Source organism: Medicago truncatula, chromosome 8 (assembly GCF_003473485.1).
Source record: "Medicago truncatula cultivar Jemalong A17 chromosome 8, MtrunA17r5.0-ANR, whole genome shotgun sequence".
NCBI lineage: Eukaryota > Viridiplantae > Streptophyta > Magnoliopsida > Fabales > Fabaceae > Medicago > Medicago truncatula.
Genome location: NC_053049.1, coordinates 30,251,268 through 30,392,915, shown reverse-complemented (window position 1 = coordinate 30,392,915; position 141,648 = coordinate 30,251,268). Strand labels below are relative to the sequence as shown.

General features: G+C 32.5%; 16 protein-coding genes across 25 annotated transcripts; 7 read left to right on the top strand and 9 right to left on the bottom strand.

Moving 5' to 3' along the window:
- The first annotated feature begins 10,011 nt into the window (after positions 1–10,011).
- LOC11444793 (protein RGF1 INDUCIBLE TRANSCRIPTION FACTOR 1) lies at positions 10,012–13,325 on the top strand. Its single transcript, XM_003628748.4, has 4 exons — positions 10,012–10,317; positions 11,011–11,208; positions 11,689–11,904; positions 12,530–13,325. Exons 1-4 carry the CDS (start codon positions 10,258–10,260, stop codon positions 12,761–12,763), a joined length of 708 nt encoding a protein of 235 aa, XP_003628796.1. The 5' UTR covers positions 10,012–10,257; the 3' UTR covers positions 12,764–13,325.
- Positions 13,326–27,630: 14,305 nt separating this feature from the next.
- Positions 27,631–30,336, bottom strand: LOC11444260 (protein TORNADO 2). Its single transcript, XM_003628745.4, has 2 exons — positions 29,744–30,336; positions 27,631–28,112 (listed from the first exon to the last, which is right to left on the bottom strand). Exons 1-2 carry the CDS (start codon positions 30,239–30,241, stop codon positions 27,801–27,803), a joined length of 810 nt encoding a protein of 269 aa, XP_003628793.2. The 5' UTR covers positions 30,242–30,336; the 3' UTR covers positions 27,631–27,800.
- A 5,217-nt stretch (positions 30,337–35,553) lies between these two features.
- LOC11419509 (putative RING-H2 finger protein ATL53) lies at positions 35,554–37,463 on the top strand. The gene has a single exon (XM_003628744.4). It carries the CDS (start codon positions 36,169–36,171, stop codon positions 37,237–37,239), a length of 1,071 nt encoding a protein of 356 aa, XP_003628792.1. The 5' UTR covers positions 35,554–36,168; the 3' UTR covers positions 37,240–37,463.
- A 5,182-nt stretch (positions 37,464–42,645) lies between these two features.
- LOC11425239 (transcription factor bHLH94) lies at positions 42,646–45,477 on the bottom strand. Its single transcript, XM_003628743.4, has 3 exons — positions 44,736–45,477; positions 43,804–44,205; positions 42,646–43,112 (listed from the first exon to the last, which is right to left on the bottom strand). Exons 1-3 carry the CDS (start codon positions 45,198–45,200, stop codon positions 43,011–43,013), a joined length of 969 nt encoding a protein of 322 aa, XP_003628791.2. The 5' UTR covers positions 45,201–45,477; the 3' UTR covers positions 42,646–43,010.
- Positions 45,478–47,717: 2,240 nt separating this feature from the next.
- Positions 47,718–56,545, bottom strand: LOC11419508 (uncharacterized protein At4g17910). Of its 3 annotated transcripts, XM_024773822.2 has the most exons (16): positions 56,387–56,545; positions 56,211–56,274; positions 56,084–56,129; positions 53,529–53,650; positions 53,327–53,400; positions 53,115–53,190; positions 52,943–53,032; positions 52,057–52,130; positions 51,638–51,725; positions 49,592–49,718; positions 49,410–49,514; positions 49,176–49,302; positions 49,033–49,084; positions 48,901–48,945; positions 48,028–48,126; positions 47,718–47,942 (listed from the first exon to the last, which is right to left on the bottom strand). In XM_024773822.2, the coding sequence occupies exons 1-16, from the start codon at positions 56,440–56,442 to the stop codon at positions 47,790–47,792; spliced, it is 1,398 nt and encodes a 465-aa protein (XP_024629590.1). In that variant the 5' UTR covers positions 56,443–56,545; the 3' UTR covers positions 47,718–47,789. The 3 variants fall into 3 exon arrangements, with proteins under 3 accessions (XP_024629590.1, XP_039685173.1, XP_039685172.1); XM_039829239.1 differs by lacking the exon at positions 56,084–56,129 and having other exon boundaries at positions 47,743–47,942; positions 56,387–56,455; XM_039829238.1 differs by lacking the exons at positions 56,084–56,129; positions 56,211–56,274; positions 56,387–56,545 and adding an exon at positions 54,275–54,426 and having other exon boundaries at positions 47,743–47,942.
- A 5,876-nt stretch (positions 56,546–62,421) lies between these two features.
- LOC11443514 (RING-H2 finger protein ATL29) lies at positions 62,422–63,339 on the bottom strand. Its single transcript, XM_039829128.1, has 2 exons — positions 62,867–63,339; positions 62,422–62,764 (listed from the first exon to the last, which is right to left on the bottom strand). Exons 1-2 carry the CDS (start codon positions 63,337–63,339, stop codon positions 62,422–62,424), a joined length of 816 nt encoding a protein of 271 aa, XP_039685062.1.
- A 746-nt stretch (positions 63,340–64,085) lies between these two features.
- LOC11430853 (zinc finger CCCH domain-containing protein 12) lies at positions 64,086–67,172 on the bottom strand. Its single transcript, XM_003628740.4, has 2 exons — positions 65,969–67,172; positions 64,086–64,716 (listed from the first exon to the last, which is right to left on the bottom strand). The coding sequence occupies exons 1-2, from the start codon at positions 66,819–66,821 to the stop codon at positions 64,439–64,441; spliced, it is 1,131 nt and encodes a 376-aa protein (XP_003628788.1). The 5' UTR covers positions 66,822–67,172; the 3' UTR covers positions 64,086–64,438.
- Positions 67,173–70,656: 3,484 nt separating this feature from the next.
- LOC11428245 (inositol-tetrakisphosphate 1-kinase 1) lies at positions 70,657–72,489 on the top strand. Its single transcript, XM_039828846.1, has 2 exons — positions 70,657–71,981; positions 72,015–72,489. Exons 1-2 carry the CDS (start codon positions 70,962–70,964, stop codon positions 72,117–72,119), a joined length of 1,125 nt encoding a protein of 374 aa, XP_039684780.1. The 5' UTR covers positions 70,657–70,961; the 3' UTR covers positions 72,120–72,489.
- A 4,115-nt stretch (positions 72,490–76,604) lies between these two features.
- On the bottom strand, positions 76,605–90,412 carry LOC11444259 (ABC transporter B family member 2). Its single transcript, XM_003628736.3, has 12 exons — positions 90,151–90,412; positions 87,427–87,481; positions 86,933–87,108; positions 86,594–86,794; positions 86,171–86,430; positions 85,514–86,054; positions 80,565–80,920; positions 79,460–79,875; positions 78,558–78,799; positions 78,220–78,467; positions 77,583–77,995; positions 76,605–77,294 (listed from the first exon to the last, which is right to left on the bottom strand). The coding sequence occupies exons 1-12, from the start codon at positions 90,364–90,366 to the stop codon at positions 76,744–76,746; spliced, it is 3,675 nt and encodes a 1,224-aa protein (XP_003628784.2). The 5' UTR covers positions 90,367–90,412; the 3' UTR covers positions 76,605–76,743.
- LOC11421706 (putative receptor-like protein kinase At3g47110) lies at positions 81,652–84,984 on the top strand. The gene is made up of 2 exons (XM_003628737.4): positions 81,652–84,406; positions 84,501–84,984. Exons 1-2 carry the CDS (start codon positions 81,724–81,726, stop codon positions 84,848–84,850), a joined length of 3,033 nt encoding a protein of 1,010 aa, XP_003628785.1. The 5' UTR covers positions 81,652–81,723; the 3' UTR covers positions 84,851–84,984.
- A 2,908-nt stretch (positions 90,413–93,320) lies between the features above and the next one.
- LOC112416094 (pentatricopeptide repeat-containing protein At5g55740, chloroplastic) lies at positions 93,321–103,592 on the bottom strand. Of its 6 annotated transcripts, none has more exons than XM_039828397.1 (5): positions 100,577–103,592; positions 99,102–99,215; positions 97,805–98,000; positions 95,610–97,501; positions 93,321–94,246 (listed from the first exon to the last, which is right to left on the bottom strand). In XM_039828397.1, exon 1 carries the CDS (start codon positions 103,507–103,509, stop codon positions 100,870–100,872), a length of 2,640 nt encoding a protein of 879 aa, XP_039684331.1. In that variant the 5' UTR covers positions 103,510–103,592; the 3' UTR covers positions 93,321–94,246; positions 95,610–97,501; positions 97,805–98,000; positions 99,102–99,215; positions 100,577–100,869. The 6 variants fall into 6 exon arrangements, with proteins under 6 accessions (XP_039684331.1, XP_039684330.1, XP_039684329.1 ...); XM_039828396.1 differs by lacking the exon at positions 99,102–99,215 and having other exon boundaries at positions 95,610–95,932; positions 96,173–97,501; XM_039828395.1 differs by lacking the exon at positions 99,102–99,215 and having other exon boundaries at positions 95,610–96,299; positions 97,247–97,501.
- On the bottom strand, positions 93,539–96,218 carry LOC11437975 (ankyrin repeat-containing protein BDA1). The gene is made up of 2 exons (XM_024773039.1): positions 95,610–96,218; positions 93,539–94,246 (listed from the first exon to the last, which is right to left on the bottom strand). The coding sequence occupies exons 1-2, from the start codon at positions 96,216–96,218 to the stop codon at positions 93,539–93,541; spliced, it is 1,317 nt and encodes a 438-aa protein (XP_024628807.1).
- A 2,399-nt stretch (positions 103,593–105,991) lies between the features above and the next one.
- LOC11418526 (FBD-associated F-box protein At1g66310) lies at positions 105,992–109,769 on the top strand. The gene is made up of 4 exons (XM_024773691.2): positions 105,992–106,135; positions 106,231–107,154; positions 107,334–107,598; positions 109,372–109,769. Exons 2-3 carry the CDS (start codon positions 106,246–106,248, stop codon positions 107,586–107,588), a joined length of 1,164 nt encoding a protein of 387 aa, XP_024629459.1. The 5' UTR covers positions 105,992–106,135; positions 106,231–106,245; the 3' UTR covers positions 107,589–107,598; positions 109,372–109,769.
- A 2,692-nt stretch (positions 109,770–112,461) lies between these two features.
- On the top strand, positions 112,462–114,649 carry LOC11444791 (probable calcium-binding protein CML18). Its single transcript, XM_024771781.2, has 2 exons — positions 112,462–113,244; positions 113,974–114,649. The coding sequence occupies exon 1, from the start codon at positions 112,717–112,719 to the stop codon at positions 113,209–113,211; it is 495 nt and encodes a 164-aa protein (XP_024627549.1). The 5' UTR covers positions 112,462–112,716; the 3' UTR covers positions 113,212–113,244; positions 113,974–114,649.
- Positions 114,650–118,447: 3,798 nt separating this feature from the next.
- Positions 118,448–120,015, top strand: LOC11421705 (scopoletin glucosyltransferase). Its single transcript, XM_003628728.3, has one exon. It carries the CDS (start codon positions 118,488–118,490, stop codon positions 119,955–119,957), a length of 1,470 nt encoding a protein of 489 aa, XP_003628776.1. The 5' UTR covers positions 118,448–118,487; the 3' UTR covers positions 119,958–120,015.
- Positions 120,016–121,963: 1,948 nt separating this feature from the next.
- LOC11425238 (dolichol-phosphate mannose synthase subunit 2) lies at positions 121,964–124,624 on the bottom strand. Of its 3 annotated transcripts, XM_039828425.1 has the most exons (4): positions 124,581–124,599; positions 124,449–124,543; positions 122,419–122,533; positions 121,964–122,336 (listed from the first exon to the last, which is right to left on the bottom strand). In XM_039828425.1, exons 3-4 carry the CDS (start codon positions 122,506–122,508, stop codon positions 122,184–122,186), a joined length of 243 nt encoding a protein of 80 aa, XP_039684359.1. In that variant the 5' UTR covers positions 122,509–122,533; positions 124,449–124,543; positions 124,581–124,599; the 3' UTR covers positions 121,964–122,183. The 3 variants fall into 3 exon arrangements, with proteins under 3 accessions (XP_039684359.1, XP_003628775.1, XP_024627968.1); XM_003628727.4 differs by having other exon boundaries at positions 124,444–124,624; XM_024772200.2 differs by having other exon boundaries at positions 124,449–124,622.
- Between the last annotated feature and the right edge of the window lie 17,024 nt (positions 124,625–141,648).

Sequence of the window (141,648 nt, the reverse complement as noted above, 5' to 3'; positions counted from 1 at the left end):
TATTATTATTTGTTAAAATCCAAAAAAAGTGATCCTCATCCAAAAACAACACAGTACACGTTTTCTTTCTTTCTCCATCCCAATCCAATTCCCAGCCTTATCAATCCAGCAATAACAATGCTTATTCTCCTCCCCAAGTCACAAATTTTCAGCAACTTTCAACAAACCCTAGTGCTGGTCCCCTTTCTATAAAAGCAAGCTGCAACAACACAATTGACACACACGATTTGACCTAACACAACACAATCTTCACACGCACAAATATTCCAAAAAAATCAAAACCCAAGCTGCCGTAGCTTAGAGATAGTTACACCCTCATTCCATTTTTGAATCCATGTTAGCCACCGCATAATTTTAATACTTTCATAACTGAAACATGCTTTGTTATTGCTTTTCATTCTAATTCCCTTTGCTGAAACAATTCAATTCCATGTCCATTACTTTGTTATTGCTTTTCATTCTAATTCCCTTTGCAATTATATTATTATATGTTTCTTATTTTAGTGTTTTACGTTAAAATTTCATGTCTTTATTTCATATTGCTACTGTCATGTGCTATTCTAATTCACTTTCTTTGCCGGTTGCTATTACTACACATATATTCCAAAACCTTAGTTTTCATGCAATTTTCAATTCAGCCGTACATACTTATATTGATTTCTCAGTTGCTGCTGCTATGTTTTGATTGATTGATGATCCTTTTGTTTCATTATTGCTACGTTTCCAATTGTTTGAACTCATATTGCCGTGGCTTCTTTCTTCTTTTTAAAGTTTCCATTTTCTCACAGAAGTTCTAACACTGTCGTGCCAATTTTTTCAGTTGCTGGGTAATTAATTTGCTGCGTTTGTTTTTCTTTGTTTAAAGTTGTCATCTCTTAACAGGAAATTAAGTTGTGAGGACGTGGTTGAAGAGGTAGAAGAAAGAAAACAAGAACCCACACCCCCCATAATACCGGCACCACAACCCCCGCCTTGTGATTGAACCTATTTTTATTTCTTTATTTCGCATTTTATTTTTATTTATTTTCTATTCTTTCATGCATATTTATTTATTTATGTCACTTATTTTATTTTTAGAGCATGGATGTTAGAATGTAAATTAGGCTTTGATGTAAATAAATTATTTATTTTCTTGTCATTTATTTTCTGCAGACCTTAGAATGTATAATAGGTTTTACCTAATAGCTTTAGGTGCATGTGTGCGTGTGTGTATGTTTATTTTTATGCTTCTAGTTTAGGGTACTTACTTTACATTTTTATGTTCCGTTAGTTTAATTTTAGCTATTATTCAAAAAACAACAAAAAACATGCAAATAACAAAAAAATAAAAAATAAAACGTTTTTCATAAGCAAACCTTGATCCTAAATCAAGTGATCGTCTTTTTATTTTATTTCTTTCATAAATCAAAATTGCAATCAACATTAATTCCACTTTAAGTCATTTTCTTTTAACATGAAAAATACAAACAAATTCTTATTCGCCACCTGGCTTTTCATTTTAAAACCTTTTTCAAAACTAATAAAAAATACAAAACGAATCAAACGGTATTTCTATCCCGAACTACGAGGTTTTGATCCCTCACGGGTACGTAGGCAGAGGACCATGTCCTTCCAAACAATAAAAAATGTAGATAAATTAGGTCTCACTTTCTTTTTCTTTTTAATCATCACATTAACTTCTTTTCAAGCAAGCAAGTTATAGCACATTAACTTAAATAAAATCAAGAGGTTCCCGTAGAGTACTACGGACATAAAGGGTGCTAATACCTTCCCTTTATGTAACTAACCCCCGAACCCTAAATCTCTTCAAAATGGGGTAGTTTGAACTTTTTCCCCTTTTCATAATAAAATTAAATGTTCAGTCGTGAAATAAATTAGTGAGTCAAAAGCTAATCAATGATCTATATATTTGGTGATCTCCAAAAAATGACGCGACAGGTAGAAAAATAGCGGCAAGATTATTTGGTGTATTGTGGGCTATCATGCATAAGTGGTGGACCCGAGAGAATTTACAAGGTTAATATGTGAAAGCAAATATAAGTGTCAGAGAGCCATATAAAAAGGGGGGCGTTACGCAACAGCCTGGATTGACAATTTGGCACAGCAGGAGCTAGGTCTTGGATTCACATTTTTTTTAGAGAGAGAGTATGGTATGGAAGGAAAGCCAGAAGCAAAAACGCACGCACACATATAGATGAGTAGCATCACGGATTGAAGAAATTTGATGAGTAAAACATCTCTCTTTGTAATTTCTTTTAACCTTGTTGTTTAAATTCTTTTATCATGAGTGGCTAATTTTCATTGATTAGGTCATACATGATTTTATTCTAGCTCATGATTATGTAATCTATAACTCTGAATTATCATGAATGTTATTCTAGGTTATTCAGTATAAATTGTGCGTAATGCTTTTATGATTCTGATCCAATATAATTGATCTTAGAGATTATATGACTGATGACTCCAGCGTATAATTCAGACATATTTATGCTGTTCAATTTAACGAACAATCTAGGGATGAAAAGTTGTTAGGTTGTAATTCTAAAATTAACTGATTTAAAACCATTGATGATTATAGGTTCACCTAAGGAATTAGGGAATTATAATTAGAAAAGATGGCTCTGACTCGAGGGATTGACCTGAACTATTTTGTTAATTGTCGTAAACTGAATAGCAATCATATGATTTAAATGCAGATTACCAATGTGAGATGGACAGATGAATCAAAAGACTTAATCCTTTCTCTAAACATATTTCAAAACCGATTTTATTCTTCAGTCATTTATAATTTACTTTTTATGCAATCAAACCAACTGCCTAGGACAACCCCCATTTTAATACATCCTTAATGATAACATTATTGTCGAGTAGAAATTGAAACAATCCCTGTGAAGACGAATCTTATAAATTTTATTATTTTGATGCATTTTTAGTACACTTGCTAAAAGTTTATCATATTGCACTAATTTTATCTATATTATTATTAAGGACAAAATAGTCATATTGTAATTTTAAGGAGAAAATAATCGATAATTTTTATATTATAATTTTGATTTTTTAATATATTTTTCATCAAACCTATAATTTTATCGTGTTTGTGTAATACTAATATGAATAAAAAAATTATATTCTTAAAAAAGAAAGTAAATAAAAATATATATTTGCATTTTGGATATAAAAAAACTGATCCAAATTAAACCGCAAATATTTGGATCGGATCGATTTGAATTTTTTTTAATGTAGTCATCCAAATCGAACCGAACCGCATGTGATTTTTATTTTGGATCGGATGACATTTTACTTCAAAACCGATCCAAGCCACATCGTGAACACCCTTAGCTATATCTTACGAAGTGGTACAGGAGGTCGGATCTTCATGTAAATGACCTCATATCCGTTCAACAAAACTACGCTTACTAAAAATACATATGTCTATAAAGAATAATAATCTTACTAAGTACTAACTATGTTGAAAAAACGATGTATAAATTTCAACGAATTGGCACGTCTAGTGGGAAATTTATTTGAGATGGTTTGTTTTAGATTTCTAATTATCAAAAACCTATAACAAAATAAAAAATAATCTATAACATGGACCCTACTATAAGAAGAAATGTTACTGATATAATAATTTGAGTGAAGATGAACAATTGATAAATATGCCTCAAAATGTTGATCCAATTCCTCAAGGGTAATTACATTTGAATCCCATTATTAATTGAATTGGAACTAGTTATATGGCAAGTTCATCAATTCAAAGGACATATACCACAATATATCTGCATAGATTACAACCATGATACATTTATCCTGTTTTGGTAAATAATATTTCAGGATCCTTTTCAATAAGAGAAGTTAGAATTCGATTAGACCATGTAGTCGTGATGCTTATGTACATATTTATATACCAAATCATATGAATGCTTCTATTACTAATACCATGTTGCAATCCCTTAGACATCAAATGGATGATAGTAATCATGAAATGATGAATATAATTACCAATCAAATGGCCACTATTTTAAATACAGTGATTAAAAATAACATTAACCCATTTGTAAATAACACCCTAGATAATGAAAGTAACATTTAGCAGGATTCAAATCCACCAACTTTTTGAGTTCCTATAACAGATCCTCAAAATGTAACCATATTCGATCAAAATCAAAATGCATTTAGGGGCATCAAGTTAGACAAAACATTTGGGGGCACCAAGTAAAAAATATGGTAAATAAACACAGTTTCAATGTGGAATATGCGAAAAAACCTTATTTTGTCTCCCTTTCCGAAAAAAATTGTGCAAATAGAACTTCCTCAAAGATATAAAGTTTCCAAATTTACCAAGTTTTCTAGTGAACCGGGAGAATCCACAATAGAACATGTGGCTAGGCATCAAATTAACAAATGATGGATTGCTAAAACTGAAATATTTCCATAGTTTTTTAAATAAAGATGCTTTTACATGGATCACAACCCTACCACCTAATTCGATCCCAAACTAGGGGCAGTCATAAACCATCTTTCATGAATAATTCTTTAGGGGGAAAATGAAAATAAATATCATTGAGTTGGCTAAGAATCGAATAAAAGATGATATATCATTAGATGAGCACGTAAGGAAATTTAGATTAATTAAATCTAGATGTATGACAATGATTCTTGAGTATGAATTAGTTTAAATGGCTAAACATGCTTTAATTATGCATTTCAAAATAAAATGGTTAGCCAACAACTTCGCAATATATCTTCATTGGGTAATATTGTTAAAGAAATAGAAAAATTAAATCTTAGGGAAAGAGAGGTTTCAAAAGCATAAATGTAATCCTCGAAAAGACAAAGGTCATCATGTAATTTTAATTTCGAATAAGACAAGTTATATGAGTATAAACCTTACAAAATTTTGCTCAAAAAAAAAAACCTTACAAAATTAAAACAAGGGGCATCTTATAAATGTCCCAGTTTTAAACTGCCGGAGTTAAGATTTTTCAAATGCCATTCAGAAAATAAATGTGTTTGATATAAATAAAGATGATCAAATAGTTTACTAAATTATAAAAATTGATAACTTTATTCATGAAATTGTGATGTAACAGTCAAAATGATATCTATCTTAAGTTCTTAAGTCATGATGTGACATACTAAATAAACTACTAATATAATAGATGGAATTTTCGATAGATTACAATTTAAGGATAAATTTATCAATTCATACAATTTAGAGACTTTTAGTTGATACCCAATATTTTAGGGCAAAGTGGTTTAAGTTGTTTTCTGTGTTTTTGTTTCTAATCCTATCAATTCATCACATACTATCTACTTCTAAATTACTATCCAATCTATTAACAATAACCATTCACTCTTTTGTAAACACTTTTGAGTTTTGTCAAATCATTCTTTATATCTTAAGTACTATTCAAAATCTCATGTTGAGACCTAGTGAAATACTTAAGGAGGAGAACACAAATAAAAAAAAGATGTTAAGTTGTATTCTTAGGTATTAAGTGAATATTTTAAATTTATGTTTGGATGTTAAAATACTATCTTGTATTATATGAGATAATATTCTAACATATGATTAATCAAACATAACGAAAAACTTTGTCTAGTTTCAATAATCTATATGTTTAAGTATGTTTCTTTATTTTTGAGTCTAAAAACTTATTTATATAGTCCTAACATCGTCCAATGATAAAGATTTTTTTTTTTTTTTTTTACAAAATGATAAAGATTTTTTGTATATGTATTTACGCACATACATGATAAATATATCCATATGCTTGAGTTAGGAGATAAGATCTCAAGATAGCTAAATGTGAATTTGATATTTTTTTGAAATATCACGGTGTGACTACATTAAAGTCACACACTACATTGAAGCTAACATTTAAAGTTTAAAAAACTACTATGAAAAGGGCTATAAATGTACTATGGTGGTGATTCATCGAGAAATCAAACAAACATTAAGTTAACGCTTCATCATATACTGCTTAAAAAAATACCTCATCATGCATGAAAATATTTCAATATCAATAATAACCGATGCAACTTGGACTAGGACAAGGATACTAGAGAAGATTAAAGTATACAAATTAAACAAAAAAAAAAATCAAATAAATTAAGAGGAAAAAAACAAATACATAAGCCAACATATCTATTTAACTAAACAAGAAGTCTAACCAGGTGTGCCCCCAAACCCATAACCAAATTAACAATCATCCAATAAAATAAATGTGTTAAACACTAATTATGAGGGTGCACAATTGTGCTCTTTGGGGGCACGATCGTGCACCCCCAAAACAACACAAAACATAAATCATGGTAGCAACATACGCATTGATCATGCTCCTATATCACACGATCGTGCGTTTTCTACAGGGGACCTCTCCGGACTCTGTTTTCGACCCAAAACTCACCAAATTCATCCCTAAAAATCACTCTAAGGTTACCCTACCGATTGGACATTAATTTCCTCTTAACCTATCCAATTAGACACTATTTTCATTGTTAAATTCGCAATTCAATTTCCCTAGTTTTGGTTTCTCACTTTTAAACTCTTAAGAATAACAACAACCATAATCATCATTAATTCAACTCTAATTTCTCACCATGGTTCTCATCATAACAACACCATAATTATAGAATTGAAAACAACCGTTCAATTGGGAAAAGAAATACTCTAAGATGAAAGTTTTCCCACCCTTACCTCAAATTCTCCGGAGAAATACAACTTTTGGTTTAGTTCTCCATAGCTAGGGTTTGTCTCCTTTCCTCTCCTCTTCTCTTTGGTTCTCATATGTAACAATAATGTTTTCTGACTTTCTATTCCTCTATTTATACTAGGAAACTATGTTAATTCTTGTTATTATTATTTTTCTCCCCTCCACCTATTATAATTTACTCCCTCTTCACCCACTTATTTTATTACCCCCTCCTATCTCTATTATTTATTGGGTCTTGTTAACGAGTGCCCCCATGACACTCTTTAATCATTCTAAATTTAGTAATTATTCTTTTAAAAAGTCAACTATTACAATTTTCAATGCATTCATTACACAACTTTTTATTAAAAACTTACTATTTAAAGTGCTTAAAGAGTACCCCAAGAGCACTCGTTAACATTTCCCTTATTTATTATATCATTCCTCTCTTTATTATTTTAATTCACATAAAATATTAAATAAACACCAAATCTCTATTTTATCAACAATGGCAAACTATATTCTTCCTAAAATTGTTTTACTCACATTGTTCACTCGACTAGTTAACTCCTCCTAACTTCCTCATTATTCATAACACCTGTAACCACGAAGGACTTTATTTTAATAATATTAAGCATCAATACTAATAATAACAATATTACTAACTTTACTCCATAATAGTATTTAATATTATCTATTGATATTACTAACAATTAATATTGAAAATTAGGGTGTTAGAGTAATCATTAGGAGGATTCGAATCCAACAACTTTTTGAGTTTCTAGAATAGTAGATCTTTAAAATGTAACCATAATCAAATGAAATCAAAATGTAGACAACATTGTCCACCAATTTAGACAAAACATTGGGGGGGCACCAAGTCAAAGATAGGGCCGAAAAAGCTATAAACAAACATGATTTCAATGTGGGATATGTGAACAAAACTTATTTTGTCACTATTTCCAAATTTTGTTGTGCAAATAGAACTTCCTCAAGGATATAAAGTTCTCAAATTTACCAAGCTTTATGGTGACTTAGGAGAATCCACAATATAACATGTGGCTAGGTATCAAATTAAATGTGGGGATATTGCAATTGATGGATGACTAAAAATGAAATATTTTCCTAGTTTTTTAACTAAGGATGCTTTTACTTGATTCACCATCCTACCAGCGAATTTGATCCTAAACTAGGGGTTGTTATAAACCATCTTTCATGAACAACTCTTTAGTGGAGAAATGAACATAAATATCATCGAGTTGACAAAGATTCAAAGAAAAGATGATAGATCATTAGATGATTACGTAAGTAGATTTAGATTAATTAATTCTAGATGTATGACAATGATTCTTGAGTATGAATTAGTTTAAATGGCTAGAACAAGCCTTAAGTAAGTATTTAGAAAGAAAATGGTTAGCTAAGAACTTCAAGATATGTCTTAGTTGGTTGATATTGTCAAACAAATAGACAAATTAAATCTTGGGAAATAGAAGTTTAAAAAATAGAAAAATTATCCTCAAAAAGACAAAGGTTATTATATAGCTTTAGTTGATCGAGATGATTTCGTAGATGATGTTTCAAATAAGACAAGTTATATGAGTGTAAACGTTACAAAATTATAACAGGGGACACCCTATAAACGTCCCAGTTACAATTTAAGGATATATTCATCAATTCATAAAATTTAAGGACTATTTTAATTGGTACCAATATTTCAAAGGTTAAATTATTTATAAAATTATCTACATATCATTTTCTAAAAATCCAAGATGCGGCGAACAAAATCATCCAATGCCTGATCCATTCAATGTTTAACATTTTAGAGTAAAATGGTTTGAGTTGTTTTCTGTGTGTTTTTTGTTTTTCTAATCCTAGTTTTATCTGTTTCAGACTATGGATTAACAAAAACGACTTGGTTGACAGATCATAGTTGCATTCAGAATTTAGAGAAATTTCATCGCAAGTTATCTACTTTTAACTAACAATATAATCTATAAACAACAACCATTCAGACTTTTATAAACACTTTTGAGTCATGTTAAATTATTTTTCAATGATATTTTAAATACTATTTAAAATCTCATTGTTGAGACCTTGTGAAATACTTGAGGAGGAGAATAAAAATGAAAAAAAATGTTGAGTTAAATGCATTAAGTGAAATATTAAAATTCACTTTTGGATGTTAAAATACTACATGAGAGAATATTCTAACATATTATTAATCAAGAATAATGATAAGGATACTCTCTTTTCAACAATTTCTCTAACGATCACTCTTTTATTTGATGAAACTAATGTATGTCCCACCACTTTAAGTGGAACCTATTTCCAATGTGTGAGACTCATATTAATTTAAATCAATAATACAACGTAAAACTTTATCTAATTTCAATGATCTATATGTTTAAGTATGTTTCTTAATGTTGAGTCAAAAAAATTATTTATATAGTCCTAACATCTTCCAATGATGAATTTTTTTTTATTTGTATTTATGCATATACATGAAAAATATATCCATATATTTGGGAGATAAGATCTCAAAATAATTAAATGAGAATTTGATATTTTGAAATATCACGGTGTGACCACATTAGATGTACATCGTAGATTGAAGTTAACATTTGAAGCTTAAAAATCTGCTACAAAAGGGGTAATAAATGTACATGGTAGTGATTCATCAAGAAACCAAACAAACACTAAGTTAACACATTTTACGCTTAAAAAACTGCTAAGAAAGGAGCTATAAATGTACAATGATGATGATTTATCGAGAAATCAAACAAACACTAAGTTAACACTTCATCATATATTGCTTAAAAAAAAACACCTCATTGTACATAAAACATTTCAATATCAATAATAACCAATGCAACTTGGACTAGGACAAGGATCCTAGAGAAGTCTAAAGTATACAAATTATAAAAAGAAATTAAGAGAAACAAACAAATGCATAAGCCAACTTATCTAGAGTATTTAACTTAACAAGAGGTCTAACCAGGTGTGCCCCAAACCCACAACCAAATTAACAATCATCCAATAAAATAATTGTGTTAAACACTAATTATGAGGTGCAACATAACCATTAAATAATCAAATATAGTAAAGTACTATAGTCTATATAGTATAAAAACAACAAAAATTGATAAGACCAATGACTTAGAATATGACAATGAAAGAAAATACATAAAAAACAAAGTAGTAGTGGATTCATTGCACACGTATCTTTTGGTTTGGTTTTAGGTTTTGGTTTGGAGCTAGGTTTGGTTATGAAGACTTTTATGAGGATAAGAATGACCCCTCTCTCACTCTCTCTCTCTCTCTCTCATAATTTTCTCTCTCTAGAAAAAAACACATTACTACTACCGCCTTCAAAGTTCTACAAAAACCCATTCCCTCTTTCACCGCCTCAAATAGTTCTAAACTTCACTCTCTCTCTACACATTTTTCTCTCTTTTTATTCTCTCCCAATAAACAACACACACATACACATAAACCCACTTTCTCACATTCATCACAAAAATACACTAAATTTTTAGTGTCTCCAATCAAATTCTTCAAGATGGCGTTTGAAAATCAAGATACTGTCCGTGAAATTAAGCCCAAAAACAGGAGAATCATGGTAAATCAAAACTCTTTCATCAATTTTCTATTACATGTTTTGTTTTCATTTAGCTCACACTCTCATTGTTGGTTCATTATTTGTGAATTGACTTTGATAAACTAGTGTTAATTTTTTGGGAAATGCAATGATTTTGTGTATTGTTTGTGTTTTTGAATTCTGGGTCTCATTCAAAATTTGTTTTTTTTACACGGTTTTGTTTTTATTTAGTTCAGTCCTTCGTTGTGTGTTCATTATTTGTGACTTGACTTGAAGAATTAGTGTGAATTTTATAATTTTTTTTGGAAGTGTAATGTTTTTGGGTTTTAATTGTGTTTTTGAATTCTGGGTCTGATTCAAAATTGAGTTTTTCTTTTAGCTCAGACTCTCATTGTGTATTCATTATTTCTGAGTTGACCTGAAATATTAGTGTTAATTTTTTTACAATTTTTTTTTTTTTTGTAAAAAAATTTGGAATGCAATGATTTTAGGTATTATTTGTGTTTATGAATTCTGGGTCTGATTCAAATTTTAATTTTTTTCCCAGTTTTATTTTTATTTAGCTCAGACACTCATTGTGTGTTCATTATTTCTGAGTTAACTTGGAAAACTAGTCTTAATTTTTTAGAAATAAAATTGGGAATGCAATGATTTGGATTTTATTTGTGATTTTGAATTGTGGGTCTGATTCAAAATTTGATAATTTTTTTGAAGGGTGCTGGAGGTCCTGATGATGAGGAAAACAGGTGGCCACCATGGTTGAAACCTCTGCTGAAAGAGCGTTTCTTTGTTCAATGCAAGTTGCATGCTGATTCACACAAGAGTGAGTGCAATATGTATTGTTTGGATTGTATGAATGGTGCTCTTTGCTCACTCTGTCTCAATTACCACAAAGATCATCGTGCTATTCAGGTTTGTTAGTTGTTACAACCATTGAATTCATTAAAGTTGTGTGATTTCAACTGTTGTTTGTAGTTGTTCTTTTACCCTTTGACACATTTATTGTGTTCCTGTTTTTGTTGTCAGAAAAACCATCACTTTTACTTTGGATTTGGTCCTTTTGCTGTTTTCAATTTGTACTCAACCAATTATCCATAAATTCCCATTTATTGTTCGTAACCACCACGCACCGATGGTTTAGATTGGATGTGTGTTCAATGTTTGACACATGTTGGTGTCAGACACCGACATTTGATGTTGGTGTCTGCCACTAGTAACTACAATCAATTCAATTATTTTTTAAAACTAATATTGATGTCGATGAGTTAGTGTCATTGTTGTGTCGGGTGTCTGTGTCTAGTTCAGTGTTGCAGAAGTGAAAAATGTGTTAGCTTTTCAATGCAATAACCTGGTTAGTCCTTTCTAATGAACTCTGTTTTTTGTGTGATATAGATAAGGAGGTCTTCATACCATGATGTGATTAGGGTGAATGAGATTCAGAAAGTGTTGGACATAACAGGTGTTCAAACCTATATTATCAACAGTGCAAGGGTTGTGTTCTTGAATGAGAGGCCTCAGCCAAGGCCCGGAAAAGGTGTCACCAACACTTGTGAAGTCTGCGAGCGTAGCCTTCTCGATTCCTTTCGATTCTGTTCTCTTGGCTGCAAGGTATTTTTACATTCCTTCACATAATGTCTTCCCCTTCTAACCATTTGAATAAGAGTAACTCCCAAAATAGTAGTAATAATAATCCGTCACCAAACTTTTGGCCGTTAAATCAAGGATTTTGATGTTTCAATTTGTTAATGATGATTGAGGTTGCATTGATCACATTTTTTGATTGCAATTTTGGATATTGTCAAGACCTCAATGTAATGCATTGAGGTCACATCAACTACATTTGTCCACATAACCATAGTCTATAATAGCTGCATTTGACTGTAATTCTCTAAAATACAAGACTCAACATCATTATTTTCATTTTTTTTATTATCAATCCACTAATTAAAATATTGATCAATGGTATCTCTTTAAGAAAAAAACTATTTGCTTTATTTTCAAGCTAGCACTTAAAAGTGGGTTGACTTTGCTTATAATCATGAATGCTAATATAGGTTTATTTTTAACTTTTCAATTTGTTCCTATACCCAACCTTTGAAATTTTGTCATTTCAATATGGACCCTTTTGCATTCAATTCAATTTAATTTTATTGACTTGTCAAGATAATTTATTCTTGTTTTGACTTTTGAGTCTATGGCATTGGATACTAATCTATGCAACTATGAATTCTAGATTGTTGGAACTTCAATGAATTTCCAGAAGAAGAACAAGTCAGCTCGTGCTTCAATGATATCAGACTCAGAGGATTCACACAGCAGCAGTTGCAGCCATGGAAGACTGAAGAACATTAAGGTGCAAAGCTTCACTCCTTCAACACCACCACCAACAGTCAATTACAGATCAGCCAAAAGAAGAAAGGGAATTCCGCATCGTGCCCCAATGGGAGGACTAGTGCTGCAATACTAAAAAACAGATCATAGGTTATTGCTATAATGCCCTTAATGAGTCGAGCTCCCCTATAGTTAGAGATTCATTGCATTCACGCAGTTGGAACATCAATGATCGTCCAAATTGAACAGCCACTAATGTCCTGACTACGTGAATGTGGGATCCCTTGACTTAAGGGAATCCAAGTTCGCCTTTAATATAGATACGAAAAAAATCTAAGGTATCTGTCTCTATGCTGCTTCATCAGTTCCACTGCTAGAGCTTTTTGGTGAAAAGGGCCAGTGATGGAAGTGCTGTCGTTAATAGTGTTTGTTTGTGTATATAGGAAAAATCCAATAGGAGTGGAAAGGTTAGGAAAAATAAACATCTGTGAGATACTATAGTTTGGTAAAAAGGAATGGTGTAGGAAAATAAGCAAAAAGTTCCTTTGGACTAAGTTAAAGATGGTAATGACAATAGTATAGGTTGGTTTTCTAGAGTAAATTATATGTAAGTTTTGGGGATGTAAATAGTGGATATAGTAAAGTGACAATGACAGTGTTACTCTTTACAAATATAGATGGACTATCTATGTATGAAATTGTGAAATAATAATAATGTTAAGTTTTATAAAATCTTGTGTCTACAATTATTGTCCATTCTCTTGTCTGTTTTCTTTGTAATGTTGATATTTTCTTCGAAATTAAAAGAAAAATGGATCAAAATTAGAGAATGGAAATAATGAACCTCAAGTAAAAGAAATATCTATTGATTCATTTAGCTAAAGAAATTAAATTTAATAAGGGGAGACATTAATTTAAAAAATTGGCATTCATATGATATAACTTTATTTTTTGTAAAAATTCCGATGACTAGTACCTCAATTTTTTTATTTTATTTTTAAATTATGACCTAATTTTTTTCCTTTAAATTATTTCCAGTGATACAGTGAATTTATTTCCAGTTTTAAATTATTTCAGTGGTGATGACAATGACATGACCCATTTCTAACGGCGTCTTAAGTGGGGTTAGTCAAGGTTGGGTTCTCAGTATTTTCCACGTGTCGAGTTATTATTGGGTATCTGTAAAGCAACACTTATTGGTTCTCGAATACTGTGTTTAGGTTAGCCGCCTTTTTGTTCAGAAAAACAAAACACGATTGTTTTGTGGACGGCTTCGTGGTATTACACGTTTGGATTGACTGGGGCCCACATCTAATTTTGTTAGCATTTTATATTTTTTTAAGTGAAATATTAACCCGTGTTTGTATATATACTAATGTTACATTGGAACTTGTGTTTTCAAAGTAAAAAAAGTAACATTTTCAATTTAAAATTTTCTCTTTTAATTTTTTTAACCAGTGCCTCAGGAGCACCGGTTAATATGACCTTTTTTTTTTTAATTTTAATATTCGTTCTAAAAATCGATTACTCTGAAGAGATCGATCACACCTTCCACTTGCGGAGTCTCATTTAAAGACAGAGATGAATTCGCGTGAACTTGTTCTCCTAAATTGACACCAACTAAATCGAACATGAGATCTTAAGCACAACAAACTTCAGATCTCAAGTCAACCAGTAAACTAACTCTAAATGGATTAACAATTTGATCATTATTTAACGGTTGTGATCAAAATTGATCTTTCCCTCGTTTGTAGGCCACAGTGTCTTGTCCTGTTGCTAAAATAGGAAGGTTTTTGGAATCTAACTTGAGTGGTCATCAATTCATAGATGTGAGATGCAAAAAGCATACGTGGGTTTGTGGCTAAGTGCACAAGTGGTTCAGTGTCATTGTTTGAGAATTTTCCAAGCTTAGCAACGTGTCTATGGGAATAGTCCAGGATAGTGGGAATGGAATCAACCTAGAAATGTTGTCTGAAATTTTTTGCTGAATTTAATTACGGAATATGGTAATGAAATTTACTAGCCGGAAATGTATTTGTCATTTCTCAAAGAGAAAGAATTGCAATCAAAGGTCAGAGTCTAGGGTTGAATGGTGTAATTTAAAATATTACCTTGTATAGAATGTTCAAGATTATATGCAAACTATATTGTGATTTGTTTAATTAGTTATTGTTTCTTAGTGTGTAAGAAATTGTATGAAAATTAATAGATTTATAATACTCCTTCCATTCATTTTCTTTTGATGTTTTAGATCTTCAACTATATTCCAAAACTTTTAATGTTTTAGTGAATTTATTATTGTTTTCTCAAGTTTACTCTTGTTGGAAAACACAATAAACTACTCCCTCCGGTCCTATTTACAAGAGAAAGTTGACTTTTTAGATATATTCAATAATGTATATATCTGGTCAAGAACCTAAACCAAATACATAAATTATTTAATGCATCTAAAAAGTAAATTATCTCTTGTAAATAGGACCGATGGGAGTATTAAATTAGTTGTGACATTTGGTTTATCACATGTAAATTTAATGATAAATAAGGATATTTAAATAAAAATACACAAATGTTATATACATTAATTATTCCTTAAAACTTATGTCCAGAGGTAAAACATAAAAAAAAAAAAATAAATAAATAAATTGAAAGGAGGGAGTAGTTCTTAGCCGTTTTGACCAAACTTAGGTATATGAACATATTTTTCTTTTATTAAAATTATTTATTATAGCAATATGCATCATTTTCATTCATATAGGAATAGAATAAAGAATTATCTACAAATGAGAGAAACCAAATTTTGACTAATTTTTTTTTTATTTTTAATATAGAATATATCATAATAACTTTTCATTGAGTATGAGTTTTAGATGATGGTTACTATTTTGTTTGTGGGTAAAAAAGTTTTTCATTAACATTATAACTTGTGCTATACGGAGAATGGAGGTGTCTTGTGTGTTAGTTAATTTTATTTTATATTTAAAAAAATGATCATGATATAATTCTTGTAATTTAAAGAGTTTTGGTATCTTGACCAAAAAAAGAAAAAGAAAAAAGAGTTTTGGTATGCAATATTATCATAATTAGTTTACTTCATATTTTCAAATCCATCATAATTAGGATCTTTATCCTCTATTAGATACTCCAACATATATCTTTACGAGTTCGGACGTTTAGACCTATTATTAGACTAATTTTTAAGTTGACAATGGAACATTTAGTTATTATTTTTACATCGGATTGAATCATGAACTTCTGTAAGTTATTTTATTTTTTTTGTTTTAAAAGTTAAATCTAAAAATAAAACATGTTCGAATAAAATTGGGTTGGAATTGTTATTACTTTATACGAAAATTAATCGTCTTTATATCTCAAAACCACACTTAAATTTTATGACTCTTATTTCTGTTTTAATGCTAACACGTTACTATAATTAGTATCCATCGCTCTGATCACCATTCTAATTACCACCAATTACGACTCTGAACACTGTCAACCAACGTTCATTGATGAATGGATCCACTCACACCACATGTTTTGAGTATAGCAATCAAGAAATTGACTCAATTGGAAGTAATCAGAGACATTATTTACATAAGTCGAAGTTGAAACCTCAACATATGCAAATAAAATTAACATATTTTTCTTTACACATAAAGTATGTGAATCTAAACATCAGACTATTTGATAAGAAAAACTCATGTTGCTCGTAAAAAAAAATGGTAATATACTATGGAGTAATGGCTAAGAAGGAATCAATTGGATTCTAGTGGATGAATCTTTTTATTTTTCCCTATGTTAAACGGCACTCCTTTTTCATTTATGGTATTAAAAAAGAGTAACTTTTATAAGTACGTATCCAAAAAAAAAAAAAAAAGCAATCTCAACTTTTTTATTTCTGTTCATCAAAAACCCTCCCTTTCAAGTTGTACCCCATAAACATCAACATATATAATTACATGCAACTATATCTCTTTATGCTTTAAAAAAATGTATCTCTTCATTCATTTCATACATTGCAGGAGAATATACCAATATTTTAAGCACACAATAATTAACTCGATCCCTTCTTTATATATATTCTCTGCAAATAACCAAAGCATATATTTTTCATAAATTATTTAAGTCGATCAAAGTGGCATATGCAACGAATAATCTCAAGCTGTATTATTTTGTTTTTTCTACCAACAACTATATACCGTGGCAGCCTCGTAGGAACACATTACTAGAATGTGAAAGTAGGGGATGGGTATACACAAATATATATTGACAAAAAGATTCAACATATATGTTTAAATAAACACGTAAAAAAATATATGTTTAGATAAATTCACGTAAGAATAACTTCAACAATCAATTAAAAATTGAAAGTCATGTTTGTAAGCAAAATCTTTAAACGATAACTACAAATTAACAAAGTAATTTGGCTCAATTGAATGTTAATGAGTTCCTACTAATCAAAGATTAAGGAAGCATTGTCTAAAGAAAACTCGGTTCAAATTTTAATAGAAATAATTATTATAGACTTTATTCATATTTAATTTAGAATTATCAAGGTTTCCAATCGTAAATAAACAACGAGATTTAAAATCACAATAAACCATTGTAATTTTATGAAGCTACAAAGTGTAACTTTTGTTAAAGTCGATTTAATCGTGCATCCAATTCAAATATGCACTAAATTAATTTCACATATAAAGAATCACTTGAGAACCTTTTTCCAAAGTGTTCCTCAACTTTACACACCATATTTACCATCAACCTTACTCTAAAGTCTAAACACACCTGTTATCCTTTTTTGGTTTGGAGAAGAAAAATACTTTACATGTATGATATGGAATTGCATTTCTCTATCATGATGTACTAGGCAAATTAATAAGCACCCTTCACTAAAAGATAGAGTCACATATTTCTTGTTCCCTTAGCTATAAGTGAAGATGGGTCCTACTTGATTAAATTTCTTAAGCTATGATGTCATTGATTAATAACTCTTAAAATATATAGGATGATGGTGTTGATTATGGTGGTTAAAGCAAAAGAAAGCCTCTTTCATGCCCACACTATCATATACTTCATCATCCTCTTGAGTGGGTCCCTTGGGTTATAGTTTTCTAGGTTTGATTGGTTCTTATTGTTTCAGGTTGCCAAGAATACCTACTTTACTATATATTAGAATTAAATATAATTAATAGTATAAAAAAACTAGATATATAAATAGATAAAATTATAAGTTTAGTCATTTTCTATGAAGCGTTTGTGACATTCTTTCATGAACAATTTATGTGAACATCTTCACCATAAAAGAAAATAATTATATATATGTGCTAAAAATAATGTTAACATCAATCCTACGTGGAATCTTCATTATGTATTCATAATTCATTGTCAAATATGTACGCCGCCACATTATATCATAGTTAGGTATTTTGTTTGTTCTTCAACTTAATTAACCAGAGGTTTGGGTTATTGTATAGTTAGACACATTAATTATTGCTATAGTTTATGTATTGTTTATGAATATTTTTTCATCTACTAAAATGTGAGATAACACATTACATACTGCTTAAAATATTTATTTTTTAGTAGATTTTTTTTTTGAACAAGCCAAAATAGAATATATTAGATCACGAAAAGTGATTCATCTCGCACAAATTATGCAAAAGAGAGCAATCCATCAAAAAATACAGTTATGAGTCAGATATCATGAATTAACACTCCGGAAGAAAGACAAAAAAGAACCAAGCTACAATAAAACACCTAAACATGGTAAAGGGTGCCGCCACCAGTCATGATAACCGAAGGCGTAAGTAGCTACATGATATTAAGAAGCTACATTTTGTTGCTTTAATCCTATTAATAGTACGTTTCAGCCAATTCTACCACAAAAACAACCACATCATAAAAATCTAAGAAAAGAAATACCAGAAAGCATCTACTATTACCAATAACACAAAACAAATAAAAGTAGGACTTTCTCAACACATGGAGATACAGTGATCAATCCTTGATTTTGATGTGATTTAAACAACCATCTCTTACAAACCCCATTGCATGCTAACTTGTAGTCATAGTGTACACACGAAAACTTCTATAGCTTCTACTCCAAGCAATGTCAAATTCTCACAAGTTTAGCTTATAAAACCACGCAACTTCCCAACTTCATGGCAAAACCGGCTAGAAATTACCAATGGTGGTGGTCACATAACAAGTCTCCACACTATACAGACCGGCCAAAATGACATGCATCACAATTCATGGCTGCACACTCTGGTCGTTATTATAAACAAAAAATAACTTGTTACATTCATTGAATAACTGATGTATTTGGTCAATATTATATACCAGATACATCAATTATTCAATGAATCAAAAAAAGTTTTGTTTTGCTTATAATAATGAGTTAATGACCGAAGTGTCGACCTCCCTCCCTTTGGTTAGGAGGAATCCATGCAACATTCATCAATGGTAGTATGGTACTCATGCTAGATTAAAATTATGCAACATACGATGCTATATGCTTGAGACTCGTTTTGGTTCCACACCAAGTCCAACCATAAATTTAGACTAGATCAACAGAAAGTAATTTTTTTTTTTGAACAACAGAAAGTAATTTTATTCTATCATCTTGACAAAATTAGCATCTTTAAACTGATCATTTTTAAATACAAATCAATTTTTTAAATTAATTTTATATTGGTATTGATTTTGCCTCCCTCATCAAACGCCATTTAGCAAAACTACGAGAAATACTTGGTTTGTGTAAGGCAAAATCATTTTGTCTTCAAATGTTAGTTTGACTTAAAGTGATAAAAATAACTTTCACAAAAAGTTCTCTTTATGTCTAAACTATACATATAGAGTAAAATTAATCATTCAAACATAAATTACCTCTATTTCACATTAAAGTAGAACCAAATAATTTAGTAAAAAATCGTAGAACCAAATTAACTATTTTACATAATTCTATTCAACAGCACATCCATACAAATGGACAATAATTAATAAGTTATGAAATAGATTGGTGTATGAGTACATATGCAATCAAACAACTACTATAGAATCGACAAAGAAAGAAAATCTAGAGTATTAAGTAAGTTCAATATCGACATGAGGACATGGGAGATGCATATAAAATGGATAAGAAGAAGCATAGTAGTAGCTATCATTCATTTACTTGGGCCACGAAGTGCTTTGGTGGAGCCCTTGAAACAACCAAGTAGGGCACGTAACTAATTCAAACTCCACTTGGTGCTCTTACAACTTTTCTTCACAAAACTAAGTACATATATGAAAAGCTTCTGTTATCAAGAGTAAAAAATAAGACAGCTGAGCTGATTCAGAGAATATTTTTATATTTGTTCTATAATGTGAATGTGAACGTGTGCTAAGATATGTGAAATGTAAGTAGGAGTAACCAAAAAAGAAAGGAGGAAGGTGTACGTGTGCTCATTTTTTATAATATTATGTGGATCAAGTCCATTAATATCATGTTACATTCTTACAAAATCAGTTTATCATCTCAAGCTATATCTTTATTTAAAATGTGACTTAGGTTTTTTCCAAAAATCAATATACATGATGAATTATGCATGTCATTACACCGTTAGAGTTTAACAATCTTGCGTTAGGGTTTAACAATCTTGTGTTGAGCGAACTAAAACCTGATGAGTTATGCATGTCATTACAACGTTAGGGTTTAACAATCTTGTGTTGAGGGAACAAAAAAAATCATTACGAGGGAAATATGCTAGACCATAGGGTCCTATAGGAGGAAATTTTATAGGACCCCATGGTCTAGCATATTTAAAACTTAATAGTTCAAACAACCCTGAAGTCTCTGCTAAATTTAAAACTAAACCTGATTGGCAGGGAAAGAAACATGATGGTTCTGGCTTATATGGGAAGAAACAAGCTTCTGGTACTACCAATGCTCCCATTTCATTGTTAGGTAAACATGAACATGAAACTTTTCGAGTTGGGGATACTCAGTCTAAGCCAGTTGAAGTTGAAATTCACAATACCAATAGCTAACCCTCACTTGGATTTGGACAACTTGACTATTTCACAGAATATTAAGATTTTGGAGAAGGAAGGAGCTAATGATGATGTGACTGTGACAATAATCATGAAGGATATGAATTCAAATCCTTCATTTCTTAGGAAAGATGTTAATTCAAATTCCACTTTAGCTCTTCATCACAACTCATTTGACAAGTTACATGAGGACGGTGAGGAAACTCTGGTTGTTCCCATAGAAACTACTTCCTTGTCAAGGGATCCAGGTCCTGAGGTGCCTAGTGTTACTACTGTTTCAGCCAAAGGAGCTTTGGATTAATCTCTTCTAGCCAAGTGGGCTGCTACTCCTATTTTGACTCCAACAGGCTTGACTATGTCATCCACTTATGTGTCTACCTCTGAGGCTTTGGATTCGATCAAGGTGTTAGCTCCAGTTTGTGTACCTGCACTTGTTCCTTTTGACAAAAACACCTCTCATCAATCTATGTCTGCAATTGTTTCTATGCCGCAGCCTGTAACTACCTGCTATGATAGTTTGACAAGTGACAAGCTCCCTTCATGCCAAATCTTGTTTCATGTTTTCAAACCGTCTCTCCATTCTGCAGCAGCCCTTAAGAGTGTGCAGATTCTTTCCAAATTTTGAGGGGATGAAGTAGAAGAGGTGTTGGAGGACACTCTCAGTCATGATGAAAGACTAGCGGTTGAAGACCATGATGGAGACTTTGAGCAGCACTATCCAAGTCTATCTGAGAGCAATAAGGCGGAGAGAAAGAAGAATAAGCAGATGAATAAAGTGAAGCCTTCTAGCTTTAACTCAGCCGGAATGAGGAGCCGTGCCCAAAATGGTTCCTCCAAAGCTACCTTGACAGATACAAAATAGTTGGTTCAAAGGAAACGGTATAACTGCGTAGATCATCACTTTGGTTCAAATTTTCATAGAAAGGGTAGTTTTGTAGTAGTGGTTAGTTTCTCTGTACTATGGTGGTGTGTGACACCTTTTCCTTAGGTCTTTTCCTTTCTTGGGATAGATCCGACTTTTCTTTTCATAGGTCTTACACATTGTGACTTTGTTGTATTGGTTCAGGCCTCTCCTGTATTTTATATTTTAGTGCTTTGATAAAAAAAAATGGCTTAAATGCTCTTTTGGTCCCTTAACTATTTAATTGGTATCGCTTTGGTCCCTTAACTAAAAAAAAGATTGTTTGAGGATTGTAAGTTTTATTTTAGTCTCATTTCGGTCCCTTCTGTTAGGTTTCCGTTAGTTTTAATAAAAAACGTTAAGTGTGGACACGTGTCACCTTGTCGTTGGCTCTGAGTTTTTTTTTATTACAAAAAAAAATATTTTTTTATAAAAAAAATAATTAATTTTTTTGTAAAAAATTCCCAGAACCAATGACAAGGTGACACGTGTTAACTCTGGGACATATGTCACTCTGTCATTGGCTTTGGGATTTTTTTTAAAAAATATATATATTTTTTAAAAATAAAAAAAAAAATTGTAAAAAAAGAAAGAAAACTCAAAGCCAATGACAAGGTGACACATGTTCAGGAGTTAACTTTTTTTTTAAAACCCTAACGAAAACCTAACAGAAGGGACCAAAACGAGACTAAAAAAAAACTTAAAATCCTCAAACAATTTTTTTTTTAGTTAAGGAACCAAAGCGATACCAATTAAATAGTTAAGGGACCAAAAGAGCATTTAAGCCAAAAAAAAATAAAAATAGGAGGAAATTCTTATGTACCTTGGGGGGAAATTCGTAATGCTGAGAGTTACCGTGCAATCCTCGTTTACCCTTGACTAATTTCTCATGCAAGTAAATTTTGTATCATTCAAAAGTAACGAAACCAAACATATAGTAAATGAATTAAACTTGAATCAAAATTCGTTTCATCATGTACGTGGTCCACTTGGTAGCCTGAATACAAATCAAGAAAGTAAAAAGAAATTATCTTTGATCAAAAAGATCAACGCAAACATAATGCCAAGATGGTACCGTTCATACATAGTGCCAATTGCAAAGACAAAATATCACATATTTTTCAATGCCTACGTTATACAAGATCGATATTTCTTCACTTCCAAGTTCTAAATTTCATGTCGATAAAATGTAATACGCATAAAACAAAAATTATCACAATTCCTAGTATCTCTTTTCTAAATTAATTACAATATGTTAATAGTTGAGGTGGAAGGTTTTGTCATATTGTATAGTAGTACGTGGAAGTTGAAGATGACCTCTTATTGAAAGAGAGTTTGCATCTTCGTCTCATCAGTTAATTAATGGCAGAAAGTCATATAGCCACAATTATTATTGTAATAACGTAACGTAATAGAAGAAGCAACGTTGCCATACGCTTAGTCAACTAACTTTCTTGAGAAAATCCTTTCAAAAAAAAAAAAAACTTTCTTGAGAAAATTGTTATTGACACTTTAAATAAGGCTGAAACACATTTGTAAATGGCCAAAATAATCATTCGATGGTTAACAATTGATGCAACGAACTGGCGGCAATTAACTATCGATGTAATGAACTGGCGGCAGTTAACTGACGATGCTTTGTTATAAAAACATAACAGCACATAGGAATCTCCAAAAACTTCATTGTTGCGGTTTTGAGCTGCATTGTTGCGATTTTCTCCAACCTTAAGTCATTCAACGCAATTACAATCACAAAATCAAGTAAGTGCTTATTATTCTATTGCATTGGCTTTTTTTTTTTTATTGAATTGTTAGAATTTTTGGATAAATTATCACATATTTAGGTTTTGTTGATTTTTTATTTTCTAGGGTTAGATGCTTATGATTTGATTGAATTGTTAGATGTTGATTAAAGTAGAACTGATTGAAATATGGTAGAAATTGTTTGAAATTGTTAGGAATTTGTGGTAGAATTTTTAGGATTAGAGTAGGTTTTGATCTGATGTTTGCATTTTGTAGATATGTCTCAAAATTAGGGTGATGTTTAGTTGAAAAAGAAGGGTGAGAAGAAGAAAGCAAAATCGACTGTGACATGGCACATAATCAAATGTAAAGGAATCGGACAAAAAAGCAAGGCGAATGTGCCTGTGTACAATTTCTACAAAATAAGACGGAGCAGAAGAACAGGTTATTTTGGTCCACAGCCAAAAGCAGGTGCCCCAGGAACTGTTGATAACAACCCAATTGACTTATGTGATGAGGGAAATGATTAAATGTAATGGCTTATAATGTCTTCATTTGTTGGATTTTTTTTATATGTTTTTTTGATATGTCGCGCATTTTGCTATTGAATAAATTTGAATAAAGTTGTGTTTTGAATAAATTTTAATAAAGTTGTGTATTGAATAAAATTGCGTATTGGATAAATTCGAATAAAGTTGCGTAATGACCAAAATTCAAATAAAGTTGCACCAGTGCACAAAATCAATTCAAAAATACACAATTTTATTTAATTTTAATTTCATCTACATTACATTACATTCTCCCTAAATATATGTGGTATCATCATGATATTGGATTTAAATTAAATTGTTGAAAGTTTGCGGAAAATGTCAGCATTGAAGTGTCTTATATTTAGTGTAAAAATTTGAAGCGCCATGTGAAAACTCAAAAGAATGGATATAACACATGTTGCATTCTACCTAATGAGTTGTACAAATTTCCCATCAAATTTCCTCATATAAGATGAGTAGTGATAAACATGAATGCATTCCAAGAGTTTGTCTTGAACTTAATCTTACTGACCTGCCAACTGACAAGTTTCAATTGACAGAGGATTATGATCAAGTACAAAACATCTTAGAGGTGCATTCCCTTATGTCCCACTCATCATATACGAAGGAATCTGATGAAAAAATTGGTACAACCGTTAGGTAGAATACAACATATGTTTTATCCATTCTTTTGACTTTTTAAATTGGCTTGCAAATCTTTACATTCAGTATAAGACATTTCAATACCAACATCTTCCGCAAACTAACAAGAATTGAACTTAAATTCCAACAAAATAAAGACACTACATAATAATGATGCTACCTAAACATAATCTTGTGACAGAATCAAACTCTTAAAGAATATCTTCAGCGATCTCAGCAACGTAGATTCCATCTCAATCCTTGGGAACATGCGTTCCTGACGATATCTGGAGAACATGTTCCTAACACAGTCATCGTCTGTTAGCATTATTTTTCGGTCTGCAAATAACTGTGATGTGCATACTGAAGGTCCTCCAACCTCCTTGTGTCTCTGAGGTTGAGTCCTTGATTGATTTCGTTCAGTTGATCTTTCAGATCCTTTAGTGTGACATCTACCCGGACCTTGAACAAATGAGGATTTCCATCGTTGAAACGTACTTAATCAATCTTTGAACAAATTGTCCATTGTTTCAGATCTACACCATAAGAAATTAAACTTCAATGAAAAACTCATTCTAACATTTCATCAAACACTTAGAGTGCAAATTATACATAAACCCTAAAACTCATAACTACAATATAAACATGCAAACATACTTAATCAACTTAAATCTACTCTAAAAATGAATCATAATATCTTACTTGTAAACATTTGATTCATTTTTTTACATAATAATAATAATAATAATAATCAACCTAAAACTAAAATTATATATAAAAAAATAATTATAACAACTAATATGTATGTTAATAACACTATTATTACTTACTTGTGATTTTGTTGAATAAATTTGGATGAATTTCGAAAAAATGAGATTGTGTGATTTTGATAGATTTTGAGTTGAGAGTGATAATGGGTGAGAGAGTAATGTTGGTTCTACTTGGAATTTGTAGTTGAAATCGCATCGACAGTTAACTATCAATGGACTCCGCGGTAGTTAACAACCGCCAGTTAATTCCTTCGAATTTTAACTACCGATGAACATTTAGATCATTTATTGGTATTTTCTAGCCTTGTTTCAAGTGTGAACAACAATTTTCCTTTCTTGAATGAACCTCTTTTTCCTTGTCACAAACTCTTCTCAAATTCCCATGGGCCACGATTGCGACCCGACTTTAGGGGGGTTCGTACACTCTTAATTAAGAAAATTGCTCTTTAAAACAAAGTGTTTGCTCATTGACACCTCAAACTGATAAAAATGTCTTTGGTGGTAATTGACTATTGTCGGCTTTCAAACACTGGTTAATTATCGTTCTAAACCTCTCATTATCATAAACAAGAACACACCCATTCTTGTTAGACTATAAGCGCAGAAGCGTTCTTTGGAATAGAAGTTTTCAATACATAAATACATTCACAATTAGGCTTGTTGATATCATTCTTAATAAGGCCTGATTTCACAATTTCCCCCAGCTTATTTAGATTAGGACCCTCCTTCGATGAGAATTTGACAACCTTACTTATATATCAAAATGTAACTCCAGTTAGAACATGCAAAACCATGGCGAAAATATTATAATAATAGACATAAAAGGAAACGTTGAAAAAATGAATGCTAAAGTTAAGAACATTCTATTTGTGCCCATTCATGTACCAGCAATGCTATATATCAAGAAATATTTTATCAAGAAAGATTCAATAATGACATGGCAGAATAATCACCCTTAGATTTTATCAAGAAATTGTCTTGAAATTAATGTTAGCCAATAAAATCTTAGTCTGGCCGGAAATCATTGGGTGGTGGGTGTTACTCCATCTGTTTCTAAATATAAGCAAATTTTACTTTTTAGGGTCATTCAATTAATGATGTATGTGGTTTATAATATGGACCACATACATCATTAATTGAATGAACATTAAGGCTCTGTTTGGTAAAAATAGCGGATAACTGATAAGTTAGCTGATAGCTTTTAGCTTATAAGCTAGTTGGTAGCTTTTAGCTGATAAGCTAACTAAAGTGTTTGGTAAAAATAGCGGTTCAACTAGCTGATAAATGTAAAATGACATAAAGGGTATTGTTAATTCATAATAAAAATTATATCATTAATTTAAGTATTTGTAATTTTGTAAACTAATTTTTCTTTAAAAAAATACTTTAAATTTATTAATTTAATATATCCTATGTATTATAAATTAAATTTTATTTTATTCACTAAAATTTTATCTTATATTTATTATTATTTAAGTGTTTCTACTTTATAAAGAAAATAACATTTACATCAAAAACAAAAAAAAAGGTAGCACTAATAGAGTAATATTAATAACAGAGAATAAAGAAAATAACACTTACCTCAAAAAAATAAAAATAAAAAGTAACACTAATAGAATAATAGTATTTTGTTTCGTAAAAAAAAAACGAAGGTATATATTTTTTCAAAAAAAAAAAAAAGGTCAGCTGATATATATACAAAAATTGGAATAAAGGGATAGTAGTCTTTATTACGTAGCTTATTATAAAAATTATAATGGATAAAAATACAATTTAAATGAAATAATAAGGGTAAAATTGGAAGAAAAAGTGAGAAGCTATAAGCTATAAGCTCAAACGCTACTTGGAATAACTTCTGAAAAATAGCTTATAAGCTCGTGAAATAAGCTATAAGCTCATGGTGAAAAAGTGTTACCAAACAGAGCTTTTTTTGTCAAACGAGCTTATAAGCTATAAGCTAAAAGCTCTTTTTTTTAGTTTCCCAAACAGACCCTAAAAGTAAAATTTGCTTATATTTAGAAATGGAGGGAGTATGTATTTTTTTTATTTTTATGAAAGAGGTTAATATATTTAGAATATCTACAAAGACTGAGAAGAACCCCTAGCTCATTACAATGTGATGTCTAGTGGCAGAGTTGCTTTTGTGTTTATAACCAAAAAAACATTTACCAAACCCTACTTAGAAAAATAGGAATTAAAGAGATTGCACATGTTTGGGACTCGCTATAGTTGGGGTCGTGTACCTGGGACAAATGTGTATATATTCAATTCAAGACAAATTCAATTGTAACCACAAACTTATGCAATCTGTCATAATATAATTTTACTTCAAATATATTCTCTCTCTCTCTCTCTCTCTCTCTCTCTCTGCATGGGAGTTCTTCCGTGGATGGATTCACAAGAATCTAACAACATGGGACAAATCCACACATTGTACATAACTTCATGTATTTTCTTCACTACAAATTTTAATAATTAAGACAAAGCAAAACGACCCATGTTCATAATCTAATCTCCTAGAATTTCACATATAAAAAACAAATCCAACTTATAATTTCAAGTGTAGCCTTGCTTGTATTTGCGAAATAGCTCCTCAGTTTTGGCATTCCTAAAAGCAAAACACCCAAACAAATAAACAAGAATTAAACCAATCAATGTAACTATTAATATCACATTGGCTTTCCTCCATTCTATCCTAATAGTTGCTAACAAACCAGCTTTGCATGAGTCACAATTATAGCAAAGTTGTGTTTGTTCATTGCTCCATTTCATGCAATCCATGTCTTCATTTGTGTTAATTGGGCTAATCCAATATGTTGGGTTCACAAATGTGTAACCACATTTTGTTGGTGGTTTGCAACAACCTGACTGCATGAGATATGAAAGTACAAAAGAAGTTAAAAAAAAAAAAAAAGGAAAGGGAATAAAGGGTTAAAGATGAATAATATATTTTGGGGAAAAGAATATGTACTAACATATGGGGTGGAGAATATAGGGTGAACTTTTTGTATTGATACAATATATCTGAGTTCTTAGGATTAATTAATAATTAGTGGTTGTTTAAAGAATAATTTACTTAATAAGCAAGAAATGTCATAGAAAAGGGAATGTATCTTGTAAGTTGTGAAAGTAAAACAATTGCAATCGAAAACCATACTTTCTTGAGAAGTCGACTAGCTACACGTATGAGAATATAAATGAGGAATGATATTTGTCAATTTTAAACAACTTTTGTGACAAAAAAATTTCCCTCTCTTTGGTAAAAACAATAGAGAAGAAGAGAAAGAACAAGAATACAATGAGAATATGAGATACAGAGAGTTGTCCAAAAATGATTGTACGAATATCATTTCTCATATAAATTGAAGAAAGAAAAGAAAATTGAAGAAAGGTCAGAGGGCAGTTTTGAAAGTTTAAAGAAGTACAAAATAGATATGGTTTTTTAATAATTAATTTTTCATGTTTAGATATACAACTTAATTAAACGCTTATAGCAAAAACATTGATTTATAAATTATTTATATAATAAAAGATAAAATAAGTAATTAAATGTGATAAGTTGTTTCGATAAGCTTTTTCAAAGAGTATCACAAGTGCTTTTATATTAGATAAACTCAAACAAACCAACAGGGCCGTTCTTCGGCATGCGCAAAGAGCTCTACGGAGTCGAACCTCCAATTTATGGGGCCTAAATTATTTGTAGGGGTATGAGTATAATTTTTAGGATGTAGGATAATATTTTCTTTTGTTATGTATGTTCAAATCAAACATTTATTATTTGACAAAAATAAAAAGTAACGGGACAAGTTAGGCCAAACCTACACATCTATCAACAAAAAAAATTAAACAAAACAAATTAAAATCAAAATAATTCTTATTGTTAATTTATAATTGTTTAAATTATCATTTTTTTATTAGGGACTATTTTTAATATTAGAGCCGAGCCTTCAACTTTATTGAAACGACTCTCAATTTTATTGAAACGGCCCTGCAAACCAATTCAAACGGGCTTAAAGCCTAAAGTAATGTATACAATCATACTATGCAATTGCGGTTGTAATAATTTGATTTAAGAGATTTTGAAATCATGGTTTACCAAAATCATCGGGACAAAAAAGTCATGATAATGTATATTAGTTCATGATATGTTTTTGTGTTCAGTTGATTGATTTTATTTAATAGATTAATATAGCTTATTAAAAATGTTTAAGTATGAAGCATAGCTAAAAAAATGTTCAAGTATGAAGCAAAAAATGTTCAAGTATGAAGCATATTGTAAACAAAGAAACGTAGAAAAATATATACATAGATTACTGCAGTAGAAAAAGTGGACAAACAGACCTGACACTAATTAATCATAATTGTAATCACAAAGCAACTACCACTCTGATTCAAAATCATAATTGTAATCATGAACCAACAAGAATGTTACACTATTGGATTGAATTAGGTTAATTAGGTGAAAACAAATCAAGTAATGGATTAGTGGATGGATTTACCTGCAAAGGTGATAGGTGAGCATTAAAGAAATCTTGAGCAATTCTATAACTTTGATTCAACTCAGCACACATATTTGATGAACTAAGACAACTCTTTATTCCATCCCATTTATGTGAACTTCTAACCCTTCTACGAAGCCAAAATGAAAAATCATCCACTCGATATTCTAAATATGACCTATTAGGTTCAATATTCCCATGACCTCTAAGTGTAACTGAATACACAAAAATCACCAAAGAACCCAACAATACAATGAGCACAATCATAGCAATAAGGTAGAATATGAGAAGCATTGGGATTCTCCAAAAGGCTCCAATGAAACCAACCATACCAACAATTAAAATTAGTATCCCTAAAATGATCACTGGCCATTGTAGGATTTTGACACATGATTCTGCTTGTAAAGTTGATAGCCAAATTCCAGCACCAATTATTGGGATTGAGAGGAGAACTGCAATGAAGTTTATGATTCCTATCACATTGTTGCTCAATGCCATTTTGGTGAATAATAAAGAAAGAGGGTTTGAGTTTTTGTAAATTTAACCCAAATAAATTTGTTTCTTATCTAAGATATATATACCATGAAAGGTTCTATAGGAAGTAATATAATAACTTAATCAAGAATTGGGATTTTAAATTTTTATATATACTTAGTTTAATTACTTAAGGCAAAACTTTTAAACAAGGAATGTCTTGCACATTGGTAAATAGAGATATAGTAGAGACTAGAGAATAAAGGAAAAATGCTAGACAGCGATGATAATGAACAATGTAGTTTTTGTGTTGGACTAATTTTGAAGAAAGAATCCACGTGTGTCTTGATGCTTTTGTAGCATCTTAGTTAATTTCTTCACATGTCTTCCAAAGAACCTTGAGCAGTTGTGTGGATAGATATTACATCAATGTTGATATAAAGCGTAATTACTACCCTATAAATTAATTGGGCTGTTACCCATAATTGATTCCCGATGGGTTTGGGTATCCCCGCCTCATCCCTATTCCTGTAGTGGATAATTTTTTGTTTATAAAAGTAAAAATATTTTTCAACCATGAGCGCAATGTTGAAATAAATTATCCAACAAAGAGATGATGACGATCAATGGATATAGTGATGGAGAGTAGGGGCCGAGATTGTGAGATTTTGAAGGAGAAAGGAGTGAACTATGATAAGTGAGTGTCATCTGAAATACTGAAACTCAGACTGTTTAAGTAAAATGATTTAGAGTTTAGATTTCTATTTATACAAAAAGGGGTAATAAATTGATTTTATATATGTAGAGCGAGTTTGGGTATGGGTTCGGGGTGGGTACCTGTATCTCTGTTACCTGTCCCGTACCTGTGTTTTGAAATCGGGAAAAACTCAAACACATACCCAAACCCAGTCAAAACGGAGAAAACCCGTCAAATTAAGTTTGGTTCGGATAGGTACCTGCGGGTATGAGTTTTGTTGTCATGCCTAGTTTATATATTGTGGTACAATTTGTATACTTCTAAAACTTAACCAATTGTATATGATGATTTTTTATATGATGAAAAATCTATTTAACAAATTTTTTATGCTTCAAAAGTTTAATCAATTGATCTTTCAAAAAAAAAAAAAAAGTTTAATCAATTGTTTTCACTTCCAAGAGTGTTTGTATTTACAATGAGATTCATGTTACTTGGGAGGAAAACAAACAATTTTAGTTTTGGTTTTGAATTCAAAACAAAGTTGAGTTGTGTGACTGCATGTACTCCTTTGTGTTTGAGTTAGAGACCCCATTTTCTGTATAGCAGGATACAAGAAGGCATAGGGTTATTGTATATATACTCTAGGAAAATTGTAGGTGACATGAGATATTATTTTGCTACATCTAGTTTATGGCCGAACACAACTATGATGCAAGTGTTAAAAAATAGAAAATTGTTAACGAGTGTTTCCATAAACTCTTTAAAGATTGTAAGTGGTTATATTTGGCGTAATAAAAATTAAAATATTTAATTTTTTTAAATAATAATCGTTTATTTTAAAATGTTTAAAGAGTGTTTTGATAACACTCGTTAATAAGATAAAAAAAAATATAGCATAAAAACTAGTAGTGAAATGTTTAGTATATGAGGCAACAGGCAACGCATTACAACACACATAGTTATTAATTTTGATTAATGATATTTGTAGAAGCCTCTTAAAAAAATATATTTATACTGTTACAACATTCATTTTTACTATTCTTATTGAAAAAAGAGTAGTGATATTTGATCAATTATTTGAGACAATTTTGGTGACAATTTTTTTTTCCTCTCTTTTTATTGGTCAAAAATGAGAGAGAGAGAGAGAAAAAAAAATGAAGAAAGATAATAAAAACATAATGTGAGTATGAAAGAGAAAATTGTCGCAAAATGATTATACAGATATTATCTCTTGAAAAAACAATAAAGAGAGAATAAAAATATTCAAAGTTATCACAAAATAGTTGTACAAATATTATTTCTCTCAATTTATCATAGAGGAGAGATGTAGTTAATATTGTTAAATTAATATTTACTTATTTCCTTCAGTTAAAACTCAGGACCTCCATCTCATAACATTTTATTCAATCTATTTAAGCTACTCATAGGAAACATGTGCCCTACATGTGCTCCAACGACACGTGTTAATATACAAAGATGAAAATTATGGACTGAAAATTTTGTAAATTTTTTCCTTAAAATTTTGATAATAATTTTTTTTCAATAAATAATTAATATTTGTAGAATCTTTAACATGATCCTTTAAGGATACATATTAACATGGCCCTTGTTGATACAACATTCAAAGTATTAATTAAATGTGCGGCCTCTCGTCCATATTTTTTTTTGGTAACATGACCTCTTGTCTATGTGACTAAACATTCTTATTATTTTTCATATTATATACTCCCTTCGATCCAATTTATAAGAGACATTTGAGTCAACAAAAATAAATCTATTCAATTTCTTAATCAGATATATTAATTTTTGTTGACAAAAATTTCTCTTATAAATATAATCTGGAGAGAGTATTTTCTAACAAAAAAAAGAGTATCTTAAATATGTAGGAGAAATTTTAGTTGGATTCGTCTAAACGGTGCATGAGGTTAATGCTGGAGAAAATTAGTCCGATATTTTATTATTACTAGTGCTTCTTAATCTCATAGGTTAGCAACCAAGTACAAACTTACACAATATTTTTTTTTAATATCCGATATCCGATCTAATAACCGACTAATCTGAGGGGACCAATTCTACTGTCCACTTGCGAGGGGGTCCTTTCTAAGCCTATGGACTTGTCCACCAAAATTGACACAAGAGATAATCGAACCTGTGAACTTGATAGGAGCATACTCCAAAATCTCAAAGCAATCAATAGACCAACCCCAAATGGGTTCAAACTTACACAATCTTAAAGTAGAGATGCAAATACTAGATAGAGCAAAAGCTTGTCAAACTTGTATAATTTCCACTAATTCATATCAAATATTATGCTTCTTACAAAACATAGTATTCGTCGTTTATCCATTCAAAGCAACTATGCAAGTGTTGGTGTGTTTGTAGAAGCAAGTTCAATTTGATCCAAACCATTTGAAAGTGATATGTGGCTGATAAAGAGTTGAAAATGGAAGTGTATTAAAGGAAAGGAAATAAAACAAGACAAGTTCACATTATTTTGTAGTTACTACAAGATGGCTAGACCCACAGTTCATTTAACTGAAATATGTAGCCATGTCCCTTGTTACAAGGACCATATAGGACATGGAATTGCCTAGACCCACTAACAATGCCAAGTGGAGTCTTAAATATCATACCTAACTATATGGTAATGGCGTGGCTTCTTGGATTAAAGACACATCAGCAAGAAGAAAAATATATCGTGGATTGAGATTCAATGACTTTAAAGTGGGAAAATTACGATGAATTTATGTTTATCTCTCTTATGTTATCTTATCTTTTAAATCATGTCCAAATATTTTTGTTATATGACGAAGAAACTAATAAAGTTGGTGGCTAATTTGAGAATGACTTACAAAAACAGGAATCAATTTGATGGTTTAGTAATTAACCGTAAGTCTTACAAAATTAAACACACATACATTGTTTTGGTTTGTTCACAATGAATGATGTTTCTCCAACAAAATTTAGACAACTTTCACATCAATTTGTAAATGGTAGTAAAATTTGAATAGATCAGAGCTAGAAACGAAACAAATATGCAATGTTTTTTTTAAAAAAATACCACTCTTTGCTTGATGAAAATATAGAGTTTCAACCCAATTTATAATACCAAACCGGGGTACTAAGGTCATTATAAGATGCAATATATTCTCAATTGATTGGTAGAGATTAATCTAAATGAGTGGTGATAGAGGGTATAGGGACTTCATGAATGATACGTCAATAATCCAAGTGGTTTCTTAGTGAAATTTTAACTATTTGAAAGCGGACTTGAACTACTTTATTGGTTATACCATTAAGGAACATTATTATGGTACACTCGAAAATGATCTTTAAATTAATAACTACATAAATTATTTTTTCGAAAAAAAAAAACATTTTTTCTCATTTACAATTATCACAACTAAATCTTATTTACCAAAATTTAATTAATGGATATGATATTTAATCAACGGATATACTAGGATTTGAAATTCATTTACCACTAATTAACTTCATTAACCGTAGATTTATACGTGGTTAAACATATAATATTTTTAGATGTTCAAACTATCTATTAAACGTAGTTTGATCACTTAAAAATTGTTATTAATCACGTTCGTATGCGTGATTAAAAGTTATGTTAATTGTTAAGAAATTTTGACATTTGATTTATCAATTAACTATTTACTTGACATAATATTAATTTATTATATATTTGAACTATGTTAAAGATTTAAGTTGTTGTAGCATAAGTTATTGAAATAATATAACTGTTTATTATTCACTTAACCTTTATTTAGTCATGATTGTGCTCTCAAAATGTCATGTGGACTAACACTTTTATTATAGCTTAACATTGGAATATTTCTTTACGCAGAAGTTAGTCCTAGACTTGCCTTAAGTTCGGGAAGAGAAAGATAACAATTGTTGGGATAATGGGGAGAATATATGCAAAGTAGAATAGAATAGTAACACAAAAGAGAAAGTGACACCAAAGCACCATAACCATATTTTACCACTCATAGAAAAAGTTCAAGTGTCCCAACAAATAGATTCCAAGTTAATTTATGCAAAAAATAATAATAATTCAATGAACATTGTGATACTACGTGGCACAAGTCATGATCACATTCTCTGGTATTTAAAAACTTTGTTTAATTTATGCATACAAGCCTAGGCCAAATGATGCATTTAATTCAAAAAGTAATAAAAATTTCTAGAATAACTCAACTTCTTACCATGTCAGGTACAACTAACTTGACGGCAAAATCAGCTCCACAAATAGCAATTCAAGTAATTAATGAAATTCTTGATTTATAAGTATTTTATTTTACAAGTTACATGTCGTGAACTCAAAGCAATTTAATTGTATGGTAGGAAATAAACAAGTTGCTGCACTTAAACAATTAATAACTTTTAATTAAGGTCTAATCGATCAAAGATTATCCAATATTTAATTCTGACTGAAACAATCATCAACTTCTCAAACGAAATAATCATTGATCAAATTTTATTTTTTTAGCCGAATTTCAAATTGTTTAGTTATTTTTCTTGCGAATCGGAAGATTAAGAGAGAGAAAATTGTAAAAGGACATAACAGAATTAAAAATCATTGATCATTTTAATAAATTTCCCAACCAACAACAAAGTACACAAGCACACACCTCCTTTATTAGTCAACAAACATAACCAAGAAAGATGAACTACTAGTGAATAGAAAAAGCTTTGAACAGAAAAAGAAAAAGTACTAATATGGAAAAGAAAAGTTAAGAGATCCCATTTTCCTTGTCTTTGCCTTGCTTTCAATATAAGCTTCTTACCCCTTTCTCACGTTTTCTCTTCCCCTTTCAAACAAACTTGTCCTCTACCAAGTTTTTCTGTGCCTTCTATTCTTTATCCTTTCTCTACCACATATAATGTACAACACCATTTCCCTTTATCTTTAACCTATCCTTCCAATCATTGTTTTGACAATAATGTAATATATAAGCTTTGAGTATATTTTCTTATTGAAGAAGCTTGTTTACAACTTCTTGCTTTATTTGTAAGAGCTTCTTTTCATTTTCCACTACCTAAAAAAGATTGTTCATGGAATAGTATTTAGCAAGGTTTCTATAGAGTTCACAACTGCGATCTGGGCCGCGACATCAAATTTTTACATTTCTATGTCGTGTCGCGACTAAGTCACATCGTCTGTATATAACTTCGATTCTCTGCAATATCAAGAATCACAACTCGATTGTAGTTTTAAATCTTGGTGTTGAGTGTCTCCATGTCGCGTCCCGATTATCCAACAACATGGATTCCTTATATAAACAGCAAAGATTGTTCTCAAGGATTTTGTAGCGTGTATTGTCCGCAATGGTGCTACATAGTTTACACTCCTCCACCACCACCACCTTTTCAATACCCTGATGATGATTCAAAACCATATTTTTCTCCTCTTGTTATTGCAATTTTGGGAGTTTTAGCCACTGCTTTTTTACTACTAACTTATTACACTCTAATATCCAAATATTGTGGTCACAGAGAATCTTCAAGAAGAAACACCAATGACCCAGTTGATGAAATCCAAGAAAATCGCCGCGAAAATTGTCAAGTTTCAACCTTTGGTTTAGATGATGCTCAAATAAAATCCATTGCAGTTTTTAGCTACAAAAAAGGAGATGCTTTTTTTAGTACTACTGTCACAGATTGTTCAGTTTGTCTAAGTGAGTTTCAAGATGATGAAAGTGTTAGACTTTTACCAATGTGTAACCATGTTTTTCATCTTCCTTGTATTGATACATGGCTTAAATCTAACTCTAGTTGTCCTCTATGTCGTTCTAGCGTATTCACTTCGAATGCTTCAACACATCATGTTCAAGTTCCGGTTACAATTATAGAACTTCCTTCAAGAAATGAAACTTTTTTAGAAGAGCAACAAATAGTTGTGGAAGAAGCAATGATGCAACATAGTAGAGTTGAGTCGAAGGCGCCATCATTGCGCGCTTTTAGTGATTTGTGTAATTTGCAAGGAAGAGAAAGAATAATCGAAATTAGAGACGAAGTTTGTGAATCGATCGGAAGGTCAGTGTCTATGGATCATTCATTTCAAAATGGTTTTTCAATTGGTGATGTGTTGAATATGAATGAAGATGAAGATGATTCTTGTGAAGAAGGATGTTCAATGGATGTTAGTTCATCAAAGATATCACAAGGAGAAAGTAGTAAATCAAGGTACAAAAGAAGAGTGTTGCATTGTGTTATGAGTCCAATTGCAATGAAGAGATCGTTTTCTAATGGAAGATTTTCACTTGGTAAAATTGATAGAGGAAAAAGGCAAGGAATTTTGCCTGTTTGAGAATTTTATTTATGTGTTTGTTTTTATCTTTTGATGATATATTAAGAAGAGAGACAGACCAATTTTTTGTGTGAAGATTGCATAAATTTATGTTACTAATCTTTGTTTTTGTATATTACCTTTGCAGGGGGGGCTATTTTTTTCTTATCTGTATTTTTCTTTTAAATATGTATATGTTATTTATGCAATTTGGATCCCTGAATTAATGGGATCAAGATTCTTTGCAGGAAGGATATCTTGAATTCATTTATTCAAGATATAGTTGATAGTTGGGCGGTTTAGATAATAAGTTTGGTAATTTAGATTTTAAAAAGAAAATTAAAATTTGCATTTTTGAAAAGTGTCCTATCAAATTTAACTCTCACCATTCACCAATGCTTCAGTGCGTGCGTGAATGCAGATACATATCTTAACTGTAAGAATTCATTTTTGAATTAAAAACTTCACATTTATTAATTGGACATACAATATTCGACATCCTATCTCAATATTGTACACTATTAAGTGTAGACATGACACCAGAGGTGGGAGATCAATCATTCGAGAAGAAAGAAAAAAACAATATAAAACTCGAAAATCGAATAAATATATGGTGTATGTGACAAAACTTGCATATGAAAAACATTAGGAATTGGATCCTCTATCCTTTGAGTGTGTGTGAGAGAGAGGGAGGGAGGGAGATCAGAGATGTAAAAAGAAATATGTGTCTTTCCTACTATTAAGGAAGATGATCCTTGTCTACAACATTTCTCGGTTATTAATTAATCAGATGATTCAGACCGTTCTTGTTTTGATTGAGTTGAAACCAAACAAAATAAAATCTTGTTAATTAGGTAAAAAAGAAAAAAAAAAAAAAAAAAAAAAAAAAAAACAGATTTTCTTCATATCACAGACTCTGGGTACTTAGACCACGCCACTCTCAGCAAATAATTATGTTTTTTAGTGATTTTTGCCCATGTACATGTCAAATTAGTGATGAAAGCTTAACTTTGTAATTTCAAAAGATAAAGTTCAAATATCTTTAAAAACTTTGATTAATACCTTGTAAAATAGTTATTACTACCACTTTGATTAATAATTATGTCCCCCCTTCTCCAAATTATTTTGGACAATTTAGCCTAAATATTTTTGTTATCAAGATCGGATGGTTAATATTTTAAGTTCTGTATTTTATATTTTAAAAGAAAAATAAAATATGCATATTTGTAAAGTGTCTTTCTCAATTAAATCGTCACTGATGCATTTAAGTGCGTGAATGCAAAAAAATTAAGGACTTCACAATTTCGAACTCAATTTAAAACGAAAGGAGTATAACAAGTCCCTTAAGACTAAGCAATGTTTCTCATAGTTTCTCACAACTAGAGCAAGTTATTATAGCTTAAAATTAAGACATATACATGCATATTAACAATCTCAAAAGTTGGTTGTTTAGTTAGCAATTAAATCAAGAACTATTTAGAAGAAGTAAGAACTACTCTAATCATAATACTCCATCTTAAAGCAAGTATTTTGTAAGCACCGGTTAAGATTTTGACGCATCACGTTTATGATTTTGCTTCCTACATAAGCACTTATTGGCTGAAGTGTTACGAATAGAGAGCAAATAAATGGATGACTTATTTATGTGTGTATTAAGTTTTGAGTTGAAGAAATATAGGGTGGGTTGGATATGCTAAAAAAACGGTGGATTAAACATGTATTTTGTGTACTTTGTTTGATTTATAATCTGATCATGGGACTGAACAAAACAAGTAGTAAAACACCGGACAAAAACAGAAATTTGTGTCTTTTATTAAACCATGAGACAATTTTTTATCTAATGTATCGACTATCAAAAATCGAATTAGGAACCACACCGACTTTAAACTCTTTTGATGTTTCTTAACTCACCAACCGCGCCACTTCGTGGAAGAGATTAAGGCTTTAAAACGCAATCATGTTACAATTCTTAATGGACTTTTTAAAAATGAACGGTGCAACTATAAACTGTTTTCAGTCTATTTAACAGACTACTTGTTTGTCTATGAAGAAAGTTTTGGGCAACCCATATGGTATAGAATGGGTAGTGACAGAAAGTCAGAAAATTGCAATAAAGGCGAAAAATATGACACATGTTATTAACTTAAAAAAAAATATGATTTTAATTAAGGAAATGGAAATATAAATGGTGGTGGGTGGTTCTTGTCGGTTAAAGAAAGTGGAAAAAGGAGAGAGAAATATTAAAAATAATGAGAAAAAATTCTGATATTAATTCTTTTTATTATTTTAATGAGGTGTTTGATTTTAATTGGTTGGATGTAAGAATGATACTATGTTGGGTAATAGTTCATAATAATTTCTCATAATCCTTTGCATTCTTTTTTGAAGAAAATAATCCTTTCCATTCTTGACGCTAGATCATTGGGTCAAAGTATGGATAATCGAAATATCCTTGAAGCATCCATATTTTCTCATAGCAATTTGTAACCACGAACGAAATGAAATCTTCTCGACTCTCTTTATAGTGAGTTTAAAGTGAATAATATCAATCATTTACTAATAAAATAAAGGTAGATATTATAAGAACATCGTAATAAATTACAATACAAGTTAAATCTTTCCTCAATTTGGGCCTAGCCAAAGATATTTCTTCAAGCAATTAAGTCAGATCATGACATCTTTCACAAACTCACTTAAATCTTTCAGACATAAATACTAGATTGTTTTTCCGAAGAATGAAGGTGTCGTTGCCTAAATCTGTTTGGTGGAGCCTTTGTTAGATGTCCAAGGTAACAGTTCAAGAATGACTGAAAAAGGAGAGTTAAGGATGAATTTTGAAGGTTGATTTCCTCTTTGTTTGGTATGGTGACCATTTTAAGATGGAGTGAGAACACTTGATGTTTTCCTTTGACCAAGTTTCTAGGGAGTTCGCTACCAATATTACATTGCCACTTTTGAACCGAAGATTAAGATCAACAAAAAATTAGAGGGGTTGATTTCAACCAGTTGTTGACCTAAAACAATTGTTGAAATGTAGGACCTGCAACGAGGAGACTGAGATTCTTCTTGAAGGTCCTATTTATCATCGACATTCATTATTTATTTTTGTAATTATATAGGGCAAAAAGATAGATTTTTGAGGGAGGCCTAGAGCTCATGCTTTAGCAACCTCCCCGTCATGTCGACTTTGAGATTTAACAAATTTATTATAAGGATAAATTTGACAATGGTATTATTTTCATTGATCGACTATAAATACTCGTTGAAGAATATATGTATTGAAGAAAAGTAGATTGCATTTTTTTACACTATTTTGTTGAAAATTATTCAAAAAGATACTCACAATGGTTTTTCTTTTTTAAAAAAAGAAAGAGTTATTTTATTCATCTATAAAAGCTTTTGAGAGTCTTTTTATCATCTTATGCATAGAGTTTAAAAACTTCATAAAAACAAATTACAACACCTTAACCAAAGTAATAGTGGCTCATGGATGGTGGATGTGGACACACCCTTTCAATATACATACCTAGTTTTTTGTCATCTTTTGTTTGTCTAGGAACACCAAGTTACTTTGACTTTTTTTTCTTCCCATTCATATAGTTTAGGACTAGAAAACGTACAATCTTTTAACCTCATCAGTCAAAAACTATTCATAGTGAGATTTTACATCGCTTTCCATTAATTAGAAAAGTTTAAATTTAATTAAACCCGGGTTTATAGGTTTGTTTTTGTTCACAAAAAACGAAAACAATGACTTTATCTTATTATATATCAATGTTCCCTCTAACTAGTGTTAGTAATAAAGGTAACAAACGATAGTAACATCATGTAAATCCAAAATGTTGTCTTTAAAGTTTGTAAACCCTCGTGGCCCCTATTCATTAAGCAAGGACAAATTTTGCTTATAGTATCTAGCTGCAAAATTCATAACAAGTCTTACAAATTACACTATCTCTATCCATAACCAAAAAAGAACAAAAATATTTAATGTAGCCACAGCAAAACAACATGGGCAAATTTTGTTTTGGTTTACCTATGATATTATAATATATACTTTTATAAGACTGGTCTTCCATAGGTGAGATTAGTCACCGATTAATCTGTTTAAAATATTATTAAATTAGAATTGGCTTCCAATTTGCCTACAAGGCAGGTAGACTTTATGCATGTCTATATTCAATTTTGGAAGAAAGAATGATTTTTGAAGTATATAATATACATATGATACATATTTAAGTGTTATTGAGTATGATTAATATTATACTCTAGAATTAATTTTAAGGTAAAGTTGATAGTTAAAATTTTAGCCTCAAAAAATAATTACTAAACTTATGATCTATTGCTCGACTCACATTTATGTAAAAATATTTTATGTATTGGCAGTCGAATCCACTCCCTACTATTTGTCAGCAGTGTTGTATCTCAATCATTCTTTTGATTGAAATGCGGTTGTGTGAACTCGAAAGAGTCGTTGATGTTTGATGCCGTTGTTGCAGGGAGTTGATGGTATGTGATCAATTTCATGTTAACGATCAATTCATTCATTGCATTGAAGACCTTTAATTAGTTTTAGGATTAATTAGAGGTTGATACACTCGTGTGTTGTTTTTATTTTTGTATCACCCGGTTGAGGTCGACTTAGACTCTTGTGTGGTTTTACTGAGTTAGGTTTATGTCCCTCCTGTTTTATGTATTTTTTTTTCCTTTTTTTTAAATAAAATTGTTGAGCATTTGACAATAATTAGAGTAGGATACCAACTTAATTGAGAGCCTTTTTGTCTCAGATCATTTTGCTCTGGCCTTATAAAAAAAAACAACTTTACGATAATCAACTTACTTATAAACCAAATTCAATTCATTTAAAATCATTTTTCTTGTAAAACTAAATAAACACAATATAAGTTGTAATACCATTAAGTTGAGCACCTAATTTCATGGAAAACCAATTTAATTTATAAACACATAATATAAGTTGTGTTTTTTAGAATTTGAGTTCATTGTAACTCAATACTACATAATCGATTTCTATGATGCAGATTAACCATCACTTATAAACACACTGACATGTCATATTTTATTAAATGTGAGACTCTTAACTCATTCACACGCCTAGGGCTGTTAAACTAGACCTGAAACGTGACTTAGTTAGCTCAATAGCAGGTGACGTTACGGATTATTGATAGCTCGGATATCATGCTTCAATTTAAATTCGATTAATACAATTCTTGTAAACCCAACTTGTAAGGTTAGGATTATTTACCAATTAATTATAAATACAGTATCAAATCATATCTCTTATGATATTCAACTATTGTCAAATCACATCTAAGACATCCCTATAGGGTTTTCCTCTATATAGGGATACCTTTTGTATGCCTCTTTTGCTTAAAAAAGAAAATCATTTCTCAATCATTAAAAGAAGAGATATATTCAAAAACCAGAAAATATTATTAGAAAATTATGTCATAGATGATTATCACTACAAAATGACCTTCATACTGGGCCATTGAAGAGGACAATACAACTATAAACTGCACACAAGATAAACTATGTCAGCATTTTTTACCATTAGGTTCCAACCCTAATTTCTCGACTATTTATGGAAACCATATTCCCAAACAAGTTGTATATACTTGTAGGAACAAAGCACAACCAACAGCTACTATAGTCTATAGTTAAAATCAACAAATAACACATCAACTCAACATCAAACTAACAAACCAAAAACTCAAGCCATTTGCATATATTATTTTCCTTTCACTCTCTCTCTAGATGCTAGTTGCACCCTCACATTAACAGCAAGTTAGTGAAGCTTCTTCCTCAATTCTTCCAAGTAAATGGTGAACTGCTGTTGCAATTCCATCTACTGATCCAAGTTGGAATCCTTCTTCAACCTTCATATACATAAATAAATAAATAAATAATTTAGCACACCATATATATACTATAGCTAAATATATCTCTGAATTTTCATAATTTATACATCATAGTTTTGTCCAATAATAAGATTCATATATTCTTCTAAAAAAAATAATAAGATTCATATATTTTTTCACATTTCCATTACAATAAAAAGTAACAAAATTTAGAAACATCAAATTAAATTAGATATAAATTAGAGAGATTTTGTTGTTTTCGGTCTCTAGTTTCTGTTATTCATCACTACTTAAAAAATATTATTACTGAAAAAAATTAGAGATGGGAAAAAATATATCTCTAATTCATTTGTGACAAAATTTGCAGTGAATTTCATATTTTTCTTCTCTAAATTTCTCTTGCTAATATGAGTTCTTCTAATAGAGATTAATTCATTTTATAGTATACTCCTAGATAGAGTTGAAATATAATTAGAGATACTCTCTCCGGTCACTATTATAAGCAAAAAAAAATTAGGTATGTGTTTGGTCTATAATTTGGTTTATATTATAGACCTAATACATGAATTAAGCAATGAATCTAAAAGGTTCATTTTTGCTTATAATGGTGATCGGAGGGAGTAGAGTAGAAGTACAATCAGAGATACCAAATTAGAGATAGAAATATAATTACTATCATATCAAATAAAGGATCAATATAATTGCATACCTTGGCACTGATAGAGTAGAACACCAAAGGTTGTATGGTAGTGACATTGAGATGTAGGATACTAAGGAAGAGTCTTTGAAAACCAGCCACTAATTTAGTTAGTTGTCCTGGTCTTGTCCTAGTGAGAATTCTAAGGTTTGCATGAGTCTCGATCAATGTAACCTCGATATCAGCTATGGCAGCTTTGGTCTTGGATGTGTATTTGTTAGGTGTTTGGGACCATGTATATTGAGGATACACAAAAAATTGTGCAAAAGGTGGTTTTGATATTGCCATGTCTTCATTGTTTTGTGTTACTTCTTGTTGTACAAGTTGTAACTTTCTAGCTTCAAGTGATTGCAAGAGATGCTCTAACTCCTTCACAAACTCTATGGCACCACCTACTATTGAGGCTTGGTCACCCTATAACAAAACAAAAAAATTCATGTTAATTAATTGAACTAATAGTTCTATTTAGAACATGTTTTTAAAGCATGCATGTTTGTTTTAAAAAGTTTCACTTATTTAATACAAATTGATAGTTATAAAAAAAAAAAAAATTGCTTTAGTAAAAAAAAAAATCTACGCTAACATAATTTCAACTGCGACAATCAAAGATCATAATGCAACCCTAGATGTGAGCACGACTATGATTTAAAACCTTGTTTATTTGTTGTATAAAATTTAATCTTAGTTTGCTTCTTTACTTGATAAGAACATTATCCTTAGCATATTTGTGCATGTTTTGGATCCACACCTCATTGATAATCATAAAGTGTTAAATACTATTTTATTGTAGTACTTCATCTTTGTCATGCTCAACATTACCTAGAAAAGAATCTATCTCTCCATCTTTGCTATTAAGGGAAATAACACAATAGAGATTTGTGAAAAATGCTAACAACAATAAATGAAGTACAATAAAAAGTGTGATAATATAAAAGAAAACAAACCCTTTGAACATAGGATTCAGGCATGAGTGAACGAAGTACAGCAAGATGTTCATTCATTTGTTTTCTACGGTTTCTTTCAACAGTAATATGTGTGATTCTTTGTGTCTCAGCTTCTTCTTTGTTCTTACAAACTCTTGGTTTTCTCCTCCTCTTTTTCCTTTGCACCACTTGAGGATTATTCATTGTTTCTTCTTGTTCCATAGATTGTCTTTTTCTACTATTCATCATAGAACAGTTACTTTGATCAAATATTGCAGCATCTGCTTCATGATGTGCTTGTTCATGATCATAGTTCATTGTATTTTCCAAGAAACTAGACTCATTTGTAGTATCAATAAGGTTACTACTAAATGAAGTTGCAGAAATTGTGTCATAGATAATGAAGTTTGAATTTGAAAACTCATTGCATGATGATGAAAGAGTTTCCAAAGCCATTGTATTATCACAAGAATTTTCAATCTTCATGTCTTCATTTATAGCAAAATATCACTGTATTATATATAAGAGTTGATGATGAAAAATGAAATATTAGAAAAAAGGATATATAAACCACGTGAGAAGGTGCAGAAAAGGTGTAGTGCTTTTCAGAAATCAGAAAGGTGTACTTAGTAAAACGAAAACACACTCTCTTTTTTTCCTTACACCTTCTTTGATATGCTTTGGTTTCTTCCCTTCCTAATTTCGTAGATGCTGTCACACCCTTATGCCAATGAACAGAGAGAGAGAGAGAGTGGGAGAGAGAGAGAGAGAGAGAGAGAGAGAGAGTGGACCCAAATCTATATAGAAATAAGCATAAAAACAACATAACAAGCTGTGTAATAGCTACACCTCACATTCAAATCTGTGTTGGAGTTTGTAGGAAATATAATCAAATCAAATGGCTCTTGTACCTAAGATTCTCTTATACTAAATTAATTAATTGATTAAAATTTTGTTTATTATAGAAAAGAAAGAAGAATAAAAACTACAGTATGTTGCATCATGGTACTAAAATTTTATCAACAATTTTTTTGTTAAATAATCTAGTGGTTAAAAGTTCATCTATTAACGTAAATAAGTAGGAAATCCAAGGTTCGAACTACGGCTCATGCATATTGCAGCGTTTGTGTCAACTGAGGTACGATTAGAGGAACATCAATAATTGGTTGTTAATGATAATCTTATGGTAGATATTGATCAAGGTACATATTATTAGTTTTTATTGACAGTAAGGTACATTATTAGTTAAGATGCTGCTATCCCCATCCTCCTATTAAAAAACTTCTGATATTTTCAGAAATACACATCCAAATTAACTGTACTTTGTTTAGAAGTATGCATTTGAATTATGCAAATTATTGGTGCTTGATTAATATATTGGAAAAGATAGTAATAAGTAATAAGGTTTATTCTGATTGGGTTTGAGGGGAAATAAATCCAAATCAGTTAAGAAGCTTTAATCAATTCAGGTTTAATAGTTTTTTGGACATATGAACCAACCTAATAGGTCAAAGTGGAGTTGAAGTTTTTTTAAGGAAAAAAATCCATAAAAAGTAAAATAAAATCTACAAAGCTAAAACTATAATAACTACAAAAAATATTGAATGCGTAGTCTAATTTTTCAAATGGGATTTGCAGGTTAGTTCAGACTCCAACTATTTGCTCTTTTACCTAATCAACAGCATACTTACCTCGTTTTAATCTTGTGAATTTACTCGAGTTAATTAGTGCATGTTTTGATTGATGGTGAATTAGACAAATCAAAGCATGTCATTGTAATTTTGATAAAAAAATAAAATCGCTTTTTAGAGCTTCAACAAAATTATGCTATGCACCATAATTTCATCAAATCCGCTGTAAATGCAAAAGAGGCACTTGGAACTTCCTCATTGTAATCAAAGAAAAATACTTCAATAATATGATGTTTTGGTGTCCTGTGGATGAAAATAAATATATGGTAACCCTACTTCAAGCAGTGAAATTCCATTTATTACTTTAATTGTAGCCTAATTTTATAAACAACAGAAAATTGTAACCTAGGCTACACCTACCAACTAAGCTAGATACTCCCCTTTGATGTCAAATCAAACCGTTTAGAAACACTGTAACGGCTTGATTCATCAGAAACTTGATAAGAAAAATCTTCCATAGTCAACAATTTCAAACACGTGACATTGCAAAGTACACCAAATTTTCATGATATATATTCACATATTTATAAGTTTACTATAACATAAATTAAATCCAAGAATTAAACTTAAAACTAACTGGTTTATTTCACAATTTCTAATGTGGTCTTTTCTCTAACTTCATTGGATGTATAAAAAACATTTGTATAAACAATTTTTATGTGATCTTTTGTGCATATATGCTCTCTACCTCGTTATGCATGATTTTTAATATAAAAAAAATGAAGATATCACAAACACCAGAATTTAGCATTATGTGACGATGAGGACACATAAAAGGACAGAAATGGAGCTAGGACCATGGTCCAATCTGTCAGATTCTGCTGGATTAACCATGTGAATGTATGTAAGCTATCCCTTCTTGAAAAAGCACATAGCATGCAGGTCCTCATCACTTCAGCTATATACTCAGAATTCAGATCCCCATAATTCATTTTTCATCCTTTCTTTTCACCTTCTTTCTGTTGTCCCTATAACATTGATGCTTCTTTTAACCCCTACCTCATTTCACTATTTCACTGTTCAGTGTAAAGTGTTGAAACTACTAAAAGGAAGCTATAAACCAACTATGTATGAAAATGAAACATATCAAACATATAAAAACACCAAAGTATGAGTTGTAAGTTGCATTTTCTCAGAGTGGTCAATCACTTTCCATTACATGTGCAGTGCAGGGAAAAGGTAATCCGTTTTTTTTGTGGTCAACAAGATGATTATTTGTCCTTGATATGAAATGTCATTAAGATGAGATTTGTCATTTTACTACCAATCATAATTGCCACACGTGTTCTAGATTTAACAGATGATAAATAAATTAATAAAATCTTATATTTATAATAAACAAGGACAAATAATACAACAGATCTCAACATATCAAATAGCTTCTTCACCAAAATTTTAACTTTATATCAAAATAATCAGCAATTCCAATCACAGTTGATAAAATATAAGCATAGACAAGCAAGATAAAAACAGATGTGGTCGATGAAGCAGACAGGGTATCAACAGACAAGTTTACCAACCCAGTGAGAAGATTTGCCTGCATAAAATTATTAAGGAAATTATAAAATGAAATCAAGATAGAGAAGGCATATATAATAATCGTCGAGGAATATATTGTTTACCAGAAGAAATGTAGCGAGTAAGTTCCGATTAAATGCTTCTTCAAGTACTGAAGTTTTACTTCCAGGAATAAGATCGGCCAGTGTTAGAATTGACAATAGCTGAAAAAGAGTGACATTCAGATTAAATACTCGAATCAAATCCAAAATCAGATGTCAAATTAACAATTACAATGTCGGATATAGCTCAAGTATGCAATGCTGCAAAATTAAGATTATAGTAGTGATTGAGAAATCCATAGGATTAAACTTAGACCAAGTTTCTTGTCCAAGTTTTCAATTCAAACAATGACTTGTGGATTTTTTTTCCTGACATTAAATAGCCTCCATTGAGAATAAGTTTCTGAATTAGAATAAGATATTTATACAAGTCGTTGTTTGATTTGAAAACTAAACAGCAACAATGATATAAGAAATTAAGAGATTAATATCTATGCACTGACACTTTAAAACATTTTAACACGTGTGTCACATCAAATTACACCAAGATTCACTTTATCTCCTCAAATATCTACATGTTGAGATATGATTGGATGCATGTGTCGAAATGTTTACACTTATTTTTTATCAGTAGGTATCAAAGTCAATACCCTGAAGTATACAACACTCACATACCCTGCGCACCAATCACTGACCGTGTATAAAAATAATTCTAAGAAACTAATCTATGTTTTTTCAAATTTAACAAGTCATTACTGCACTACGTATGTCAGATTATTACAAAAATATTCAATTGAATAAATATAATTTAAAACACTAAACAAGATAGAGCCAACAAAAGAATCCTAAAGTGGCAACTACAATATAAGCTACAAACCATCACAATTTATTAAACACTGATCCAATGAACAGAACAGAGGTGAGAGAGATAGTGACCTGTAGATTGTCAGCCAACACCATAGTAACATATGGCAGGTTGCACTGCACAAATTATCAACAATTAGTGTTCATCCATTGGTGCCAAAAGAAACCCCTTCGAGTAAGAAACTATAACATGGTGAGACATACCGTTCTCCGTGAAGTTCTTTCCACAAGCCTATCTAGAAGCACAGTTAATAACCTGACTCGGGCATCATGAAAAAGGTATAAGCTTAATTCTGTAGACTTCATTCAAAAGGATAAATAAGTTAGGGATTAAGCTTTTCTTTTACCAGAACAGGATTGATAGAACCCAAACTCTCATCCGAAAGCATCTGCTACTCTTAAAAGCAGTAGAATGGCTTCCAAAGAGAAGATAGTTTCCTATTTGAACACCAATAAGGTACATACCCCAATATCCTGTAGGAAAAAAGATGTTTGTAACAAATACCATGTATCAGAAGTAAAATGCATCAGACATGAAATTGTATTATGATGATTGAACAACGCAAGGTCGCAATTCTTACCAAATATGCTAAAAATCCCCTCCTTGTTTTGACTTATGATATCTGTTCCTCTTTCGTTTGAAAGCAAATAATGATTTAAACCATGCATCAAACAGAACTGGTACCCTTCAAATCATAGATTCAATTTTATAAGAAAATCAGATTTCAGAAAAGATGACAAGGATGAGAAAGAATAAAAGTACCTACTAGGACAAGTGATCCAAAAACTCCAGAATATTGTGGAGGAATGTTAATAACGGATGTAAGGATCGAGATAGCAGCAAGCGTGAAGAAGAAATTCCAATGCACACCATATTCAGCCAAATGCACCTATTCGAGGAAAAACAATTACTAGCTTCCTTGAGAAAATCGTGAATTAGACAATTATAACTCAATGTGTACTTGTTCAAAAAAAACTTAATGTGTAAAGAATGAGAAGGAAAATATATTATTGGCTTCCTAAAAATTGACTTGAATTATCTCCGACCCACAATATAACATTAGTCACTTAGGGAACAACCGGTCTATCAGTGGATGGGGCTTGGGCCAGTTCAGAACACTAATATTTGTCATTCCAAAAGAAGAAAAAACACATTAGCCTACAAGTTTGAAGATGGTGCGGAAAAAAAGGTTTTTTCTTCATTATCTCTCTTTTCTTTAAAAAAAATCAGTCCATAGTTTTCTTCTTGACCATTTTGCAAGCTTAAATATATATATGTGAATTTAAATTCATCAAAATTGTGTACAGTCTTCCTAATTCAAAGTAATAAAACGTCCGCAAACTCAGTTATTCTGTTAATCAACAAGATGAAATTCGTAGGGCTAATTTAAAGTTGGGACCTTATCAATTTTTAAGAAAGCACTGTTGTCAATGTAGGGATTTAACTTCCGATGTGGTTTGTTTAGAGCAAGGGGGTGTAGGTTGATCAAGTAGGATGTGAGGCGAATGAGTTTATGTTCTAATAATTCATGAAGAACATGGGCAACAAAGGAGGGGTGTGGCAAGGTAGGAAAAGAGGAGTGGAGGGGAACCACAGACGGACTTGGGGGGAAGGGTTGGGGAGAAGACCATTTTACCCCTCTAACCAGTGCTTTAATCTTATCGGTTTATTTAAAAAATATGTAGATCTTACAGTTCCAATGTTATTTCCACTGATGCATCCCTTTCTAGATGGTACAACTTTCCTAGTAACAATAGTAATCAACTATGAAAGCATATATAAATGCCAAGTCTTCTGAGTGCTGATTACTCGAGCATTTCTAAAATCTCTTAGTCTAAGCTCTTACGGTCTCAATGTCTAAGCTTGTATAGTTTCAACTCCACCAAGACCTAGTACTACGAGTAAATACTAAAATGAAATATTCCTGCACAATACAATAAAGATGGAATTTCATTTATAACTCCACTATGTTTGGTTTAAGAGAAATATCAAAGAGAGATTGAGGGAAGAGAGTAAGGAGAGAAAATACACTCTTTCTCTTGTTTGGCGCACCCTAGAAATAGGAGAGAGTGACTAAGTGAGCATGGGGCCCACAACTTTTTTCTTCTTCTCAATCATGAGAAGAAAGGGGGAGAGAGCTATAATTTTTTTACTATTTCATTATATGCCCATGCTTTGGTAGCTGCGCCAAATGAAAAACGATCATATATAACGTTCACAATAACCTTAACCAGATTAATAATTAAATTAATTATCTTAAATCATTTAATAAAAGTTAGAATATTAGTTTCATCAAAAAAAGATAGAATATTAGTTAATTGATAAAAAAATAAACTGTATACTTTTAATAAATTAACGAATGAATTAAAATTAAATTAATTTTGTTAGAATTTTTTAATTTAGGGGTATTTTATTTTCGTACATTATCAACATTTCTCTCTTCTCTATTTCTGTCCTCTTTATCTTATACCAAACAATTCATCAAATCTACTCTATTTTTCACTCTTTTCAAATTCTCTCTTACCTATTTCTCTCTTCACAACTTCTCTTTCAAAAGTTTTTGCAAACAAAAAAAAAAGCCCCAATCAAACCATCATGAATGGCATCAGAGTTGATAGGAAAACAAACCATAGGGGTCAGATTATTATAGTCTTGGAAAACTACATCATTTAACATGTGGGATTAAACATAGAGTTGATAGAAATTTCAAAAACACATGTGCGATTATACTTGTTAAAGTTTAATAAGATGCATGTCGAAATGTTTGTTGACACAAATTTCTAAGAATCTCAATGAGTATAATCCTACCTGATAATCCACACCAGTTGTTGTAACAAGTCGAAAAAATCCTAAGAAGATAAGTGGACTAGATGAAACTATTGCAGTCTTCCAATTTCTGAAGCAAGCAAGAAATGATGTTATAAGAGGAAACTAGAATACAATATTTGCAAGTTCATTCAAAAAGACGTCAATGTCATTACAGATCAGGTAAATAGAATTAGGAAAAAAGCAAGTTAATTTTCAAAAGCCTAACAGCATGTTCATGTTAATAATGCTTCTTTGCCTATTGTATGAGCTAGTTGAAAATTCCCCAAAGTATTACCATTAGAAAACTATCAAACTCAACAAACAAGGTGTTTCTACATCTAAGTAAATGTGATTATTCTATTTCAGTAAACATACTAACACAACTAATTTCTAAGAGTTCATTGTGTAGACATACTTACACAGAAGCAACATTCCGTGCTTGCCGAGAAACTAGTGAATTTGCTAAAACAAATGCTCCAACTCCAAGATCCATCTGCAAGGCAGAAGTAATTTCTAATCTCAACAGAACAATCAAAGTATTGACTATACATCTTGTTAGCAACATAAATTAATGCATCAAATAGTATGTACAGACTAGAGTCCATAAAACAGTTGGAGAGAAACAGAGATCAAAATTGTAACTTCATATAATCAACAAATAGAAGTAATTTACAGCCGTTCAAAATAAAAATTTACAAGTGATAAGTAATATAGTATACTGAAGTGCACTATAGTGGACGACGAGAAACCCCTATGTCAAAACCAAATACACAGAAATTGAATGCATAGGTTAAAAGAGGCCTCGAATCCCTTCAGATAAATTAACCTTGCTAAAGAGTGAACTGGAGTCCATAGAGACAATGCTCCCCCAAATAACCTGCTTTAATGAGGAGGAGGGAATTTTTTATTTTTTTTTGAAGAAGCAGGGGAGAGAGAGGGAAATGTTTGTATAGACTCTGGCATTATAATATAAGTTCGAACCAAGAAAATTGGGAACCTACATCCCCTCCCCTTGACTTCTAAAAATACTTTTAACAAAATTTAAAACTATTTTTTTCATTGATAAACAGAAATATATGCCATGAAAAATTGCCTGATATCATTTAATATTTCAAACTTAAAATACCTTCATGAAAGAAGGAATTTGACCATCAAAACTACTTCGCAAGGTAATCAATCACCCTGTTGTTGGATTAGTATAGCAAATAAAATATTTAATATGAAATTTTTCAAACATTCTCAAGTAAGACGTGTCTTTCCAATTTTCCATTTTCTTTTGAATTAAGAATTGTCAAAGAATCCTACCAAACTAGCTCCATATGTTTCGGTCTTCGCATATCTTCTAGGAAATATTCTGAAATCAACAGCCAAGATGCACAAGACTGTTATAATCATCTGCAAAAATAACTTGTATCAACATAATAGCATAACAAGATCAAAATAGTCGAATAAAGAACTCTATAGTCACACTTCATACCACAATAACCCTGTAGGAAGTAATATATGCCCTAACAGAATTGGGCTCTCCTAAATCAGGTGATGAACCTCCAGGCCTGCAGTTAAGTGTATGGAAGTCAGCCATTACCCGCTTCAAAATTTGGCTCGTGTGAAACTTAATGCCTAACTTATTTTTTTCCATAAAAGTTTATATCCTTTTACAAAGTATGTTAAACAAAGTTGAACAATTACCTCTTCACTGCAATATAAAGCAATGTTACGATTGTGAACAAACTTGCGAAGATATAGCTCCAGTCAGCAAGTACCTATCACCAAGTTCATTGAACCAATTAGCAACATAGCTTGTCATGTACTCCTCCCACCCAACAACAACAAAAGAGAAAATCAACTTTCAAGTGTTAGCAAAATATTTGATGCTACCGAGAGCACTTACAGTGAAAAATAAGAGCATAGGAACAACGATGACAAGAAAATCCAAAGTCAATGTAGCTAGGTGAGCTTTGAAACTCCTATGCTCAGATGGTGGATCATCGTTTTTCTTCTTCAGGGAGTCACCTATAAGTAAAAAGAGCGAAGAATAGGACTTTAGGCTCTGTTTGGGTAAGCAACTTAATTAAGTGTTTATAGTATAAACGCTTATCATTTAAGTGCTTATGTATACAGTGTGGGCCTGTTTGGAGTAGCTTATTTATTATCATAAGTTTTGTGAGACTATTTGGGAGAACTTATGAAAACAGTTTATGACATGATTATAAGTTGCGTTCAGCTTATTTTCATAAGCTCTCCAAAATAGCTTATGAAAACCACTTATAGTTAACATGAAAATAATTGAAACTTTATTTTATATTTTGCAATAGAAATAGTTTATACATAAGCTCTTATCATTTTTTTAGAAACGGCAAATTTTATTCACGACAAGTGTGTGCAAGAAGCACACAAAAAACTCGCGGCTAGAAAACAAACAGAATTACAAAGGGCTCAGATAATAACAGAAATCCCCAAACCACCACAAAACCACCAAAAACACACTAAACACAACACAGAGGTGGAAAACAACAGGAACTAAAGCGCAAATAGCAGGAAAACAAAAAACAGATCAGCACTGGAACAAAATAATGAGGCTGCCATATGCAAAACTGCACAAAACCAGCACGGGTCACCGCAATATAAACAGCATACCCCAGCCTCAAACTTGTTACTGCTAAAACCGCTGAACACCTCCTCATTACCGTAAGAGGCACGCTTTTGGATTCCAACTTCACTCGTAGAACAAACACGCCGGCACCTTCAAACGGCTAAGAAACCATCTCCACGACATAACCTTCACAGCCTCCACCGTATCCTCCACCCGATAAACCGCATTTTTGAAAATTCGGTCATTTCTCACCCTCCATAAATTCCACACTACGGCGTGCCAAATCAACCGGAATCCCTTACGGATCTTATTACTCCCTGCTGCCACATTCCAATCCTCCCACAGCAGAAACAAATTGATCGGAAGCTCCAAGGTCATCTCTAACACCTCAGCACCCCATTCCACCCCTCCTTAGCAAAGGAGCATTGAATGAAAAGTGACTTGCCGACTCCGGATTCCCCTCACACAGAACACAATTCACCGAATCGTCCAGAGGTAGGACTTGCCTATGCCGAAGGTTAACTTTCGTCGGAATCCTGTCATGAAACAACTTCCAAGAAAAGACAACCAGTTTTGACGGAGCTGGGCTTTTCCAAATGTGAGTAAACACCCTCCTATGCTCAACCGAGACCGTGGTTTCCGCTAGCAACAACTCCAACTTCTTATACATAGATTTCACTGAGAACACCCCGTTACCCTCCAATCTCCACCACCAAATACCATCTTCTATAGAGCCTCTGAAACTCTCCAAATCTTCTAATAATTCCGACAGTAACTCATTCTCCCAAACAAAAAGGGGGCGCCTCCAAAGAAAGGTCCAATTGGTATCCATTGAGTTGATCGCCCCCACGTCTCCAACCATCGCCTCTTTTTGGGTAGAAAGCGAGAAGAGTCTAGGGTATTTCTCCCAGAACGAAATCTCTCCCCTCCAAGCTACATCCCAAAAACTCGTGTTCACACCATTCCTAACCTCTCTAGTAAGTTCGGAATTAAACCAATTTGACACATCCAACCTCACTAAATCCCCCCACCACCTCGAGACGTTTGCCGGCCACATATACTCATCACTCACCACCAAACCAACACAAGAATTTCCATATTTCTCAACCAACACATCTTTCCAAAGCGCATGCCCATCTTGAATTAGTCTCCATTTCCACTTCGCAAGTAAACTCCAATTAACCACCCTAACATCTCTCACCCCCAAACCACCCTCCTCCTTTGGTGTACAAACCACACTCCACTTCACCCAATTAATCTTGCATAAGCTCTTATCATGATAAGCACTTACTCCCTCCGTCCTGATTTATAAGCAAAAAACACTAATTCACACTTATTAAGAAAACTAACACTTAGTGATTTGAGGTATAATTTTTTGTGTTCTCCTTGGAATAAGTTTCATGGAAAGATGTAAAAATAATTCTCATTGGTTAAAAATTATGGAGAAAATAAAAAGGAGAACAAATTAAATGCAACTTGCATTTAATTTTACATTGGAAAAGATGATTTGTTTGAAAAAACATAAAAATAGCATAAAAGTTGGTCTTTTTTGTTTATATTTTGAGACAAAGAAAATGATATTTTTTTGCTTATATTTTAGGACGGAAGGAGTATGTTATAAGCTGCAAATAAGTTGTTTATCCAAACAAACAAGTTACAAAAGATAAAATAAGTCAACCTATTTCATGTAAGCTATAAGCTATTATCCCCCACAAAAATCCCCAAGCAGAATTCAAAATTAAATGTTACAATTAAGCATAAAACAAAATGAAAAATGTTGGATTTGGGTGTCATGAACTAACCAAAATAATTGTTCATTAAAAAATTAAAAAAGTGCTTTATAAGGGACTAACCATTTATAGGAACTGAGGTGAAAGAGTGCCGAATAAGCACCAAAATCTATTAAGAGGAACAGAAAATAAGCATTGATCATAATTCACGTTATAATTAAGCTGAGATTATAATTGAGAATTCACTTACAGGGATAGTTACTGTAAGAGCCACGATTTCGAACAAAGAGGATCCGGTCAAATTGCTAACGAATCTGCAAAATTAACAGAATTAATTAACGATGAAAAATTGAAACATTGGTAATTGTTACGATTATAATTATGATTAAAGATGAAGATAGAGAGAGTGGTAAGTAAGTAAGTAACTGTTCTTTGAGATGCTTGTTGGGGTTGAAGGAGGGTTTGGGGAGAGGTGTATCCATGGTTGAGCACTGCCACCCAAGCAGAGAACAGTGTGTTCAAATCAACCAACCCTTTTTATGGTGGGTTTGGTTAGTTTAGTAAATCCTTTTAGTTCGTTGGTCACTCGAGTTCAATCTCCTTGATTTGATTTTTGGTCAAACCAGAAAAAATAAGGTAATTTAAATATTATTTTTTTTAAGGGAGGTAATTTAAATATGTTTTTTATCCTTATAAAATATATTAACTTTTCGTTTTAATCCTTCTAAAATTTTCCTTCAGCTTTTAATCTCTATAAAATTTTCAATCACTGTTTTTTGTCCTTATTTTTAAGTAAATTTTTGTATTTTTTTAATTAAATTGTGCAAAAATTTATGGAATATTGTAAAAATCACTCCAAAAAAAAATTAGAATTTTTTAACAAAACATGAATTAAATATGAATTATTTACCGTCAAAAATATAAAAAATTCATATTTAATTCATGTTTTGGTAAAAATTTCTAAATTTTTTTGGAAAGGTCCTTATAATATTATACATTTTTCCTGAAAATTTTATTAAAAAATATGAATTCTACGTATGAGTTTACTTTAAACGAGGGACCAAAAGTAAAGATTGAAAATTTTATAAGGACTAATGTTAAAGGAAAATTTTAAAGGCGCTAAAAAGAAAAGTTGATATATTTATAGAGACTAAAAACATAGTTAACCCTTTATTTTTTTATCTTTCAATTTCATCGAGTTTACTTGAACTCCTTACACTCATATTGGTGACAAAATTATAAAAGGGTACTAAAAATTGAAATGTTAACGAATGCTCCAGGACACTTTTAAAGAAAAGTAGTAAATAATTATGAAAAAGTGTGTAATCAATACACTAGGAATCGAAACATTTGACTTTTTTTTAAAATAAATTCTTATTGTCCTCGTGAGCTTAGCTCAGTTGGTAAGGACAGTGCATAATATATGCAAGGTCCGGGGTTCGAACCTCGAACACTACAAAAAAAAAGACTCAAAACATCATTTGGTCCCTTAACTTTTTTTTTTTAAGAAGCTAAATTAGTCCATCCAAATTGACACTAGAGGGAATCGAACCTGAGACCTTGAGGAGGAGCACACTCCCAAGTCCCAAGCCTATACCACGAGGGCAACCCAAATGGGTTATTTGATCCTTTAACTTATTTTTGGTTTTCAATTTGATCCGTTAATTATAAAGTATCTCAATTTGGTCCCATAAATCTTATATTGTTTACTATTTTGGTCTTCTCCGTTAGTATTTTGCAAAATCTGTTAATTCATTTTCACGTGTCAGTTAAGATTGGTGATCAACGGTTGGATTTAAAAAGCACACATGACATACCGTGGACTCACAACATATGATAACTTCCCTCCTCATCTTCATATAACCTTTATCAACGTTCATAAAAAAAAATCAATTTATTTTTTTAAATCCAATTTTTTTCCTTTAAAAAATTGATCATTTCAACTTCATCAAAAACCATATAATCAAATCCCTAAACCTATTGGTCATCTTCTTCCCTCTTCATCTTCATTTTCTCTCTCAAAAGAGTAACACCAGAAAATTATAGATTTCTCTTTTAAACCATAAATACATTATTTTCATTTTTTTTAAATCCAAAACACATCACTCTCGTCTTCAATTCCAAAGAAAAAAATTAGTTTGTGAGCTTCATGTTGTTGAAGATGGTATTAGTTCCTACATTTCATAACAGAAATTAAACTCAAAAATTTCAGAAATTAAACCAAGAAATTCAATCTCCTTCCTCTATCTCATATTCCCAAAAATTAAATCCAGAAATTCAATTGACTACCTTTAGAAACACAACAGTTATGACTTTTATTTTGAATTAAATCCATTAGCAATCAAAGCCACTCAAATGCCAAAATCGCAAATCATATAAAATTTAATTATTACTTTGATTTTGTCTCTCTTTTTGGTTCTCAAGTAATAACAACCACTAAATCCATAGTTTCCTTATGAACTATATTCTCTTTCCTTTCATTAACCAGAAGGTTCCCTTGTCAAATGGGTTTTGAGAATCTGTGATGTTGAGAGATTCCCTGTTGATGATGAGTTTTGTGGTGATAATCGATTTTAAATTTTAAATAGGTTTTAATTGATTTTGTTTTGTTTTGTTTGGGTTGCAGTAAGTTTTTTTGGTGTTTTTTGGTGAGAATAGATGAGATTCCCTGTTTTTTGCGATTTTATTTATTTATTTTTAAAAAAATTAATTACGGATAATGTTCATCACAAATGTAACCAACTTCCACGAATAACTATGAAACTAATTTATTTGTTTTTCAAAAAATTAGTTAGAAATGATCGTCACAAGTGTAACAAATTTTCTCTATATATAAAAAAACAGCAAAATTTCAGTATCACCCTTATTAAAACTCATGATCTTCTTAGTTTTACATGCATAATCGTATTTTCAAAATTTAATTTATTTATTTTTCAAGAAAATAATTCCAAATAATGGTCGTATCATGAGTGTAATCAATTTTCACGGATAACTATGAAACTAATTTATCTGATTTAAAAAAACAATTATGGATAATGGTCATATCTACTAACGTGTTTTGCATTATAAAATAAAAATTTATTTAATAGAAATACTATATATTGAAAATAATCATGAGGTTTAAATATTTTATCATATCTAATTTCTCATATACGTAAATAAAATTTATATTTAAAATATGCAACGGAAACAATGGAAACATTAAATGATGTAATTTTACATATAAAATAAAAAATTAATTAATAGAAACACTGTATTAATGTTGATATTTCAAAAGGAAAAATAATTTCAATATATCATATGATGATGTCACCCACCCCATGAATGCCACTACCGTTTGGCCAGTTTTTTTTTACTGTCTAAAAGCTCCTTTAAAATAAAGTTAAAATAAAGTCTTTTAAGAAAGAAGTTAAAACTGTTTGGTTTCGTTATTTTTTTTTTAGTTTTAAAGTTATTTTTAAGTTAAAAGTTGTTTGGCAAAATATTATGCAAAACTTACTTCTCGACAATTTATTTCACAAGCACCTCTCTTCAAATCATGCTGTGAACCTTTTTTTTTAATATTTATATTTCAATATATTTTTTTCTTCCATTTAGTTTTTTGAACCGGTCCATTTAATTTTTTTTGAAGGAGGGTCCATTTAATTTTATTATCTATTTTTCATGAAATTTATTATCTTTTTATCACTTATATATTTAATTTCAATATCGTTTAATTATCACAACCTAGCAAATATTTTTATTCACGTTGTCATTGAAGATACCATCAATTTTTATTCTCTTTCTTCAACCTCGAAAATATATATACACATATTAGCGATTAGAGTAATACTTTATGTCCATCTGCCTGTATTTTTTTTTGTTACGCTAATGCATATAATTTTTTTTAGTGTTGTGTAATACATATAATTATTTTTATACAATTTTGATTTTAATTAAAAGTACAAGTATAGATGCCTAAAAAAATTATACTTATATATATTTTGTACATTTATATTGTAACAAACTCTGTATGTCTTTTTCTTATTAAAAAAAAAACTAAACATATATTTTTCAATGACACCAACAATGTAACAAATATAATATCATATAATATGAATTCTTATATTTTTGAATTACACCAAAAATATGGTATTCTTATAACAAAATTTGTTATAGAGTATAATTGGAAAGAAAAGAAAAAAAAACTATTCTCTTTATATATACACACACCATATACATATTACAAATATATTCTTCAGCTCCACAATTCTTTCACTAAGGCAGACGAACATATTATGCAGCACTAAAAAAAAAATATACGCATTAGCGTAACTAAAAAATAGACAAACGAACATAAAATATTATTCTAAACTCTAATGTGTGTGTATATATTTGCGAGGTTGAAGAAATGGAATAAAAATATTTGGTGTCATTCAATGACGGCGTGAATAAAAATATTAGCGAAATTGTGATAATTAAACGATATTGAAATTAAATATATAAGTGATAAAAAGATAATATAATTTCTTAAAAAAAAAAAAATTAAATGGATCCTCCTTCAAAAAAATAATGGACCAGTTCAAAAAAAAAAAAAAAAGGTTCCCAGTGTGAGTTGAAGAGAGGTTCTTGTGAAATAAATTGTCGAGAAGTAGTTTTTTGAAGTAGCATTCAATAACTTTTGGTTAAAGCTCATTCCATTCAATTTTATGCATTCTAAAAAAAGTACTTTTTTAATAAGTAACTTAATTGATATAGTGTTTGACCTAACTTCTCCTTAATAACGTAGAGAAGCTGAAAAAAATCAGTCAGGCCAAACGGTACCTAAATGCGGACTTTACCCTTGACTTTTCCAATACAAAGCAAACATGTCATGTTTCATCGAATTTCATTTCTTCCCATTTCGCACCAAATAGCATTGCTTATTTTAAAAATAGTCACGAGTTTTCAAAATTTTATAATATTTTAAGCATTTATCCTTTATCTCTCCTTCTTCGGCAAGTTGGACCTATTTTTTTCTCTCTAGGTTTTCTCTTCCAACTTCTTCATTAAGGGGTAGTTTTGGGTCAATTTTTGACTTGAAATCACCATTCTTCATCTTTTTATCTCCATTTCAATTTAAATAAGTAATTTTCACATAAATATAAGTTTTTTCTTCGTGATTTCACCATCTGGGTGTGGTGGTGTGTTGTTCGTCATCTTGTGCGACAGTGTTTGATTTCCTGTTTTGTTGCGGTGTTCATTTGATTCATATTGAAAGATCAATTATTCAATCAAAGATTTGGGCATCAACGTTGTAGATCCGGATGCATGGGTATTCCGGTCACTTTTATTTATCATATATTTTTGTAGGCATTATGTCGTTATATGCTATTAACTTGGATGTTGTAAATTTATTTGCAGATTCATCATTTACGTTTTTAGCGGTATTGAATGATGTAATTCATTGATTTGAATGAATGAATATCGTTTTGTTTTTGTCAACAATTTTTTTTTATCATATCGACTATCATCGGTACATAAAATATTTCTTTTGCATATATAAGCATATAAAATCTTAAACGAGTGCGGCTTAAATATTTAACGTATTTTAAATATAACATAAACATTTATTTAAAAGACACGATACATTAATGTTGATATTTTGAAAATAGTCACAAGTTTCAAATTTTTTTATCATATCAACTTTGTCATATATGCATACAGAATTTTGTTTCTGAAAATATAAACATTTAAAATCTGCAACAAGAATCAATTTGATCCTCCATTAATGTAATTATATATTCAAAATCAATTTTTATACCAACCTACAAAACAATATAAATTGGTAAGAATCCATTTGGGGTTGGCCTAGTGGTTGGTTTGGGATCTTGGAGTTTGCTCCTCCAAAGGTCTCAGGTTCGATTCCCTTTGGTGCCAATTTCGGTGGGCTAAGTCCATACAGAGCTTGCTCTGGCTTTAAAAGGGGCCCCACAAGTGGGGCGATGGAATTAGTCCCCTCGGATTAGTCGATTCTTGGATCGAATATCGATTTTTCAAAAAAAAAAAAAAAATTGGTAAGAATCGATGTTATCTTAATATATCCAAACATAAATCAGTTCAAGTCCAACTTATTTTGAACCAAAATCAAGTCTATCAAAACACTCTTCTTTCTATCGCAAAAATATCATAAAACGAGAATATTGATACTGCTATTTTAGATGAAATAATCCATAATCTTCAATTTTATTGGACAAATTTTTTTGACACGCCAAAAAATAATCCTGATCCGCATTTACAAACTCTTGAATGGTAAAACTTCATTAGCACCGCTAAAGATGCATGATATATCTAATTCCTTACACATATAAAAAGTCTGAATATCTCAATCTTCTATTAGTCTATATCTAAAGCCTCAACCTATATACTTGAAATGTAAACAATAAAGGATTTAGGTAAAGAAGAAGAAAAAAATGATCTTGAATGATAAAAAAAAACATGTTTCAAGCCTCTTGAGCTTGAGCAAGTGAAGAGGAACCAGATACCGGTTTAACAAAACCACAATTACTACAAGGTGTAGGCATTGTCAATGTCATCTCACTGTAATTTGTACAACTCTTTGTGATATTGTGTCCTCCCCTTATAACATGTTCAGGCAATCTCAATGTATATTTTTCATCATCTTTTTCTTCACCTCTAATCATTACTATAGAATGTCCTGTTGAATGTGATCTTGAAAATATATGTTCTTCTTGTTGCATGATCTTTCTCACATGATCATCATGTTGATCACCTTCATGTATTTGAGCTCTAGTGATCTCACTAGTATTGACACTTTCCTCTCCTCTAACATCAATGCGTGTATCATTGCACGGTAATGAGGTCATACCCTCTTGTGCATTAACGTTGTTGTTGGTGTTGTTGTTGCAACATTCCCCGTGTTTTGACGTTTGGTTGGGAGGTACATCAAGATCGGTTCGACAAACAGGACATGTCTTGTGATTTTCAAACCATAGGTCGATACATTCTTGGTGGAAAACATGGAAACAAATAGTTAGAAGACGAAGCATGCTATCGTCCTCGAACTCTAGCAAGCAAATAGCACATTCTAAGCTGTAACTTTTTTCCTTGCGGTGGTCTTTCACATCAGAGTAGAGGAAAGTGGGGAATCCATTTATAAGGGTATTGTTGAGTCCTCTAGGGGGTGACCTATCAGGTGAGAGACGAACGAGGGATCCTGAGGCCGTGCGATGCAAGGCCCACATATGGAAAATGCCTGCAAAGCAATACTTGCAAAGATACACAATGCTGAAAGCCACAAAGCATAGGATGAGGACGGTGAGGGTGAAGGCTACTAGTGCCGGTGGGGTCTTATGTGCTGGAGCCGGTGGGGGGTCGTACTTAGATTCTGATAAAGACATTGTCGAATTGAGAAACTATCAACAATGGACTGTTATTGGTTTTCAAGATGAGTAGAGGATGATTTATTCTTGACCTTCCACTCTCTCTTCTTTGCATGGTTGAGAGAAGTTTATGAACAAAGTAGTGGGTGAATGAAGGTTAGTAAAGTGGTGTTACTTTTCTCCCTTCACTTTACTATTTTTTTAGAGGATTTTAAGGGACAAAATGTGGAGAGAGAGAGATAATTGAGGAAACATGTTATGCATGGTGTTATTTGAGTACTAGATGATGGGTTAATATAAAACAGTGATGTTGAGGTTGATTTTTAGCCCTTGGTGAAAAAGGTTGGTTTGAGCGAGTCCTTATGAGAAAGACAATGATTTATGTCCAAACATTATTCAAGGTGCATCTAATGCATAAATAAGCCAATAGGATTATATTAAATTATAACTACATTTTTTTAACTCCATTGTATATGAACCTTGAAATGACTCCATTGTTCCTTATCATGTCTAGTTTTTGATGCACACCCCATTTTTGTTTTTGCTTCTTTTTCATTTGAGTAAATGCAATGATACAGAATTGAATTGCCGAATAAAATGGAATAAAACTCTACTAAGAATTGCAGAAAGAAAAAAAAAAAAAAAAAAAAAAAAAGTGGATGCAAATTAAGGTTTAATTGTCGATTTTATTCATGTTTGCGATGTTCTCCTGAAATGTTACCTCGCGATTAATAGCATTATTCGACGAAAAAAAATGCCGACAATAAAAATAGAAACCGGAATCTTAAATTAGATCCAACATGGGGAAACAAAAGAACAATTATGTCTGACACAATCTGATGCACATACAAGGAAGCCGCTGTTACATTCAAATCTCAGAAACAAAAACTTGAAAAGAAAGATGAATCATTCACCGCACTTAAATCCACAGAACAATTATCTGTGAATTGAACAAAGTGCTACAATGCTGGAAACTACGGATCATAAGACATTATTAGATAATATAACAAGATGGGAACCGGAAATCATGGCGTTTTCAGCTGCATGGTGATACATAAGCCCTCATCATCGGCCATTTTCCATGTTTCCAAGATTGGGAATATAAGTTATTATAGCTCTATTCGAAGTCATCGATCCAATCGCCATATATCCTACTGATTTTATCGGGACCTTTCCACTTCTGATGAGCTCTCTGTCCTGGCCTCTGACTCACAATGGAAGGTCTTTGTGAAGGGACTCCAAGATGATAAACATCTGAACCAATAGGAGGATTTGATGCAACCACATTATCAGCATGAGTTTTGGAAGGTACTCCCTGCTTTGTGTCAGACGCAACAACAGAAACACCGTCTCTGCTTTCACCTTCCATAAGTCCACCTCCATATCTGTGTAATTCTGCAGTTACAGACTCACGATATCAAAGACAAATTTATAAAATAGGTTACAGGTTATTCCGACAGTTAATCAATTTAAGCCAATAAAACACTCGTGTATCAATCTGAAAAAATGTTTTCGAATGTAATGTATATGTGCATGTTTGGATCGACGGTGAGATTGGCATAATCATGGTAACTCAATGCGATTTAGACAAAATACTTTGAAGTTCCAGCAAAATATCAGTGCCACCGCAATTTAGCTAAACTCATCGCCAATCCAAACATGCACGTAATGAACAAGGCCAAACATCAAAGCAATGAAAGTATGTTGTTAATTGCGGATCACAAAAAGAGAGTGATTTGTTCGAATTCCACTACGTACTGTGCTATCATATAGACGCTATTTGACAACACTTTGTACTTAAATCGCATATTCGCGGAACAATAGCAATTTGTTAAAATTCTGACACACGATAGCGCTATAGCACCGTTATTTGACAACACATATTAGATCTAAGCTGCCATCAATTCATTCTGAACCCACCACTCATGAAACTATTATTTTCTTGTCTCTTCAAGACAGCGCTTTTTTTAATCAGAAAGTGAAGGCTTAGACATTTGAATTTGAAGCATACAAGGCACATGAAAAGTAATCACAAAAAAGGAAGCACTGTAAATTGAAAAACACATTGAAATTTCCACAGTTTCGTCTTCAGAGTTCTTCTTTGTCGTAAACTTAGTTGTTTATGTTTTTCATTGCGCAAAACATAAGGAACGATGTGTTTCTACTATTGTGTGTATCTTCTCTAGAATGCAATTACTTTTTTACAAAAAAATTGCATAGATTACTCAAGTCGGCAACTTGCAAACAAAATGTTATGCTCAATGAAACACCACATTCACATACATATCAAAATGTTATGTTCTGCCTTAGCATCAACAAAAACAAAATTGAAAGTAGTGGCAATGCAGAATACTCATTAACACAAAACAGTAGAAATCAAAGCTGTAACAGACCATATTAAATGAAGAAAAAATCAATCTTGTAAAGATAAAAAGAATCTAACATCAATACCCAAAAATGTATCCAAATGGTAAGAAAACACTAGCACAACTCCACAACACAAACTATTTATAACTTTCCAATTCTAATAGCACTTTCTATAATCATATTAACACAACATAATCACCTCAATTACCAATACCATAAAATTAAAATCTTTAATCCAATTCACATACAAAATCATCAAAATGGATCATATCTATCATACCTGTAGCACCATGAGCAAAATGGCATTTGTTACCAAAAGGACAATACCCAGTCATCTCCCACTTATTACAAATCCTAGTTTTCCAATTTGAAGGCTTCAAATTAGGTCCATTCCCAACCGCGGCCGCACCAGCCGCAACAACAACAACACCACTACCACTACCAACACCACTACCAACACTCCCACCTCCTCCTCCTCCACCACCACCACCACCACCATAACCACCAGGACCTAAACTAATCGCCACACTTTCACGATTCTTCGATTGCTCATCATGAAGAAAAGTACAACTATCCCCATAAGGACAACCTTCCTCAGTATAAAATTTCTTACAATGTCTCCCCTTATAAGACCTATTATTCATACTCTCCCCTACAAAAGTACTCGACCCAACCGTCGGTATCTGAAACTCCTCCCTCGGCTGCTCAATCACACTCCTCTCTTCCTCATGAGCAGCCACAATCTCCTGCCAATTCTCCGGCGGCCGACGAAGCTCCTCCACACTATGAGCAAAATTACAGTTTGTTATATAAGGACATGTCCCCACACGAAACTTACAGCATAGTTTCGTCTTAAAAAACATTTTCCCAATCGCTTTCGCGCGATTCGATCCTCCTCCACTACCACCACCACCACCATCTTGCGAATTGCTTCTCGATTTCTTACTCGGCGGCTCACTTCCTGCACGTGAATTTGAAGACGGAGTTGTTTCTCCACCAGCATCGTTTCCGTTCCAGTAACGATACTCATCTTCCGTCGCCCAGTCAGCTTGGTCGGTTGACCAGCTATCGGCGGCGCCTCCACCGCCGGTGGTGATGATTTGAACGACGTTGCCGTCTCTGTTGTAATCCATTGTTTCTTACAACAAAACCCTAACGGCGTTAGAGTTGTTGGAATTAGAAGAAAGAAGTGAAAGTGTATGTATATAAGAGTGTTGGAACACACGTGTTGAATTTTGAAGATGGAAATGAAAACGAGGTTATTGTTGTTGGGAATGAAATTCGGGAAAATTTGAAACTGTGTACGCGATGGAAACGGTTTTATTGAGAAGGAAGAACGTGTGGTTTAAGACACAGGAAATTTAGGTTGGTTGAAGTAAAAAAGTTTGTTTGGTTTGAGAAAGGAAACAGATCTGGAAGTGGGTTCGTACTAGATTTTCAGTCTTGTGTAAGAACTCAAGTGAAACTACTTGCTTGTCCATGTTTCAGTTCACTTTTTTTTTTTTTTTCAGATGCAAAAGTAATTTTTTTTTTCATAAATAAACTTAATTCATATAATTAATTAATTTAATAATTAGCAATATAATTTGGAATCAATATTTTCTTTTTAAATAAAAATTTGATATCAAATTATACACTTGAGGTTAACCATATAAATAGTCTGCTTAGCTAACTCATGGGTTGCTTGCCTCCTAAAAAATTCAACCTTTTATAACAAAAAATTGGTTAAAATGTAATTCTTAGCATTTATTTTTACAGAAAATGACTTTTAGCATTTTTTTTTTTTACGAAAAATTATTTTTAGCTTAAAATTTACTCCCTTCGTCTTAATTTATGAGTAAAAAAAGTAAATTCATACTTATTAAAAAAATTAAAACATAGTAATTTGAGATATAATTTTTTGTGTTTTTTGAATAAGTTTCACTGAAAGATGTAAAAATAATTCTAATTGGCTATTGATCATGAAGAAAATAGAAAGAAGAGCAAATCGAATGAAATTTACATTTAATTTGACTTGGAAAAGATGATATTTTAAAACAACATAATTAAATATGATAAAAGTTTATCTTTTTTCTTATAATTTAGAACAAAAAAAATATGAATTTTTTTCTTATTTATAATTTGGGGTGGAGGGAGTATTCTTTAACTCATGGCATGGTTCCTTAACAAAAAAAAATGTTTCATTTTAATCTCATAGTTAATTGTGGTTATGTATAGGTCCCTTAAATGCATTTCTCTTAATCAAGTTGAATAATTATGTTAATTTTTAAACCAAAATATCTAAAGGTAAACCAACAGCCCGATGTTAAAACAAAATGAGTTTAACAATGCATCTTAAGTTTTGAGGATAACAAAGTATTAAAAGTTCAATTGAATATGTTAATATTTGTTCAAGCGTGCATAACCATAAACTAAAATTTACAAGTCTTCAAATAAAGTATTGCTTATGAAATAATAAATGGGAGCAAAAGAATTTTCAAGAGAAACTTAGTTGCAAGTCAGAGTCTGAAGACTATCCAAAAGCTGACTGTTAGACTCTGAAGTTCACCTAGAATCTGAAGATCATCAGAAGCTGAAATGAAGAACCTGAAGTTAGTTATTATGGATATTTGAAGACACAAATATGCAGAAGGAATAAAAGATTGGATCAACGGATATTTCTGAAGAATTAGAAGGCTTTGGATTCTTATCCACAGAAAAATGACAATAGTACTACAACCACTATCTCCACTACTTCAACATTTCCTACACATAATACAAGCTATAGTTGTGTCTCTATTAGAATGGAATGGTTAATTCCCTATCAATGAATGGTTTTCAAATTACTCACTCCTAAGACATTAACCATATCAAGCAACAAATCAATGATGATTGATCAAACTTCTACAACGACTCTTTGATGTGATGACACCTCTACAACGTCTATTTCATACCTCTATATAAAGGAATGAAAACTTGAAGTTTAGAGTGACTTTACAACATTTTAACTTGTGCCAAAACTCTGCTGAAATTATTGTGCATCAAACACTTAGAATTTTTCATCAACTTTCATAGCTTAGAAATTCTTAACACTTAAAGTCTGAACTGTTTTGTATTGTGATCACCACTGATTGTATATCAAGTGTTCAACTAACCTTATTCTTTGTAATTTGTTTGTTTAGAAGTCTCTTGCTTTCTGCTTGAGCATAGGAAATCTCTTACTTGTGTGCTTGAGTATTTTAAGTCTTTTGCTAGTGTCTTTGAGTAGTTGTAATCTTATGTGATTATAGTGAAAATCTCTTTGAAACTGCAAGGGGGGACTGAACTACTTCCGAATTGTGGAAAGGAACCAGGATAATTGCTTCTCTCTCTCTATCTCTCTCTCTCTCTCTCTCTCTCTCTCTCTCTCTCTATATATATATATATATATATATATATATATCTTTTATATATGTTTCATAAGACTCTGAACATTGTTCCAGACTTTGAACTCTATCAGACTCTGGACTTAGTTTAAAAGAAGAAAAAGCTAACACAATTCAACCCCCTTCTTGTATTTTTCTCACCTTCACCCAACATTGTAGGTAAGTTAACCAAAGACCTTGTTAATTTTTTAAATTTTAACAAATTAATCTTTTAGTTAAAAAAATTGTTGGACCTTACGTGACTATTGAATTTGATAGTGAACCACCACCACTTAATTTTATGGCCCCTTACATTCTTTTTCATCTTCATGAACTAGAAGAAAGAAAACCACCACATTATCACTACACTGCCACCATCACTAAGAACAACTTTTAGATCTCAAATCATCATCTCAGTCATTCAATCAAAAAGTCCATTAAGACACATGGCAGGAAAGGCCTAATGAGGGACATCCAAGTCTATCTGAGGTGACCACCTCATCTTACAACACGGTGGATAACAAGATCTTACCTCCTGCACAACCTCGGAAGACATCATGTCTCGGAACAACGTACAACACAAGATAATGCCTCATGAGCCAGCTCATGAACCACCTCGCATAAGAAACAAATGGAGTGCCAACGTACTTCACCACCTTAGACGCCAACAAACTACAATAACTTGGTTGTTCCTACTAACAAAGAGTCTCGTTTTAATTAGATAGACGTCCCCACCTATCTCAAAACACTTACTATAAAAAAAATCAGATTACATCTATAACGGCCTACACCAAATTGTATGAGTTTTAAATTCGAGGGAGTATTTGCAAATAAATGTTAAATTTTAAGGGGGGTATTTAGTTATTCTAATAATCACACCGATTTTAGAGAGAGAAAAAAAAAGCAAAAAAAAGTTAGCCAATTACCCATATATGACTTGCATAACCTTAAATGCACGTAGAGGTGCCATATGTACAATTAACTTTCACATCATATGGTCAAACGATGAAAACAAACATATAGGAATATTTGACATACGTTTAACAATTTAAGGGGTTTTTCGAAATTTTGCAAAATTTAAAGGACGTTTCAATGAAAGTTACAATTTCAAAAAGATAATCGACTATATATTTCTAATAAAAGATATTGATGCATTTGCAAGAGTGTGAACAACAAGGTTATGTCCTTCAAAAATTAACCTATAATTTTGTAACGTACAACGTGGTGCTTATTAATTAATAATATCCAAACTAATCATATCAATTAAACTTTAGTTTTAAATTTTGATTATGATTTGCTTCCAAAAGCTTATCAAGTTTTGAGTCTGCCGAATCCAATTATAAACCCAATAAATAATTTTAGGGTCTTGTTAACCAGTATATTCAGGACAATGATTAAGAAAAATAAAACTAATTTTGTATTAGAAATTACAATTTTTGACTTTTAGAAAGTTAAATTCAACACTTTTAATTATTTTTTAACATATTATTTCTAATTATGTTCTCTTAACTAATGTTCCAAAGACACTCTTTAACATTTATCCACCCATTCCACCTCATACCCTTCCTTACGGCCCTATCCCTCTCCTTCTTTCAACACGCCCTTCATAAAGCGGCGCAAACCCTCTACTCAATTCACCACGTGTACCTTATCATTCCCCTTCCTTCTCTCTAACTCCAACCCTAATTCTCTAACCACCTATATATACACACCCCCATACCCTTCTCTCTCTCCCTCCAATTTTACTTTCTTCTTCTTCTTCTTCTTTCCCCAATTCCCAAAATCGAAACCCTAAACATCCAAAATTAGGGTTTCCCCACTCTAATGTGATTGTTCATTCATTCACAAAAAAACGAAATCAATCACAAGAATTTTGATCAAATCAATCCAATGGCTGAAAAGAAACACGGCGTAATAGGTTACGCATTAGCACCAAAGAAACAAAACAGTTTCATCCGCGACTCACTCTTAACCCTAGCTTCATCACGCGGAATTAAACTCATCCAAATCGATTCAACCAAACCCTTAATCGATCAAGGACCGTTCGATTGCATCCTCCACAAACTCTACGGCGACGATTGGAAACGCCAGCTTCAACAATTTCAAATTCGAAACCCTAATGCTGTTATTCTCGACGCGCCGGAAGCGATTGAGCGTCTTCATAACCGAATTTCAATGCTTCAGGTTGTTTCTGAGCTTAGGGTTAGGGTTGGGGTTGATGAAAAAGGCGGCGAAACATTCGGGATCCCGAAACAGATCGTGATTTATGATAAAGAGACTCTTTCTGATGGCCAGGCTTGGGAGAGTTTAAAGTTTCCGGTGATAGCGAAGCCGTTGGTGGCCGATGGAAGCGCGAAATCGCATAAAATGGCGTTGGTTTTTAGCCACGGGGCGTTGAATAAGCTGAAACCACCAATTGTTTTGCAGGAATTTGTGAATCATGGTGGGGTGATTTTTAAGGTGTATGTTGTTGGTAATCATGTTCGTTGCGTGAAGAGGAAGTCTTTACCGGATGTTTCTGAGGAGAAGGTGTTGGGTGTTTCGGAGGATTTGTTGTCGTTTTCGCAGGTGTCGAATTTGGCAAATAGGGATAGTGTGGATGATGATGAAAAGTTTTATAAGATGATGAGTTTGGATGATACTACTGAGATGCCTCCGCAAGCTTTTATTGTTGATATTGCTAGTGGATTGAGGCGTGCTATGAAGCTGAATTTGTTTAATTTCGATGTGATTCGTGATTCTAGATATGGTAATCGGTATCTTATTATTGATATTAATTACTTTCCAGGGTATGCTAAAATGCCGGGCTATGAGAAAGTTTTGACAGATTTTTTCGTCGATTTAATGTGCAAGAAGGAGCTGGGTGAAAATGTGGGAAAGGGTCATGGTGATGAGGGTAAATCTGTTAAGGTTTTGACTGAAGAAAAAGATATATCTGTTAAGGTTTTGACTGAAGAAAAAGATATATCTGTTAAGGTTTTGACCGAAGAAAAAGATAAATCTGTTAAGGTTTTGACTGAGGAAAAAGATAAATCTGTTACGGTTTGATCATGATTGTGTTGAATGAACCATTGAATGGACCCTTTAGCTGAATTGGTGGTGGTGGATAAGGAAAGGACTCAGAGTTGAAGAATTTCTGATTAGGCGTAGAAGATGGGTGGGTACAGTGGTGAAAAAACAAGTTTTAGGGTTGTTTTGTGGGTTAGTTTTTTTAACTTCTTTGACAACATGTATATTCTATCCACCATTGCTTTGGAGATAGGTACCTTTTTTCGAAACACCCTCAAGGTTTAGGAAAGTTGTATTTTGAGGATAAGATCAGTATGCTAGATTGAAACTGTTTTGCTTTGTGCTTTTGTTTTTTAACTCAATGCCTTTATTCTCCATTTTGTTAAATTCTATTCTCATTCTAGATTTATTGCTTTGATTGGTTTGATTACATTGATTCTGTTTAAGAGTTTCCTTTTCAGTTATAATATTCGTTTGTTTTTCTCGCCTGTTGTTTTCAATCACGAGGTTCATTGTATGGTATTATGCTTATGAATATTCCTTAAAGATATGATCAGAATAAAGCAGAAAGGATATAGTCTTTTCCTGTTGTTGCCATCACTTTCGCCACCAGCTATTGAACTCCTGAGTAAAGGAGAAATATGCTTAAAATATGGCAACTTGTAAAGACCCATTAACTATCTCTGCCAACACATGTTTAACTTTATCAAGATACCAAATACTATACACATCTGATTAAAGATTTAGCACCTAATTATTCTAGTTATTTTCTTTTTTAGTGTTTATGTATTGAAGGAACCTTATGCACATATTATTCGATGGGATTATGGATTACTACCTATGTATAACTTGATTATGAGTACCTTTGACACATTACCTTAATAAAAGCAGTTATATTATCTTTAAAAACCTCATACTAAACAATTAGTTTGGTCTGAATTCTAGATGCTCCTTATGGGCATGCCCAAAGATTGTATTGATTTTGCACTTGCTAACTGATGTTCTCATGTATTGACCTTGTAGCCCCTTATATATTTATATCTGTATATTTCTGGGACTCGATCATCATATGAGGCTTCTGTAGAAGTTTTAATTGCAGTTCTAACTTCTTTCTTTATCAACATATTTTGGGCAAAACATAATTGCGTGCCTTAATTTTAAGTCCTATATGCTGTTGTCAGGTGGTCATTATTGTACATGCTGCCAAAGATTTTAACTTCTTTTGTTAAATATCTCTAAAAAAAAAAAAAAAGCAAACATATGCACTGCATTAGAAGGTATACAAACACATTTTGACCATATTTATTTTACATGCTGTTGCAGAAGTCTTGCAAGCTGTTGCACATATATAGGCTTCTGCAGAAGTTTTACTTGTAGTTCTAACTTCTTTCTTTATCAACATATTTTGGGCAAAACATAATTGTGTGCCTTAATTTTAAATCCTATACGCTGTTGTGAGCTGATCGACTGATCGTTATAGTATAGTGTAAACTAACGGCTTGTTGCATAATTGCATTAACTGATAGGCGATCAGCATTGTTGCATGCAATACTAATTTGCCCTGTTTATTGCATATTTTTGTTTTCGGTTCTTGAAGTGACACGGGTCTAATCCTAATCCAAACAAGTGAAGCACAATACTGTTGTCTCACAATACTCCACTGTGATTCTATTTTTAAGATAGAAGTTACTTGTATGTTTTGTAGAATATCGTAAAAACACAGATCTTAATGTTTTTTTTTTTTTTTTTGGGTTTTGCTAACGAGTGCCCCCGGATCACTCTTTAAGGATCCCAAATTTAGAAATTATTCCTTCAAAAAGTCTAATATTACAAATTCCAATGCATTGAATACACGGATTTTCATAAAACTTATTTAAAGTCCTTAAAGAGTACCCCCGCATTAGCATTTCCCTTTTTGTTAACATTGAGGGGGAGCCTTAACTGTCTAGTCCGAGATGTTACCGTGTGACTTGGAGGTTGCGGGTTTGAGTCATGGAACTAATCTGTTGCAAAATGCATGGTATGGCAATGTATGGTAGCTTTGTAATTGGTTTCACTCTTCCTTGAACCCTGCCATGACATGGCAGAAACTTTACTGCATCAGATTGCTCTATTTAATTTTTAATCATGGAACTTCCACTAACTTGGGAGTTTTTTTTCTTCTAATGTTTATTTGGACCTCACTTTTGAGATTTGAAGTTGGTTGGAATATATTTACATAGGCACATTAGGCTGTTGTAGACCCTGTAGCTATGTTACGCGGACACTTCTGATTGAAGGCGTGTTCGGGTGTCCGACAAGTATTGTGTCGGTGTCCGACATGACACCAACACTTGTGATTACATTGAATTATATCATTTTCTCAAAATTTTATCGGTGTTGGCTTGTCAGTATCGTGTCCGTGTGTGTCCATGCTTCATAGCCATGTAGTATTTCACTTCTGATTGAAGGCGTGTTCGGGTGTCCGACAAGTATTTCACTTGGCTATGCAGTCATATTTAGTGAAGTTATTTAAGTTTTCCATTCGTAAAATTTTTCAGAATAATATTCGGGTCATATGTTTCTTACTGTTACACTTGTCAATATCAAAACTGTTCCTTTGCATTTTCCATGGATGGAAGAAAAGAAAATTTAAGTGCCATTTGGGCATATATTGAGGTTAAGGCGATGCTTGTACAATAGGTAATTATTTTTGTTTAGTGACTGGTTAGATAGTCTTTATACTTGTTTCAATACCAAATGTCTGTGTTTTGCTGATTGATCTCAGTTTTGTTGGTTATCTTGGCTTCAGGTAGATGTTTCAGAAGATATGTGTTTCAATCTTGCCTTTCCCTTTCTAGTAGCAATAAAATATACGTGTCTGTTGAGTGATTGTGATATATGTGAGATATGTTTTGAACTGATTCTGTTATGTGTCTGATTAAAGAGTAGTGCACCCATAGAATTTTTTTGTCATGGGAGTTTTGTATTGAAAAATACATCACTGATTATGCAATTTTGTTATCTGTTCTTGGCACAACTTATGCTAGGATCAGTGTAACTAATGCATCATTTTGCTATTTCGGTAAAAGAGAGCGTGCGTTGTGTGATTGTGTCATTTTATGATTGGCAATTGTAATTAAAGTGATGATTGTAAAAATAGCATTAATGTCATTATCAGTAGTCAAGCTATCTGTGTTTTTTTGTTTGTTGAGGGAGCTATCTGTGCTTGTTAAAACTGTAAGTTTTAGAAAGAGGAGCATGCATGTTATTAAGATAATAGAAATACTATAAGAAATGTTGTTAAGGACCGTTATTAAGATAATAGAAAAACTGTAAGAAGAAAGATGGATTAAGAAAAACTGCTTGTTTCATCACATCAGTCGAAGGAGGGTGCCACTTACTTTCTCTGCTGGAATTTCGAAAATTGTCATTAGTACCTCTGCTACGGACTGCTTGCCATTCATGTGAGCTGCCTGGATAATATGCTGCGGCTGTAATTGTCGTTGATTCCAAATAAGACTATTTTGATTATGCCAAATTTCTGCTAACAGCATCATAATTCTGCTCACTTCACGTTCTGCTTTGCGAGTAAAAAATATATCAGATGGCACCGCTGCAGTAGACGAAAACTGCTGCAAACTGTCGCGTAAAACATGCCAAAGTCCAGTGGGGGTCCAACAAAGTAAGCTGTTACTGCACTGGAAGACTAGAATGCCAATCGGACTCGCTTTGCTCTCCACATAGTTCACAATATAAAGGGCAATTCATCTAAAATTTGAATGAATTGTTTCACTTAAAATTGTTTGACAATGTAGAAAATATTTACACTGACAGTTTTACACTGACAGTGTTTGTATGTATGTTTGATGCAACACAAAAAACCAAAAAAAAAAAAGGTGTGTGATTGACCTTTGGATGATGCAAGACAAATATAATATATCGGTGGACGTATCATGTATATTGGCTACCTAGGTGAAGTAAAAGTGTTTGCTCAAAACCAATTTACACAATCTGCTGATAATCAAACGAACTCTATATAAGGGCTGGAGAATTCTTAACGCTCTTTGAAGTCTAGTTGAAGAATTTATATAGTTACCTTGCCATAATGGACCCAACTCTGGTAGGCTATAAAATAATGCATTTTTTGAAACAATGATGGTGACAAAAACTTTATTTCCAAAAATGCATCACTCCAAGCTAGAATTTCACTTTCACTCCATCACAATGATTCATTTCAAAAATCTCACATATTCTTTATTAGCAAGTTAAAACAAACACATGTTAAATTGAAAATAGAAAATATTTTCATGAGTAAACAAGGTCTTAGTTTCTTATGTTCTTCTCTTGAAATAAAATGTAGTTTCTATTTCTCTCGTCTCTACTCTCTATATCTTGTCATATTTTAGTCTTTTGAATGTCTCAATTATATTGTTTTGGTTGTATTAAACATGTGTGAGTAATCTTCTTAGACTTAGGGTTGTTGATATTCAAATCATAGTTAGCATAATTTTAGACATCAAATGAAAGACTGAAACATGAAACTTGACATTTAATCTATATAAGTTGGACCAAGAAAAAAATTACTTGAACAATGATTTTTATGAATCTCACTCAATGTATATTCTTCAATAGTTACAAAATCCTTTCAGTTAAGCGTGGTAGCAAGTATTAATAGTGTAATTCATGTACATGTAGCTGTTTCTTGTTGTAGGCTGGCTAATTTGAAGTAAGCTCCATCTGTATTCTCAAAAAGACTTGAATGATTGCCTTGCTCAATGATCTTTCCATCCTGCAAAACTGCTATTTGATCTGCATTTCTTATTGTAGACAGCCTATGTGCCACAATAATTGTTGTTCTGTTTTGCATCAACTTGTCTAAAGCTTGTTGTACAACACGTTCCGATTCGACATCTAGTGCACTTGTTGCTTCATCAAGCAATAATATTTTAGGGTTTCTTAAAATAGCTCTTGCAATGGCCACCCTTTGCTTTTGGCCACCGGATAGTAGAACTCCTCTATCACCGGCTTTGGTTGAGTAGCCTTCGGGAAGTGCACTAATGAAATTATGAGCGTCGGCTAGTTTAGCTGCTTCAATCACTTCTGATTCAGATGCTTCTTCTTTTCCATATAGAATGTTTTTGTAAATTGATGTTGCAAATAGAGCTGGTTCTTGTTGTACTAGCCCAATTTGCTTCCTAAGGGATTTCAAATTCATTTTCTTGATATCTTTTCCTGTTAAAATTTGATGAGTCATTGTTAAAAGAATGTTTCACAGTTATGGTCACCATAGTTCTAAATTGCACTATGCAGCTGCATTATAAAGGTTTTAGAGATCTTTGCAACGACATAGCTCATTGAAATTACACACGCGTGTAGCATACGACTTTTCTAGAATGGATGCACATGAGTATAACTTTGAGCATTTTACTTATTGAAAGATAATCCTACACTGTTCTATTTATCATGTACTAATGATGGAATAAGAGAAGCTAATAAGCATAAAGTGTTGAAACAAATTACCATCAATCATCACCTTCCCGGACGTTGGATCATAAAATCTGAGTATAAGGGAGATTATTGAGCTTTTACCAGAACCACTGTGCCCTACCAAGGCAAGACTCTTCCCTGAAGGCACTATTAGATTGAAATCCTTAAAAATAACGACATTTGGTCTTGAAGGATAGATAAAATTGATCCTTTTTAGCTCAATCATTCCTTCCACTGTCATCAACTCTTCTCCAACATCATGTATTATTCCTGACTTTCTATCTATCATGTCAAAAATTGACGAAACCATTTGATTCCCTTTCAGAAGGTCGGGTGCAAGTGCCAAAGTCTCCCCCATAGCCAATGCTGTTACTATTAAAACCATAAACGACTTCATGATTGATTTAAAGCTAGCAAGCTCCTTTTCGAGCAACACAGATCCATACCTGCAAAACGTATATATATGTCTCATTACTAACACTGACACGTCAACACCGGTGATTATTTGTGAACAAGTGCCACATGTGTCGGTGTTGAGTAGGGGTCGGGCACCAAACAGACACTTCAATTTAAAGTGTCGGTGCAACATTGAAAGGAAAACTGAGGGATCAGACATTTATACTTTAAATTAATATAGTAAATGAACAATTAAGGAAGCTAGAGCTTGTACCACAAGGCTAAGCCGTAAGATGAGAAAATAAAGAACTGGGAAATGCCATAAAATATGCCAGCAATTTGGCCTCGTTTGAATGAACGTTTGGAAGGCTCAACAAGCTCATCAGCATAAAGATCAATAACCTTTTCTTCAGCACAGAATGCAGCCACAGTCCTTATATTACTAACAGCCTCCCCAGCTAACATATTTGCTTTTAGATATGCTTTGCTTAGATTACCACCAAATCCTTGCATGAAAAGTTTCTGAAATAAATAATATAATTAGAGACTAATAATATAATTAACCCATTTTCTAATTTCTTAATGTTTAAATGGTGTGAAAGAGAAAGCTACCTCACCAATGTGACCACTTATTATCAAAGGATATGTGGCCAAGACAACAAGTGTTATCCTCCAGTTCAAAATGAATGCAATGACAAGTGCAGTAACAACCAGACCAACATTCTGCAAGAGAATTGTAGAACGGTCGACTACTATAGTTTTTAACAAAGTTGCATCAGTCTCTAAACGCGACGAAAGCATAGAACTTGTGTTTCTTGTATCATCAAACCAACCAATTTCATTCTTCAAAATAGCTGCAGATAGATGAACAAAGGAAATTAAGTAACAGAGAGATAACCAAGCTTCATCCTATGATATTAAGGTACTATATATTCAATATTCAGCTATGCAACCTTTCACTTCCTTTTCGGTAACAATTAGCATTTCTCTTATTTCAATACTTAAAAATGTTAAATAATTTGGTGAAAAGAGGCAAATTCTAAAGTAGACCACTTTGATAGTGGTCAGGTGGTCCACGATGGACTAATACTAAAATCACTGAAACTTTATTGTCGACGCTACTTTGAAATAGAAGCTGAGATCTTCCACATTCTTACGACTGAAACGATGATATGATGTGTCTCAGTTAAAAAATAAAAACAAAAAAAAATGAGGTGAATTTTAAGACACAAATATTTGTGTTTCCCTATTTTGTCGAACCATACGCCGCCATAGTCATGAAGGCAAGGAGGAAGTAAGATTCTACTAACGAAAAGTAAAGTTTGTCGTCATTGGAATATCAAACAATTTTCAAGTATCAACCTATAATGGACCACCTATCAAAGTGGTCCGCGGTCGAATTTGCATATAAAACATAGTAGACGTTTTCGCTGACCAAAATACAAAGAAGGTTTAAAGGAAAATGTCTTAAAATACCAAAAACACAAGTATGATAACAAGGTAATCACACTTACCAGAAAGCATAATTCCTCTTACACGAAGGGTAAGTCGTTCTCCCATGATTCCAAAAGAAAGATGTTCAATGGAATAAGCAGTGATAGCTACAATCGCTGCTCCACAGAAGAGGAATGCAATTTTTTTCACTTCATGGCATGTGCTATCCCAATCCATATAATACGATACAAGAGCATGCGATATTCCAAGAGCAAAAAGTGGCATAAGAGCACCAGTAGTAAAAGCAGCTAAGGTTCCAAAAACTCCATAAGACCAATAAGGACCAATCATTGAATATAATCTTATTAATGAAACATGCCTTGGCTTTACAACACTTCTTGGTTCATCAGCAAGTGCATGGCCAATAGAGCTTCTATCTGAATGAAAACTACCACCAATAGTTGCTGCATGGGATATTTCTGCTGAGTTCTTTAAGCTACAATTAAAAACATGTATATACATAAGTTTGATAGGAGGAATTGTGAATGAATTCCCTTAACTCTCTATTTCAACCATGGCCATAAGCATGAATTTACTGTATCATAATCTATGTTAATCACCTGAATTACTGAATATGCAATGGTTTTAAACCAATAAAAATTAAATTTTTCAATAATTATGTCTTAAATGGAGTTTTGGAATTTTTTGAATTGTGACTATGGATAAACAACTTAATTATTAAGCAATTATAGCATAAATACTTATAACATAACTACGTATGTACAGGCTATTTCTATAAAAAAAGATAAAATAAAGTCAAACTATTTTCATATAAAGTATTAGTTGTTTTCATAAGCTATCCTAGAGGGATGATGGAAATAAGCTAAAAAAAGCTTATGCAAAGACATGTCATAGGCTATTCCTAAGTTTTCTCAAACAGTTTCACAACTCAAATAAGTCAATCCAAACATGCACTAAGAGATACAAATTTGAGTCATGCAATCAGTCTTTTTCAAATGCAATATCTTGATAAGGTGAAGTAATTTTAGTCGGGGCTTTAAAAAAATGTTTGCAACTACCATTTAGGTCACATCTCCGCGACCATAATCTTGATGCAACCGCACCTTTGTCTTAGGACTTTGACGTCAATTATGTTAATTATAATTATGGATGAGAATGAAGCACCTTGATGACTGTCCCAAGCTAGGATCTGGAGAAGGTTGACCTTGAACAAGAGATGAATATAAACTATTTGGATTGGAAATGAGCTCCTCGTGATTTCCAGTTTCCACAACGCTCCCTCCTTCAACAACAGCTATCATATCTGCATTCTTAATGGTAGAAAGTCTGTGTGCAACTATCACAGTTGTTCTACCAATCATGACATGATCAAGAGCTTCTTGTACACTTTTCTCAGACTCGGCATCCAAAGCACTAGTTGCTTCATCTAATAAAAGGATTGATGGATTTTTAACTATAGCACGAGATATTGCAATTCGCTGCTTTTGTCCCCCAGATAATTGTATTCCTCTCTCACCAACCTACAAAAGATTTAGTATCAACATGTGAAACAAATGCAAAATTTAAATTTTTGAAACCTTATTTCAATCACATGTTATGTAATGCACCTATTATTAGTCACAATATAGCATAGTTTCAATGTTCATTATCACCCAGGAATTAAGTTTTAAAACTGAAGTTTTCATAGATACAGACCCTTAGAACTTAGAATTTCTTCTAGTATTTTGATGAGTCAACAATGCCTCGGGACATAACATGTGGACGGTTAGTCTGAGGGGAGGTGGCAACAGAGACTAAACTTACTAACAGAAAATATGTGGAGAATGAAAGTTAGATTTCTTTTTTTGTAGGGTCTAACAGTAAAATTTTAAAGAGTGTATTCAGGGCTTTGTTCACATGAGAGATTCAACTAAAACATAAGATTAACAAGTTTTTAACATATGCAACACTTTTCAAGCTGAGTGAAAAGTAGTGAGCAAAAATAAAAGATAGAATTTGGTGTCAAATCAGTATGGGATTTCATTCATAATAGAAGAATAATTCTAACTATAAAAAATGAGATATTTTATATAGAAGTCCACTTCCAGAAAGCTCTTGACAGGAACAGCTTCATAGAAAATTATCACGCAAAACATCAGCACCACACTCTTTTTCAACACCATTTCCTAATAAATATTTTTGGTTAAGAGGCAATAATTGAATTTTTAAAGTCAACAAAAGATGAATGAATATATATATGAACCAAATTATAACACCATATATCTATAGAAGAGTTTGAATGTCTCAAATTTTCATTTGATTTAGATTCTTCAAAACTATCAAAATGATTCTCTCTCCATATTTCTTCAGTGAAATCCATTCCACATGCCTACATGTTGTCCTTCTCATATTTTTGCAACCTAAGAATACTGTTATTGCCTTAGGAAATGACACAGACCAACTATCATTGCTAAGTTTCAAAGATGCAGTAGTTGATCCTTTTCATATCTTGACTTATTGGAATAGTTCAACTAATTTTTGCTACTGGCATGGAGTCACCTGCAGCCCAAGGCATCAAAGGGTGATTGCCTTGAACCTACAAGGGTATGGTTTACAAGGGATTATACCACCTGTGATTGGCAACCTCACCTTTCTGAGGTATGTCAACCTTCAAAACAACAGCTTCTATGGTGAAATCCCACGAGAATTAGGTCAGTTGTTCTGGCTAGAAGACCTGTATCTTACCAATAACACACTTAGAGGTCAAATTCCCGCCGTTTTGTCTAATTGTTCTGAACTGAAGATCTTGAGCCTAACAGGAAACAAACTTGTTGGAAAAATACCTTTAGAGCTTGGCTTTCTAACTAAACTAGAAGTGCTATCTATTGGTATGAACAATTTGACAGGAGAAATCCCTTCATTTATAGGAAATCTTTCATCACTTAGTATTCTCATTTTGGGATTCAACAACTTAGAGGGAAAGGTGCCTGAAGAGATAGGCAATCTTAAAAGTTTGACTCGTATCTCTATTACAACCAACAAACTATCTGGTATGCTTCCTTCTAAACTCTATAACATGTCATATCTCACTTTATTCTCAGCTGGAATCAACCAATTTAATGGCTCTCTACCTTCAAACATGTTCCTCACACTCCCTAATCTCCAAGTATTTGGCATTGGTATGAATAAGATCTCGGGTCCTATCCCATCGTCCATATCCAATGCATCCCGTTTGTTGTTATTTAACATCCCGTATAATAACATTGTCGGACCAGTTCCCACCGGAATAGGATATCTCAAAGATGTATGGTCAGTTGCTATGGGAAACAATCATCTTGGTAATAATTCATCTCATGACTTGGATTTCTTGACATCTTTGACAAACTGCACAAACTTACGAGTGTTGCATTTAAATCTGAACAACTTTGGTGGTTCTTTACCTAAATCTGTAGCCAACTTATCTAGTCAACTAAACCAGTTTGATATTAGTCACAATAAGATTACAGGGACTGTTCCTGAAGGACTAGGAAATATCATCAACTTGATTGGCATCAACATGAAGTTCAACCTTTTGACAGGCTCGATTCCAGCTTCTTTTGGAAAACTTCAAAAGATACAATCACTGACGCTGAATGTAAACAAACTTTCAGCAGAAATTCCATCATCTCTTGGCAACCTTAGTAAGTTGTTTAAACTTGATTTGTCAAATAACATGCTAGAAGGAAGCATTCCTCCTAGTATTAGGAATTGCCAAATGTTGCAGTACCTGGACCTTTCAAAGAACCATCTTATTGGAACTATTCCTTTCGAACTCTTTGGTCTTCCCTCTTTGTCGTTGTTACTCAACTTATCCCACAACTCATTTAAAGGAAGCCTTCCCTCTGAAATTGGTAAGCTGAAAAGCATTGATAAGTTGGATGCTTCTGAAAATGTTCTTTCAGGTGAAATTCCGGAAGAAATTGGGAAGTGCATAAGCTTGGAATACCTTAACCTACAAGGTAACTCCTTCCATGGAGCCATGCCTTCTTCTTTGGCATCATTGAAAGGCCTTCAGTATTTAGATTTATCACGAAACAACTTGTCTGGATCATTTCCACAAGATTTAGAGAGTATCCCTTTTCTACAATACTTGAATATTTCTTTTAATAGGTTGGATGGTAAAGTGCCAACAAAGGGTGTCTTTAGAAATGTAAGTGCAATATCATTGAAAAACAACAGTGACCTTTGTGGGGGTATCACAGAGCTACATCTACCACCGTGCCCCGCCATAGATAAGACACAAACAACAGATCAGGCCTGGAAGACAATAGTAATAACAATTACTACGGTTTTCTTTTTTCTAGTGTTTTCATTCTCACTTTCAGTCTTTTGGATGAAAAAACCAAACTTGACAACTTCCACTTCGGCATCCACAATGCATCATCTTCCGAAGGTTTCGTACCAGATGCTCCACCAAGCAACAAATGGATTCTCTTCAAACAACTTGATAGGATTTGGTGGTTTTGGATTTGTATATAAAGGAATTCTTGAATCAGAAGGAAGAGTTGTTGCTATAAAGGTCTTGAACCTTCAAATCAAGGGAGCTCATGCGAGTTTCATTGCTGAGTGTAATGCGCTCAAATGTATCCGTCACAGGAACCTAGTTAAGATTCTCACATGTTGCTCAAGCATGGATTTCAATGGTAATGAAATCAAAGCATTGGTTTTTGAGTACATGCAAAACGGAAGCTTAGAGAAATGGTTGTATCCTCACGAGTCAGAAATTGATGATCAACCAAGTTTGAACCTTCTCCAGAGACTAAATATTATCATAGATGTTGCTTCTGCAATACACTATATTCACTGTGAATCTGAGCAGCCAATCATCCATTGTGATTTAAAACCAAATAACATTCTTCTTGACAATGACATGGTTGCTCGTGTTAGTGATTTTGGACTAGCAAAACTTGTCTGTGCCGTCAATGGCATCTCCGATCTACAGACTAGCACAATTGGAATTAAGGGAACTATTGGATATGCTCCTCCAGGTACCATTTGAATCTATATAATTTGGTTCTAAAATGTTTGTAAATTCTATATGTATTCCATAAAAGAAAAAAGTATTAAATACATAATTTTCAGAATATGGAATGGGATGTCAAGTATCAACACTAGGTGATGTGTATAGCTTTGGAATCCTGGTGCTGGAAATACTAACTGGAAGGAAACCTACAGATAAAATGTTCACAAACGGTATGAATCTCCATTGGTTTGTCAAGGTTTCCTTGCCAGATAAACTTTTAGAGAGAGTGGATTCAACCCTACTCCCAAGAGAATCAAGTCACTTGCATCCTAATGACGTGAAGCGGTGCTTGCTAAAACTCTCATATATTGGACTTGCTTGTACAGAAGAGTCTCCAAAAGAAAGAATGAGTATCAAGGATGTCACTAGGGAGCTAGATAAAATCAGAATTTCTCTTTCTAAGAAGTAGATCCATTGAGGTCTTTGATAAGTTCTACCGATGCAACTAACACTTGAAAGGATATATACTCAGTTGTTTCGAAAGATTGTATCATATAAATTCTCTGTAAATTTTTAGATATATATGAAATCGTTTGATATGTATGACGTTGAGATGTATAAACTATAAAGATTAATGTTATTTAATATAAGAGCTTAATACAATAACATTGACGCACCTTAATGACATATCAAATGATTTTAGATTTATTTAAAATATACATAGATAATTCATATGTTATAAACTTTCAATCCAAAGAAGTGAGGGTCTAAAAGAAAAATTTAGGAATTTTACAAGGACGAATAACATAATTTAACTCTAGTCTAAAAATATTTTCCTTGGTTACCTCTAGTTTTCGGGGCAAATTTTTCTATAGACAAGGAACAAGAAAATAAATGATGGAAATGTGGAAATTCACACATGATCAAGGTTTTAAATAACAGGCATGTTTCCTTAAAAAAAATAAAAATAACAGTCATGTTCAGACCTCCAATATCGTGTAAAACTATGGTCGGATATGACTGATATAGTCATAGTTATGATCATGTTATGGTCGTGAGATATCAAAGACAGTTACGCCGCTTACGCAATCATAACCACACTATTTTTCAAATGTTATTGATGCATTATTACCTGAGTATCTAATCCATCAGGAAGATTGTTGATGAAAGAAAGAGCATCAGAAAGTTCCAAAGCACGGTTTAGTTCTTCAGGAGTGGCGTCATTTTTACCATACAATATGTTCTCCCTTATGCTTGTAGCAAATAGTGCAGGCTCTTGATTAACTAGTCCAATTTGATGTCTAAGCCATTTCAGATCAAGTTCCTTTATATCATTCCTGTCTAACAGAATTTGGCCAGAAATTGGTTCATAGAAACGCTCGATTAACGATATAATCGTGCTTTTTCCTGAACCACTCCCTCCAACAATGGCCACAACTTTACCTGAAGGAATCTCAAGACAGAAATTGTTGAAAATAACAACATCAGGGCGAGATGGGTAACTGAAACAGACATTAGTAAATTGTATGTGACCGTCTATTTTTTTTAATTTTCGATCATTTTTTGAGCTATTTTTGCTAACTATGTCTCTTTCTATCATCTCAAAAATGGGATAAGCTGCTGTCTTTGCTCTGATAAAGGCCGAAACGTCTGGTGCTGCCTGCCCAAGTGACCTGATAAGTGAGAAGCAAGATCATTCATCATAATTTTAGAAAAATGATACGTTAACAACTGAAATGTTACACCGTATAAACAATATCCATTCAAAACCGTGAAAACAAAGGCTTACAGGCCAGAAATCACCACATTGAGCATGGTTGCGAAAGCCTTTCCACCATTGGCGATGTTCTTGTGAACAATAATACTGGTGAACCAAACAAGCAGAGCCCATGATAGAAAAAGAACACAATGCATAGAGCCTAGTCCTAGACCCTTTGCTAAACCGGCTTTTCGACCATTCTTATATGTGTTCCTTAGAGCCACTTTGTATGATATCACTGCTCTTTGTTCTCCTCCAAATGCTTGTACAGTTCGAACATTTCCTATCACCTTATATATCCACCAAGAGTAAAATTTTATAAAAATTTAGTAATAGGTCGTGCAAAAACAAAACTTTAGCCATAATTAAAAAATACAAACTAGCCATAATTATTTTAGTCTTGTATTAATTATCAAATGTGAGTTGTGTGATAAAAATATGAAATGATCTCACCTCCTGAGCAATTTCACCTGCCCGCAGATACGATTTACGAACTTTTGCAATAAGTCCAAAAGTCACATATGCATAAAGACCTCCAGCAATAGCAATCAAAGGAACAATAGCAAGTGTCACTAAACTGATCTGCCAAACTCTTAAAAAACCGATGATAAAGCCCGCTATAAATCGGCTTATAAAGTGCATAAAGTTCCCAACCTGTAAATGCATCAAATTTGGTTTCACTTACTGGATTACTTGCAACAACACAAATGCTTGTTTTAATCATCACTTATAATAAAATGTGGATCATTGGCATTTGAATTTGCCATAATTAAAATGTATGCATGCATATACCTTCTCAGATAATGCTTCTTGAACAACAATGATGTCACTTGTAATAGAAGAAATAACCTCTCCAGTGGACCCCTCAGTATCAAAAAGACTTATATCTTGATTCAACATTGATCTTAAATATGCCATCCTCATCTTTGCTACTTGACGTTCTCCAGTATGCATCCAACAAGCCACCTCTGAAAATATATAGTAGTAATTAACTTTTTTTGATATTTTTTTTTTTGAGTTTAAATTCCCTTACGGATCACACATTCACGTAATCATTATATCAGTTATTGTTGGATCAAGATCAACGGTCTGGGTTTTAATATAGATTTTAATTTTTTCAATATAAAACAACAAATTTTAAATATAAACGATGTGATCTTGATCCAACGATCACCGATGTGAGAATTGTGTAAATGTGTAGAATCCTTAACGTCGGAAATCCAAATTCAACTTTTTTGGTAACCAAATATACTAACTATTTAAAGTCTTATAATATAGATTCATACCTGCCCATGAGGAGAACAAGATTATTATACTTAGATACACAAAATCCAATGCATACTGCACAATCACAATCAGGCATACAATTAAAATTAGTTTAAATTTACATATAGTGAAGAAGAGACAAGAAGGAAAAGTACTATTAACACAATTTTTCAAATGCATTCTCTTTTATTTAGTGAAATTCATGTAGGTCATGATTTTGAAAATGAATCCTATATAAAGTGGTAATGGTTGATATACGTAAGACTTCTAATGTGCCAAAAAGATGGAAATAATTGTTAAAGATGAAATATTTATTAAGAATGTCCGTAAATGGGTATAATGTAAAGTTATTTGTAATCGAGATAAGAAGGAAGTGTTCCTTCAAGGACATCCGTTAAAATTAAAACGATACAGTAAAAACTCAAAAAGTATCTCCTACAAGTCCATCAAATCACTTAAGTTCATTTTCTTCTGAAGTAGAAAGTTCAATGAATACTTATGATTGAAAAATTGGGTTAGTTTGCATGAAAATATTTTGGAAGTAATGGAGGATATGTGACGTTTTGGGACATCTATTGTATTTAGTTACAACGGTAAAAAAAAAGTGAAAGTGTGAAAAACCTTTAGACATGGAAGGGGAGAGATAGAATCAATATTAATAAAAGACTGGTGCTAGTCACACCCCAAAAAAAATAAGTTACACCCCAGAATGATTAATATACCCCTAAATTGAACATAAGTAAACTTAATTTACATTAACCTAGATTGAACGTAAGTAAACTGAATTTACACTAACCTCTTATATACATACTATATACATACTTAAACTAAATAACCTAAATTGAACGTTAATAAACTTAATTTACATTAACCTAGATTAAACGTAAGTAAACTGAATTTACACTAACCTCTTATATACATACTATATACACACGTAAACTAAATTTACATTAACCTAAATTGAACATAAGTAAACTTAATTTACATTAACCTAGATTGAACGTAAGTAAACTGAATTTACAGTAACCTCTTATATACATACTATATACATACGTAAACTAAATAACCTAAATTGAACGTAAATAAACTTAATTTACATTAATCTAGATTAAACGTAAGTAAACTGAATTTACACTAACCTCTTATATACATACTATATACACACGTAAACTAAATTTACATTAACCTAAATTGAACATAAGTAAATTTAATTTACATTAACTTAGATTGAACGTAAGTAAACTGAATTTACATTAACCTAAATTGAACATAAGTAAACTTAATTTACATTAACCTAGATTGAACGTAAGTAAACTGAATTTACATTAACCTAAATTGAACATAAGTAAACTTAATTTACATTAACCTAGATTGAACGTAAGTAAACTGAATTTACACTAACCTAAATTGAACATACGTAAATTTGAATTTACATTAACCTACATACGTAAACTACACTAACCCCTTTTATATACATACACGTAAACTTAATTTACAGTAAAAGATGTTGATTCAGATCTTGGTTGCACATCTATGGTGATTTGTGGATGAAAGAGGGTAAGGGTTCAGAATGATCATAAAAGATGGGTTTTTAGAAATTTACATGAAGAGGGCAATTTTGGTATTATTGTAAAATTTTAAATAAATTTGGGTGTAACTTGTTTTTTTGGGGTGTGACTAGCACCAGTCTTAATAAAAATATCCTTTTAAAATTACATGTAATTTTGTTACATAGTTAATTTTATCTTTTAATACTATAAATTATTAAAATAAAAATTTCATGCTAAAATTGTCAAATATAAATTAATGTCAATTTTAAAAATACAAAATTGAGCAATTATACAAATTATTACAACAATAATCTTTTATATTATCTTACTTTTTTTTAAGGTATTTTATATTACTTATATTTTATTGCATTATTATTCAATTAGTTCACGGTCCTCGTGAGCTTAGCTCAGTTGATATGGACAATGCATAATATATGCAAGGTCCGGAGTTCAAACTCCGACCACCAAAAAAAATTCAATTCGTTCACATTAAAAGTAATGATTAGCATGTAGAAAAAAAAAATCATTCCTAATCATATATAAACAAAAAATCTTTAATTTTTTAGGTTCATATATAATGTTTTCAAAGGGATATACAAGGCTTCCTGAAAAAAAAAAAAAAAAAAAAGGGATATACAAGGTTTATTTGATTATATTACTAGAAAAGTTGAGTGATAAGGAGGTTGATAGTTTTTATCTTCGCTCATTAGCAAGATATCCTAACAAATTAATGTATGTTATTCTAATATATTCTTTTTTAATATTCGTGGCACCTCTTACGAAATATAGAATAAAAGTTTACAATTTATTATTTATATGCTTAAAAATTTATTTTTGTATCAATTGGGTATCTCCTCTACATATAACTGCATAGATTAATATCTCGAGTCAAGCATGACCGCAATGTATGATAAAACTCTCTCATTAAATTTGGTGTCAACTCGACATCCTCTATGCGCAACTGTTTAAAAATATATAATATAGCTACATTTTTTTAGAGGCTAATATAGCTACATATTTATCGATCATACTTTTATTTACGTTATATCATACTTAATCTATTATCCACCCTCTTAATCTTGTAGTAAATATTTAACTGCATGGGAGTAAAAAAGATTAACATGGTTCCCTAGTGGAAAATGCATGGGAAGAGGACAACACATAAAAGTTTGTAACTTATTTAAAAGTACAAACCTTGGCAACTTGGTGGGAAGCTTCTTTAGGAAAAAGGTAAGCCAAACCTACGACATTAATAATTTTCCCAAAGAAGATAAAGAAAACAGGAACAGATGCACCATGAATGCATGCCCCAACAGATCCAACGGCCATCAAGACATAATCATAGAAGTCAGCAAAGGAGAAAAGCTTGAGCAATGGAACCTTTTTTCCTCTTGAAGCACGTTTTGACATAATTGGATTAAGAGGGAAAAAGCTTCACTATGAATATGAGCTTCTGCAACTGGAATTAAGCAAATATCATTAGTCAATGAATCTAAAAAAATGGATTGTTTCATATAATAAGAATCGTAGGGATCATTGATAAACATATACCGTCATTCTAAATATATTTTTGACTTAATTATTATCTTGTCAACGTATTTTCTAACACACTTGTAATACACTCTTTTTTATTGTTTCAAATTCGTAAGCCCCGCCAAATTATGTCGGTATCATATAAATTGAGACTCATGAATTTTAACAAATAAAAGAGAATGTCTTGCAATGTGTTAGATAATACTATTTTTTATCTCAAACATAAGCAAAATCCTTTTATCAAATTTATTGAATAATAAACGTATATAGTTTATAATAATGACTAAATATATAAGTTACTCAATAAACTTAATTTTTTTTTATTATATTGAGACTAGAGAGAGTATATTCCTAACATTATTCATATTTTAATTAGTATACTTAAATACCTTGTTTTTATGGAATATTATTTTATATGACACGGTTGACAAATGACAACTAAGGTCACCAAGGCAATTCCCTCGGGCCTAAAATAAATAAATGTTTGATAAAAATGACTCAAATTAAGCTATTTATAAAAAAATAGTTTGTCAAATAAAATAAAATAAAAAAATTAATATTGTTTCTGCAAAGATTAAACCAATTAACTTTAATTAAGTATTCTAAGATTCTGAAAAATAAAATTTAAACAAAAATTAGATAATTTTTATTAAAAATACTATTATAGACTTTAGAAAGACATTATTTTTTGTCAAAAAAAAGAAAGATGTTATTTAAACTTCGCCCTATTAACAACAATACAACACCTCTCAAAAACAATAACAACATGAATTTGAATATTTGTTAAGAAAAAAACATGAATTTGAAGATGAAAAATATCCAGAGTAACGTATTCAATCTCAATAAAACACATTATTAATTGAGTAGCTTTAAATAATGTGTCTAAGCCTTAAAATAATTAATCCGAAAATTAGCCTAAAAATCTGAACCATGAAAATATCCAGAGTGACATATTGTGCCAAATTAAGCCCCTAATTAGAATGATTTGAGATGAAAAAGAAACCTGTGGGAGGTGCTGGTTGTGGAAATTAAGCTAAAACCTTCACTAAAATGATGCTGATTGCTTCATATTCTAGAGATTAAGGAGAAAGCTACATTGGTTCGGCTTCAATTTAAAGAAAGCTACCATATTGTTTGTAAATTATATCCTTACCGAAGAAGTAATGAAATTAGACAATTGAGGTAGCTTGCGTTTGGGGTTTATATTTGGTTGTCTCTGCATTTTTACTTACATTCTAAGAAAATCTATTTGTATTAACTAGTAGACAAATTAGGAGAAATTTTTTCTTACGTAAAAATAATGTAAATCAATCTGTTAGAGATATGTCTACAAGGGATACCACACACAATTTTAGCATGATATATTCTTTTTTTTTTTTACGTAAAACAGATTGCATGATAAGTTTGTAGGGATTAAAAATTATGATTTTCATTTATGGAGATGAAATATGAAACTTGATATTCTATAACGGCGGAATATATATTTTAAGCCTTATATAAAATACAAGGGTTACCACACATTCAATAGGATTGTTACACCAACATGAAAAATAGAAGCTGAAATACATTATCTTATTATATCACACAACAAAATAACCAAATATGAAAATAAAACAGAAAACAATGATTGTACAAAAAGAAAAAAAGAGAAAACAATGACATATATGCAATAGCACAATGCTTTTGAGATTACAAACCTTAGCGTTCTAACTCAAATAAAATGATTGATATTTAGGCACTCAAACAAAAGTTCGAACGGTAATTAACTACTATTCAACATACTTTTGAATAGGTTGAATCAATTTAAAAAGTGATCAATCAATCTTAAAAGTGTCAAACAATATAAATATTGACATTGGGTTCATGACTTTAGATATGGACTCCAAGTTGGGATCATGAAGTCCCTTTTGCACATTAAAATCTGCAACATTGCCTCATTTGTTTTTTGGATTTTCTTTGGGTTCGTCATGATTATCTTTTTCCTCACCCGTAAAGTATTGTATCAGCCTCATATATTGCATCATGATTTCATTATTTTTTATTGTTGAGGTGTGTTTTGTTTATCGTAAGGCATGCCTCGATATATCTGGGGAGCATGCAATTCATTGTAAGGAGCTTCTCGACTTCAAATACATGCACGACTTTGTTAGTTATAATGTCCTTTTTGATATGCTTTGACGGGAGTATGCGTGAAGAAGGAAAAACCTTTGAACTTCTTGTCTGACCCACAAAATAGAATATCGACACTCAGACCAACAAATGTTATGGTGTAAGGGTGACCTTAAGAGTGAAACATACACGTGTGGACTTAATTGGGATTTTTCCCCTTGTGGGATTGGAGGCCGAGGCTTTTACAAAGAGACTTGCAGCTCTCAAAGTAAATTGACCAAACATTAGTCAACATGCTTTTATACCATTTACGTTTGATATTTTTAGCTTCCTAGTATCATAAGTTGTTGACCTTCTAAAAAGAGTTCAAAGGGCAATACATCACAATGTTATGTCTCTATGGTCATGCTTTTGTCATGAGAAAAAAAGTTAATAGTGCAGCTTGTTGTCCGCTTGTCTTCTATTAAAGCATATAAATTTTTTATTATTATTACTATTATTATTATTTTCTTACAAAACTACTCTCATTAATCATTAAGTTAATCAACCCTAACGTAAAAAAAAAAAAAAAAAAAAAAAAAAAAAAAAAGTTGATCAATCCTATTGAAATTAGTTGGTATTTGTTTCTTATTTAATGGACCAGAGTTAGAATTAATCCTTACACAAAGGATCATCACACATGTTGAGTAATCAATTTTCTTCCAAACAACATTTAATACACATACATTGAATGAAATACATATATACTTGAAATATTTAATACATTGACTTACAATTTTCTAACATTGAACTAAAACAATGATAACATTGACAATTGCAATTGCAAATTAACTCGAGATATTGTTGTCTGTAAATTTGGCCAACGCCGATTTGCGATCGTACCATTTATCTCATACCCACAACCTTCGTTGGTGTTTATCCTATTGAAGCAATGGTTCAACTATGGTCTACGCAAATTCCGAGCAATGTGTTCATGAAGGATGGAACACACCATGAAAATGAACCCAATAACTGCAACAAACTCAAGTAAATTCATAACTATGTAGGAAATCATAGAACTGGTGTGTGTAGGGGATATCCTCGACATAGAAAAGAGGTAACAACCGATAAATGAAACCACTGGAGTTGCCAGTAGACTACACATGAACCCAGTTGGTATCAGAATAACTACTGCTATAGTTGACATAAAAAAGGGAAGCATGTTCAAAAATAAAAATATAAGGAAATATTCTCCAGACAATATTGATTTCCCAGCATTTCTAGGGGTAGACATTGTAGAATTAGAGGAAGTAATGTTGACATTATTGTCACTAGCATTAACCTGATAAACTCCACCAACGGGAGTCAATGCTGATTGATACATGGCTGTTGCAACAAGAGTCGCAACTATCATCCAAGTGTTGCGTTGCTCCTCTAATACATCATTTCTAATGCGATTTATATAAGTTAACACTTTATGTATAATCTGGGTCCTTGATAGTCTTTGTTCAAGTGTGGGAGCATCCGTGACTTGTGAGCTAGGTTTTGCTCCAGCATTCCTCAATATATTCTTAATCTCTACATTGACCGCCATGTCCAATGCTGTTTTGTTCTCCAAATTTTTTGTATTCATATTTATCCTAGTCATCTTTGTCAACATTCGAACCACCTGTGTTACCAAGAAAGTTGTTAGAGACCATTCTTATTGTCAAATGAAGGTCAACAACTTATGATGCTAGGAAGCCAAAAATATCAAACGTAAATGGTATAAAAGCATGTTGACTAATGTTTGGCCACTTTACTTTGAGGGCTCCCGCCGTAAAAGAATCGGTCACCAATCCCACAAGGGGAAAATCCCAATCAAGCGGACATGCATGTTTCCCTCCCACGAGGAGTAGTTAATTTACTAGATTATTCAAACCACCTACCTTTATAGGGTAAATTCATAGTACTCGAAATTGTGGGTATCAATTGATATAGTCTATAAATCTTACAAATTGACAATTATATCCATGAAAACGTGTCGTTTAAAATGAACACTCCATTTTCAGTGGTTGTTTGTGATTTGATTTAGGTGGTGAAGATGGTTTAAGTGGTTGTTTTTCTTATGGGGGTTGAAGGGTAGGTCTTGGTTACGTGGGATGTGTTTTGGCGTTCTTTTATGGTGTTTCTCTTACGTGTTCCGCCTATATACGACGTCTTTGTTTTGTAGTTTCTGAATTGTAGGTCTCTGTTCGTCTTTGTTTTGTAGTTTTTATTGTGAGTAAATAGACAAAAGAGTAAAAATGACTATGGAAAATTACATGTTCATTTTTACTCTTTTGTCTATTTACTCTTTTCTTTCGTGTTGTTTCAATAAAAATGACAACTACTTTCTACTAAAAAAAAGAAAGAATGGCAGCCACTATAAGTAATTTACAATTAAGAAACATGATATATTTAAAGGAAAATGTTGTGTACACCCTATGTGGGTGTGTACACACCTTTAAACTAAGACTCAAAGAAAAAAAGAGTGATGTGATAGATGTAATGGTTTCGTGCTAAGATAGAAAGAGAAAGATATAGAGAAAATAATATATTAAATGAGTGTAGGAAAAATTGATGTGTTCAAATATCATTGTTGATACTTACGATCACAGTATATATATTTTTGGCAAAATTACACTTTTAGTCCCTTAACTTAATTTCAGGTAACAGTTTGGTCCTTTATCTTTTTTTCATTTCAATTTGGTCCTTTTTGTCCATTTTCATATACATTTTCAAGCTTCAAATTAAATATTCTTATGCAAACATAGACAAGGATCATAGATTTGAAGACTGAAAGACCATAAGAAAATAAAATCATGAATTTTAAGCTTAAAAATTCATATGTAAATGGATCAAAAGGACAAAATTGAAATGAAAAAAAGATAAAGGACTAAACTGTTACCTAAAATAAAATTAAGGGACTAAAAGTGTAATTTTCCCTATATTTTTTTAGATTGAGAGGAAAGCAAATATATATCTATACAATTGACTGAATTGAAGGTTACCTTTGGCTCGTTACATAGCGCTGAAATGTGCAGAATAGTGTTGTCATCCTCATCCTTCTGATTTAGTGTTCTATATTCTAACTTTCTTGCATCTCTCTTCCTATTTCTCTTAAGAAAACAAACAAGAAGATCAAGGGCCTTGAATTTGTTATTTTTCAAAGCTATATGCAGAGCAGTCTCACCCCTCACAGTCACGTCTTCAATAGAATCAGGACAAGCAACAAGGAACTTAGCTAAAAGGTCAACTTCTTCATTATGACTTGCAAAATGAGGAGGAGTCCAACCTTCTCTTCCTTTAACTCTGACAAGGTTATTGTTCATGCCTACAAAAGAAAACACCATTCTCTTATGGTTTTGTTGAATAGCTACGTGAGTTGGGCTGAATCCTTGCGGATTAAGCTTCAAAGCAAACGAAGGTTTCAAATTCATAATTTCAATGGCAAACCGGAGATGGCCCTTAAATGCGGCGATGTGTAAAGGGGTTTCGACAAACTGTATTGAATCTATATTCTCTAAAATAGATGGGTCAACCTCAATTACTTCATAGAGGAGGTCTATCCTACCGTCTTCAGCTGCAACTTTCAGTTTATGAAGATTGGTTGGGTTCATTTTTGAAATTGCACCTCTTTGGCATGAAAAATTTGCCTGCTGATATTGGTAATAAATAAGCATACCTGGCTCATGTTCTTCCTACATTGTTTATAATTGATTGACTAGGTTAGTTGGTTTAATTATTAGTTAAAATAATGTATGAAGTCATAACATGCATGGTTGTAAACCAGTAAGTAAACGCCTCTCGTCCTATACGAGATAAAAATAGAGACATGGGCATTTGTTAATGTTGTTGTGGGTTCTAGTAGCTAGGTAGAAAGTTTGTCACTCTCGACATCCTCTTTTCTTCTTAAGATGTCAATGTCAATGAAACATGTTAAGGTTTTCAGAGGCTTGGGGTTGAAAATATGAATTGGTCAATCAACTAAGAAAACTTCAACATTGGTTATTATTTGTGATACGAATTTTCTTTTTTTGAGGGAAAAATGGTTGTCAGACAACTTGAGAGAAAGTGATGTGATAAATGTGATAGAAAAAGAGAGGTATGGAGAAAATAAGATGGTAAATGAGTGTCTAAAATTCTGAGGTGTTTAAATATAAGAGTTACTTTTTGAGATATAGATCAATATTGATATGATATATTATATTAAAAGTTTTAAAAACCAAACCGAAACAGCTAGTTAAATTCGCCAGTTGGTTTGATCTCAGTTGTATGTATGTACCTTTGTTTGTTGAACCAGATAAACCGTGGTTGGTTTAATCAGTTCTTGTTGCATTTTTTTTTAGTTTTTTATTTTAATTTTTATATTTTTTATCTAGTTGAATCATAGTTGAACCAACTGAATCGATTGAAACCCTAAGGTCTCACCTGTTCGATCTCCGGTACAAATTTTAAAACATGCATTCGTTCAAAGATAATTCAAACTTTTTCTTCTACAAGTGATTGTGAAAAAGTTTCTCTAAACTAGTTTCGTTTAATCATATCATTATATCAAGAAATTACTCAAAAAAGATTGTGTCATGCAATCAACAGTATTATCTGTCTGGTATCAATTTCAAAACAATGAAAACAGAGGCTTACAGACCGGAGATAGCTAACATTGAGCATGGTAGTGAGAGCCACTCCGTCATTGGCGACATTCTTGAGAACAATAATGACGGTGAACGAAACAAGGAGATCCCATGAGAGAAAAAGGACACGGTGCATAGATCCTAGTCTTAGACCCTTTGCTAAACATGCTTTTCGACCATTCTTATGTGATCCTCAGAGCCACTTTGTATGATATCACTGCTCACTGTTATCCTCCAATTGTTTGTACAGCTCTCACATTTCCTATCACCTTATATCTCCACAAGAGTATAATATTAGTTAAATTTAGTAATAGGTCGTGCATAAACAAACTTTAACCATAAACAAAAATACAAACTAGCCATTGTGATTACATTCTGTTTTTGTTTTTTTTCCATGTTCCAAATATCATAGAAACAAATCAAAGGAAATATACAGAATATGAACAAAAAAATAGATATAAGTATAGAGTTTAAAATGGAAAAATAGGTTTCTACACTGAATCAAAAATATACTCAAGTCTTTATCAATTTAATTTTCAAATGTAAGTTGTGTAACAAAAATATGATCTCACCTGCTGAGTGATTTCACCCGCCCTCAGATATGATTTACCAACATTTGCAATAAGCCCAAAATTCACATATGCATAAAGGCCTCCAGCAATAGTAATCAAAAGAACAATAGCTAGTGTCACTGATATGCTAAACCATGAAAAAAACGATGATAAAGCCCACTATAAATCGACTTATAAAGTGCATAAAATTCCCAACCTGTAAATGCATAAATAAATTAGTAAGATTGGCACGTCTTTTATTGAACAAACAAACACTATCAAATTAGGAGGAATATCGAAAAAATTGGGTTCAAAATAAGTCTAAGTGGTCATCATATACAGATCTATGTGATCAGATCCATAAAACTAATTATAACATAAAGGATAAACGTTATGTATATATATATATATATATATTTTTTTTGTTTTGTTTGAGAAATGCTAGGGTCACACCCTCTAACACACTCCAATAATGTTGCCAAGTCACCCACTTTTTTATTAATGTTACTTGTTACCGGTTCAACTTTGTACACTATAATAATTTATTTTTTATTAGTATTAATATTTAGATTTTAGCTTTTCATCTTCTTCTTCCTCTGTACAATCCAATCAGTAAAAAGATTACAACAATCCAAAACACAAATCAGTAAAACATATTACAACAATCCAAAACACAAATCCATCAAAAACATGTTCCAGACAACTTTTGTTTGCTTTTGATATAAAAATGTTGAGAACACAAAATTGAAATGGGTTTGTGATAGAAAAAGTGATTAACCAACACAGAAGAGAACACTTATGTCACAAATTGATGCTCTGCTTCTTTCACGAATTGATTTATGCTTTAGTATATACATTAAAAACCTCATTTTAAAGAATGGAACCCAAATCGGAAAAACTAGAAATTGAATTCAAATAAAAAAATTGTGAACTCATATCTCCAAAATGGTCAGAAGAGCTTGGGAGAAGACAATGGTGAACAGCGATTTGAGAGATAAACCGAAATTAGCGTTGTCAGAATACAACAATGTTATTGTATGTGTTTTACAAAAAAAAAAAAAATGAAGAAAAAAAATGAAGAAAAGAAAACTGGTTCAACCGGTTATCAAGTAACATTAATAAAAAAGTGGGTGACTTGGCAACTTATTATTGGGTTGTGTTAGAGGAGTGTGTTAGAGGGTGTGACCCTAGCATTTCTCTATTTTTTTACTGAAAATTAAATTATGTAAATTTTTATAGGTCCCGAGTTTGCTGTTATTCAACCAAAAGGTAATAGCTAGACCAAAATATTCCATAATCACTCATAATGAGATAATACCTTGACTTCAATCTTCTCAATCTCTCTTTGTTCTCTTGGCATCCTTTTCTCGTCTTCCCCTTGGTGAACCCCTACCCTTCTTCTTAAGTTTCTCATGGTGTCCTCCAAGTGCAACTACAGAGAATAATCTCTTTGAAGATCGAAAACACATTTAAGGGTTGCATGTTTGAAATCCAAATGGTGAATTTCTATACATATAAGTCAGTGATGGAACTCATGACTGTTCGCTAAAGAGGCCTGATCTAACTGCACTAGTTTTGGCAGTCAAAAGATAATTGATGATATTTCTCTTGATTAAAAAATTACAAAAATTAACCAAACATCGTAAGATTTGCACTAGTCTAGCCCCTTGATCCATTTTGGCATATCACAAAAGGACTTATTACTCTTAATCTAACCATAATCACTTCCCATTAATGACTCACCAGACCACCCTTTCACTCTTCATCCATAGTCATGTCTCCACACCCCAACCCCTTTCCCTTAACCATTCCTCCCACCTTCGTATCCACACATACATGCTCTTCCACTAACAACCCAAACACAGCAAAAACACACCCTTGACCTACATTCCCATCCACCCCACCTTTCTCACTCCCCACTTCACCAGGTTGTGACCACCCTTCTTTCCAATTAATGTGCTCAACCCGTCACTCTTTCATCACCATAAACAACCTCTCTTTCTCCATCCTCTCTTTCAAATCCAACTCTTCCTCAAACCTCCACTCCCCTCAAAACAAAAACCCCATTTCAAACAACACTTGCCCGTCAACATCAGTGTAAAACTAGTTCAGCACCTGATGTACGTACCCATGTACCAAATCATGGAACCCTACTATCCCATAGTAGTCAATAGCGGCCGCACGTAGCGTAGCGGCGACGAACCGCTATGGTAATCATCGTAGCGGCGCGAAATCAAATAGCGGCCGCTGTTTGATTTTAGTCCGAAATTTCCAAATTGACCCTATTTTTAAAACCTTTTTTAGGGCATTTTGAGGATTTCGCAAACCCTAATATTTTTCAACTTTTTCTCTCGTCACTTGTGCCGCGAAACACACTATTCTATCTTCTATCTTATGGTTTCTCTTGTTTTATGATATTTTTATTTGTCCCTCTGTCTTTTGTTGTTTGGTGTTTTGATTTATGAATGTATCATGAGATTTGAGTGTTAAATTTAATTTTATATATTAAACATAATTTTTTTGTTGAGAAATTTGTTTATACTTTATAGTATTATTCATGTAATTTGTCCAAAAAATAATCAAAATATCAGTGACCGCTATTTGTCATACCGCTATACGCTATCCCACATTTGGGGTCGGCCACTACGCACCGCTATCCGGGATTGACAACTATGTTCTATTCTATCCATGATTAAGAATCAGGCAGACGTTGCTGCAGTGATGAACACACCAGTTTTATGCAAAGTAAATGCAGATAAAAAGGTTTCGAATAGAACCACATATGACACTTACAATGTATGGAGGAAATGATGAACAAGCAACATCTGGAAGAATGCGAGGCAGGTTGAGCACGATGTCTACAGGGGATTGCAAAACCCTCAAAGGGAACCTCCGACTGACCCACTGTTGGAGGTTACTTACTTGGAACAACACAAATGCTTCTTTTAATCTTGAGTGAAATGGGAACTGCCAATTGATTATAGGGTGATAAGAGATGACTGACCTGCTTGAAACCCGTATAAAGCAATAGATACTTTGGTCAAACGAGCAGATCTGGTTGGGTAAAAAATATAAAGAAATCAAAGTTAACTCGGTTGCAAAATGATTGGGTGCGGGTTAGATTTTGCATAATACATTTCAAATCCCAACAAATCCAGTATCTTATAAATCTCCTCCTTTTCAGGGTGTGATTTATCACTAGCAATAAATACATTAAGTTCTTGTCCAACTTCAATCCAGCTACATCCAGGAATCTTTTTTAGGCCCTTTTCTTTCATGAAGCCCCGTATGTTTGATACTTCATCCCATTTTCCTAAAGCTGCGTATACATTTGAAAGAGCTACATAGTTCCCTGGATTATTTGGCTCTACTTTCAATAACCATTTTGCTATATAATTTGCAAGTTCAGTCTCATGGTTCTGTCCACAAGCAGCAAGCAGAGATCCTAATATGTGTGCATCTGGAGGACTTGGCATTGTCAAGATAATCCTAAGAGCTTCATCTAATTGGCCATCATTAGTAAGGAGTTTCACTAGGCAACCATAGTGTTTCTCACTTGGCTTCATTTGGAGTTCACACACCATATATTTGAAAAGCTCTAGGCCCTCCTTCAGCAATCTCCCATGGCTGCATGCTGACAAGACACTAGTAAAAGTGATGTGATCTGGCATTATACCTTGTTTCACCAGTTCTTGAAAAAGTGCAAGGGCTTCTGCCGATTTACCATGTGAGGCATAAGCAGATATCATTGCATTGTACACAGGCAATTCCTTTGTCGAACATATAATGAAAACAAACTTTGCATCATCCAAATTTCCACATTTAGCATACATGTCAATAATAGAGGTTGTAATTTGAAGAGAAAAAGACATGAAATTCCTCATAACATACCCATGAATTGACCTTCCATAATTCAATAATGCCATATTGGTGCATGCTGATAGTGCGGAAGTTATGCTTATGCTATTAGGACGCATCCCTGCACCTTGCATCTGCTGGAAAACCCTACTAGCTTCATAACCAAGACCATTTTGAGCCAAGCCAGATATCATAGTAGTCCATGTGATCAAATTAGGTGTTACACCTGACAATTGCATTTCAGAAAACATGTCTTGAGCCTCAACAACCTGACCATTTCTAAAGAAACCGAAAATCAAAGAGTTCCACGAAACAACGTTCGGAGGAACGCTCTCCATTTGCATTTGAAAGAACAATTTCAAAGCCTCGCCACTCAGACCCTTCTCCGCACAAGCTGCCAACATCGTATTCCACAACACAATATCTTTCTTCTTCCCCGCAAAATGAAAAACTCCTCTTGCACAATCCATTATTCCGCATTTCGCATACATATCTAAAACGCCGCTCAACACAGCCATGTCAGAGTAAAACTCATTTCTAATGCAAAACCCATGCAACTTCTTACCTAGTTTTACATCTCTTGTATCGGCAGCAAGAGCCAATAAAGAAGACAACGTCACACAATCAAACCTCAAGTTTTCCTCCTCCCTCATCCAATGACACATCTCAAGCGCCTTCTCAAACATTCCAAACTGCACATAACTAGATATCATCAAATTCCAAGTCACCTCATCTTTCAAAACCGCCATACTCCTAAAAACCAACTCAACTTCCTCAATCAAACCAACCTTAGAATAAAAATTCATAATAGAGCTACCTAAAACATAATTTAACTCAAATCCCATTAAAATAACAAGAGCATGCCCTTGTTTACCTTCCTCAACCGCCTCCAAATTAGCACAAGCCGAAAAAAACCCCGACAAACTAACCTCGCTCGGTTCAACCCCACCTTCAAACCTCATCTTTTCAAACAACCCAACAGCCTCCACATTCATTCCATTCTGCACATAACCCACAATCATCGAATTCCAAACAACATCATTCCTTTTTCTGTTAGGCATTTCATCAAACACCTTCTCCGCATCCTCCAAAACCCCACATTTCCCATACATATCAACCAAACTCGTCGCAACATAAACACAACCATCAAACTCATTCCCCATCTTAACAACAAACCCATGAATTCCTCTCCCAAATCCAATCCACCGCAAACCCCCACACGCCTTTAAACCATTCGGAACAACAAAATTATCCGGACAAAACCCTTTCTCCATCATTTCAACATAACTCAACAATGCTTCTTTATAAAGCCCATTCCGAGCTTGCAAACCAACAATGGCTGCATAAGAGAAAAGATTCTGGTTTTTAACCACATTGCGAAAGAAATGAACCGCGACGCGGGTGAGGTTACATTTAGCGTAGAGAATGACGAGTTTCGATTCGACAAATTCATTTGTTGAATAGGAAGAACCTTTTTTGATGAGGTGAGCGTGGATTTGAAGACCTAAGGAGAGGTCTCTAGCGTAGACGCAGCCTTGAAGAAGTTCTCCGTAAATGTCGGGGCCTATGGGGGTGTGTTGTGGTAATTGGGAGAGTGTGGATATAGCTTCTTGGAGTTTGAGGTTTTTGCAGAGGAATGAGATTTGGTGATGGAGTGTGGTGTTGGTTGTTGGGAAGAAGTTGTGTTTGGGGGTGTGGTTGAGGATTGGGGGGTTTGAATATGAATGGGTAGTAAGTAGTTGTGTCTTGGGTGTGACGGGAAGACAAGCCATGCATTGAGGATTGGGGAGAGAATGGTGTTTGGTATGGTTTTCTAGGTGAACTGGAAGAAGGGTGTTGTCGGTAGTGAATTGAGGGAGGATTTGCATGGATGTAGCTGTTTCTTAGTGGATAGATAGGATATTGAAGAAGCAAATGATGATAACCAATAACAAAATAGTTAAAAATATGGGGGAGATACTATAAACTACTCTATTTACTTGCACCTTAATATACAAGAGAATTGCTGTTCCCACATTACATAAGGCTGTGCCACACGAATAAATGACGTTTTTACCCCTGCAGCAGTTAACTACCGAAGTTTGAAACCGGCTGCAGTTAACTACCGAAGTTCCTTCGGCAGTTAACTGCCGACGAAAAAAAGAAAAAAAAAAAAAAAAAAACCTCGGCACTTTACTGCCGAGGAACTCATCAATTATTTTTTTATGTTTGGAAGAAGGAAAAGTGGGAAGCAATGAAGTCCTAAATATATATCAGGTAAAGTATGCAGATATCTCCTTTGTGACAAGCCAAAAGCCTCTTATGTTTATAATGGCATCAATAAATAACATATAGATTAGCTTACCCGTAATTAGAATTATTTCCTGTTGTACCCATGCCAAATTCGTGCATATTTGTCTTCCCTATGAATATGACACCACAGCTAGGAGCCTTCTTTTTTATGCAGATACAGCTTCCCACTTTTCCTTCTTCTCAAACATAAAAAAAAATTGATGAGTTCCTCGGCAGTAAAGTGCCGAGGTTTTTTTTTTTTTCGTCGGCAGTTAACTGCCGAAGGAACTTCGGGAGTTAATTGCAGCCGGTTCCAAACTTCGGTAGTTAACTGCCGCAGGGGTAAAAACGTCATTTATTTGTGTGGCACAGCCTTATGTAATGTGGGAACAGCAATTCTCAATATACAACACTACAAAATCGAATTTATTTAGAGACTTCTACATTTAGGATACTAGATTGTCAATTTTGTTTGACGGAGTAGTGTTTGTGGCAAGAGCATCGGACAAAACTTTTGAATCAGATTCAACCTCTAAATTGTGCATTTCATTTGATATAGCCACTTGAATAACATCTAACAAACTTACAAATTCGATTTCCAAGACTCTGACGGACGAATGGGAGAAGTATGATTTGTCAAGTAAAAATGACCTCGTAGAGTCATGATCACACATATCGTGCCTCATGATAGAATTATTGTTAAAGGCAACTACATCTACAATGCACTTGATCTTGCCTACCAATGGTTTCAACCAAGTATGCTCGTAATTTGTGTTATGAACTTGTGCCTTTACGCATTGCATACAAATATATTTATTTAACGTGTCTTTTGTTCGAGCGATAATAGAAGAGGGAGAGGTATCTGAGGCCTCCCAAAGCCTGGTACTTCGGCTCTTTCACAAACTTCATAATGTCTTTGCTACTAATACTTATGAAATAGTAAATAAAACCCTTCAAATAAAGGGCAAAATTGGAAAGAGAAAAAACAACTTAAACTCGTGTATTTTATTTATATATAATATGATTATTATTATTAGTCCATGTAAATATTTAAAATTTTGTTTTTAGTCTTTGCAAAATAAAATCATATTTTTCTTTGAATAAATAAAATCGCATCTTTTAGTCGTTGTATCATTTTTCTGTAGCATTTTCATAAAAATGCTGACTAGATAATTTTACGAAGACTAAAAAAATTCTAACAAAAAATGTTAAGAAGTAAAAATGAATTCCTAAAATATTTATAGGAACAAAAAAATGGTTAACACATGTTTACCCCCGTAATATTAGTGGTTTTTCTGGTTTACCCTCTGTAATATTAGTGGTTTCTGGTTTATCCCTGTAAAAAAATTATTTAGATTCAAACTCTATAATTTGAAGATTGTTTGGTTTAGACTTTCATAAATTTTGACGGTACAAAATCGATGATATGACACGGAGGTAAACTGAAATTTGTTCAAATTACAATCGACGAAAGTATCTTAAATTTTGAAATTTGGTGTCAAAAATATCGAAAATCAAAGTATCTTAAAATCACAGAGTTAATATCTAAACAAATTTATTTTACAGAAGTAAACCAAAAACCACTGTATTTGGTAACACAAATCAGCTAGCTTATAACTTATTTTTACCAAACACATCGAGTATTATAGGGATAAAAATGGGTAAACATGTTTTAACAAAAAAAAAAGGTCAAATACCTCCACGAGTCCTTTAAGTTTCATGTTTGTTTCAGATAGCTCCTTTAAGTTTCTAAGGTTTCAGATAGGTCCTTTAAGTTTCGAGTTTGTTTCGGATCGGTCCTTTAAATTTCTAAGGCTTCAGATAGGTCTTTTAAGTTTGGAGTTTGTTTCAGATATGTCCTTTCTATCAACCTCCGTTAAGCCAAAGTTGATTTGATAGAAATGACATATCTTAAACAAACTCGAAACTTAAAGGACCTATCTGAAACCTTAGAAACATAAAGTACCTATCCGAACCAAACTCAAAACTTAAAGGATCTATCTGAAACCTTAAAAACTTAAAAGAGCTATGTGAAACAAACATGAAATCTAAAGGACCCGGTGACACGATGTATTTAGCCTATAAAACATATTTAAGCCAAAACCCTTTTGTTATTTTCCACGATCCAGCATATTCACTCGACACGATCCTTCATATTCACCGATCGGGTGCCTTAACTGCTTCAAAATTCTGTAAATCCGTCGTCTCTCCCGCCGGCGTAAGGTAATCCTCATTTCTCAATTTCATTTCATTTCCCCAACCTTACACTTCTCCAATTTATTTTCAATTCTCCAATTTATTTTCAATTTTTCTTGTAGAATCGTTCATTTCAAATGAAGAAACGAAGAAAGAATAACCATAACCACACTGAAAACAAAGACAGAATCAGTGATTTACCCGATTGCATTCTCTTTCACATACTCTCCTCTTTAGAAACCAAACATGCCGTTCAAACTACCATTCTTTCCACAAGATGGAACAATCTCTGGAAACGTCTTCCAACCCTTAGATTAAACTCCTCACACTTTAAAACTCTCAAGAGTTTTACCAAATTCGTGTCTCGGGTTTTGTCTCTTCGCGATGACTCAACCGCGTTACACACTTTATATTTCCAACGCAAAGGTTGCGTGGAGCCTCCTATACTTAGTAAGCTTGTAGAATACGCTGCTTCGCATAATGTCCAACGGTTAGATATCTTTGTGAGATGTGACGGTGTCTACTTTCCACCGTATTTCTTTAAATGTAACACTTTAACATCTCTTAACCTCTCTAGTTCGCCTATACCTAATACCGCGAAAAAACCTTTTCCAAGTTTGATGACATTACCAGCATTAACTAGCTTGTCCTTACAATGGTTTGCCTTTCACGGTAACAATAGTGGTCGTGTTGAGCCCTTTTCAAGATTTAAAAGGTTGAATACTTTGATCCTTGAGAATTGTCAAATTGTTGGTGTACCAAATTTGTGCATATCAAGCACCACACTTGCCAATTTAACAATACAATCGAACGATGGACTTAGTGACTTTTGCGGAATTGAGTTGTCTGCTCCAAGTCTTTGTACCTTTTCTTTTACTGGTAATCCTCTTGAGATACGCTACGGGAGCCGTCTTTCGTCTATTGAACATGTAAGCATTGATGTAAATGTAGCTTGGATTTCTGAAAAGTTTCCTTCAGTTTTGCTTAGTTGGCTGATAGAGTTTTCTTCTATCAAATCATTGGCGGTCTCTTCAACTACTCTTCAGGTATACCATAATAGAGTATATAAGTTAAAAATATTTCGTCCATGAAATTCTTTTATACCTTAACTTGGCATGTTTTGAATCTTCATTTTCGCTCTTTCATTAAGACACTGGCTTGCTTTATTCATTTATATGACTTGCATTAAACTGATCATGATTCACCATCATCCTTCATTGCTTAGGTTCTCTCCGTAGTTCCTGATTTATTGAAGGTTGAGTTTTCTTCCTTATGTAACTTGAAGTCGCTGAAAGTAAAAATGAGACAATTTACAGATGGCTTATCCAGGACGTTGATAGAGGCCAACATATCACAACTGCTTTCCAGGTTAGAGGAAGCGTTTAAAGAAAGATCTAAAACACACTCATCTATACCTGATGGTATAGTTGACTTTTTGCTTCAAAACTCGCCTTCAGCAAAAGTTGATGTCATTACCTAGATTGTAAAAGGTAAAAATGTGCACTCTACTTATTAAGAGAGATTCTTTAGATTGGTTTTTACCTACTATACTTTGGTTTTTCTGGTTTAAATTTATTATCATGGATAAGTTCAAGTTCCTTGCGTAGAGAAACAAATTGTACATGTTTACTAGCATGATTGTATCCAGTTTAGACTTATGCGGATGCTCTATATCAGGATTGGATTGCTAGTTTTAAATGAAAGTTAATGGCTGTTGGTTTGGGAAAAAAAAAATATTTACTCTGAGGTCAAGGAAGATTATAGTTGAGTGAAAAGGTAGAAAGAAATAATTCACAGATGTTAAAGAAGAAAGGAATGAAGATAGTCCATGAAAATGTGTGTGTCTGTGTACAACGTATACATACTCGTGTGTGCATCTTGAATCACATGTACTACTAGTCTGGATTAACTTCTAGCTCATAGAATATTCAACTTTGAGATAAACTTTAGTTCCTCACTTGTGAAAAAAACTTTATTGTGCATCTTGAATCACATGTTGGATCACTTTGAATTAGCATTTAGACATTTAGCTCGTAGGAGCTTCACTAATACGAGCAAAAAATAAGCCTTACAGGTTTATAGGTATTTATGAGTAAGTAAAATAATAAGAGATATTATAAAAAAAATGTTGAAGTGCAGGATTGAAGTCATTGTAATTATTTCAAAACTTTTCTATTTCTAAGGGTTTGTTATAAAGTTTATCCAAACAAACCCATAGTATTCTTTATAGTTGATCATGTGAGGAGGGATTGGGCCAGTTGGTGCCAAATAGGGGAAATAAGCTCCAGGTGTGGAATGTTGACAATAGGAAACAATTCAAGAAGAGTGGGGATGTTGATTATACAAAGAATGGAGAGAATTGACATGTAGAGTTAGTTAGTCATTTTCACATGACATGTGAGACAAATAAACCAGCGAAGGAAAACACAAAACCAAAATCAATGTTTTGAAGGTGTTAACCTCCGGTTACTAGTTATCCGGTGTTTGGAATCGACCTTTTGAAGCATGAACAATGAGGACATTCTTTAAATAAACAAAATTAAATGTGAAATTGTACCTCAGTGTAAACAACTATATTCAATTATCAAATTCTGTACTTAAAAATTAGTAATACTAATATTTTGCTAATTAAAATCCCAAAGTGAAAAAGTCAAGGCAAGAGAAATTCAATGCACTCCTCATCACTTTGATTTAGTTATAGGTTTGTGTTTGCTGTGTTGTTCACTCATTGCTTTGATTTACGATAATCACGTCTCATTGATCAAGAAAGTGGCAGAGATGTCTGTCTACCTTCAAGAAGTTTTCTGATAATGCTTTAGAAAATGAATACAAGCTCTTAATTTTATACTCAATTTGATGTACTATTGGCTCAGAATATGTTGTTTTAAAATTGACTGTATGCACACTGTTAACAATTTATTTTATATTTTTCTCCTATATTACCAGTGTATTAATCATTTATAGAAAATTCACAATTGGGGAATCAAATTATTAGTTTGCTCCCAAGTCTTCCATATGTTTTACTCATTTTGATCACCTTGTTCTCCTTTTCTACATTTATTTGAATATGATTGTCTCAGTCTCAGTTTTTATTGCTGTTGGCTCTGTAATTTTTACATTGAACGTACTGCTTCTGGTAGTAGCCTATTTCTCTCTTTCATCTTGTGTCATATAATGAAAGTCAACTTCGAAAAATAGTTCCTTTTTTTTCTTTTTAGATGTGTTATTCTGGTTTTCACTAGTACTACTTTTTTGTTTGCTAGTTCATGGTGCTTAACCAGTAGAGAATCAAGGAAGGAAAATAATTTGAAGTGGTGTGATTGGTCCGAGGAAATGTGTTTCCAATTGCAGAGAAAAAGAAAGCCAAGCAACTGAAGCAACTAAACAAATGCAGAGGTTGACTTTAAAGCACTTAAAGAAGAGAAGGAACGAGCAAAGGCCAAGTTGTTGGATCATATAAAAAATGAGTGTATTATAGAGTACTTGTAAAAAGAGATCTATGCATTTTCGGTCTGTGCATGTTTCTTGCGTTTTCATGCATTTCTGGGTGTGCATGAATCTGTTTCATGTGCTTCTGTTGTGTGTATAACATTTCTGATTGAGAACTCAAGAGTGAGAAAATGATCAATTATATTATATGATTCTCGGTTTATTGATACAATAGCGATGCTCACTACATATAGAAAAGCCGATGACTAATGTATCTAATCATGTTGATCTTTACATAGTCTAAGCCTAAGCTAACTGTTCTATAACTACTCTAACTATCATGGATGTCAAAGATGATGTGGCATAAGTGCCATTGATGATGTAGCAAGTTAGTTGGCATTTATTCTGTCAGCTTGTTCCTCAAGTAACTGCTGCTTCTTCCTTCAATTTTAACAGTCCCCCACAAGCTGGTGCCTGGTATATATCTGCCATGCCCAACTTGGATGATAATGCAAGGAATGACTTAAGATGAAGTGGCTTAGTGAAAAAATATTCTACTTGTTTAGTGCTTGAAACTAGTAGCAATCTCATGGTCCCATCTTGAACTTTATCACGGACAAAGTGACGGTCTATCTTGAAATGCTTTGTTCTCATGAAATACGAGGTCCCTAGAAGGCATCATTTTGAAATCATTTAACAAACATATTAACCAATGCATTTCACAAGCTGCAACTGAAAGAGCTTTGTATTTCGCTTCACTTGATGATCTTGATATAGGGGTTTGCTTTTAGGGCGCCGTTAAATTAATGAGCAACCAAGAAAAAGCATATTGCATTCGATACCTAATAATTGAATTTTATATACAATCAGGTATATAAAATTCAATTATTTATTTTATAAACTAGTATGATTATTTACAATTTCTCTCTGCATATATCCAATTGAATAATTAACTTTTTTTCAAATAACCCGGTCAACACTCAGTGAGTCACCATGTCCATGACCATGAGAGAGGTGCTTAACTTTAATTTGGGAAACCCCATTCATTATTATTGAAAAAGAGAGTGGTTGACAAATTGCAACGGTGGTGGTGACCCAGCAAGGACAACGTGAGAACTAGTCACGCAATTCCCGCTTACTTGCCTGCAGTTTCCTTATGGAGTAGTACAAATCTTCTTACACAGACAATAAAAGCAAATAGGGAAGTACTAGTACTTAACACACATTTTGATGGTTGTTAGAAAAAGAGGTTTTGATAATTTTGAATTATGCGAGAGGTCATTATAGTTTGAGTGTTTGACTAATTGTTTCTATAAGAAATCAAACTTAAAAAATTCGTCTTTGATGACATAAGTTAAAAAACTAAATATCAAAGTTATGTATCGTAAATTATGTATTTAATTTTTTTAACTTGTATCCTTAAAATACAAGTTAGCATGATCCGAATAAATAAATATCATTATAAAGACTAATACTAACTATGAAATGAGTATGCTTTAATTTTTAATTTTTTTTAGGGTAAATGAGTACACTTATGTTAGCCTTTTTTGGGTAACCGATTTGGCTGGATTTTTTTATTAACCCTCCGATTTATAGAATGGTTGGTCTACTAATTTAGATTTTGGTAAAAAGATTAGTAAAGTCCAATAAAAAATACTATACCAAAAAAAAAAGTTCAATAAAAAATTAAGGTTTAAATATGTCTTTAGTCCTTGCATTTTCATCAGATTTTGGCATTGGTCCCTACACTTTTTTTTGTTTGGAATTGGTCCCTGCACTTTGTAAAAATATTGGTATTGGTCCATCTATTAACTTTATGTTAAAAAAAAACAAAAAACTATTGATATTGGTCTCTGCACTTTGTAAAAATATTGATATTGGTGCCACATGGCGTGAAATGATTGGGCTACGTGGCACTCCGTTGGTTTTGTGTTTTTTCTTTTTAACAGAAAGTTGACAGAGGGACCAATACCAATATTTTTACAAAGTGCAAGGACCAAGGCCAAACAAAAAAAAGTGCAGGGACCAATGCCAAAATCTGATGAAAGTGCAGGGACCAATGACACATTTAAACCAAAAATTAAATATGAGTTCTAATTTAAAAGTCTGTTTGATGGTCATGATAGAATAGAGGTAGGATATGATATAAAGCTGGATAGAAATATGATATGATAAGGACATGATAAACATTAATCCTATCATGTGTTTAATGTGCACATGATAACAAACAGGATATCATTATAATTAAATGAAAAAATTGCTCTCATAATTAATTAAATATTATAAAAAATGGCATATTATTAATTATAATAGAAAATACATGCTATCATTATTTTAAAAATAACAATATTTTAAAAATGACAGAATATCAAGATAATAAATAAGGAATGATCTCCTAATCCCATCAAGATAATTTCTAACCTAGCTTATACACAGGATATAAATTACAAAGAATCAAGATAAGATAGGAAAATAGTTTATTTTATCATATCCATTTGGTGCATCAAACATGAGATTTAAGCAAGTTCCTGTCTCCCTATCCTAACCATGAACCCTAAAAGTATGTAAATCATATTAATTAAATAGTTTAATTAGAAGAAATTGATTAAATTCCATTTAAAATCAAAATGAATACCCATTTTAAAATAATTTTATTGTATAAATACACTATATCAGTATCAGGACGAGACATAGAAATATTTTAAAATTCACTCTAAATTTGAGAAGAGGAAACATTCAAAGTCAAAAAGGAGAGAAGATTCTGTAGACAAATTTGTGGGTGACATGAATGCATCACCAACCCATTGCATTATCACATTTGGCCTTTCAAATTAATTAATAAAACCATATTCATACATACTTTTTTTTTCATAATAAGTTTGACTCAGAAAATCCTCAATTACTTTATTAAAAAAAATAAAAATGTTCACCTTCTCCTTCTATTATAATTCATAATTCATTTGTATAATACACCCTTTACTACAAATATTCAATCTCTGAACCATTCTTTAGAAAAATTCAAAACAGATCCTACATTTGAGTAAACCACTTCAAATTCGGAACAATTTCCATACTCACACAAAAAAAAAAAAACCTTTTTCTTTTCTTCCTTTCAAACAAAACTTAACAACATTCATACAAAAACTACACCATTTGAAAAAAAAACTACACCATTTGAAATGAACAAGAAGCAACACCAAGTGAAATTAGACGACGAACAAATCTCCGAATTACGTGAAATTTTCCGATCATTTGATCGAAACAACGACGGAACCCTAACACAGTTAGAACTAAACTCCCTTCTCCGTTCGCTTGGTTTAAAGCCAAGCGCGGAGCAGTTAGAAGGATTCATACAAAGAGCAGACACAAACAATAACGGATTAATAGAATTCTCGGAGTTTGTTGCGTTGGTGGCGCCGGAGTTGTTGCCGGCAAAGTCTCCCTATACGGAGGAGCAGCTACGGCAGCTGTTTAGGATGTTTGATCGGGATGGGAACGGGTTTATCACGGCAGCGGAGTTAGCTCATTCGATGGCGAAATTGGGACATGCTTTAACGGCGGAGGAGTTGACCGGAATGATCAAGGAAGCTGATATGGATGGTGATGGGATGATCAGTTTTCAGGAGTTTGCTCAAGCTATTACTTCTGCTGCTTTTGATAATTCTTGGGTTTAATCTATCTATTCTCTCTCTCTCTCTCTATTAGAGGTAATAATTCAATAATTTAGACTTGTAACTTTTCATATTGCCTTATTTGAACTTATCTACTGATATAAGTGTTGTGTGACTATTTAAAAGAACTTTTGAAAACATCTTATGACAATTTTCATTAGCTTTTTTCGTATTAAGTGCTTGTGCTATAAACCAGATAAGCTGACTATCCAAATAATCTTATCACTAGGTTATATAGTTTAAAAATGTCAAGGACTAGTTTGATATTATTTTTATTGGGACTAAATTAGACCGAAAGAAAATTGTTAGAGATCAAATTGAGTTTCATTTTTCTTGATGTATACAATAGGCAACTTAACACACTTTGTAACTCTTTAATCAATATTTTTAAAATTTTTTTTGATTAAATGATTGAATCGAGTAATATGTTAAAATATGAGATTAAATTGCAATTTTCATTAATCGATTGATTAGATTGATAAAGAGTTGACTCATATTCCACAATTGATAAAAAGTTCAACTTCCGCTAATATCATTGAGACATTGTTGATAGACAACAAATACCTTGAGATCTATATATCTCGGGACATTGTGTCCTTTTCCTTTCTCTGTAACATTCCTCATTCTCATTGCTTTATATATACAGTTTTTTCTTTTTCGCTGAAACTCTGTATTAATATCAAAATCAATGTTGAAGAAAAATATTTCTCCAATGACTTTGAACCGAAAAATATTTGTTGCCAGCTAACTTGTTGTTTCCTGCAGATTAGAAGGCCAAACATGGATTGGTTCAAGGCAATGTTGTGTGATGAAATAGGGTCGAAGCCTTTCCCTTCGTTGAGTCATTTTTCTGGAGACTGGTTGTAAACTACTGATGGAGCCAGGCCATCAATTTTTGGCTCTTGTGATTGTGATCATGTTGAAGTTCAAGTTCAAACTTTATAAATTTGATAAAATTATTGGTACCTGTTTATTTCTTGTAGAGTAATGATAAATGTACGCCCCATTATGGGGATACCATGATGCTCAAGTTAGTTTTATCAGGCCTCACGGTGAGCGTCAAATGTTCATGTGAAGAACATTAGAAACCTCACTAATAGTGTACCGCGGCTTAGGTTTCAACTTTAAGTAATAGGTCTATTCATAGAGGTAATGAGGAACCTCTTTCCCCACCGTGTGGGGAGCTTGTAGCCCAAATATTTCACCACTTAGTCGTTAGTGGCGCCTCTTGTGTCTAGAGTGGTGAACAGAACAAACTAAAATCAACTTAAACCATTTTGAATATTTTCTGTTTAGATTCAGAATTTCAGATTAGGAAACATTTGCCGAAATTCAGCATAGCAGAAACTGCTAAAGGCCACAACAATGAGATAGAACCTCTGTGGTCATGACGGAGTTGTATTAATGGCATGGAAGTTCATTCCTCCCTTTTCTATTCCAACACTAATTCATTTTTATTGCTGCTGAGATTAATAAAATAAAATTGTTAATGAATATATTTCCAAACTATAGTCCAATAAACACACTAGCTAGGCACAATTAATTTTCAAAGAGAGATGCTATTTATAGCGACAACTATTCCCATGAACTTGTCACTTGTGACTTTTAGATTTGATGCTGAGCGGAAAACATGGGTAATGGAAGTCAAAAACAAAAGATCCACTATACTCACTTTAGGCTTTTATGGTGAAGTTGTCATAAAAGTTGTTTCGCTAGATCTAATATTTCGCATTTACAAATTGGAGATATCATTCACATTGCTGCAAGCTTAATTTTTGAGTGCAGAAAATAAGTTAGATTTGAATACATAACCCAAATTAACATTCCAACTAAAACTCCTTTTTTTTTTTTTTTTGGTATAAGCAACTAAAACTCCTTTTACTATAAAAACTTCTTTGTCAACCTATTTAAAACGCCTCAATTCAAGATTTTCTTTCGGCCTACAAATACATTGGACCGACCTTGCCAAGCTGTATTGCTATTACTATTATTAATGAAATGTCTTAAGTTTGTTGCGTCAATAAAATAAAACAATTTTTTTTTTAATTTTTACGGGACAATTTGTATATTTAAATCTTAATTATATTTACAATGTACAATTGCACATGCTAGAAAACTGTATTCAATTAGTTATCCTAAAATATTGAATTACTACATTATACCTTTATTTACGACTAATACCTCAAATTCGTCCTTGAATTTTGAAAAATCGGCCAATTTCGTCCCTGAATTTTGCAAAATATCAAATTAGTCCCTGAATTTACAAAATGTCAATTAAATCAGTCCCTCCGTTAAGTTGGTCTGTTAACGGAGGTGACGTGTAACGTTAACCTCTGACAAAGCTTACCACGTAAGATGCCACGCAAGCAGGGACCAAACTGATTGATTTACACAAAATTTCCAAGGACCAAATTGATGGATTTACACAAAATTTCCAAGGACCAAATTGATAGATTTTCAGAAAATTGGCAACGGCTCTTTCCCTTCTTTGTGAGTAACGGCTCTTTCTCCTCTTCCTTATTAAGGGCTATTTCTTCCCCAAATATATAAATTTGGAACCCTAATGTTATAATTCCTTACAGAGTTCAAAATCCCCAAAATTTCTTCCATGAATTGATGTCAAATTTCTTCCCCAATTCAAAAAACTTAGAACCCTAATTTTTTTGATTAAATTCGAAATTCATAAATCAAGTGGTCTGCCTTGTAGATTCGGTGTTCAGAATTGATGGGTGGTGCGCGAATGAGCAAAAACAACTACAACAACCGGTATTCATCTTCAAGCTCTAGGTGTATTTTGGAGGACAAGGTTGATGGATAAAGTTGATTGTGTAGGAAGTGAGCTTAGGTTGATTAAGATATTGATAGGAGTATTTTGTTTGATTGAGTTGTTAAAAATGATATTGTATTGTGCCAAGTCCATGTAATGTTGTAATGAAAAGAGGTTGTCAATGAATGAACCAAACCTTTCTGTCAAAATATTTCAATCAAATTGGTCCTTGAATTATATACATATCCATCATATCGATCCTCAAATTAGTTTAAATACCATCAAATAGGTCCTTGAATTTTCACAACAGATATCACTGTGATCCTTGGTGCATACATTTGCTGAACAAAGTAAAAAGTAAAAGACATACACTTTGATTATAAAAAGACAGACATTTTCATACCATCATAAGTCATATATTTGATGTTCATAAGTCATTACATAGCCAAAAAAATAACATTACATAGTCATCAAATCATTTGATGTTCTTAAGTGATTACATATCCAAAAAAGCGTAAACTAAATAAGTCCAAAAAGCATTAATTAAACTAGTCCAAAAACATAATTTAAACATGCATCAATGCTTTGGAAATCCTGGAGTTGGGATAAACTCCATGTATTGGGGTTGAGTAGAAGCGGATGACCCGTAATTTGGATTTGAAATTCTAATAACCCCAAGAGCAGTTGGATCTTGTGGAGCATGACCCCTCAGTAGTGTTTGTTTATGTATGTCATTAGAAATCATTGGTCCTCTCATGCCATATCTCCTTGTACTCATTCTCTGCAAATAAAATCAATCATATAAGCCCTTAAATTATAACAAAATCCATCAAATTAGTCTTCAAATTATGACAGTAAGTCTCAAATCGATCCAGGACAACACAAGTAATAGAGGGGTATAATTGGAAACACAGGAAAAAAGATACTGAAATGTTAAATATCGAATTTTGACCATTTCCATCAATTTAGTCCTTGTACACGTGGCTGACTTGCTGACACGTGTACAGGACAACAAAGCATGCAAGAAGCCACATCATCACTATTGACGGACCTTTTGGACGGAGGGACGGATTTGATGGACGTCTGTAAAATTCAGGGACTAATTTGATATTTCGCAAAATTCAGGGACGAAATTGGCCGATTTTTCAAAATTCAAGGACGAATTTGAGGTATTAGTCCTTTATTTACTAATTCACGAGATCAATAAAGTTAGTATTAATAGTATAATATTAAATTTGTTACAGTTTGTATCATTTTTTCAAGTATATATAACTTTTTTTACATAGAAAAATAGCATATTATATTTCCAATTTCTATGGGTGGCAAAACGGGCACAACCCGTCGGACGGACCGTTTAGCTCGCTATTTTTGGCGGGCTGAGTCGAGGTTTTGAACTCATTTTTTATAGTTGATTTCCCCCGCTTAACTTGTCGAAAAATGGGGCGGGCACGGGGTGGGATGGGTCGGCACGCTTAACTCGTTTTTCTTTCTTTTTATAGACTTATTTTATCTTTTTGGATTTATTTTGGTTGTTGGATTTATTTTATGATTTGTTGTACGTTGCAAATTTGTATTATGTTGGAGGATTTTCCTTATTTTGCTATTAAGTATGATGTTTAGTTCGAAAATTTGTTTTTGAATTATCTTGTTTTTACCACAAATTTATTTGATGCTATTCTTTTATATTTTTTACGATAAAAGCAACATAGTTTTTTTTTTTTTTTGAAACAATTATGTTGTAACAAAATGCATTAAAAAAGTTTTTTTTTTTCTCTAAAAAATAAGGTTTTTGTTTGGTGGCCGGCCCGGTTTTTGTTTGGTGGCTGACCCGCCAACTCGCGTGTCCGCCACTAAATGGGATGGGGTGAGATGTTGGACTCGGTCACTTAATTTGACTTGCCTCGTCTCGTCCCGTTTTAAGCGGGCTTAGGTGGGGCGGGGCTAAACGGGACGGGCCAGCTCGCTTTGCCATCCCTGCAATTTCCATCATACTATATATTTAATATTTATAAAATAATAATTTTAATATAAAAATATATGATCTCTTTAAAATAAATACAGTCAACTCTAATAAGACTCACATAGTAAAACAAGAAATATTTTAAAATGAAATCCATTCAAATTTTTCATTTCCAAATAAAACTAATATTCAATTTCAGAATTTAACCAATTCCAAAATCTGGTGTTTATTCTTGACCATATTGATCCTGTCATTAAAAATTTTCCCTTCACATGAAATGAATGTTCATTAAAATAAATATTTTTTACCTTTAAATATTTTTTTTTTTTTTTTATAATCTACAAAATTATGATAATAATTACTCCAATGTGAAAGAATTTTTCAGTCAAAGAAATTAAATACTTCCTCAATTTATAGTATTTGACCAAAAGCTAATAGTAGTTATAAATCCTCAACTTTTATTATTATTTTCATTCAGAGATATAACACATTGACACTTCAAAATCCTCTCCTTATACCTCATTGTGAGCAAAAAAATCACAAGTGAGAAATATGGACAGTCAATCCAATCCTTTACACATATTAGTTTTCCCTTTCATGGGCCATGGCCATACAATACCTACCATTGATATGGCCAAACTATTTGCTTCAAAAGGTGTTAGGGTTACCATAGTCACCACACCCCTCAACAAACCTCCCATCTCCAAAGCCCTAGAACAATCCAAAATCCATTTTAACAATATAGATATTCAAACCATCAAGTTCCCTTGTGTAGAGGCAGGTTTACCTGAAGGATGTGAGAATGTTGATTCAATCCCTTCAGTTTCCTTTGTTCCTGCATTCTTTGCTGCTATTAGATTGCTACAACAACCCTTTGAAGAACTATTGCTTCAGCAAAAACCACATTGTGTTGTTGCTGATATGTTCTTTCCATGGGCAACCGATTCGGCTGCAAAATTTGGAATTCCTAGGATTGTGTTCCATGGCACTAGTTTCTTTTCATTGTGTGCTTCTCAATGCATGAAGAAATATCAACCTTACAAAAATGTTTCTTCTGACACTGACCTATTTGAGATTACCGATCTTCCCGGTAATATCAAAATGACAAGGTTGCAGCTGCCAAATACACTCACCGAAAACGATCCCATAAGCCAAAGCTTTGCCAAATTATTTGAGGAAATTAAGGATTCGGAGGTGAGGAGTTACGGAGTTATTGTTAATAGCTTCTATGAGCTCGAGAATGTTTATGCAGATTATTATAGAGAGGTACTTGGAATAAAAGAATGGCATATAGGTCCATTCTCAATTCACAATAGAAATAAGGAGGAAGAAATACCATCGTACCGAGGAAAAGAAGCATCTATTGACAAACACGAGTGTCTAAAGTGGCTTGACACAAAAAATATCAACTCAGTTGTTTACATGTGTTTTGGAAGTATGACACACTTCCTTAACTCTCAGCTTAAGGAAATTGCTATGGGACTCGAAGCATCAGGGCATAATTTTATTTGGGTTGTGAGGACACAGACAGAAGATGGAGATGAATGGCTACCTGAAGGATTCGAGGAAAGAACGGAAGGAAAAGGACTAATTATAAGAGGTTGGTCTCCACAAGTGATGATTCTTGAACATGAAGCAATCGGGGCATTTGTGACGCATTGCGGATGGAATTCGGTTTTAGAAGGAGTGGTAGCTGGAGTACCTATGATTACTTGGCCTGTGGCGGCCGAGCAATTTTACAATGAGAAGTTGGTCACTGAGGTACTTAAAACTGGTGTACCTGTTGGAGTTAAAAAGTGGGTTATGAAGGTTGGGGATAATGTTGAATGGGATGCAGTGGAGAAGGCTGTGAAGAGGGTTATGGAAGGGGAAGAAGCATATGAAATGAGGAACAAAGCAAAAATGCTTGCAGAAATGGCAAAGAAAGCTGTGGAAGAAGATGGATCATCTTACTCACAGTTGAATGCCTTAATTGAGGAGCTGCGTTCACTATCTCACCACCAACACATCTCACAAGAATAATATGCATGTCTAGTCTAGAATAAAGCAACATAGTATTATGACAAATTTAACATTTGCTAGCTTCTTTTAAGCATACTATTAGTAGTAAAATTTATTTATTTCTTTATTACACTTTTTTTTTTTTGTTGCTTTTGAAATATTCCGGCAAAGAATCATGTCTAGTATCATCCTTTCAAAACACAAAATGTGTAGTATCATCCATCCAAAACACAATGTAACACAAAATGATACAGTTTCTTACTTTAATCTGTTTTTTACTGTGTGTTTTTGTAAGTCTATGTTTTAGATTTCTGGCCATACAAACTATCAATCATAAAGAGATTTAGGTTTAGTCGAAGACTTTCCTTGGCAACTCAAGGTTAAGCAATCATTTTGTGCCTAAGTTATTTAAGAAACCCTTTAGCATTACATAAACAAATATCAATTTACTTTCACTTATTTTATTTTCAAACATGATGTGAAATTCAAAACTGGTCTTTTGAAAAGAAAAAAAAGTGGAGGGGGGGGGGGGGGGGGGGGGGGGGGAAGGAAGCAATGATTGAGCAAGAGCCAGTGCAATTGCACATGTATATTTACAATCTTGTGATCTTATTCATGATTTTTTTGGATGTTTTCTCTCTTTACCTGTACCTTAATAATTTTATGGTAGAAGCATATGAATAGGGAAAAGGATTTGAACTCATATCACATGTTATGTTAAAGGTTGATCTCAACCTCCATGAAAATGTAAATCAAGCTTGCAATGTGCAGAGGCTTGATGAAGACAATGAAATAGAGAGAAAGGAACTTTATTATTCAACAATCTAAGTATTACAATGAGGTGCTATATCTTTATATAGAGTGAGACTTACTACCCTAATCTATAGCTACTAACCAACTGTAACTAACCTATCTAACTAACTGAAAAACAGTTACAATAGTCTAGGCTAGCTTAGCTGTAATCAGTTACTTGTAGAACAAGTAAACTCTGTAATACAAAATGACTTATGGTTTAACATGTTAATAAATTGTTTTTACAACTTACTTTTTTATTTGTGATTGGTATAGTTATTGTTGAAAAGAATTCACAATGAGGTTCAATTTTGCTCCTTACTTTCACATTTTATGCTCCTCTTTATAATAATTTCTCCTTAGAATTTCTGGTTGAGATTTTTACAAAAAAATAACTCAATGCAAGAGTTTGTTATGTGAGGTTCCTTCTTTGTTTCTAATAATTGGCTAAAATTAACTGAAAACTAAAATTAACTTTTATGTAGGATCAAAGCTTTGAAAGAGATAAAAAAAAGTTTGAGTAAAAAGATTAAAAATATTATGCTTGGGAACTTTTTGGTCCCCCAACATGTCGGCTGGAGCCAAGTCTTATTAGCTTGCATACATTGACAGCTCTAATGAAGAATAAACATTCCTAATGCAAAGTGTAGCACTTGGTGCAAAGACATTCGAACCACAAACCCTCTACTTCTCAATTGTAGCAACTCAGTCTCATCAAAAGAAGGGAGGCCTTTTCATTTTCAAGTTACATGATACATGCACGAGGATTGCTCCTACTTGGTTCAGAATATCCAGAAAAAAGACAAAACAAATATCCCACACTCTCCCTTGTTTTACGAGTCCATCACCTTTAACAACCATGTTTTGACAACATATTTTCCATCAAATAAAGATTCAACAAAATGTTGCGTTGGCCGAAAGATCTTCTAAACAAATATGAAGACACTCTTTTTCAAAACATATGGAATATATTTACATACATAATATTATGTTCCAAGTAAACCCGGGTATGACAAAAACAATATTTTGATTTCACTTTAAAAAGTGGCAGTAAGGAGAATTCAATAAACAAAAATGTTTGGTACGGTTATATGTGAGATTTAGATCCCCTCCTTTTCACCCTCATGTAAGGAGCCAAGGTGACAAAAACAATTTTGGTGAACCTTATACACAAACAAAATTAAGTAAATAATTGTTTGTGTCTCTATCTCTCTTCTAACAAGAATGAAAAAAAATTAAGAGTAAACGGAGAGGAACCAAATCCATGTTGCATGTTAGATAGTAGATACATTAAGGACAAAAAATCTCCCTGCCAGCTACAAAAACGAGGTAATGTGGTAGCCAATTCCTGACACTACGGTCATATGGCATAGTTATAATTCCATTTTCATGTATAAAATGCTAGAGAAAACACATTGTTGTTTCGAAACATCAAAATAAATTGTGCAACATACATTATGCCTTCTTCTTCTTGGATTTGAGCATCACGAACCCAATAAATATGCATAAGAGGCAAATAAGAGCAACACCAGCAGAAACAGGTATTAATATGGCATATTCTTGGGGTAAGAAATACTTGTGTACGAAATGGTCATCATCTACAAAGGGCTGAAAGAGCACAAGATAACTTATTAGGAAGTTAAAATCAGATAGCCATAATACATTTAAAAATACTTGGCAAGTTACTAACCAGGATGATAACCCAGAAAGTATAATAAGTGAATATCGATAAGCTTATAAAGGACAATAGAAATCCAACTGCTCTGTCTGCTAATTCCATTTTGATTCCTATTTTTTTTTGCTTTCTGTTGACAACAAAAATACACAGATGACTGTTAGCATTTACAATAATAGAGAGTATAAACAAATTCAACAAAATATTGGTTGCATACTCGGCACAAGTATATTCTTAAAGTCTGCATTGAGCTGAAAGGAATTGGAAATTAAAATATAACCTTCCTTATAAAAATCTACATCAAATTGATGAATGCGAAGGTGAAGGAAATCTTCAGAAGTTTATCAGAAATGCAGCTTGAATAAAATCATAAAATAGACACCATGACAGAGTGTTCATGGTTCAATTTAACAAAGAAAACTAAACCGAACTAACAAGAAACCAGTTCATTCGAACCAAATTTAATCAGTTTTGGTACTCCATGCGAACTGAAATGATTTTCTGAATCGTTGACGCAATTTTAAATTCCCAAACAGAACTGGTTTCTGAACTGATTTCCAAATTGGTTTGTTGATCTGGTTTCTGAACTTATTAGAACAGTTCAAAAACTGATTGATCCTTTGATTCTTAACTTCTTATTTGGCCAATTTCCCTCTTAACAGGCTCAAAAAAATAAGCAGCAAATTAAGCACCGTGAAAATGAGGGTATGAATCTGTTGTCTAGGTTCGGGATTTTGTGGGGTACAGTATTGATGCAACTGCCCTTGTTTTCTTTATTAATTATTAAGTCATTGACTATGCAAGTAATAAATATAATCATACCAAGTATGATTGCCAAAACGACATTTCTACCTAAAGTAAGCAAGTCCTAGCATTGGATGAAGTCAAATTGAGTTGAAGGCAAGCTTATATTGCAAGTTCCTATCAAGTTCACTCTGGTGGTATATAACATTATCACTAGCTACTGGTGCTGTCTGATCAACATTGACACAAGTTGGTTACCGGCTAAGAGTATGACAAATTGGTGGTCCATCTCATTTGCTACAGATTGTGACTTTTTGTACTATTTGAAATTGACTTGACATGAATGAACTAAAATGGGTTTCATATTTTATCATTATGGAGATAAAAACTAATGTCTAGGTGAAAAATTGGTGTCACTAATAGCTAGCTACTAAACTGAAGCAGGAGCCTTTCAAACTAGCCCTTCAAACTAGTGTGAATGGTAGCTATATATAATATGGGGTATAGCATGGTTGATTTTATTGAGAGCATTCTTATGCCTATGAACGAAAAGACATCTAACAAAAGAGAAAATGAAAGATGTTTTTCTGTTTTTACAACACATAATAAACAAAAACAGGAAACACGAAATATATCACAAGAATCATCCTTTTCCTAATGTTGAATGCTAAGATAATCAAGGGGGCATAAAAAACAACAGCGTAGAGTAAACCAGTTACCTTGGTGTTCTTTGACACAACGTCATTATAAGTTGATAAAATAAAACACATTAACATAATAACATGTCACTTTAACATTCAAGGCTCTGCATAACCAACCATTTATAATAAACTATACTCAACTTGAACTAAAACTAAAATTCTTTAAACTAAATTATACTCAACTTGAACAAAACTAAAACCCTGTGAACGTTACACTTAAAAAACCAGCAAATAATGTTATCATAAATCTCGTTTGTCTCTGACTCTGGAATTGTAATATTTTTCATTGTATAGCTTCTATGTTCATCATTTACAATGAATAGTTATAATACACACATATCTTATCATTCTGTTTCTGTGATCATTAATCAATTTCATCGCAAACAAACAAGAAATACGAAACAGATATAAGTGAAATTCATCACCCATATTCTGCTACTAAAAAATTGAAATTGAATTTTCTGCACAAAATATGTCAATAATATATTTCAATCCACTCAACTTAACCAAAAGCAAGAAATCAATCAATAAAGTTAAATTCTCATTAAAAAAAAAACCTAAATTCATCTGTAAAATGAGTGCACATGTTTCTTACCTTACCGTTCACGGCGGCCGACGATAAACACCGGCGGCTTTTCCGGCGAACTTTTTCTTTATACGATCGGTTGAGAAGGTAGTTGATGACTTGATGTTACTTTTCTCCAATCCAATGTGTTTTCTGAATCCTCATACATTAAGGGCAAAGCAGTAATTTTGCTGTTTGTAATGAGCTGCCGCTGCTGCTGTTGATGGATTGGACTTTTAGATGAATTTAATTTTTCGAGAATATCTTTTTTCACCCTCCGTGTTTTTCGGGCATTCTCTATCTTTTTAATTTTATCACATTCAGTTTATATAATTTGTTATAAATATTAATATTGGATGTCCAAATAGCAAATGTGTTAGTGGGCCATACTACTAGGTTTTGGGTTTAGTTCATAAGTTACTCTATTTCCCTATAAATAGAGCTCATTTGTAACATTGATATGGACTAGTGAATAAGAATATTTCTCTCTTCTTCTCCTTCTCTCTATTACTGTCTCTATTTACTTATATTCATAACAAGTTATCAGCACGAAATTAAAATATAACTAAAAATGAACATTAAGAACAAGCTTACGATAATGATAATGAAAATTGTAGTATTTTTACAATCCTTCAGGGATGTATACTTATTAAATTCTTGAGTTCTGCAAGAAATACATATTAATTTTGATAAATTATTTGTGCAATTCTTCGGGATGTTTAAAATTCATCAGGAATTTATTAGAAAAATATTTAATTTTAGCGATCCTTCAGGGATGCAGTAGTGTCTTTAAGAATTCATTAATAAATTTTATTTGTGCAATCCTTCAGGGATGCATTAGTACTAGTGTTGAACTCTTCAAGAATTCATTAAAAAAATTTTGTTTGTGCAATCCATCAGGGATGCATTAGTACTACTGTTGAATTCTTCAGGAATTCATTAAGAAAATTATGTGCAATCCTTCCGGGATGCATTAGTATTGAATTCTTCAAGAATTCATTAGAGTTTCTTTATTTACTTTTAAGCGGTCCTTCAAGGATGCATGTATGTTGAATTAAAATAAATAAACACTATATTATTTGCAAAATAACAATGATGTGTATCTATTAGGTCCTGATTCCAATTGATGGAATTGTAACAGTGACCTAAAATCATCGATACAAAAGTATAATTATCATAACAATTAAATAGGCACAACAAAAAAAATATCTAATGATCCTATTCACGTTTGAATTAGGGAAATATATTATATTAATACCTTTTTAGTGATTAGAGCGTGCTGATAACGTGTTATGAATATTGCATGTCCATTGGAATTGACATTGAACATCCTGTAGCACATGTTCATACACAAAATGGACTTGCAGAATCATTTATTAAGCGTATACAGTTAATTGCAAGACCACTTCTCATGAGATGTAAACTCCCAATTTCCACTTGGGGACATGCAATTCTGCATGCTGCAACATTGATTCGCATCCGGCCAACCAGTTATCATGACTCTTCCCCTTTGAAATTGGTTTTTGGTCAAGAACCTAATATTTCCCATCTGCGAATATTTGGATGTGCGGTGTATGTTCCAATTTCTCCACCACAACGCACTAAGATGGGTCCTCAAAGAAGGTTGGGAATATATGTTGGATATGAATCTCCATCTATTATAAAGTATCTCGAACCCACGACAGGAGATTTATTTACAGCTCGATTTGCTGATTGTCACTTTGATGAATCAAATTTCCCAACATTAGGGGAAGAGAAAATGCAGCTGAAAAAGGAGATCAGTTGGAATGAACCTTCATTGTCTCATCTTGATCCTCGAACTAAACAATGTGAACTGGAAGTTCAAAAGATAATTCATTTGCAAAGTCTAGCAAACCAACTGCCAAATGCATTCACTGATCCAAAAAGTGTGACTAAATCATACATACCAGCTGCTAATGCTCCAATAAAATTGAATGTTCATGTTGGACTATCTCATATTGCAAACGAGTCTCAACCACGCATGAAGCGTGGCAGACCAATCGGTTCCAAAGATAAAAATCCTCGTGCAAGAAAAGGAGCTAAAAGAAAAGACGGCCCAAATGAGGATATAGAAACTTCAACAGACCCTTCTGACATAATCAATATTTCAGTTCCAGAAGAAGCTGATCAGGTACCTGACATACATGAAAATCAAGAGATCTCAATAAATTATGTCACTAATGGAATACAATGGAACTGACATGAAGTCAACGTTGACGGTATTTTTGCATATAATATAGCGCTAAATGTAATGAATGATAACGAGGATCATGAACCAAGGTCTATTAAAGATTGTAAACAAAGCGAGAATTGGCCAAAATGGAAAGATGCAATTAAAGCAGAATTATACTCGCTCAACAAGAGAAAAGTCTTTGGACCTGTCGTCCGAACACCTAAAGGAGTGAAACCAGTTGGGTATAAATGGGTGTTTGTGCGAAAACGTAATGAAAATGGTGAAATTGCAAGATATAAAGCAAGACTCTTTGCTCAAGGATTTTCGCAAAGACCTGGGATTGACTTTAATGAGACATATTCACCTGTAGTTGACGCAACTACTTTTAGATACTTAATTAGTCTTATAGCTTATGAAGGGCTAAATTTGCATATGATGGATGTGGTTACTGCCTACTTGTATGGCTCACTTGATAGTGACATCTACATGAAGATCCCTGAAAGATTTAACTTACCTGATACAAATAGTTCAGGATCTAGGGAAGACTACTCCATAAAATTAAATAAGTCTCTCTATGGGCTAAAACAATCTGGACGCATGTGGTATAATCGCCTCAGTGAATATTTGCTAAAGGAGGGATACAAAAATGACTCTGTTTGTCCATGTATTTTTATGAAAAGATCTGAAAATGAATTTGCTATAATTGCTGTCTATGTTGATGACATAAACATTATTGGGACTCCCGAAGAGCTTCCAAAAGCCATAGATTGCCTGAAGAAAGAATTCGAAATGAAAGATTTGGGAAAGACAAAGTTTTGTCTCGGATTGCAAATCGAACATTTAAATAATGGAATTTTTCTGCATCAAGAAACTTACATAGCAAAAGTGTTAAAACGTTTCTACATGGACAAATCTCATCCATTGCCTACTCCAATGGTTGTTAGATCACTAGATGTGGAGAAAGATCCTTTCAGACCTCGAGAAGAAGGTGAAGAACTACTTGGTCCTGAAGTACCATATCTTAGTGCAATAGGAGCATTAATGTACCTTGCTAATTATACGCGTCCAGATATATCATTTTCTGTTAACCTATTATCAAGATACAGTTCTTCACCTACACAAAGACATTGGAATGGGGTCAAGCATGTACTTCGTTATCTTCGAGGTACAATGGATATGGGTTTGTTTTATCCTAAAGTACCCAAACTAGAATTAATTGGTTATGCAGATGCAGGTTATTTATCAGATCCTCATCATGGTAGATCACAAACAGGTTATTTGTTTACAAGTGGAAATACAACAATTTCATGGAGATCTGTGAAACAGACAATAACAGCAACATCATCAAATCACGCGGAACTTTTAGCATTACATGAGGCAAGTAGAGAATGTGTTTGGTTAAGATCCATGATTCAGCACATCCAAAAGAATTGTGGTTTATCCTCCGGAAGAATGGATGCAACAATAATTTACGAAGATAATACAACATGCATCGCTCAGTTGAAAGAAGGATACATTAAAGGAGACCGAACAAAACACATTTCTCCAAAATTCTTTTTCACTCATGATCTTCAGAAGGATGGTGATATCAGCATTCAACAAATTCGGTCGTGTAATAATCTTGCAGATGTTTTTACAAAGTCGCTCCCAAGTAAAGTTTTTGAGAAACTTGTACTAAGAATTGGTCTTCGCCGTCTAAGAGATATTTGTCTTCATGAGGGGGAGAAATAAATGTGTTCTGCACTCTTTTTCCCTTCACCAAGGTTTTATCCCATTGGGTTTTCCTGGTAAGGTTTTTAACGAGGCAATTCAAACTCAAAAGGATATTGTACTCTTTTTCCTTCACTAGATTTTTTTTCCCACGGGGTTTTATTTTAGTAAGGTTTTAATGAGGCATATCCTCGATGGACATCCAAGGGGGAGTGTTATAAATATTAATATTGGATGTCCAAATAGCAAATGTGTTAGTGGGCCATACTACTAGGTTTTGGGCTTAGTTCATAAGCTACTCTATTTCCCTATAAATAGAGCTAATTTGTAACATTGATATGGACTAGTGAATAAGAATATTTCTCTCTTCTTCTCCTTCTCTCTATTATTGTCTCTATTTACTTATATTCATAACATAATTCGAATAAAAAAATGCACGGTAACTGTTTATATATAAGCAACGATCTCTTATTTCAATAGCTACAATTTTTGTTCGAAAAAAACACGAAAGTACCCGCAATCCGAACCACCCAACATTGTGTCACTCTCGAAGTTTTTTTCCAAGCATTTTAAACTATCAAAAAGAAGGTTATGTCACATTTCTTTAATCATTTGTTCCTTACTTTATGTTATTTTTCATAGGTTTAAAAATCGGTTCGGTCATCGACTCGGCGGGGGTACTAGGTCAATGGTCGAACCACTGAATTATTGGTCGAATCGCATGACTGAATCGGAACCACTCGGATGACTCGGTTAGATAACTCGATCCTTAGATTAAATTTATATAGTTATTTAACCGGATTAACTCGGTGACTCGGCCACTTTAGAAACTAAAATAATTAATGAGTGTTGTAATTTAAAAAAGGTTTACATTTAAGGACAAAAATAAAATCAAATGAGTGTTTAAATATATGGACGAAGAGAGTAATACATATTCGAATAAATATAGTAAAATAAAAAAATTCTTTCAAAAAAAATATTGTAAAAAAAATGTTTATTAAAATATTTGAGATGTCGGACAATAATATTTAAATGATAAGAGTGTGTTTGGTTACGTAAAAAAAATAGAGTGTACTTCGTTCCCCTAAAAAAAAACTATTCAGTTATTATATATAAATAATAAGAAATAATTTTAAAACAAAAGAGGTTTATGTTGCAGTGGATAAGTGATTGCCTTGCAAGTTGGGGGACGTGGGTTCAACACCTATCGCTGCCATTTTTTGGCTTAATTAATTCAATTAATTTCTGCTTTACTTCAAACCGGTCCGGTTTGTCAAACCCGCCGGTTTACCGATTTTTCCCGAGTTTGACCGAGTCACGCCGGTTCAGTCCGGTTTGATTACATGACCGATTCGTTTATCAACTTGAACCGGTCACCCCACCGGTTCCTGGTCGGACCGGTTCAACCGGCCGGTCCGGTCCGGTTTTCAAAACTATGCTATTTTTTTTATGGGTGTTGTACTGCTTCAGATTATATAATATGAAACAAATAGTTCAGGAGCTTGGACTATATAATTCGAAACAACACAATGTATATTGAATTCTATTTTTATTTATTTATATTTATATGTGATTTGATTGTTTTCATATATGGACCGACACCACATTGTGGTAGAAGCAACATACCTACAATGACAACATCGACTAGGCGAGAGTAGTTAGAGCAAGCTGCTGGATAGGGTAGATGAGAAGGGTTGGGACAGGCATGAGGAAGCCCGACCTTCTCAGTCTCAGATGCCAGAGGCTGAGCCCCAATGTAAGAAGAAGGCACCACAACCTGAACTAATGATCTACTTTTAAAATATCATTAGATTTGATTCACAACAGTAGTACTTGGAATATTGGAGATGGTACTATATATATTTTTGCACTGGTAAATGATATTCTAGTATTATACCTTAAGAGTTGAACATTCCTATCAAGGTGCACGTTTGCTTGTCTACCAAAAGGTTTATGATTTTATTCAGAACGGTTCTTGGTGTTTTTCCTCTAGGATCTCTAATTTTCATTTTGGTTTGATTAATGATATAAAGAGAGTGGTCATTCCCATCAATACTTTCAAGGATGAATTGGTTTTAGGAAACTCAATATTTGGTGACTTGTCTTTCAAGGAAGCTTATTTTACTAGATCTAATGTCCCTCAACCAACTAATTAGGGTAAAACCATTTGGTCCTCAGTTGTTCCTCCTTTTAAGTCTTTAGTTTCATGGAAACTCATTCAAAATTCTCTCCCTACTTATAATTATATAAGGAAGAGAGGCTTCATCATTGTTTCTTGTTGCAGCATGTGCAACCATGCTTTTGATGATCTCAATCACTTATTTTTGTACGTAGATTGATGACCACATATCACGAGTCTTGGATATGAGATATCAAGTCTATACATAAGTATAATTATTAGGAGTGATATTTATATTTGATTGACACACTACGAGAATACTACATATTATGTTACGAAGATGTTATAAGTTATTAGAATAGTGATAATGGTGTAAACCACTCTTAGACAGGAAACCACTCCGATCCCTAGATGTGGACTCAAGCGCTTTATTGTCATTCAAACATTTTGGTGTTTCCAAGATTCGTGACAATGAAGTAAGCATTGCGTAATTTTTTTTTTTCACGAAGGATAGATGGTTAGTGCAAGATGATTTGCTTAATTGGGTTCGTCGACAAGAGGCAATAGAAGGATTCACTATATCTATAGATATATCCAATCTAATAAATCCAATGTTAACGTTCCATTGTGAAATGAGTGGTGAGTACAAACCACGTATAAAACCAACTTGTACAATAAAACATATTCTATTACTTTTTGTTTTTTGGCCTCTGAAAAAGAGGGAAGCTATACTTGAGTTCTAGAGATGTAGGTTGGTCTTCTGAACTCAAAACTCAATATGCTTAAAGTGATTGTCATTGACAGGGACACTACTCTTATGAATGTTGTTGCCAAAGTTCTCCCTAAAACGATTGCCTTACTTTTTCATTTTCATATTGAGAGAAATGTAAGAGCTAAATCCATCATAGACTGCAGAGTTTGAAGGATGTAAAAGTTGATGGGAAAGATAAAGAAGTGAAGGAGGTGAATGCAAGTGACATAGTTAACAACATCATGACAACTTGGGACAACATGAATGAGTCTCCTTCATAGGAATCATATGCAGATGCCATCGTGCATTTTTTAGATGTATGCAAAAATTTCCAAAAGTTTCTTAACTATGTTGAAACTACAATTTTGAACACTGTTAAGGAAAATTTGTTAGGGCATGGAAAGATAGTGTCTTGCATCTAGGCTACAAACCACCAACAGGTTGAATCGGCGAATAGGAAAGTTTAGAAATTATTTGAGTAATAGCGTGGGAGATTTGGCAACAAGTTGGAGTGCAATAGACAAAATGTTGACGATTGTGTTGACTAAGATACAAGCAACCTTTGGGAAGAGTCTCACTTATTCATGAGTTGAAAACTAATAAGAGTGATTATTTGCTGATATTTGGTTCGGAGGAGCATTATAGATATATCATTAATGGTTTACACCTTCCAACAAATAATGGTGGAATTACATACTTAGATAAGTAGTTGACATTAACAAACATGTGTCACATTGTTGCAACATTGTTACAATAGAGTTGTTGTTCAGTTGAAAAGTCCAGAAAGAGGTATATGTGAGACTTTTTTTCCCAGTCCAAGGTGCTCCATCACTTAACCCACATGCCCACATCATGTGCCTTGACATATTTCCAAACCAATTTATTCATGCTTATTTGAAAGAAGGTTGTCCAATACCACCGATGTGCACAAAGTGGAAGATACACAAGATCGGTGAGACCGAAAAAATGGGAATTTGTGTTTATGGATAAACAAGTTTTGTTCCAAGACCTCATGGCTAAGGTAGAGAAACCGCCGAAAAAGCCAACTAATCATCTCAATCCAATTTATTATGACAATCCCACTCCTGAAAAAGCAAAAGGAGAATTTGAAGTTATTGAAAATGAAGATGATTCAATTTCACTAGCTATCTAGATAATGTATGACACTTTTTTATCGGTATTCATCCTTTTTTATCGATAATACACCGACATATTTTTTGCGGTCAATATGTAACTTTTTTAAGCCAAAAGAAATTAAATTAAAAAAAGAGACCACGAAGTACATGACTTTTATGTGGTTATTATTGCTAACATTTTATATAAATATATGTTTCCAATTATTCAACTATTTATTTTATCTTTCATTTGATTTTATTTTAATTTGATACTTGTTATTCCATAAAATTTTGTGAAGTGAAACATGTTTGAAGATGCACAAGTTGAAGCTCATGTCCGATACTCCACCTTCAAAAGGACAATTAAGGTACTTTTAACCCTCAACGACAAGTTGGATAAGTTGAAGACACAACTTAACAAATACTTTCTCCATCTTGGTGAAAATCAAACAACGTTTCATGTATTTGTACAGATGCCATGCGTAGATCTAGGGACAGATAAAGATGAAGACACGTGGAAGACATTTATTTTCCACAGGTTATTCATGATGATGGCGATGTAGAATAAATGTTTAGGTTAATGGTTGAAAATAATAAGTTACATCTTTGTGTCTGCTCCAACTTAGATTTAAGCTTTTTTATGTATTGAAGTGTAATATGTTTGAAAAAAAATTAGTAATGTTGCACTTTTAATGAATTTTAATCTTTTGTGTAACGTGTTCGTAATGTCGAATTCTTGTAATTTGGATCAATTATGAATGATTATGTAATGATGTGGCTTATGAGTGAGTTTTGTTGTTGAAAATGTTATGTCGTTGTGGAAAATTGTGTTTGTAGATTACAGTTCATTTAGGGGTGTTCAAAACTGAACCAACCCAATAGAAAAGCCGCAAATCGAACTAACCCAAACCGAAACCGCAAAAAACCGTATTTGGTTCGGATGTAATCGGATCATTTTTACTCAACCGCATGGTTTGGTTTGGTTTGGTTTGCGGTTTAAATTTTACCAACCAAACCAAACCGCAACATAAGAAAAATGTTCATTAAACATATGTCCCCTAGACCAATACTCATAGAAACTCATTGGAAACTTTTATAAAATGACATATTTTTTCTCTTCTTAAGTTCATTCTTTGCTTTTTATTTCAAAAGCGTATTTATGTGCTACTTGAACTTTTTAAGAATGATAAAATCTTAGGCCAACACAAGTTAACTATCGTTGGGGTAGGGACATTTAACTCACACTAGATATCGAGCGGCAATTAACTGTCGCTAGGGTTCATTTTGAAACTCCGCGGTGGGAATGAGCAAAAGTGAAAGGAATATCAATTTTCTTTTCTATTTTGCAACTGGGCCTAGATATATGTTGGGCCGACCCTAAAAAAATATAATTGAAAAACTTAACCTAATACCAAAATCTCCTCCTCCTTTGAACTCCTTATAAATTTTCTCTTAGAATCAGAGTATAAGCGCGGCGCTTGGGACTCATCCTCTCTTTGTCTCGTTCATATATATTCTTACACAAATAACTTATATAATTGAATTGATTTTGATACGTAAGGGAATACATTCTTTGTGATTTAATTTCATTCAAATTAATTTCATATATATGTCACTTAAGGGCATTCATCTTATTCGGCCATTGATTGTATCTATTTTTTTGTTGTTGTTTGTTTCTTTTCTATTATTTAATCTTATGTTGTTTCTTGTTTACTAGATCTAACACAAGGTGACATAATTTGATTGATGGAATGACATTTCAGGATTCATTGAAAGGAAATCATCAATGTTGCCTTGAACTTCTACAACTTAGCTGTTATGGTTTGTTCTATCATTCGTGTCTGTAGCGTTGGAAACAAATCTTCAACGAGTGTGATTTCTTTGATTAATTACATATGGAAAAATGGTAAGCATGAATGAAAATATGATTTTGTCTTAAAGTATAATAATTATGAAATTAAGACATAATATTATTCGTCTATCATAATTTGTTTTGAATTGATTGATTTAGTCGGTGGTTGGTAATGTTTTACATACTGTATCGATTTGATATTTTTTTAATTTTTTTTATCTATTTTTCTAATTATTTTAGTAGGTAAAAATTTATAAGGAGTAATTCTCCGCATTATATATAAGTACTATCTATGTTTTTTTTTTTGTTGAATTCGTAACTGATATTAAAAATATTATTCTTCAGAAGAATAATATTATATCTAAGTACTGTATTTCATAATTGTTTCTAACAACATTGTATTTGCAAGGGTAATATTGTCTTTTCCAAGCACAAAATCCTGACCTCGAGGTCACTCAATGAAACTGGTCGTTCATCATTGTTGGGAGTATGAAAAATGAACGATGAATCAAACGTGGCTATTAAGTTAAGGGCTTCGGTATTGAGGTTAGTTATGTTGACGGAGTCAAGATAAATGCTTGGGGTGTTGAGTTGAAAGGTGGGTATCAAAAGGCTAAGAACAGCTACGCTGATTTCTCAAAAAAAAAAAAAAAAAAAAAACTATGCTGGTTACGAGGAACAAAATGTAAACCAACATGATCAAATATTTAAAGATATTGAATGAAAATGATTAGTATTAATGTAATATTTCCATTAAACATTTTCCTCTAATATATACAAAAAAATATGTTAAATAATATATTGCGTTAGTTTTGGTGAAAAAGTCGATATGATAAAATTTTAAAAACTCATGACTATTTTTAAAATATCAAAATTAATGTAGTATTTCTATTTAATAACTTTTTATTTTATATTTAAAACACCATTCAATGTTTACATCATTCAATATTTGCACCGCTACGGTTGCACATTTTATATATATATATATATATATATATATATATATATATATATATATATATATATATATATATATATATATATATGAGATAGAACCACATAATGACATTATCTCAATAAATGACCACTACGTTAATGTGATTATTTTGTCAATGGATAATGATATTTGAACAACTATTAGATATAACTTTTGTGACAACTTTATTTTACTATCTTTTTATTAATCAGAAACAATAAAGAGAGAAATTGCTCCTTATTTTAGTCTCTTCACAAAATAATTGTTCAAACATCATTTTTCTTTGTCAATAGCTTCAATTTTCATATAAGCAAAATTGTTTTTAAGTACCTTAACTTAATTTTAGGTGATGTTTTAACTATTTATTATTTTTTTCATTCCGATTTAGTCCACCTGAAGTACTGCTTTCATCCATACCTTAATATGCTGATTTTTCACTATAACAACCATCCAGCATGCTTCCACAAAAATATTTCATTCGTGCCACGAGTATGTAGGGGTATGAGCAGAATAGCAGCTGCATCTTCCCGTATTAAACAGCTCCGAAATCACGTTTTCATGCAAAGTGTTTGTGTCAATGTTAAATAATTGTGCTACTGTGAGTTAAGATAAGTGATAAGTGAGAAGGCTGTTGAGTTCTAAGCGTTAGATGCTCTCTACTTTGGATTTTAGGCTCTTTTCAAGCATTTAAGCGCTCCAACACTTATTTTCCAACGTTGGCGATATTTAAAAGATGGATAGTGTTCCAAAGGCTCCTCCGTGTCTAACTTGGATTACGACCAATATTAGCCTCGAAGAAACCCGTATTGAGAAAACATTTAGATTTGAGGACTATGAGACCATTGTTGCCAAAATCCCGACTTAAATTCTAAAATCCAAGATTAAGACCAATATTAGCCTCCAAGAAACCCCAAGATTGTTCATTAAATCGACAAAATTACTTGAATTTCTCATCGTTACATCACAAGGTCATATTAGAGCTTTCGTTTATCAAGGCAAGGTCATAACTAATACTTAAACAGAGTTAATTCCAGCAAAGATGGTGAAGTAAGTAGAATAGTCACACGAGGAGGGGGGGGGATTTGAATTGTGACCCTTTTTTGAAATTAATCCTAAAACTTAAAAAAAAACTTCTCAAGTTGAAACTTGGAAGAACTTATGTTATAGTTGAGTTTAGAACATTATGAAGGGTAGGTATAAAATATGATATGAAAATTAAATAATTTTGTGTGTGAAGTGTCTACTTTAAGTAAAGAGTATGTGGAGAGTATTATAACACAGAAATTATCCTGATTCATCCAATGTACACTGCTCTAGTTCCACCAAAGGTTAGATTTTCCACTATGATGTTTGGGACAACCTTCTAAACTCATGCGCCTTAAAATTTTGTTCCCTTTAAATGATTACAACCTATATTCTGTAAGCTTCAGCAAGCTTACAACTTTTCTTGCAAAGTTACAAATAACCTTACACTTTTCTCTTACTCAACATAACACTTTACAACCTTAAAGATAGCTGGGATTCTACAACCTTATAAGAATGAAGACACGAAGATTATCTTTAAGAAGATAAGAGAGAGTTGTTACTTTTAATAAGTTATTTAAGTATATTTGGTAGTTGTGTATCTTCAAGGTGAGAGTTCTTGCCCTTTTATAGAGTTGTGAACCTCAAGTAACTAGAACTTTTACTTGTACTACCGTCCGGATTATAAATAATGGAGAAGCTAATTCATTGCAATATGATCCATTACATAGAAAATAAAACAATTCAACATTTAAAAGTTTCTTGAACGCAATGCAAACGACATGGCTCTCCAAGTAAAAGTTTTACCTGAAATAGTAACAACAATTAGAATAAAAATGCACTAACACTAAGCCAAAAATAATAAACAATGAAGGCATATATTGAAACAAAATTAATTGGGGCATTCATAATTATATACATACTCCGTCAAAAATATTATACGATTTAGTTAGTCATTCAAAATAATAATTTTTTTTGAAGTGGCGGTAATTATATAGTATATGTGGATCGAAACATATGTCATACGTACTTGTTCCACCGTATCCATATAAGAAAAAAACACCAGGCCGGTTTGCAGCAACCCTTGATAAAGGGTTGTCATATATTTTTTTTTTGCTGAAGTTATCGTTGACATTAATCGATCATGCTCGTTTCTTAGAACATTTCTGTCATATCTTAGCTCATCATATATCAACCGGTTACGCCCCTCATTATTCAACGACACATCCGTCCGAAGCATGGTAGGATAATCTTCTTTCATTACTTTTCCATGGCTAAAAAAATTCAATTCAAAGCAAATACTATCTCATGGTTCAATTCAAGGTGAATGTAGCAAGCAAAAAAAGCATTCTACCCTTTTTCAGAAAATTTTGAGAAATTCAATTTAGCAGAAGTAATCATGGATGATACCAGCTCCAACCACTTTCTCATAAAAATGAATTCTTCAACCTCCATGCAGTCTACTAACTTGGGGCTCAGTAACCTAACAAACCAAGATAGTAGTATTATTTGAATTAGTTTCTCACCCATCAAATGACTATTAATATATTAATCAATAGAATCAATAAATTCTTCAAAAAACACATAATCAAACATAGCTATAACTAATTTAGAGCATTATTCAGCTAAGAATTATGGGAAAAATTGCAACTAAAGTTTGGTTTTATAACCTCATAATATTTTGCTTGTAGCTAAATCCTACTTCCTCCGTCCCAAATTGGGACAAATTTTTTTTCCAAAGGGACATACAATTTGGGACAAAGAGAGTAAAAAATTAGCTTGAAGCCTTTGCAAGCAATAGAGAAACATAAAGACAGGGAATCAAAATGAAAAGAAGAGATACCATCCTACCAAGCCTTTCGCTTCCGTTTGTTAGTCGAATTTACCTATGCATGAAAAAGTTTGAACCTGAAAAAAGAAAACCAAAAATTTGAAGATAATCACAAAACATAGTGAGTCAAAATCCTAAGAAAATCAACAAAAAGCTTTGGATATAGATAAGTTACTCAAATAAAGAAAAACTCTATCACACGTTATTATTCCCCAATAATGATTTAACAAATTTAAATTAACAACATGTGTATGCTTACCAATCAACAGTTGATAAATGATGAATGAGTTACAACAATTCAACACATTCAAGAAACAGGTTATGTATATATGGGAGAGTATGAAACAGGAAGTATTAACATAATAGAAAACTAAAAAAGAAACCTGGTACGTTTCATTGTTATAACACTTACATTGATGGATTTAAAAAACCACAAATCAAAACCCAAACGAAAAAAAAAAAAGCTTAATTATCTTTTTATCCTCTAACTATTTAATTGGTATCAGATTGGTCTTCTAACTAAAAATTGATTTATTTCGATCTTTAAGTTTCACACTGTTACTACATTTAGTCATTTCTGTTAGTTTTATTCAAATAATCATTAGGGTTTGTGTTATGTGGGTACCTGACCTCCTGTTTCACACATACATATGAACCATAAATTAACAGTTACCAATAACATCAGTCACTATTTAATCATAATAATTTAACAAGGTATATGACCAAAATGATACTAATAAATAAAGTTAGAGGACCCACATAACATAAACCCTAACGTTTATTTCAATAAAACTAACAGAAAGGACTAAATGTACTAACAGTGAGAAATTTAGAGGACCGAAATAAATCAATTTTTAGTTAGAGGACCAATCCGATACCAATTAAATAGTTAAATGATCGAAAAAGTAATTTAAAAATGGTGAACACCTCAATTTAAAAATCCCTAAACTTCCAAACCAACAAAACAAACCCCAAATAATTACCTGATTTGTGAAGAAATCCCAAGCGAGCTATACCACAACTGCGAATTGTTAGCCACTCGCGAACAATCAAAAGAATTTTGCCAGCAACCACTGCACTGCTTGAGCCAGGTTCTTAAGCAATATGTTATGTTGTAGCAGCTCCGTCACAAAAAAAAGAAGAAAGGATTACGTAAGATTGAAGAGATGTAGCAACCAACATGGGAAATTTGATATACATAGAAAAGATGATACCAGAGGTGTATGGGAAAAAGGAGATGCATAGGAAAAAGGTGTGGAAGGGTACACTAAATGATAAGTGCTTTGAATTTGCAATGTTAGTTACAATTTCTCATTCCCCTGTCCCTCTCAGCACCAATTCCAATTGCAACATCGATGTTGTTGCAAAAACCATCAATCATGTTTAATTCAGCTCTGATCATAGTTACGTTGTGGACCTCTTCATTGTTGTGAGTATGAAATATGAACCATAAATCAAATATGGCCGTTAAATCAAGGGCTTCGGTATTGAGGTTAGTGATGTTGGAGGAGTCAAGGTAAATGGTTGGAGTGTGGAGTTGAAAGGTGGGTATCAAAAGACTAAGAACAATTGACTACGAGGACAAAAATGTAAGCCAACATGGTTAAGGCATCAAGGAAATTGAACTTCAAGTTGGAATGAATGCGATGAAAGTTAGCCATGACAGAAATTAATTTTGGATATATAAAAGAAGCCATGGATGTACTAGTGGTGCTTGAATGTTATGTATGCAGAGGCCTCAACAAGGGTGTAAAGAGAAATTGTACGAATGACGAATCTCAATTTATCAGATCAACGTTAGTTTCTTCAAACTAAATCTCAAAAAACTAACGTTACTCCGATAATTTGAGATTCGTCATTCAAACAAGCTCTTTACATTTGTTGAAGCTTTTGCATGGCATATCATTCAAGCATTAGTACATCCATGACTTCCTTTATCTATCCAAAATCCATTTTCATCATTGCAAACTTCCATTGCATCCATTCTGAGTTGAAGTGCAGTTTCCTTGTTGCTTTAACCATGTTGGTTTCCATTTTCTTTCTCGTAGACAACGTAAATGGTCTTAGCCTTTTGATCCTCGCCTTTCAACTCCACACCCAAATCATTTATCTTGACTCCGTCAACATCACTAACCTCAATACTGAAGCCGTTGATTTATGGTTCATTTTTCATACTTCCAACAATGATGAATGACCTACTTCATGCAGTGACCTTGGGGTTACGGTTCTGTAGTTTGGAAAAGAGAATATCACCATTGAAAATATGATCCTGTCCCCGTTTACACAAGAAGCCACAACGTAACTATGATAGAGCTGAAATAAAGGTAATCAGTGGATTTAGCAACAACAATGATGTTGAAATTAGAATTAGTGCTGAGAGGGATAGCAGACTCATGCAAATTGGATCGTAATTGGCCCCCACCTAGATAATCATCAACAATGTCGTTGTAATTTTCTTTTACATATATTTTGTTTCTAATAATTTACCTCCATAGATAGTTCTTATAAATAATGTATAGAATTACTCCTCATTAAATTCACCTACTAAAATAATTAGAAAAATAGATGAAAATAAATTAAAACATAACAAATCAATAAAATATACTCCCTCCGTCTCAAATTGCATGACGTTTATGTAATTAATATTGTGTGGGAAAGAGATATTATGAGTTGTTTTACAAAATTATCCTTAATAAATTATATGGGAAAGATAAATGAAAGAATTGAAAAAAGAAAGAGTATTAAATAGTTAAGGATATAATAGGAAAAATAACATTAATGTTTCATTGGTATTCTAAAGTGACATACAATTTGGGACAAATATTTTTTAATTTGGGACGGAGGGAGTATAAAACAATACCAACCACCGACTAAAATCAATCAATTCAAAACAATCTAGGTAGACGAAGAATATTATGTCTTAATTTCATAATTATTATACTTTAAGATAAAATTATGTTTTCGTTCATGCTTACCATTTTTCCATATTTAATGAAAGAAATCATAGTCGTCGAAGATTTGTTTCCAACGCTATAGAAACGAACGATAGAACCAACCATAACAGCTAAGTTGTAGAAGTTCAAGGCAACATTGATGATTTCCTTTCAATGAATCCTGAAATGTCATTCCATCAATCAGATTATGTCACCTTGTGATAGATCTAGTAAACAAGAAACAACATAAGATTAAATAATAGAAAAGAAACAAACAACAACAAAAAAATAGATACAGTCAATGGCAGAATAAGATGAATGCCCTTAAGTGACATATATATGAAATTAATCTGAATGAAATTAAATCACAAAGAATGTATTCCCCTTACATATCAAAAATCAATTCAATCATATAAGTTATTTGTGTAAGAATATATATGAACGAGAGAAAGAGAGGACGAGTCCAAGCGCCGCAACTTATATTGTGAAAGTGATTCTATAAGAGCAAATTTTTAAGAAGTTTAAAGGAGGAGATTTTGGTATTAGGTTATGTTTTTCGGTTATAATTTTTTAGGGTCAGCCCAACATATATTCAGGCCTAGTTGCAAACTAGAAAAGAAAATTGCTCTTCCCCCCTTTCACTTTTGCTCATTCCCACCGCTGAGTCAACAAAAAGAGTATAGCAACTCATTGTCATGGTAACATTACAAGGAGAAAAGAAAAGATGAAAT

Excerpts from the sequence above, each read along its gene's own strand:
- LOC11430853 (XM_003628740.4), bottom strand. The coding sequence starts at position 66,821 with ATGGATTACAACAGAGACGGCAACGTCGTTCAAATCATCACCACCGGC. Across the intron at positions 64,717-65,968 it reads TTTTGCTCATGGTGCTACAG|AATTACACAGATATGGAGGT; the intron begins GTATGATAGATA and ends CTGTAACTGCAG.
- LOC112416094 (XM_039828397.1), bottom strand. The coding sequence starts at position 103,509 with ATGCAAATCCTCCCTCAATTCACTACCGACAACACCCTTCTTCCAGTT.
- LOC11444260 (XM_003628745.4), bottom strand. The coding sequence starts at position 30,241 with ATGGCATTGAGCAACAATGTGATAGGAATCATAAACTTCATTGCAGTT. Across the intron at positions 28,113-29,743 it reads CTCACCTATCACCTTTGCAG|TCAGGTTGTTGCAAACCACC; the intron begins GTAAATCCATCC and ends TATCTCATGCAG.
- LOC11425239 (XM_003628743.4), bottom strand. The coding sequence starts at position 45,200 with ATGAAGATTGAAAATTCTTGTGATAATACAATGGCTTTGGAAACTCTT. Across the intron at positions 44,206-44,735 it reads CTGAATCCTATGTTCAAAGG|GGTGACCAAGCCTCAATAGT; the intron begins GTTTGTTTTCTT and ends GTTTTGTTATAG. Across the intron at positions 43,113-43,803 it reads TCTACTCTATCAGTGCCAAG|GTTGAAGAAGGATTCCAACT; the intron begins GTATGCAATTAT and ends ATGTATATGAAG.
- LOC11425238 (XM_003628727.4), bottom strand. The coding sequence starts at position 122,508 with ATGGAATTAGCAGACAGAGCAGTTGGATTTCTATTGTCCTTTATAAGC. Across the intron at positions 122,337-122,418 it reads CTTTCTGGGTTATCATCCTG|CCCTTTGTAGATGATGACCA; the intron begins GTTAGTAACTTG and ends GTGCTCTTTCAG.
- LOC11444259 (XM_003628736.3), bottom strand. The coding sequence starts at position 90,366 with ATGTCAAAACGTGCTTCAAGAGGAAAAAAGGTTCCATTGCTCAAGCTT. Across the intron at positions 86,431-86,593 it reads CAGGTGAAATTGCTCAGGAG|GTGATAGGAAATGTTCGAAC; the intron begins GTGAGATCATTT and ends TGGATATATAAG. Across the intron at positions 80,921-85,513 it reads CTGATGGATTAGATACTCAG|GTTGGTGAGAGAGGAATACA; the intron begins GTAATAATGCAT and ends AATCTTTTGTAG.
- LOC11418526 (XM_024773691.2), top strand. The coding sequence starts at position 106,246 with ATGAAGAAACGAAGAAAGAATAACCATAACCACACTGAAAACAAAGAC. Across the intron at positions 107,155-107,333 it reads TCTCTTCAACTACTCTTCAG|GTTCTCTCCGTAGTTCCTGA; the intron begins GTATACCATAAT and ends TTCATTGCTTAG.
- LOC11443514 (XM_039829128.1), bottom strand. The coding sequence starts at position 63,339 with ATGTCTTTATCAGAATCTAAGTACGACCCCCCACCGGCTCCAGCACAT. Across the intron at positions 62,765-62,866 it reads GATGTACCTCCCAACCAAAC|AGGAGAGGAAAGTGTCAATA; the intron begins GTCAAAACACGG and ends CATTGATGTTAG.
- LOC11421705 (XM_003628728.3), top strand. The coding sequence starts at position 118,488 with ATGGACAGTCAATCCAATCCTTTACACATATTAGTTTTCCCTTTCATG.
- LOC11421706 (XM_003628737.4), top strand. The coding sequence starts at position 81,724 with ATGATTCTCTCTCCATATTTCTTCAGTGAAATCCATTCCACATGCCTA. Across the intron at positions 84,407-84,500 it reads TATTGGATATGCTCCTCCAG|AATATGGAATGGGATGTCAA; the intron begins GTACCATTTGAA and ends CATAATTTTCAG.
- LOC11419508 (XM_024773822.2), bottom strand. The coding sequence starts at position 56,442 with ATGGATACACCTCTCCCCAAACCCTCCTTCAACCCCAACAAGCATCTC. Across the intron at positions 53,191-53,326 it reads CTTTATATTGCAGTGAAGAG|GCCTGGAGGTTCATCACCTG; the intron begins GTAATTGTTCAA and ends ACTTAACTGCAG. Across the intron at positions 51,726-52,056 it reads GCACGGAATGTTGCTTCTGT|AAATTGGAAGACTGCAATAG; the intron begins GTAAGTATGTCT and ends TGCTTGCTTCAG.
- LOC11437975 (XM_024773039.1), bottom strand. The coding sequence starts at position 96,218 with ATGAACCCAACCAATCTTCATAAACTGAAAGTTGCAGCTGAAGACGGT. Across the intron at positions 94,247-95,609 it reads CGCTATGTAACGAGCCAAAG|GTGGTTCGAATGTTGACAAA; the intron begins GTAACCTTCAAT and ends TTGGTAACACAG.
- LOC11444791 (XM_024771781.2), top strand. The coding sequence starts at position 112,717 with ATGAACAAGAAGCAACACCAAGTGAAATTAGACGACGAACAAATCTCC.
- LOC11428245 (XM_039828846.1), top strand. The coding sequence starts at position 70,962 with ATGGCTGAAAAGAAACACGGCGTAATAGGTTACGCATTAGCACCAAAG. Across the intron at positions 71,982-72,014 it reads ATGAGGGTAAATCTGTTAAG|GTTTTGACTGAAGAAAAAGA; the intron begins GTTTTGACTGAA and ends ATATCTGTTAAG.
- LOC11444793 (XM_003628748.4), top strand. The coding sequence starts at position 10,258 with ATGGCGTTTGAAAATCAAGATACTGTCCGTGAAATTAAGCCCAAAAAC. Across the intron at positions 11,209-11,688 it reads AAGATCATCGTGCTATTCAG|ATAAGGAGGTCTTCATACCA; the intron begins GTTTGTTAGTTG and ends TGTGTGATATAG. Across the intron at positions 11,905-12,529 it reads TCTGTTCTCTTGGCTGCAAG|ATTGTTGGAACTTCAATGAA; the intron begins GTATTTTTACAT and ends TATGAATTCTAG.
- LOC11419509 (XM_003628744.4), top strand. The coding sequence starts at position 36,169 with ATGTCGCGTCCCGATTATCCAACAACATGGATTCCTTATATAAACAGC.